The sequence below is a fragment of the Bos indicus genome, chromosome 14 (genome assembly GCF_029378745.1).
Source record: "Bos indicus isolate NIAB-ARS_2022 breed Sahiwal x Tharparkar chromosome 14, NIAB-ARS_B.indTharparkar_mat_pri_1.0, whole genome shotgun sequence".
In the NCBI taxonomy this organism is placed as follows: domain Eukaryota; kingdom Metazoa; phylum Chordata; class Mammalia; order Artiodactyla; family Bovidae; genus Bos; species Bos indicus.
The window spans coordinates 42,637,128-42,781,306 of record NC_091773.1 but is presented as its reverse complement, the minus strand read 5'-3'; the positions used below and the strand labels follow the sequence as shown (position 1 = coordinate 42,781,306).

General features: G+C 37.4%; 1 long non-coding RNA gene across 1 annotated transcript; it reads right to left on the bottom strand.

The window, feature by feature from the left end:
* Nucleotides 1-27,984: 27,984 nt before the first annotated feature.
* Nucleotides 27,985-127,857, bottom strand: LOC139186937 (uncharacterized). The gene is made up of 4 exons (XR_011570622.1): nucleotides 127,746-127,857; nucleotides 43,941-44,062; nucleotides 41,071-41,130; nucleotides 27,985-32,497 (listed from the first exon to the last, which is right to left on the bottom strand). It is a non-coding gene; the product is annotated as an uncharacterized lncRNA (long non-coding RNA).
* Nucleotides 127,858-144,179: the final 16,322 nt, after the last annotated feature.

Sequence of the window (144,179 nt, the reverse complement as noted above, 5' to 3'; positions counted from 1 at the left end):
GGGGTTTTTGCTTTTTTTTTCTTCTGTGTCTTTTGCCATATTATATTGCCAAATGATAGGAAGAAAAAGAAAACTATAATCACAGATATGGCAATGAAAGCCTAGATCCATAGAATACAGTCCCAACTGGGAGAGTATACAGGCTCCCACATGGGACTACCTAAAAATATCCCAATGACCCTGAACTAGTCAAGGTTCCTTAAAGGAAATTTAACTTTATTCAGAATCCTTCTCCCTACCACGATTGTCCTCTGGTGAAGTGAAACACAGCAGAGAAGTATTAGTAGGCCTATTATTGTTGCAAGAACAATAGTTTTATTTTATTATTAAGCACATCTTACCTGAACTTCATATGAAAACTTTGAAACTAGAAGTTATGTTGCCTGAAGATGTGGACATTATTGAAGATCTGTTTATTCCTCTGTTCTTTCCTTTTTGTTCTTAAAAGTCTTTTCATTTTTAATACTGATAGAAAATGAAAGTTCTTTAGTTTTCCATTGTTATACTGGATGTGAAGGTGTAAATTTCAGTAAAGTGAGTCAATTTAAATGTATTTATTTGCCAGAGCTAATTTCTTCATTATTCTACAGTTTTTCACTTTCTATGTTTTCTTATTTTGGGATGATGGGAGAAATATTCATCTACAGCAATCTGTAAAGAAACAATTAACTAGCATGTATTTGAGGTGATCAGATAAATCTGTAATGAATATTATGCATTGAATATAGACTGTAGACTGGGCATTATGACAGGCATTTTGTATAGATCCCCAAGAATGAAAGATGTGTTGTTTAATTTTATAAAGTGCACCACTGGCTGGAAGAATGACAATGATTGGCATTATGATAACAAACTGTCAGTTGGTGAAGAAAAGTTTTCTACACTTAATTCATCAATTTTGATGTCATCTTTCTACTGCTAAATTGGGTTTTCAAGATGCTTCAACTTGGTATTCAAAGTCCTTTGTTTTTATGGCTCAAGCCTGTATTTCAAAAGTGAGCTTTTATTGCATACCAAGTATACTTTTTACTACTTCCATTTGTTTCCTCATTCTTTCTGGTTTCTCTCATTATATTTTAGTTAACACAAGTTGTTTCTCTTTCCCTGATTCTTTCTAATCAAATATTTTTCAACCTTTAAAACCAAGCCCAATGCTATTTTTCTGTCAGGTAAGTCCTTCATCCTCTAGTTTCTAATATTTCTTTTGTATTTATCAGCCATTTAGGAATTTTTTTTTTAAACCTGGTACTGACATTTTAAGGTATACTTCAAAAAATTCTATACTTAATTAGATATCATTCTTGGATACCTAACAATGAATAAGCACTTATTTCATTAAATGCATTCCTCCAAAAATGTCACTGGTATAAATTAAGTATTGTTATTTTCTTTATATCTCTTCTGAACAGGGGCTCATAACCATGTACACATTTTGAATAAAATTATATTTACTTAAAATAACTAAAATATTTTTTCTAGCCCTGATATTGTTCAGGTTTTTATACCCCCCTGAAATATTTATTATTTTCTACTGTTATGTCTATTTGTATAAATATCTTCCCAAATCATTCAGCCTCTCACTAAGCACTATTTTTCTAAGATTATCATTACTATGCTATATATGAATAAGCTTACTTGTTTATTATGTCTTTCCACTCTAGAAATAAAGTCCATGAAAACAGTGGTCTGTCCATTTGTTTCCTTGCTGTTGCATCAACATTAAAAAGAATCTGTGCATTAAAATATCTATTGAATGAGTAATTTAAAATAAAATGTAAATAATATATATACCTATGGCTGATTCATGTTGAGGTTTGACAGAAAGCAGCAAAATTCTACAAAGCAATTATCCTTCAATTAAAAAATAAATAAATTTAAAAAAAAGAAAAGAAAATGACAGCACTAGAATTTGAACTTCAGGTTCTCTTTACAGAACACTGTATTCCGAATTATAGTTATCATGTTGCCAAGAAAGGGGAAATTTTTGGATTTAGATTCTTTCAGAAACAGGAGGAATATTAGATATGGTAAATACTAACTGCAGTAACAGATAAACACTAAATAATTTCAAGAGGTTTAACACTGTAGAAGTTTATTTATTGCTCAATAATTCTTTTAATGTGACTGTTCAGCAGGCAGCTATCTATAAAGTCATTCAGGAATGGATCATTTCTCTAACTTGTGTTTCTACCATCCCCTAAGGCTTCAGTGTCCTTGACTAGCAGACAGGGTAAGGAGTGAGTGAAAGTTGAGATGAGGATTCCAGTCTCAGGAGGCGCATTCATCATTTCCTTCCCTAAACTGTTAACCAGAACCTAGGCATATTACCATAGATAATTATAAAATGATCTGGAAAATATATTCCAGGTACACGCTCTGAAAGAGAGGGAAATAGTTTGAAAGAAAATTTGTGTCTGCCACAGAAGACATCAGATTAAGAATACAGATAATACAATCCTGCAAGGTTGTGAAGTGTTATTAATGTCTATTGCTTCTTTGTACCTGTGTTGAACCTATGGTTATGAAGTAGATAAATAAATGATTCCATTGTAAGCACAGTATTGATGGAGAGACCTTTATATTCATCTGCGCACATTCTGCAATACCTTGCACAGTTAGCTACTATTCATTAAATTGAATTACTTTTAATTCAATTAACTAATTAACACAAAATTTTTCATCAACGTGAGAAGTAAACAGACTTGACTTGTTTCTCAGTGGCTATGTAGCCATGATTATTTCTGTCTCTACCTAGAGAGACGTGTCGAGTTTTCTTTTTATTCTGGAATGAGTGCCCTGGCTCAAGTGAAAGTAGAAAAGTTTAGTCATATAGTATAAGGCAAAACTACATATTTATAAAAAAGCTAGAAATGTTAAGCAACTAATTTGGATTACCATTAAGGAAAGGCAGAGCAGGAAATGAGAGAGATTCATTCGCACAGTTCTGTTTTAGGCCTGGTTAGGTGATACATTTGGGGGTATTTATTTTAGTATGAAAGAGAAGTGAAAGTGAAAGTCTCTCAGTTGTGTCCAGCTCTTTGTGACCCCATGGACTATACTCTACATGCAATTCTTAGGGTCAGAATACTGGAGTGGGTAGCCTTTACCTTCACCAGGGGATCTTCCTGATCCAGGAATCAAGCCAGGGTCTCCTGCATTGCAGGCGGATTCTTTACCAGCTGAGCTATCAGGGAAGCCCTAAAGTTTCTGTGTGTCTGTTAGTCATTCAGTCGTGTATGACTCTTTGCGACCCCATGGAACAACCAGGCTCCTCTGTCCATGAAATTCTCCAGGCAAGAATACTGGGGTGGGTTGCCATTTTCTCCTCCAGGGGGTCTTCCCAACCCAGGGATCAAACCTGGGTTTTTTTGCATTGCGGGCAGATTCTTTACTGTCTGAGTCACCAGGGAAGCCCTAATTGCAGTATTAAAATTAAAAGAATAAATAGGAATAAGATACCACTTTGTATCCAGCAGGATGTCTACTATCAGAAAAGCTAGGGCTTGTTAGCGCTGATGAGAATGTGGAGAAAATGGACTCTTGTGCATTACTGATAAGAATGTAAAATGGTGCAACTGCTATGGAAAATCGAATGGAGATTCTTCAAAAAATTAAAAATAGGATTATCCTGTGATCCCACTTCTGAATATATGTCTAAAACAATTGAAAATAGACACATGAAAAGAGAACTGCATGCCCATGTTTATAACATTAATCAAGACATCAAAACTGGAAGCAATCCACGTGTCCAGCAATGCATGATAAGCAAAATGTGATAAATACCTGCAGTGAATATTATTCAGTCTTAAAAAGGAAGGGAATTTTGACATGTGCTACAACATGGATGACTTAAGGACATTATGATAAATGAAATAAGCCAGTCACAAAAAGACAAATGCTGTGTGATTATACTCACATGAGGTCAAATTCACAAAGACAGAGAGTGGAAGAATGATAATTGCCAGAGCCTGGGAGGAGGAGGAATGGGGAGTTGTTAGTAGGTACAAAGCTTCAGTGTTGCAAGATGAAAAAGTTCTGTGCATGGATTGTGGTGATAGTTGTAAAACCTTGTCAGTTACCTAATGCCACTAAACTAAATACATTTAAAATTCTTTTAAATAGCAAATTGTAAATTATGCATGGTTGCCACAATTTTTTAAATATAGATAATTTGGAAAAGTAAATGAATAAAAGTAGACTGTTCATAGACCAATGATGATTATGCACTATGAACCAAAGATTATAATTAATTTATTTTTGTTTACCTAGATTGCTAAAGAAAAAAAAAAAGCAAGGGAAAGGGTCAATGTTTTGCATATATAATGCAAAAATAATTAATTCAGTCTCAATCCCTTCATTAAGTTAAAAGACAATACCAAAATATTGCTTATAATGACTATACAAATAATTTATTAAATGAATATTTTATTTTTCAAATGGTAGCTTTTTTCAAGTCAACAGTCTTTGATATTTTAAACTTGTGATCAAAGACCTGATTCTTCACCTCATTCTTTAACAATCGGTATTCCCCACTTTACTTCATGCTAATGTTCAATGGTCTTTTAATGTTAACATATGTTTTGGGAATTATTTACTAAATGTGGAAAGTATTCACAATCATTCCTGTGCCTAGTCATCTCAGTTCATTTGGAATTCACTGCTAACATTTCTGGTTTAGTAATAAATGTGTTTACTGTATGTGTCTGATTGTTTTACTTTCTTTCAAATTATTTCAGCATTCAAAAGGAAATAATTTTGCTGAAATATTTTTCAGTTGAGTAGCCTATCATTAACATGTCAAACAAAGGAGCCATTGGAAATAAAATCAGATTTTATTGGCACATGTATGGCTTTGCTGCATAAGAAAAGGAACATTTCCTTGAGATGGGTACTTTTCCACATGTTTTACATTCATTCCGGTGATGGTAAAGTCTGTATATCATATTTAATACCAATAGATTGTAAATGTACTTCGGGTTGACCTCAGAAAAGCACCTACAATAGGATGTTGTCATTCTGGGTGTGACGGTTGATTTCACAGAATATCTCTTCATAGAGGGACTATTCGGATTTTATTTTCTTTCTCTTCTCTCTTTTTTCCTTTTATTCTACAAGTATTCATTGACCTTGTTTCTTCTTCTTTTTTTCTTCTCTTTTTCTCTTCCTTTCTACTTTTTTCTTGGCTATGTTATAATTTTTCCATCTTGGCATATTTCCACCTAACGTATTTCCATTAGAATAATTTGACCTCTGTTACTTCCAAGTCTCTTTAAATAAATTCTCATCTGAAATATTTACAGAGAGCATTTATTTTGATAGACCTAGCACTGAAAAGTCACTCTGGTTTTAAGGTCAGGATAGTTAATATCACTTGTTGAGGAAAATTGAAGTTGCTTAATAAGTAAAGAAAACTCATACTGTGGCAGAATTGTTTCAGTGCATGTCAAGGGGAGTAAATCATGAGGATTATCTGAATTTTACAACTGATATGATTGTTGCACTTTGGCGCTTATTTATAGATGTATAATTTGTGTGATGTAGAAAGAGCTGATTTTCAGTGTCAACCTGCACTTACTCACAGGTGGAAGGTCGTAGGCGGCCATTTTCCATTTTAGGCTTCAGTTGACTCATCTTTTTTTTTTCTTTTTAAATATAAATTTATTTATTTTAATTGGAAGCTAATTACTTTACAACATTGTATTGGTTTTGCCATACATTGACATGAATCTGCCATGGGTGTACTGTTGAGCTGGCTCTTTAAGGTCGCTTAGTTTGAGAATTCTGCAAATTCTCCTTGATACGATTTGTTATTTTATCTCTTTAAATGGTTATGTGTGTCATTGCTTCCAAGCTATTATAATGATGCTTTACATTGCTCTTCCTAAAAAAAACCACACCAATTAAAAGTCTCTTAATAAGTCAGTAGTGCTCTGTGGTTATGCATTTTTGGCTATGTACCTTCATGCTTTAGCATAATATAGTAATAACCTTTTTTTTTTTTCATACAGCCTAAGAGTTAAAAGCTGAATATCACCATAATTTTTTTTAAATGGCAACAAATAGTACAGAAATGTGACCAGAAGCTCAATAAAAGAACAGATGGGAAAAAATGTACAATTATCATTGCAAAGGGGCTGTACAGGATCTCTGAGGAGAGGAAATAGCTTAGCAACCATAATAACTTAGCCGCATGATATGAAACCTACACATAGACTTTAAACAACAAACCATTTGAAGGCTGGAAGTGGTCAGGTTTAATGGCACTAAGTGAATAGGTGAGAATAGACTCTCTGAACCAGTTGAAATGACTTTACAAACAGTCACATTTCTCTCTGATGCTTTATTTGATAGGCAGAGAAGGCTATTTCCTTTGTGAAAACTGAGAAATTTTATGCTTCAGATTGAAAGCCATCAGTTTAGTGTGTGACATTTGAAGATATAAACTAGAGGGAGAAATGTAAATTAGAAAATGAAATATGCTGAAGGATGAGACAATCGAGCTGGAGCTGCTTTGCCCAGAATACAATTCATTTACTGAACTAGAATGAGATCAGTGGTAACAAGGAAAGAGAGCTAATGTCTTGCCATACAAAACAGAAAACGAAACAAAAAACTAAGCTGTCTGGCAACATGGACTCCAAACGATTAAAGGAAATGATCAATAAACCAGGAAAGGGGACATATTCTTGACACCAGCACAAATTAGATTTCACAATAGAGTTTAAAATAAATCCAATTTCTATTATATATATTTTGCAGCATACATTTAGAACTTCTAAATTCTTTCATAAACTTCCAACCTTTCGTCCTGCTCCTGAAGTATTGATAAAAGCTATTAGCCATGGCTAAGGAATGCTTTGGAGAAGGCAATGGCACCCCACTCCAGTACTCTTGCCTGGAAAATCCCATGGCCGGAGGAGCCTGGTCGGCTGCAGTCCATAGGGTTGCTAAGAGTTGGACACGACTGAGCGACTTCACTTTCACTTTTCACTTTCATGCATTGGAGAAGGAAATGGCAACCCACTCCAGTGTTCTTGCCTGGAGAATCCCAGGGATGGGGGAGCCTGATGGGCTGTCATCTCTGGGGTCCCAGAGTCGGACATGACTGAAGCGACTTAGCAGCAGCAAGGAATGCTTGCACCTCTGTTTTCATTCAATCTGAAGTTTTGTTCTTTTTTTTTTTTTTTTTTTTTTTGTAAAAATTGTAATTAGATTATGATGTACAGAACAGCTCAATGAATTGTTACAAAGTGAACACACCCTTATAAACACTACCCACATAAAAAAATAGAACATTACTTGTGTTACAGAAGTATTCCCCAGGCACCTTCTAGTCAAAACATTTCCATCTTCTCCATGGGTATCTACTAATCATAGATACCTATGATACATAAGAGTAACCCAAGCCATAGGTTAGATTTGCTTATTTTTAACTCAATAGTATAGTCTTGCAATTCATACATACTGCTGCATACAACAGTAGATTATTTTCATTCTCTCTAGTGTTCCCTTGTATGAACATGTCACATTGTATTTATCTACTCTAATGTTAATAAACATTTGGACTGTGTACTTATGAATAATGCAGCTGTGACCATTCTTCTACTTGAGTCTTCCATGTGGACATTTTTATGTAGCTTTTGAGATCCCCACAGTAAGTTGGCTGTGTCCCAAGAGAGAAGTAGATGAAGAAGCTAGACAATCTTAATACTGAAACTTGGAAATTTCAGAACATCACTTCTGCATTCCATTGTTCAAAGCAGTCATACACAGGCCAGATTCCAAGGGATGAGAAAGAAGTTCTATATTGGGAGGGGCAGAAATATTTGGAGAAATCACATCAGATGAAATTTCTGAAAATTCTTCTCAGCTTCCCAGCCATTCAGTCACCATTCTAGGTTACTCACATGGTTTGTTTAAAAAAAAAAAAAAATTGTATCTATTGTTGGCTTCCCTTTTTTGTTAGGATTTTGGCCCCTCAAGTTCTATGTGTTTTCTAAATCTCTGAAATCATTAAATCAATTTTTTAAACAACTTCTTCCACTTTTTCTAGGTATTCTTGATTTACACCAGACTAGTTGAAACAGATAAAGAAAATTTTATTCACTATTGCAAAAAGGGAGAGAATTTAACTCTGCCGATACAAAAGTCAAGGGATATTTTAAACTGCAGGGTGAACTGATGGCAAACTGCAGGGTGAACAGAAGGACACTAGCAGGAAGATTGGTTAATGTGATTAGACCAGCTGGGCTTGCTAATTTTCCCTTTTTGAAATTAAGTACCTAGTCTCCTACAGAGAATGGGAGGCAGGGCTGCTATCTCCTTCAATGATTGCAGTTCAAAGGGATGGCTCCCAAATCCTTGAGAAAGACATATCTGGACTGTAAAGTGATTTGCACTTCAAAAGATCAGAGAAAGAAATCACAGCTTCAAATTTTCTGAAGTACAGGCTCTAAGAAAAGGGAGGGAAGGGACACGTAGTCGGAAGAAAGCTGTCTAAATCTTAATCAAGCTCAGGGAAACGCTAAGGGTGTTTTGAACACCTTTTTCAGGCCATTTCTTGCACCTATTTCTCTTTCTCTCTCTCTTTCTGGCTCTCATTCTCTCCTCTGTCAATCAGCTAAGCAAGATGTTCAAATAAACGATTCTCTCTGTCTTAAACTCTTTGCAAATCTCTTTGTCTAGCCTTCTCCTACTAATGATTTACATTTCTACTTAAGTATCATTTTTTGGAGAGGCTTTTCTTGATCCATCAACTTAATTGAATTGCCCCTATTTTATGTTTAATATAGATGATACAGGTGTAGATATAGATACAAAATTAGTTGTGAAGGTATTTGGTTAAGTTTCCCTATTTAGCTGTACTGTCAATGAGAGCAGGGACTATATTTGTTCAACATCTCACATAGGAACTAACACATAAAAGGCACAAAATAATTTTTAAATTAAAAAAAAAAGTCAAGTCTTATTACCTCAGCCAGGTGATCAAGGTCACCATCAACAGTCATGAGTCATGTTGATATTATGCAGCCTCCATGTGATGTAATGGAAAGTGCATGTTCACTTCTGTGATCTTCATGCCTCAAACTCATAACTGCAGTCTAATCATGAAAATTTGAAGATAAGTCGCAATTGGGACACATTTTACAAAATACTAGACCAGTATTTTTCAAAATGGTCAAGGTCATCAAAACAGGAAAAGTGTGAGAAAGTGTCATAGTCAAGAGGAACCAGAGGGGACATGGCTACTAAATATAGTGCGTTGTCCCAAATAAGATTCTCAAACAGAAAAAGTACATGAGGTTAAAACTAAGGAAATCTGAATAGAGCATGAACTTTAATAGCAATGTATCAATATTCACTCAGTTGTAATAAGAATATCAATATTATTAATAGGAAAAACTAGTTGTAGGGTATATACAAGCTCTTTGTACTAACTTTGCACTTTTTCTGTAAATCTAAAATTATTCCAAAATAAAAATATTATTGAAAAGTATTCAAATCTCAATTCTGTTTTCTCTACATAAATGTTACCTGAGCATGCACTATATCCTTAATATATGGCAAGATTACGAATTCTTTGAGCTAGAATGGAGTTTAAGAATATCATGGTCCCTTTTTTCATTTTATTCATGAAGGACCTGAAGTAAAAGGGCATTAACTGACTTACTCAAGATCATATAGCCATCAAGCACAGTGTTTAAGACTGGACTCAGCCTGGGGCAACTGATAAGACTTTGTAGATACAGTGACTGTCTAGCAACTTGTATTTTTGACAAGCTCTTCAATGTTGATTTTAAGCAGTCTCATCAAAATTCCAAATTAGATGCTAAGGCCCAGATGTTGTACTACTCTTTCTATTTCTATCTTTCTCCTCTCATGGGTCACTTTGACCTCAGGTGTCCTCGGCTGTAGCTTGAAGCAGGGTTTTGGTTCTAGGCCAGAGATTTAAAGCACGCCACAGCAGTGAGAGCATGGAATTCTAGTCACCAGACCATCAGGAACCAGTAGTCGGTGACTAGGCCCTGGCCCATCAGTGGTGTAGAAATGAATTACCGTATAGAGATGGAAAATAGTGAAATAAGTATTTATTAGGAGGAAAAATAGTACATGTGGATAGACACATGGGTGGGCTCAAAGAGTCACATACCCATGGTAGTTTGAGTCACTCATATGGGACATTTCTTCCAGGTTTCCTTTGGCCAGTCATCTTGCTTTACCCCGTTCTCAGTCTGTATTTGACTTATTTCAGGGTTCTCCCATGTGTGCATCTCTTAGCCAAGATGGATTCTAGTGAAGAGGTCTAAAGGGAGGTTGACATCACTTAGGACTTCCCTGGTAGCTCAGACGATAACAGCATCTGCCTATAATGCGGAGACCTGAGTTCGATCCCTGAGTTGGGAAGATCCCCTGGAGAAGGAAATGACAACCCACTTCATTATTCTTGCCTGTAAAATCCCATGGACAGAGGAGCCTGGCAGGCTATACAGTCCATGGAGTCACAAAGGGTTGAACACAACTGAGCGACTTCACTTCTTCACTATAAGGTGATGGCATCTCTTTTTGACCTCCAAGGACATCCAAGGAGCCTTCCTGTGTGTGTATAGTTGTGAAGATCTCCTTGACTTTCAGAATGAGAAAGCTTTGGTCCTTTATTTCTTATCAGGGCAAGGCTCAGCTTCTCCCTCTTGCTATTTTGGAGTATCTGTCCACAGAGGATGACTTCAGCTGCTTAGCCTGGGGGCCTTCTATCTCCTGCCTCAATTTAATCTCTATAATGTGTAAAACTTTTGAACAAAGAATGGAGTATTCTAGGACAGGGGGGAGACAGTGATATTGATTGTAGGGTATCACGCTATATCAGGCTACCTGGTAGTCTGAGTCAATTCTTTAATGTAATCTAATATCATATAACATTGTTGCTTATTATGTGATTAGAAATGGAGATAATTTATTCAAGAAATAAATATTTACTAGGATTCCTACTATTTGTCAGGCATGATGAAATCAGTGGAGATATACAAATGAATGCTATCTTCTTCACCTGCATAGAAGAGGTAACCATAGGTGGGGAGATATTCAGTAGCCCTTCCTTTATTTGAGATTTCATTTTTCCACAGTTTCAGTTTCCCAAGGTCCATCAAGATCCAAAAATATTAAATGAAAAATTCCAAAGACAAGCAACCCATGTTTTTAATTTCATGCCATTCTGAGTAGGATGATAATTTTAGAGATATGATTTAGTGATAGGATTTATCCTATCCTTTAATCCTTTAATCACTTTGTAACTAGCTAGGTTATCAGATCGACTGTCATGATATTTCAGCAGAACTTGTATTCAAGTAACCATTATTTTACTTGATGTCCCCAAAGCACAAGTGTAATGATGTTGGTGATTTGGATACTCTCTTGCTGTGCCTAATTTATAAATTAAATTTTATTATAGGTACATATGTATAGAAAAAACATAGTATATGTAGAGTTCAGTACTACCTGCAGGTTCAGATATCTACTAGGGGTCTTGAAATATACCCCCTGTGAAAAATGGGGGACTACTATATATATGATCAAATGATCCAGGGAATTAAAGAGTTGTGATGATATAATGAGGAGACAGAACTGTAGGGGAACAGAGGAAGAAGTGGTCATTTCCCTCTTAGTATTCAGGATTGGTTTTGCAGAAGAAGTGATAATCATTGCTTATATATTCTATAATCTTAATATGATTTTTTCATGAAACTGTATTTAATTGCAAGAAGTAAATAAAACTGATAGTTGCCACCCACAATTTCTTTCTCAGTATTCCATGTTATCTCTGAGGACAGTTATTTGTCCATTCTTGGTCTGTGTGATTCAGGAATGGCATCAGTCCTAATTTCAGGGATATATCAGGAAGATTAGTTTGATCACTGACACATTATTGATTCATTAGCATAATTCCAATTATCCTGTTACAACAATCATTGGTGCAGGAATGCACGTATCTCCCAGACTGGTTTGGTCCCAATGACTGCCAGGACTTCAGTGGATGACTTTTCCCTTGGAACTACTGGCAGGAAAAAGATGTGCGTCATGAAGTGTCAGAGACCATCAAAGGTAGCCTGAAGTTAAACCTAACGACCAGAGGGCTAAACCAAGAGGTAGAGAAAAACAAATACCTTATGGCATTATTTGAATTCCTGGATCAAATCTGGCCTAATGTTGAATCTATGCCTAGACTTTCCAGTTGTATAAATTGATGTTTCCTTCACTAAGAAATTCAGTTTGGGTTTTGTCTTTTTCCTATATGTAGTTGGAAATATCCTACTGTACAATAAAGCAGGCAGTGTAGAAGCTAATTCACCAAAGTATACTCTGATTCAGAATACATGAGAACATCACCTACATCATTAGTGGTTGGCAAATAGTGGCCAGTGGACCAAATCCAGCTGAAACCATCTTGGCTGTCAAAAGGAATTATGGTAACTATCCCAGCATCAAAGTCTGTTTTACAAATATACTAAAACATCCAGTAAAAAAGATTTAACTTCTGAAAGTAACACAGCAAATCTTCTGACTACAGTAGGTCTCAAAACCAGCTACTTAATCTTGATCTCCATTTGACAGAAGACTGCTTTCCTTTTTATCCAGCATCCTAATCCTCCAATACTTCGGCCACTTGATGTGAAGAGCTGACTCTTTGAAAAAGATCCTGATGCTGGGAAAGATTGAAGGCATCTTCAATCAATCACTGAACCAGAGGATGAGATGGCTGGATGGTGTCACTGACTCAATGGACATGTGTTTGAGCAAATCCGAGACAGTAAGGACAGGGAAGCCTGGTGTGCTGCAGTCCATGGAGTCACAAAGAGTCAAGTATGATTTAGCAACTGAACAACAACAATACTCATTGTTGTGCATGTAAATAAATCTGTTTTGCATTATATAAAAAATCTTTCTTTGCAAAACACCTGAGCTCCCACTGGGAGGAAAAGCTTGTTAAACTGTTATAGAAGCTTATTTTATATAATCATATAAGTAACTATACACCTCTGTATAAAAATTATGTGTATATATATATAAATGTATATGTATGTGTGTGTGTGTGCGCGCGCGCACACACTCAGTTGACTCTTTTTGACCCCATGGACAGTAGCCCACCATGCTTCTCTGTCCATGGGATTCTCCAGGCAAGAATACTGGAGTGGGTTGCCATTTCCTACTCCAGAGGGTCTTCCAGATCCAGGGATCGAACCCAAGCCTCTTGTGTCTCCTGCATTGGTAGGTGGATTCTTTACCAGTAGCAGCATCTGGGAAGCCCGTGTACATATAAGTAACTGTACATCAAATTAAGAGTGAAACTCTATAACTGTAACTATTTTTTTACTGGCATTTCAGGGCTTAGTGCTAAAAAGGCAGAAATATCTCCTACTCACACGTTTCATATCTGCTTGTATTACAGTGACCCTGAGATGAGACCAAATTTTTTGTAATAGACACTATGCAAATTTAGCTCAAATTTTGCTAGGGAGAGTAATTCTCTGAGGTGAAATATGAGGGAAACTTAATTTTTAATAAAAATTGAGCCAATAGAAAAATTCTAATTAAAACACTATATTAATAAACCTTTATCTCTAGCTCATGAAAACATATCAAAATCAAAATTTTGTTGTGATAGATGAGCTTAATGAAAAAGGGTTCTCTAATAATTAAAATAAATCCTAACAATCTACTTAAGAATATGGGTTTTTCAACCTAATTGCCTAGGAATAAAGCTATGTTTGGCAATTAATTGCTGTGTATCCTACAGTAAGCTACTAAACCTTTCTATGCCTCTATTTCCTCATCTGCTAAAAGGAGATAATAGCAGTGAGCCAGGAGAAAGATGGGCACCAAACTGAGCAGCTGGAGTTTGTCACCTGTGAACAGATAACCCAAGATGAAGCTAATAGTGGGAGGGAAGAGAAGCTGAACCCTGCTCAGATAAAAGATAAAATACTGTATTTGTATTTTCTTCATTCTTGAAGTCAAGAAGCTCTTCCTAACTATACATACCCAGAGAGGCTCTTTGGCCATCGAAAGGCCAAAGTCAATAGGCCTCTTCACTAGAATCCATATTAAGAGATGTATGTGCACATATGGGAGGACCCTGAGATAAACCAAATATGAACTCAAAACCAGGCAAAGCAAGATGATTGGCCAAAGGAAACCCAGAAGAAATTTCCATATAAATGATGCAAACTACCATGAGACTGCGACCGTATGTCTATTCACATGTACCCTTTTTTTCTCCTAATAAACACTTTACTTGTTTTACTACTTTCTTTCTTTGTGGGAATTCATTTCTACAAAGCTGAAGGGCCAGGGACCTTGCCACTGGCCACTGGGTCCCTGGTGTTCTAGTGGCTAGGATTCAGTGTTCTCACTGCCACAGCCTGACTTCAGTCTCTGGCCAGTAAGTGAAACCCTGTTTCAAGATGCTGCAGACTGAGGCCACCCCAGATAAGTAGTACCTGCCTCATAGGATGGTTGTGAATATTAAATGAAACAATACATTTAAAGTCTTTAGTACAGTGCCTGGTACAGAATAACTTTCAGTATGTGCTAGCTACTATAACTACAGTTTAGTTATATAGCCTTTGAGATATCTACACTGGCTCTTTTATTGCATTATGCCTATATATTTTCTAGAGCTTAATTTATTTACTGACCAAACTCAATATTATCTAAGACATTACTCTTCAACATAAGAGATCAAAAGAAAAAATGAATCTTAGAATATTTAAAATTGTTTTTATTTCATGAGTTTCAATGAGTCAATATTTTCTGAAGCCAAAAAAAAAAAAAAAGAATAAAATCTTTGGCTTCAAGCACGTCTGAATTAGCTTTTATGGAGTAACAGAATTTGAAAGAGAATTAAACTCTTAGGAATGTGCTCCTTGTGGTCCAGTCTCCAAAACTGGAGGCTAATTCCCAGCAGCTCTTTTATTGTTTTGGGAGTATTAATCATCTCCATACATTTTTATGGGAGAGGGTTAAGGGGCATTTCAGAAAGCAAGATGACTGCAATTGAATTAAAATGCATAAATTAATGGGAATGTGGGTATGTAGGACAGCATGGTCATCGTTTGCATAGGAGAGGGATGACAATCCTGCTCTACGGTCTTGATTTGGAAACCTCTCCTCATGGAGGCCTATCAGATAGAAGTATACTGCCCTGACTCGGTCCTCAGACCCATATTTTGGGTTAGCAAAATATTTGATGGAAACTGTTGCCAGCAAAACATCCAGAGACTGATGAAGAGGTGAGTGAAGTGATGAGAATTACAGAAGTTCTCTGACGATTACACAGGAGCTTTGCGAAAAAAATTTCTTGCTCTTGCATCAGGTCCAGACTGACACAAGTCACCATTCCTGCAGGGTATAGCATGATGGTAGTGGTTAGGAGTTCTGATTCTGCCTTCAAACTACCTAGGTTTGATCATGCCTCTATTGCATCCTAGCCACATAGACCTTAGCAAATCATTTGAAACATCTGTATCTGAAAATGTAACCTAGCAGGACCCTCTGGGGCCTTCCCAGGATAGTGATGTTGAAAACGGCCTCTGTGCACTGGGGCTGAATCGAATTTCAGAGACAGAGCTTTGGGTGAACTAGAAAAGAATAGCTTTACTGTTTGGCCAGGCAAAGGAGAACACAGAGAAAACTGCATATCTCAACCCTGAGGGATTTGGTGAGGAGTTTTAGATTAATATTATATTAAATTTACATTTATATTAATAGCAATGGTTCAAGGGCAGGACTACTGATAGGATCAGGGTGTGTGCAGGGCCAGCACTCATATAATCTGGCTGCAGGTGGTCTCTTGATGCACTTTTGTGGTTCTCAAGGTTATCGAACTGCAACCTTCTCTCTGGAATGAAGAAAGCTTCATCAAGTAGTTAACATCTTCCATTGATTGGGGATATTAGCTTTGTAGGAGAGCTCAACAATATTGTTATGTGTATCCCTTAAGGAAGAACCAGGACCCTGCCTCAAGTCTGCACTACTGTTTCTTGACTGCTCCTCCCTTCTCTCTGAATCCCTTGCCTTCCCAGGTTAGCAACTGTTTGCACCTGACTTTTGGAACTTAGGGAAGGCTTTGGAGGCTGAAGTCTATTTCCTACAAACAAGAAATGGGAAACACTGAAAGGCTTCCCTGCCCAGAATCCCCATGGGGTCCTTCTTGGTTTCAATAGAACCCTCATGTCCTCCACCTGCCTCTTGCTGTGGAAAAAGTTTAACCTCCTCGGTCTTCCCTGAATTTCAAAGAATAAATATAATCAGAGAGGTGAGAAAATGCAAAAACAAAGGAAAACTGTCAAGCAAGACAAAATAATAATCAGTTCAGTTCAGTCGCTCAGTGGTGTCCGACTCTTTGCGACTCCATGAATCACAGCACGCCAGGCCTCCCTGTCCATCACCAACTCCCGGAGTTCACTCAGACTCACGTCCATCGAGTCAGTGATGCCATCCAGCCATCTCATCCTCTGTCGTCCCCTTCTCCTCCTCTGTTGTCCCCTTCTCCTCCTGCCCCCAATCCCTCCCAGCATCAGAGTCTTTTCCAATGAGTCAACTCTTCGCATCAGGTGGCCAAAGTACTGGAGTTTCAGCTTTAGCATCATTCCTTCCAAAGAAATCCCAGGGCTGATCTCCTTTAGGATGGACTGGTTGGATCTCCTTGCAGTCCAAGGGACTCTCAAGAGTCTTCTCCAACACCACAGTTCAAAAGCATCAATTCTTCAGCGCTCAGCCTTCTTCACAGTCCAACTCTCACATCCATACATGACCACAGGAAAAACCATAGCCTTGACTAGACAAAAATAATAATAGTTTAGCCATTAAACAAAGTCAAGGATCTTTTGTTCCTCCTCAAAGGCTATAGATAGTAGTCTGAACCATATCCTTTGAACTGTTTTGCAGTACCGAAATCCCCATGCTGCCCACAAGCATGTAGACCCCAGACTGGTTGGAACCAGAAAGTTGATGTTGACTCCAGATTACCTTACCATCAACCAATCAGAAGAATATTCACAATCTTATCACATGCCCTACAAACCCCCTCCCTCCCACGCTGTCAAAAACCTTTCCCTGAAAGCCACTGGGGAGTTTGTGTTTTTTGAGCCCTCACTTCCTAGACTCCATGCTTGGCACCCCAAAATAATGTGCACTTTCCTTCATCATAACTCAGTATCAGTAAATTGGCTTTACTGCACTTAGGTGAATAGATCCAAGTTCGGTTTGATAGCAAATATATTTATCTTGCTTAAAATAAAAACACCTACCCAATAGGGTCATTGTGATGGATAAGAGAATAAGAGCCCCACCTCACTACTGCTCCATACATGTCTATCACTGAGATCAGTGGTACAAAATATACACCTCATATCTATTACCATTATTTTTATGAAAACTCCCATCACACCTCCATTTCTCCTGGAAACCTTAGAGAAGTCAAGGTTTACTAGGATTATAAACGTCCCCCTTTATCAGACAAGGCAGGCTAAGCGAAGCACTGCTTGAAGTATCCACTTAAATAGACTCTTTCACAGATATAATAAAAAGCTGTGCTTTTTTCAAGGCTGTCTCAGTCTGATTCTTTTAATAACCTTAAAATATTAGACAGAACTATACATATAGCAGGCATTTCATCATTGAGTGCTGTAATCAGAAAACCTGAATTGTGTTTAGGCTTCCACCTTGACTGACTGAAGCAGCATCCTTATTCAGTGAAATCGCCCACCAGGACCATAAGGGAGGGAGAGAAGTCAGTGTCCACTGGACTAACTGTCCAGTTATTGACTGCACTGTTCAACTTGACCTTTAGGGACCAGACATCAAAGCACTGAGGTACTATTAAGTCTTCCGTTGTTTTCCTTTGAAACAGAATCTTCTTGAGATAGGCCATTTATTGTTGAAGCTTTGTGAAGAGAAAGAGGTGGGTAAGGCAGACCCAAAAAGAAAGAAGCAAATTGACTTTGGTTAATACAAACCAGTTGATTTTAGTAATCACGTTGTACTTATGTTGAAGTAGGAAAACACATGTCTGTTTAATCATGACTTAAAATTGACCAGACTAAATGAGCAGGCATTCCAAATGATAGGCTGTTAAAAAAAAAAAATTCTGTAAAGCATTTTGAGCTCAAATGATTGCATTTTTAACTTTATAAATATCAAAGACAAGGTAAAGCTTCCAACCACTTAATGCTGTAAATGATGGCAATCAATCACCAGAATTTAGGGAGGCCATTTGCAAAGAGGCTAGAAAAGATCAATACGGTCTCCTAGCAACAGAACTGCGTACTGCAAGATCCTGCAGCCATCTGGGACCTTTCAATCTCTGACCTGACCCAGTAAACCAAGGCAGGGTCTCTCTCTACATTTCCAAAATGCTAACTCAGAGAGCATATTTCCCAAAGACAAAGATGTCCATGCTTATCAAATAACTATGAGGAGAATGAACACTGAATGCAAGATCTCAGAATAGAGAGTTAATTAAATTATATCTGTGTCAAGAGGACATTTAATTTGACCTAGATAGCACTGCACAAGCTAAAATTGGAGGTACAAAGGAAATCAAAGGTTAGTCTTTTGCTCAGCAAATTCAAGTCTCAAACATTAGCATAATAGGAGAATCACTGTGCTCTGGAGTCTAATGGTGTTTATTTTTGTTTGTTATGTTAATCAGCATTGAGCTATATCTATTATATGATAAAATAATTTTCCAGATATAAAATGTCCAGTTATCTTAGCCCAAATTTGTTTTTAATTATAAATTAGCTTCAAGTTTTTTTGCACAATCTTTTTGTTTGTTTGTTTTGGCTTCTGCCATGAGGTATGTGGGGCTTCCCTGGTGGCTCAACGGTAAAGAATCTCCTGCAATAAGGGAGATGCAGGTTCAATCTCTAGGTCTGAAAGATTCCATGGAGAAGGAAATGGCACCCCACTTCAGTATTCTTGCCTGGGAAATCCCTTGGTCAGAGCCTGGCGGGCTATAGTCCAAGGGATCGCAAGATTAGGACATGACTTAGCGACCAAATCACCACCACATGGCATGTGGGATCCTTAATTCCCTGACCAGAGAGCAAACTCATGCCCCTGCAGTGGAAGCAGAGGGTCTTAATCAGTGGACTGCCAGGGCAGTTCCACCAATTTCTTTTTTTAAGCCCACTCATTTCAGCTAAGGATGGCAAATACAACTTATTGCTCTACAGTGTGATATATACACACACATATAATATTGTATATTATTGTGAGATATAATGTGAGCACTAATGTAAGAGTTTACTTGGCTTGTCTTATAGAGGTAGCAGTTGGGGTAATATTTCCATAAGATTTGATTTCTAAACAACTTTTCTTAGCAATTAAATTTAGTATCCTTTGGACCTAGTTTTTCTGGTTTCATAATCCAATGTCCAAGACTGTCTAGCTGCTTGACTAGGTTAACTGCATCACATCTAAGTGCCTTAGCTTCTTTGTTTGTTCAACAAATGACTGAATAGTATCAAGTATCATGTTCAGAGTATCAAGTTAATGCGTGCAAAAGTGGTATCAGGCATAGAATTCATTCAATAAGTATTGGTTTTTATTAATACCCTTAAGAATAAGTGCCTTGAAAGAGACACGTATGTAAAGAACAGACTTTTGGACTCTGTGGGAGAAGGCAAGGGTGGAATGATTTGAGAGAATAGCATTGAAACATGTATATTACCATATGTGAAACAGATCGCCAGTCCAGGTTCGATGCATCAGACATGGTGCTCAGGGCTGGTGCACTGGGATGACCCTGAGGGATGGGATGGGAAGGGAGGTGGGTTCCGAATGGGGAAGACATGTACACCCATGGCTGATTTATGTGAGTGTATGGCAAAACCCACCACAATATTGTAAAGTAATTAGCCTCCAATTAAAATAAATACATTTAAAAAAAAGAAGATAAAATATAAGTGCTTTGATATATGCCGATTTCATTAGTTAGTTCAAGAAGCATTGAACCAGGAGCCTACTCTTTTAGGCACTGCTCTAAGCCTTGGCTGCACAGTAGTGAGCAGGAGTCAAAATCCCTCTTCTCATTCAGAGATCTCATTCCTGAGACCAAGTGGGTTCATCTGCCATTTAAGGGTGTGGGCTGAAATAAGGATATGCAAGGTGAGAACTGTGAGTTAAGTTTTATTTAGGGCAAAATGAAAACTATAGCCAGGGAGACAGCATTTCAGATGGCTCTGAGGAAATGCTCCAGATCAGTAGGGTGGAAGGTCAGTATTATATAAAATTTTAGTGAAGGGGGGTACTTACAGTCCAGCACACATTTTGGAAAAGGCTGGCTGCTAGTCAGGAGATGGTTGCTACTAGTTACAAGGAGCAGATGTCTCCTGTCCATTAATGATTTTAGTGCTTTTCTAGATATGAGAAGATGCAAGAAGTTTGTGTTTATAAAATATTTTCCTGAAAATCTCTAACTATCTAAAGGTTTATTCTGCCAGTTTTTCCCAGGGCAGAGAGTACCCCATTCCTTATGTCCACCCTGAACTCTTTTCAGGGTGTGTAAGGTCAGCGACTGCAGTGGCTAGCAACCTAATGCTTGAAGAGGCAGATGGCAAGTAATTTATAGCTAGCAGGCACTGGGAATGGTTGTCTTAACATTTCAGACTTCTAAAATGAGCAAAATACAAAGATGGCTGTTAAGGGAGATAGCATTTACTATACTTTCTGACAATCTTGTTCTGCTCCAAAGGAAAGGTTAAGGCAAAAGAAATGAAAATTAGAAGCAAATCTTCTACCTTCTGCAAAGGAATTTGTTACGTGATGTAATGTGAAGGGTACTGGTGAAAGGCTTCAGGCTTCCAAATCTTTCTTTAACCATGCTGTGCTGTGCTGTGCTTAGTCTCTCGTCATGTCCAACTCTATATGGCAGACCAAAAAATGTTGTTTGCCATTTCAGTAAACAAAGAATGTTGCCTGCTATCAAGCCATTAGCCACTGCAGCTGCCCCCTAATGCTGCATCCTGAGGGGATTCAGGATGGAAAGAAACAGGATATTGGCCCTAGATAGATAAGATGCATTTCAAAAGAATAATTTCAATGAGCCCAGACTCCTGAGTCTTCCTATGCATAGAAAAGTGATAAACTCACTAATTTGAGATGTCTGTTTTTTGTGATTGGCAGAAATCTTTTGATGTCCACTGCATTTTGTTTTTTCTTTCAGCAAAACTCTTACCCCTTTGGAGCAGTTATTTGGAGTTATCTGAGTGGCTAGGCTATGTCTCAGGCTATAGTCCTCAGGAAGTTTCTTGAATAAAACATAATTTGCAGCTTCAGTTGACAATATTTTCATTATTAGAACTTCCCTAGTTTGGGATACAAGATTGTGACTCTTGGAACTCATTTATAGCACACAAATTTTTCTGCAAAGAATGAAAAAAATTGTCACAATTGTCTATTCGAGCAGTGTAAAAATCAATCTATCAGATATGAGCAAGCTTGTTACCTAGGAAAATACTGGGAGCAACAGGAGAAACAATTAGCATCAAAGAGTGAAAGAAAGGGTAATTTTTCCTAGGGATGGGAAGACCCTTGGCAAATAGTGCGATGCTTCACTTTCAGGCCCACCACCTGGGTAGCCTGGGGTGAGCCTGAAGGCTCAGGTATCTAGGGAGCAAGGGAAGGGTGAGTGAGGGATTTCCCTGGCGGTCCAGTGGCTAGGACTCCATATTCCTAACGCAGGGGACCTCTCTTCAACACCTGGTTGGGGAACTATATCCCACATGCTGCAACTAAAAGTTAGTATGCTGCAACTGAAGATCCCGCATACCACAACTAAGACCCAGCACAACCAAATAAGTAGATAAAAATAAATAATAATAAAGAATGGTGAGTGGCACTCCACACTCCCACTCTTCAAAATGCGGTAAAACGAGACAAGAAAACATATTTCTCTATTCTGTTTAAGAGAAAGATGATCTATGGCCTTGGTAAAGTCATTTAACTTCTCTGAGCCTCAGTGTCTTTCTCTGTAAAATGAAAATGTCAATACCTCTCTTGCTGTCATAAGGATCGAATGAGATGATATATGTAGAACTTAGCTCATATAATGGATGCACAGTATATGAAATAATAATGACAAAGATAATAGTTATTTTATTATTGTCATTATCTTAGAATATAAATGCCCATAAGACAGGAAGAGAAGAAGTGCTCATTTTCATGTCATTATACTATCTAGTAGAGAACATATATATATGGTTTAAAAACCAGTGGGTGAATATGTGAATATGAATGTCTACATAATGCCAAGCACTGTGCAGGATAACAATGGAATGCATGTCAAATATGAAGTGACTATCACTCTCAACTGATTTGCTGTCTAGATGTGAGAGAGCAATCACATGAACAAAATTTAGAGATGGGTCAGTGTAAGCAGAGGTCTAAGGCAAGTTTTTTCAAGAACAGAAAATAATTGATCTGGGTGTTAAAGAATGGAAAGAATTTGGATGAAAACAAAAGCTAAAGGAGGATTGTTCCTGCTGAGAACAGAGAATTCAGAACAATTGACGGTATGTATAGGAAAGCAGTCAAGTGAAAGTGTTAGTCGCCCAGCCATGTCTGAGTCTTTGTAACCCCATGGATTGTAGCCCTCCAGGCTCCTCTGTCCATGGGATTCTTCAGGCAAGAATACTGGAGAGGGTAGCCATTCCCTTCTCTAGGGGAATCTTCCCTACCCAGGGATCAAACCTGGGTCTTCTGCAATACAGGTAGATTCTTACTATCTGAGCCACCAGGGAAGTCCATAGGAAATCAGTTAACAGGTAACATAAATCCAGAATGAAGATTCATAAAAATGAAATTTAAGGTCCTTAGTTTTGGGGGAATAGGAAATAGTGGCAAAGGGTTAACAATGATCGGAGTCATTGGTTACTCAGACCCTAAGAAATGAGCCACAGCAAAGATGGTTCTGTTTTCCCATCAATACATCTCATCACTTAATTTCAAAATAATCATTTTCAATGGAAAAAATGGACTGTGAAAAAGAGTGATTACATAATTGGCAACATAATAGTTGCCTTTACTTTTTTTTTTCTCTACTCTTGCATTGTTTTCCAAATAGAGTTGGCAAATGCAAATTACAAACACATGCATTTCATAAACATCCAACAACCTCCAGGGCAGCTCAAAGCCAAATGTAGAGCCAAGAGTCTGGCAAATAAAATATGATATCATCTCTCAGAACAGCTAATAAAAGGCCCCAAATTTGTCATATACACATTGCTAAATCACTTCAGTCGTGTCCGACTCTATGCGACCCCATAGATGGCAACCCACCAGGCTCCCCCGTCCCTGGGATTCTCCAGGCAAGAACACTGGAGTGGGTTGCCATATACACATTACTATATATAAAATAGGTAACTAATAAGAACCTATCATATAGCACTGGGAACTCTACAGTCTGCAATGATCTATATGGGAAAAGAATCTAAAAGTGAGTGAATATATGTATATGTATAACTGATTCACTTTGCTGTAGCGAAGAAACTATCACAGCATTGTAAATCAACTATACTCCGATGAATTTTTTTTTAAGCTCCCAGTTGCTTCTTTTTTTTATTATTTTTTTTGTAAATTAATTTATTTATTTTAATTGGAGGCTAATTACTTTACAGTATTGTAGTGGTTTTTGCCATACATTGACATGAATCAGCCATGGGCGTGCGTGTGTTCCCCATCCTGAGCCCCCCTCTCACCTTTCTCCCCATCCCATCCCTCAGGGTCATCCCAGTGCACCAGCCCTGAGCTCCATGTCTCGGGCATCAAACCTGGACTGGTGAGCTGTTTCACATATGGTAATATACATGTTTCAATGCTATTCTGTCAAATCATCCCACCCTCGCCTTCTCCCACAGAGTCCAAAAGTCTGTTCTTTTCATCTGTGTCTCTTTTGCTGTCTTGCATATAGGGTCATTGTTACCATCTTTCTAAATTCCATATATATGCGTTAATATACTGTATTGGTGTTTTTCTTTCTGGCTTATTTCACTCTGTATAATAGGCTCCAGTTTCATCCACCTCATTAGAACTCATTCAAATGCATTCTTTTTAATAGCTGAGTAATATTCCATTGTGTATATGTATCACAGCTGTCTTATCCATTCATCTGCTGATGGACATCTAGGTTGCTTCCATGTCCTAGCTATTGTAAACAGTGCTGCGATGAACACTGGGGTACACATGTCTCTTTCAATTCTGGTTTCCTTGGTGTGTATGCCCAGCAGTGGGATTGCTGGGTTGTATGGCAGTTCATTTTTTAAGGAATCTCCACACTGTTCTCCATAGTGGCTGTACTAGTTTGCATTCCCACCAACAGGTAAGAGGGTTCCCTTTTCTCCACACCCTCTCCAGCATTTATTGTTTGTAGACATTTTGATAGTAGCTATTCTGACTGGCATGAGATGGTATCTCATTGTGGTTTTGATTTGCATTTCTTTGATAATGAGTGATGTTGAGCATTTTTCCTGTGTTTGTTAGCCATCTGTATGTCTTCTCTGGAGAAATGTCTGTTTAGTTCTTTGGCCCAAGCAGCTCATGCTTCTTTTCTTAAGACTGCATGCTTTTACATTGTGACTACCCGCTCTGAAATTAAAGGAAGTTAGGCTTCCTATCTGTGAATGATTTGTCCTTCCATAGGCAGCCTGGAGACCCTGAGTCCACAGAAGCTAAGACCTACAATTAGTGAGAAAAATTGCTTAAATGAGATAGAGAATGAACCCATCACAGGCCCTTCTGGCTCAAGGAAGGGCAATCATTATCAGTAGCTCTTACTAATGTGCTCAGGAATCAGAATCATTCATTGGAAAGACAAAGGCATCTATCAACAGTGGAATTGTAGACAGAACTAATTTGGCTTTATCATCAGCAATAAACAGCTCTGTTTATGTTGCTGTAGCCTCTTGGTTTAGAAATAGAATTAAAGTAAATACTAAAGAAACTTGCTTAGAATTCTTTTTTTTTTTTTGGATTATCTGATCTGTTACTACAAATACATAACAATGTATTAAAATGCTAGTCAAAGCACAGACAAGAAATTAGGGTAAATGACACAAAAGTTTCTTCTATATTATGGAAAGAATTAAGCATTTCAAAATTCAAAACAGACTTCATCCTTTAATACTTAGTTTAATTTAAGACTCAATATCATTCATTGTAAGAATAGGAAAGATAATCTTTTAATGGGATATGGGGGTTGTAAGTATGTGAGGGGGCGTGGCTGGACATAAGCATGGACATTTTTCTAACCATTGAGGTTTTCATAAAATTGTCATTCACCTAATTCATTCTTGAACTGCATGAAGGATCCCATACTATATTATTTTCCCTGGAGAGTAAAGACTAATTTCCTCTTCATTTATAGTCAACAAATAATCACTGAGCCAGAGGCAATGCATTATTTGGAGGATTTTGCATAACTTGAAATATTTTAGGAGTTTCTGTTGATTCCCATTAAGCAGAAATCTGCACAAGTGAGTTACCCTGTGGCTAGACATACTAATAGACATTTCAGTTCCTGGGATTCTGTCCAGGCTTTCTCCACAGCCTATTGCCCTGGTACAGACCACCCTATTCCTATCACCTTGAACCCTTGATATTTGATTAAATATTTTTATGATCTTAGATTTCTTAATAACTGAATCACTGGCAATGTATCCACAATGGATTGAGAGACAGTGATTCTGCTGGTAGATAGAGAAGCTGATAGTGTCCTTAAAATTTAAAACCAAGTGGGACTCTGTGATGGTCTTTGGTGTGAACCTCCATGACCCTCCCTGGATTCCAAGAGGACAGATTCAAAACCCACGAAGGGTGAGGATGCAGAAACTAGGAAGGGGCTTCTAGGAAACAGTAGTGCAGCCTTGGGGTAGGGTCCTGAGTCAACCTCAAGTGATACACTTAACAATGTCTTTAAGCTCTTAACAATAAAGTACAGAAATGGTATGGACCTAACAAAAGCAGAAGATACTAAGAAGAGATGGCAAGAATACACAGAAGAACTATACAAAAAAGATCTTCATGACCCAGATAATCATGATGGTGTGATCATTCACCTAGATCCAGACATCCTGGAATGTGAAGTCAAGTGGGCCTTAGGTAGTGTCACTACGAACAAAGCTAGTGGAGGTGATGGAATTCCAGTTGAGCTATTTCAAATCCTGGAAGATGATGCTGTGAAAGTGCTGCACGCTTTAACCTCTGAGCCACCCGGGAAGCCCACTCAATATGCCAGCAAATTTGGAAAACTCAGCAGTGGCCACAGGACTAGAAAAGGTCAGTTTTCATTCCAAATCTCAAAGAAAGTCAATGCCAAGGAATGCTTAAACTACAGCACAATTGCAGTCATCTCACATGCTAGCAAAGTAATGCTCAAAATTCTCCAAGCCAGGCTTCAACAGTATGTGAACCATGAACTTCCAGATGTTCAAGTTGGATTTAGAAAAAGCAAAGGAACCAGATATCAAAATTGCCAACATCTATTGGATCATCAAAAAAGCAAGAGTTTCAGGAAAACATCTACTTCTGCTTTATTGACTATGCCAAAGTGTTTGACTGTGTGGATCACAGCAAACTGTGGAAAACTCTTTAAAAGATGGCAATACCAAACCACCTGATCTACCTCTTGGGAAATCTGTATGCAGGTTAGGATGCAACAGTTAGAACTGGTCATGGAACAACAGACTGGTTCCAAATCGGGAAAGGAGTACGTCAAGGCTGTATATTGTCAGCCTGCTTATTTAACTTATATGCGGAGTACATCATGAGAAATGCTGGGCTGGAAGAAGCACAAGCTGGAATCAAGATTGCTGGGAGAAATATCAATCACCTCAGATATGCAGATGACACCACCCTTATGGCAGAAAGTGAAGAAGAACTAAAGAGCCTCTTGAAAGTGAAAGAGTAGAGTGAAAAAGTAGGCTTAAAACTCAACATACAGAACACGAAGATCATGGCATCCGGTCCCATCACTTTATGGCAAATAGATGGGGAAACAGTGGAAACAATGGCTGACTTTGTTTTGGGGGGCTCCAAAATCACTGCATATGATGACTACAGCCATGAAATTAAAAGAAACTTGCTCCTTGGAGGAAAAGTTATGACCAAACTAGATAGCATATTAAAAAGCAGAGACATTACTTTGCCAACAAAGGTCCATCTAGTCAAAGCTATGGTTTTTCCAGTAGTCATGTATGGATGTGAGAGTTGGACTATAAAGAAAGCTGAGTCCTGAGGAATTGCTGCTTTTGAACTGTGGTGCTGGAGAAGGTTCTTGAGAGTCCCTTGGACAGAAAGGAGATCCAACCAGTCCATCCTAAAGGAAATCAGTCCTGAATATTCATTGGAAGGACTGATGCTGAAGCTGAAACTCCAATATTTTTGCCACCTGATGTGAAGAACTGATTCATTTGAAAAGACCCTGATGCTGGGGCAAGATTGAAGGCAGGAGGAAAAGGGGATGACAGAGGATGAGATGGTTGGATGGCATCACTGACTGGATGGAAATGAGTTTGGGTAAACTCCAGGAGTTGGAGATGGGCAGGGAGGCCTGGTGTGCTGCAGTGCATGGGGTTGCAAAGACTGACAGGACTGAATGACTGAACTAAGCTCTTTAATATGTCAGCATTCTTGATGAAGAAAGACTACCTGAGGCTAAGGAAACCAGAGAAGCTCATCAAAAAGATTACTTGAGACCTGATTCCCTGCACACAGCCTAATCTTATCAGCAATCCCATCTTTGCACCATTGCTACAAATACATGTGTGGGTGGGTGCATGCTCAGTCATGTCCAATTCTTCGGGACCCCTTGAACTCCTCTGTCCATGGGATTTCCCACTCGAGAATACTGGGAAGTGTTAATCACTCAGTTGTGTCCAACTCTTTGCTAACCCATGCACTGTAGCCTGCCAGGTTCCTTTGCCCATGGAATTGTCCAGGCAAGAACAATGGAGTTGGTTGCCATTTCCTCCTCCAGGGGATCTTCCTGACCCAGAGGTCGAACCCAAATCTCCTGTGTCTCCTGCATTGGCAGTCAGATTCTTTAACACTGAGCCACCCGGGAAGCCCAAAACTCCTCATCAAATCCTCTGGGTTGGGACATAGATATTTGAGGCAGGAGCCCATTGAGCTCGCAAAGGAATAAAACTATTCTTTTCTCTTTCACTCAAAACTGTGTTTGGGATGAGGTTCAGCACCAATGCACAAAGGCTATGCTTTCAGCATGGGAATGAAAAGCATGACTGAAAATATGTAAGAAAGACAGGGAAAAAAAATGTTCTGGATAAACAACTGGTAAAAATAACAGTGCTATAATCAGAAACACATAGAATACCTAATACGAAAATCTTGAGAGGGAGGGAGAGAAAGAGGGAGGGAGGGAGGTTGCAAGAGTGAGAGAAATGCATAAATAGAATTTCCTCTCCTCATCTTAAAAATTTATGTCAACTCTGATTTAGTTAGCATATGTTTCAATGTCTCCCTAGCAACAGTTTCTCATTGGTCACCCAGGCCCCTTGTGATTCTATGAAATCCAGGTCAAACTTATGTATAAACACAGAGCCCTACCACCACCCTCATGATAAGATAAGCAGAAACAGCTTAAGGGGACAGCAGTAAGAACAATTCCTTTTTCCAATTAGGGCCTAATGATCTTTCCTAAGGGGCTACCTTATCAAATACAGCCAGATAGAACCAATCTCTTCTTGCCAATTAAGCTCTCATTTTTTGAAGTAAGATCAATAAAGGCATTACAGAGTTATTGGTTGCCTCAAATATGAATATAAGCCTGCATAAACACAATCCTAAATTGCAGAGATACATCTGGAGAGAACATCCTGGGGCAAAATCTCCTGGGACCTCCTAAAGAGCCAAATTCAAAGTTAGCCAAGACTGGGGACTATCTCTGTTAAGACTTAGATGAAAGGAAGGTTTTAATCTTAAATTACAAATTCAACTGAAAGGAGATCCCACAGCATAAAATTAGGGATGGCATCATAGAAATTGTGGAGAACAATCTTAATATCATAATAGGTTGTTAAATTTAACTGAAAAGAAAAAGAAAACTATTATTCAAGAGAAAATTGAAAGGTTGCTTAGGATTTAGCACACCTTTTATCCATTCCTCATACGGGAGAATGCCTGAGCTGCTGTAGCTTCTACAAAGTGCTAAAGTGTCTCTGATACTTTGAGTGAGGATTTTCCTGCCTGGTATGTATCCATACTATTATTTCTTCATTCGTTTACTCTCCCAAATGGCAGGCTCCACAGAGGAGTTTAAAATGAAAATACATCTTAAGGGAAGTGGTCCGATATTAAGTGAAATCTGACATTTCCTTTTATTGTGATGCATGATTTCTACTAGAACAACGAGTGGCCCCAATTTACGTCAAGTGAAGCATTCCTTTTGGCATATCTGACTGTAGATGAGCATAAACTACACACTGCTGTGGTATTTGCTAAGTTTCCAAGGAAAAAAGAAACATCCTCTGTGGGAAGACATGCTCACTCTTCCCACTCCTACTGGAACATCTGGAATGGGAATTAAGAAGCTGACAAGATGGTATTAAAACTGTGGATTGCAGCACATCCTTGAGTTGCCAAATTCTCTTGCAAATGCATCTTCCCACAAAAATCCTATGCTACAGTAGCCTTAGGATCCAAAGTATGGGAATTATTATTTATTTTATTATTACTGTAGCACAGAGACAATGAAATGTGACACTGCTTCTTTTCCTAGGAACAGACAACAGGAACCAGACCTTAAAGTAGTTTCACTTTGTTTTGAATGGAACTTACTCATGGGACACAGAGAAACAAGCCAGTTGGAGTCCAAAGGTTAAACTGACCTGTTTTCAATTAAAGGACAACAGCGAAAGATCCTGTGTCCCAGAGTCAAGGAGGTTGTGGCCATTCCAAAGATATCCAGGTGGAAATGATCTTTACTTTTGCTTCTTTGTTATGAGTTGTAGTTCTGTTGGTTTCTGTCAGCTCAAAAAACACTCAACGTTTATTATGCTCCAAACAAGGCAAAAAGATTTGAGTAAATATTAACTCAGGGTCCTGCCCTTGCAGTGTTAACAAGGACTTCAGACTCACTCATTCATAAATTCACTACAACATGGTAAAATGTAGGAAAGGGCCAGAAAAGTGGCACTAAGTCTTGGATGGAGTTTGAAGCAGAAGGTGATCTCTGTCTCTCTTTTTTCTCTCTTAATTCACTTATTTTTAACTGAAGGACAATTACAATATTGTGTTGGCTTCTGCCACACACCAACACGGATCAGCCATAGGTATACATATGTCCCTTCCCTCTTGAGCCTTCCTCTCACTTCCCACCCCATGCTTACTTTTAAGAAGCACTATAGGAAAGGCTGAAGTTGGATGTTAAGATCTGTAGGTTTTCTTCAGAGAATGCGTTCACTCATATCCTTGACATTTACTGAATGACTAATCTGTGTTCAAGTTGTCTCAAATTATAGTTATGAAGAAAGACAAATAAATGCTATTACACAACAAGGGAAGTGGTGGTGGTTTAGTAGCGAAGTCCTGTCCGACCCTTTTAACCCCAAGTACTGTAGCCCACCAGGCTCCTTTGCCCATGGGATTTCCCAGGTAAGAATATTGGAGTGAGTTGCCATTTCCTTCTCCAGGGTATCGTCCTAACCCAGGAATCAAACTCAGGTCTCCTGCATTGGAGGCAGATTCTTTACCACTGAGTCACCAGGGAAATCCTGGGTTGAACTGGCTCTTCAAAATTCATGTATTAAATTTGTATAATAAACCCTAGTACATCAAAATGTGACCTTCTATAGAGATAGAGTCTTTACAAAGATAATTAAATCAAATTAGATTATTAGAGTTGACTCTAATCCAATATGACTGGTTCATAAAAGGAAGACATTTGGGAACAGATACATGCATACAAGAAGACATGTGATATTAACATGAAGATGACCATCTCTTTAGTCAAGAGATATAGGTTCTTCACAGATTTGTCCTCAGAAAGAACCAACCCTACTGACACCTTCATTTCACACATTTAGCTTCCAGAACTGTGAGACAGTAAATTTCTGTTGAAGCCACTCAGTTTGTGGTGCTCTGTTACTATAGCACAAACAAACTAGTACAGAGGTTTATTGTAAACACCAAGGAAAGTACAAGAAAGTGCCAGAAATGACATTTTACATAAATTTGCGAAATCCAGTAACAATAAGATTTAATTTGCAAAGAAGAGTGGTTAATCTATCTAACTAATCTTTATTAAGTATCTACTATATGAGATATTTCTTAGGCATTGTGGGTAAAGCTCAGAGTGATATGGACCCTCATGGAGTTTACAATCTGATGGAGAGAGACAAGCAATAAACAAAAGTTAAAATCAGAATTATTTCTGATTGAGATAAAACACTGAAAGAATAAAAAGGATAATATTATAGACTATAACCAAGGAGATATGTCTAGATAGTCTTGTCAGGAAACGACCATCCAAAGAGACAAAAAGAAGTGTTTGATATTTACTTTTAAAATCAGCAAAGTAAAGTTTAAAAGAGTTTCTTCCAGATAACCATCTGGTTTTATTTCAAATTCATGTGCTGAAAAATTCATTTGAATGCATCATTGGGAATTGCCCTTGTAATACCAGGGAATGACATTCCTCATAATACTTCTGGGGATTGTAATGTTTATAAAAATATTTGAGACACATGATGGTGAAGGATTGCAAAGGATTCTGGTCTCTCCCTAAAACAGATTTTGGGACACATCTCCCAAGAAACAGAGGGACAGGTAGACTCTAGGATCATTTTTGAAGTAACATAACAAAGTGAAAAACCTTCAGGAGAGCTAAAGAATTGGAACTCCAAAGTGTGTTTAAGATGAGGTGTTGGATGTTAGGGAACCTATAGTTAGGCCACATAATTTGCTTGGGTGAAAGATATCTCTTTATACCTATATCTCTTATCCATTTAACCTGAGTGGATTACTGTCTGCACCATCACTCCTAAGCGTCAAGTAAGCTATTGATCCAAACCAGGGTCAACAGTGGTATATATGTACATCAGTGTAGCCCAAGATCTGGGTGAACCAGTTATTTTAGTGATCTCAAATTTTTCAACAGAGCCTGGAGCTTTCCCCACCTCCAAACACTGGGCCCAGATAATAACATAAAAAAAAAAGTATTTTTGCTTCTTACAGAAAAGCAGTGCCTAGTGTGAAGTCTGTCATGGTTTTTTGGTTGGGCTCCGGGCTTACCTTGTGGTTCAGCTGGTGAAGAATCTACCTGCAGTGCAGGAGACCTAGGTTCAATCCCTGGGTTGGAAGATCCCCTGGAGAAAGGAAAGGCTACCCACTCCAGTATTCTGGCCTGGAGAATTCCATGGACTGTATAGTCCATGGGGTCGCAAAGTGTTGGTCACGACTGAGCAACTTTCATTTTAGGGGATGCCTGAGGTAGAAAAATAAGCAGTAAGTGACTTGAATTACTCTACTAGAATACAACATTTTGCCTTGAGACTGTGGTGTGTTAGTCACTCAGTCATGTCTGACTGGAGAAGGCAATGGCACCCCACTCCAGTACTCTTGCCTGGAAAATCCAATGGATGGAAGAGCCTGGTAGGCTGCAGCCCATGGGGTCGCAAAGAGTTGGACACGACTGAGCGACTTCACTTTCACTTTTCACTTTCATGCTTTGGAGAAGGAAATGGCAACCCACTCCAATGTTCTTGCCCGGAGAATCCCAGGGACGGCGGAGCCTGGTGGGCTGCTGTCTATGGGATCGCACAGAGTCGGATATGACTGAAGTGACTTAGCAGCAGCAGCAGCAGCATGTCTGACTCTTTGTGATCCCATGGACTTTAGCCTGCCAGGCTTCTCTGACCATGGAATTCTTCCAGCAAGAATAGTGGAGTAGGTGCTATGTCCTCCTTCATGGGATCTTCCCAGCCCAGGGATCGAACCCAGTCTCCTGCATTGCAGGCAGATTCTTTACCATCTGAGCCATGAGAGAAGCCCTGCCTTGAGACGTCTCCCTCCCAAAACTCATCTAGAGGAGGATAAGCTAAAACCTAAACATTTTCCTACCTGAGAGGCATTAAGACTTATGACATTTGGTAATTACATGGTCCTCCAAGAGATGAGTTAGTATGACTAAGAACTAATTGGAAATATTGAGCATGAGAATATAATTTTAACTAAAAAAAAAATTTCAAAAGATCTTCTTTGTATCTCTTTAATTTTTTAGTTTAGCCCAAGGGACAGCAGCAATAAGGAGTAGCTCTTTGTATGATGATGGCAGGGATGCAAAGGGAAAGAAGAAACCCAGGAGGTCTCTTAGGTCCTATTTTCAGAACTGATGCCCTATCAATTCAACCATATTTTATTGACTAGAATCAATCATGTGGCTGAATCCAAAATCAAGGACTTAGAGAGTCCTCTAGGCCTTTTTATGAGGAATTGTGACATTACATACAAAAGACATGAATAGAGAGATAAGTGAAAAATTGGAGCTGTTATTTCAATTTACCTCTAAGATTGTCACTAAATTTCTCAATAGATTCACTAAATATCAGAAGACAGTGAAAAATTTGTTCAAAGTGATGAAGGGAAAGAATATTAGCCTATAATTTTATACTACATTAAACTAATCTTGATATACAAGTATAAACTTATGTTCAAGGTGATGAAGGGAAAGAATATTAGCCTATAATTTTATACTACATTAAACTAATATTGATATACAAGTATAAACTAAATATATTTCTGGAATAAAGTCTTCGTAAGATTGAATATGCAAAATTCTTCTTAGAGCATATTCTCTGAAGAGGTATACAGCAAGAGAAGAAATTACCCCAGGAGAACAATGAGGGGCTTAGGAGAAATATATTTACTAATATATTAGTAAATTATATTATTGTTCAAGAAAGCAAGGATCAACTAGAAAACACGTATTCATAATCATTTAGAATTAAAGTTTAGTCCAGAGGTATGTGGTTAACCTCTCTATGATGGCAGAAATAGTCTATATTTGTGCTAACCAATATGCAGGCCACTAGTAACATGGAACCACTGATCACTTGAAACGTGACCAGGACAACATAGAATCTAAACTTTAAATTTTCCTTTATTAAATAATTTAAATATCTGTATGTGGTTAGTGGTTACTGTTTTGGACAAAACAGAAATTATATGGTAGTTGGAGTGGGAGTAACACCAAGAGAATAAACTGAGGTGAGAACATGCTTTTAATACAGGAAGTGATATACGTATTGATTAGATTTAATATATTGAGAAATAAATAGAAATATATGCACAGGGTTTAATAAGTAACCAAAAATGAACGAGAATGTATTAAATGGAAATCCTTAGAGGAAAATTCTCCAATGGAAATAAGAAAAGTGGAAGCCAAATAAGTTTGACAAATAGAAAACATTAAGAACCAAGATGCAGAAATAAGTATAATTCAGTTCAGTTCAGTTGCTCCGTCATGTCTGACTCTTTGCGACCCCATGGGCTGTAGCAGGTCAGGCCTCCCTATCCATCGCCAACTGCTGGAGTTTACTCAAACTCATGTCCATTGAGTCGGTGATGCCATCCAGTCATCTCATCCTCCATTGTCCCCTTCTCCTCCCGCCTTCAATCTTTCCCAGCATCAGGGTCTTTTCCAATGAGTCAGTTCTTCGCATCGGGTCACCAAAGTATTGGAGTTTCAGCTTTAGCATCAGTCCTTCCAATGAATATTCAGGACTGATTTCCTTTAGGACAGACTGATTGGATCCCCTTGCAGTCCAATGGACCCTCAAGAGTCTTCTCCAAAACCACAGTTCAAAAGGAGCAATTCTTCATCTCTCAGCTGTCTTTATAGTCCAACTTTCACATCCATACACAACTACTAGACAAATCATAGCTTTGACTAGACAGATCTTTGTTGGCAAAGTAATGTCTCTGCTTTTTAATATGCTGTCTAGGTTGGTCATAACCTTTCTTCCAAGAAACGTCTTTTAATTTCATGGCTGCAGTTATCATCTGGAGTGATTTTGGAGCCCTCCCACATAAAGTCTGTATCTGTTTCAACTGTTTCCTCATCTGTTTGTCATGAGGTGATGGGAGTGGATGCCATGATCTTAAGTTTTCTGAATGTTGAGCTTTAAGCCAACTTTTTCACTGTCTCACTTTCATCAAGAGGCTCTTTAGTTCTTCTTCGCTTTCTGCCCTAAGGGTGGTGTCATCTGCATATCTGAGGTAATTGATATTTCTCCTGGCAATATAACAGTTATTATAATAATTTTAAGAAGCCAAATGATCACAAAAAAATTCAGATTGGAAATTGAGCATATGATTTTCAAAATAAAGGAAATATAAATATTGACAAAAAGAGGATGGAAAAAATTAACAGTATTGTAGTCCTTTCATTCAAATAAAGATTTTTAATACAAAAATATTTAGGGAATAATTTTAACTTCAGCCCTAATAAAGAAATACTCCTTATATTCTTAAATTTCAATAAGTATTTGTCACTCTTTCTAGCTTCCTAGTCTCTGAATTTCCTTCCTATGTCTGACTAATCTCCTACTGCATGGCACAGAGCCTCCCAAATATAGAAGCATAAGATGCCAGATGCTTACTCTTCAGTCTTTCCTGGAGCTCTGCTTACTCATACACTTGCATTAGGCTTTGACTGAGAAGGTAACGATGCAAAGATTCAGGGCCTCTGGGATGCATAGTGGAGATGGTAGCAGAGGTCATATCAGGTCTTGAGAGGCAGTTCTGGCAGTTTCTACTCTGTACAGCGTTGCCTGAATGATCAAGATCTGTTTCAAGATATGGTGGTGCTTGGAGGAAATTTTCTTAACTCTGTATCCTCAAACCTGGTTCTCTGCCTTCCCTCTTCCCTTTCCCTTCACCTCCTCTCATCACTCCCACATTAAAATTCTATGAACTATTTAACACCCTCTAAATAAAATATTTTATGCTTAAATTAGTCATGGTTGGCTTCTGATTCTTTCAACCAAGAGCTCCATTTGATGTAAGGTCTTTAATGATAACCAGATTAGACAACTTACTTTCTTTTGCTATTTCAAGGAGCAGATATGGACTGTATTTTATGTCTTGTGTCTGGGTGAGAGGCAAGGGAAGATTTCATGACAACCACATCTATTTTAAAATGGGTCTCTTCTCCAATGGCTAATTTGCTCATTTTTTTTTTTCCAGAGAAGTGAATATTCACCAAAGCCCCCTATTGCAGATAGCAAAGAAAATTCAGTTCAAGAGGAAATTTCTTAACAACTTAGAAAGTTCTCTTTATTCAACAAGGATATTTTGATGAGCATTTTGTAACCCTTTCAAAATCAATAGAAAATGGTTACATTTACATTTTTGTAGTCTCTGATTTTATAATAGATTTTAGTGATGATAACTTTCCTCAGTCAAGTAGCCACTTGAGTACTTACCTCTGATACTTTAAAATACCATGCTAGGTATTACCTACCATTACATATCATTATCTACCTACTTACCTAAAGATTACCTATCTTTAAAATCTGTCATTTCATTCATTTATTTTCTAAATGGTGAAAGCACCATTTAGAGAGCCTGTTCATAGGAAATCAATGAAAATTAAGTAAGAGGGAATTTTAATTACACTGATTTCCTCCTACACCTATTTAATAAAGAAAGAAATTGCATAAATCACTTGACTTTACCAGGCCCCTGAAAACTGAAAATACATAAAAACAAAAATGGGATAAGATTGAAATGAATAACGGCTTCAGTCAGTTTAGTTGCTCAGTCATTAACAACTCTTTGCGACCCCATGGACTGCAGCACGCCAGGCCTCTCTGTCCATCACCAGCTTCCAGAGCTTGTGCAAACTCATGTCCATTGACGTAGTGATGCCATCCAACCATCTCATCCTCTGTCATCCCCTTTTCCTCCTGCTTTCAATCTTTCCCAGCATCAGGGTCTTCTCTGAGTCAGCTGTTCACATCAGGTGGCCAAAATATTGGAGCTTCAGCTTCATCAACAGTCGTTACAACGAATATTCAGGACTGATTTCCTTTAGGATTGACTGATTTGATCTCCTTGCAGTCCAAGGGACTCTCAAGAGTCTTCTCCAACACCACAGTTCAAAGGCATCAGTTCTTAGGTGTTCAGTTTTCTTTATAACCCAACTCTCGCATCCATACATAACTACTGGAAAAACCATAGCTTTGACTAGACAGACCTTTGTTGGCAAAGTAACGTCTCTGCTTTTTAATATGCTATCTAGGTTGGTTATAACTTTTCTTCCAAGGAGCAAGTGTCTTTTAATTCCTTGACTTAATTCGCTATTAATTTAACCATGTAAACTTACGATACTGACACTAACAAAAGCTACTGTTGTTGTCCAGTGTTGGTGAAGGTGTGGGGGCATAGTGCCTCCTGTATGGTGTTGGTGAGGGGGCTAAGTTTTTCCATTGTTATGGATAGTGAATGTTATTGCCAATTAATTTAAGATATTTGGAATTTCTGATCAGGCTTCCCTAGTGGCTCAGACTTCCCTTGCGACTCAGCTGGTAAAGAATCAGCCTGCAATGCGAGAGACCTGGGTTCAATCCTGGTTTGGGAAGATCCCCTGAAGAAGGGAAAGGCTACCCACTCCAGTATTCTGGCCTGGAGAATTCCGACTCTGTCGTCCATGGGATTGCCAAGTCAGACACGACTGAGTGACTTGTGTTTCACACCCTCGTGGCCCAGTCGGTAAAGAATCTGCCTGCAGTGCAGGAGACTTGGTTTCCATATCTGGGTTGGGAAGATTCCCTGGAAGAGGGCAAGGCAACCCACTCTAGTATCCTTGCCTGGAGAATCCCCAAGGACAGAGCAGACTGGCAGGCTACCGTCCATGGGGTTGCAAAGTGTAGGACACGACAGGAGCTGTGGCTGTGCGGGTGCAGGAGGGCTGAGAGAAGCTACTCCACATTCAAGGTCAGGAGGGGCGGCCGTGAGGAGATACTCCTCATCCAAGGTAAAGAGCAGCGGCTGCGCTTTGTTGGAGCAGCCATGAAAAGATACCCCACGTCCAAGGTAAGAGAAACCCAAGTAAGATGGTAGGTGTTGCCAGAGGGCATCACAGGGCAGAACACTGAAACCATAATCACAGAAAACTAGCCAATCTGATCACACGGACCACAGCCTTGTCTAACTCAATGAAACTAAGCCATGCCTTGTGGGGCCACCCAAGATGGGCAGGTCATGGTGGAAAGGTCTGACAGAATGTGATCCACTGGAGAAGGGAATGACAAACCACTTCAGTATTCTTGCCTCGAGAACCCCATAAACAGTATGATAAGGCAAAAATGTAGGACACTGAAAAATTAACTCCCCAGGTTGGTAGGTGCCCAATATACTACTGGAGATCAGTGGAAAAATACCTCAACAAAGAATGGAGGGATGGAACCAAAGCAAAAACAACACGCAGTTGTGGATGTGACTGGTGATAGAAGCAGGGTCCAATGCTGTAAAGAGCAATATTGCATAGGAACCTGGAATGTTAGGTCCATGAATCAGGGCAAATTGGAAGTAGTCAAACAAGAGATGGCAAGAGTGAACGTCAACATTCTAGGAATCAGCGAACTAAAATGGACTGGAATGGGTGAATTTAACTCAGATGGCCATTATATCTACTACTGCGGGCAGGAATCCCTCAGAAGAAATGGACTAACCATCATGGTCAACAAAAGAGTCCGAAATGCAGTACTTGGATGCAATCTCAAAAACGACAGAATGATCTCTATTCGTTTCCAAGGCAAACCATTCAATATCAAGGTAATCCAAGCCTATGCACCAACCAGTAATGCTGAAGAAGCTGAAGTTCTATGAAGACCTACAAGACCTTTTAGAACTAACACTGAAGAAAGATGTCCTTTTCATTATAGGGACTGGAATGCAAAAGTAGGAAGTCAAGAAACACCTGGAATCACAGGCAAATTTGGCCTTGGAGAAGAAGCAGGAAAGAAGCAGGGCAAAGGCGAATAGAGTTTTGCCAAGAGAATAGCAAGGAGAGATAAGAAAGCCTTCCTCAGCAATCAATGCAAAGAAATAGAGGAAAACAACAGAATGGGAAAGACTAGAGATCTCTTCAAGAAAATTAAAGATACCAAGGGAACATTTCATACAAAAATGGGCTCGATAAAGGACAGAAATGGTATGGACTTACAGAAGCAGAAGATATTAAGAAAAGGTGGCAAGAACACACAGAAGAACTGTACAAAAAAGGTCTTCATGACCCAGATAATCACGATGGTGTGATCACTCATCTAGAGCCAGATATCCTGGAATGTGAAGTCAAGTAGGCCTTAGAAAGCATCACTACAAAGAAAGCTAGTGGAGGTGATGGAATCCCAGTTGAGCTATTTCAAATCTTGAAAAATGATGCTGTGAAAGTGCTGCACTCAATATGCCAGCAAATTTGGAAAACTCAGCAGTGGCCACAAGACTGGAAAAGGTCAGTTTTCATTCCAATCCCAAAGAAAGGCAATGCCAAAGAATGCTCAAGCTACCGCACAATTGCACTCATCTCACATGCTAGTAAAGTAATGTTCAAAATTCTCCAAGCCAGGCTTCAGCAATACGTGAACCGTGAACTTCCTGATGTTCAAGCTGGTTTTGGAAAAGGTAGAGGAAGCAGAGATCAAATTGTCAACATCCACTGGATCATGGAAAAAGCAAGAGAGTTCCAGAAAAACATCTATTTCTGTTTTATTGACTATGCCAAAGCCTTTGACTGTGTGGATCACAATAAACTGTGGAAAATTCTGAAAGAGATGGGAATACCAGACCACCTGACCTGCCTCTTGAGAAACCTATATGCAGGTCAGGAAGCAACAGTTAGAACTGGACATGGAACAATAGACTGGTTCCAAATAGGAAACGGAGTACGTCAAGGCTGTATACTGTAACCCTGCGTATTTAACTTATATGCAGAATACATCATGAGAAACGCTGGGATGGAAGAAGCACAAGCTGGAATCAAGATTTCTGGGAGAAATATCAATCACCTCAGATATGCAGATGACACCACCCTTATGGCAGAAAGTGAAGAGGAACTAAAAAGCCTCTTGATGAAAGTGAAAGAGGAGAGTGAAAAATTTGACTTAAAGCTCAGCATTCAGAAAACGAAGATCATGGCTTCTGGTCCCATCACTTCATGGGAAAAAATGGGGAAATAGTGGAAACAGTGGTTGACTTTGTTTTTCTTGGCTCTAAAATCACTGCAGATGGTGATTGCAGCCATGAAATTAAAAGACGCTTACTCCTTGGAAGGAAAGTTATGACTAACCTAGCTAGCATATTGAAAAGTAGAGATATTACCTTGCCAACAAAGGTCTGTCTAGTTAAGACTATGGTTTTTTCAGTGGTCAAGTATGGATGTGAGAGTTGGACTGTGAAGAAAGTTGAGCACCGAAGAACTGATGCTTTTGAACTGTGGTGTTAAAGAAGACTCTTGAGAGTCCCTTGGACTGCAAGGAGATCCAACCAGTCCATTCTAACAGAGATCAGTCCTGGGTGTTCATTGGGAGGACTGATGCTGAAGCTGAAACTCCAAAACTTTGGCCACCTCATGAGAAGAGTTGACTCACTGGAAAAGACTCTGATGCTGGGAGGGCTTGGGGGCAGGAGGATAAGGGGACGACAGAGAATAAGATGGCTGAATGGTATCACCAACTCAATGGACGTGAGTCTGAGTGAACTCCAGGAGTTGGTGATTGACAGGAAGGCCTGGCATGCTGCGATTCATGGGGTCGCAGAGTCGGACACGACTGAGCGACTGAAACGAACTGAACTGAGCAACTAAGCACACAGCACAGAATCTCTGCCCAGTAATCCCTTCTCTAGGAATTATTGAAGAAGAATATGTTATTTCACTTGTATATAGAAGTTATGTTTGTGCCATACCACAGTCTAATAAGTATGCAATAGTATTATGTCGCAAAAACAATGTACATATTTTAATTAGAAAATACTTTATTGCTAAAAAATACTTACCATCATCTGAGCCTTCAGTGATTCATAGTAGGAAAATCAAAGATCACTGATTCCAGATCACTGTAACAAATATAATATAAGAATAATGGAAAAGTTTGAAATGTCATGAGAATTACCAAAATGCCACAGAGACAGTGAGCAAATGCCGTTGGAAAAACAGTGCCAGTAGATTTGCTCAATGCATGGTTGCCGCAACCTTCAATTTGTTAAAAAATAAAAAAGAGAAACCCACAATATCTGTGAGAAGCCATACAATTAAGCACAATAAAATGTAACATGCATGTATTTTCTTCCTCTGCTTTGCGTATTTTAAAGAAAAAAGAATCCTCACTCCTTCATGGAGCTCACACCTATAAACTTGACTACATGATGTTTGCTTTGAGTTGGTGACCTTAGTGACTCTGTTCCTTTAAGTTCCAGCAGCTTCCACCATTTTTGTGGATTCAGCTAAAACCTCTGTGTAGGTGACTCTTCCCCCCAACTCCAGACTGTATGTATCTTTCTATATTAGCTTCAGTCCTACATTCTTTCCTGTTGGAGTTTGCCAGTTAGATATCTCCCTGGAACTCAGAATCAACATGGCTGAGGCTGTGCTTAGTACATTGCCTTGCTCCCAAACTCATCTCTCAAATGTTTCTGTTAATGACAGCCTTATTTTTTGAGCTATTGATGTTTGAAAATTGAGAGTCCTGTTAGGTATAACTCCCAATCAGCCTAGCCTGGGGACTCTATTTCTTTTTATATCAAATCACTAACTTGTATATTTCCCCTAACTTTGATTACCTTTTTGTTTTCCCAGCTTTACTGAGATATAGTTTACACAATATAACATTGTGTCAGTTTCAGGTATATATTGTGATGATTTGATATACATATACACTGGGAAATGAAGATCACAATAAGGGTAGTTAACACATCTGTTATCTCACACAGTTAGAATTTGCAGGGGGGACTTTTAAGATTTACTCTGTTAGCCACTTTCAGGTATGCAATAGAGTATTATTCACTATAGTGTCCACACGGTACAGTATAGCCCCAGAACTTACTCATCTTATAACTGGACACTTGTAGCCTTGACTACCTTTCTCCATTTTTCCTGTCCCACCCCCTCTCTTATCTTTGAAAATCATGAATCTATTCTGTTTCCATGAGTTTGTTGTTATTGTTTTGAAATTCTACATATAAGTGAACTAACATAGTATTTTTCTTTGTATGCATTATTTCACTTAGCATAATTTCCTCAAGTTCTATCCATGTTCTTGTAAATGGTAAACTTTTCTTCTTTGTAATTATTTGGATTCCAGTTAAAAATCTTTCAAGTGTGAGAAGTGTAAAAAGTGAAAATTAAAAGCTTTAAAGCAATTGAAGTATTCTCTAATGGAAAATTAATTCCAGCATACTTTAGCTTTAAACTTTCTCTTCTTTCATTGTAAAATAGAATAAATAAATACAAAGGTATGCAAGACATATGACATTATGCTTTCTAGATAAGCCTTTTTCAATGTCATAAAAAATTTACTCATCTGTTTTTCACTCTTTAGCTTTTATTCTCTTCTCCATAGATTCATTTGTAAACATTAAACATTGATTTATAAAATGTTCTCATACTATCATAATGGTCATTTTCTGATTATAAGTCTTACCTACTGCCAAGAATTATGATAGAAATGAAAATTAAGGTTTATAAAATTCTTCCTCATCTCTGGAATATCATTGACAAACTTGCAACGAAAGGCATATAGAAATTAGAAAAAACACATTGACTAGCTGAACAATCACTCTTTTCTTCTGAACTGGAAATAAATTGTGGGGTTGAGCAGAGCTGGAGGGATCAGTGTCAAATGCAAATATGGGCACCTAAGTCACTTAGGTGGTAGTAGAAGGTGATTATTTCAATCCAAGTCCTAGACCCAGCAGGTCAGAAAGTCATTTGCTCTGTGACTAAGGAGAACAGACAGGTGACTGAGAGGGCAAGGATATCCCATAAATATGTCTCACAAAAATTGTACCTCTAATGGCTGTGACAGAGTCCAATACTGGCCTTCGACCATCTCCAGAAAGTACTGTCTATAAGTGAGGCCAGAGTGGAAATTGTGTTTGTGGGTAGGCATAACCAAGACTTCAACATTGAAACTTAACAGATCTTCATTTTCTTGTATAATTCACTGTTTATGGCAGATTATTTGCTAATTTTATTTTGGAATGGAAATCCCTTCATTTTTTATCTTCTCCACATGTGTGTTCAGCTTCCCAGGTGGCTCAGTGGTAAAGAATCCACCTGCCAAGCAGGAGACTCAGTTCAATCCCTGGGTCTGAAAGATCCTCTGGAGAAGGAAATGTCACTCTAGTATTTTTGCCTGAAAAGTCCCATGGACAGAAGAGCCTGGTGGGCTACAGTCCATGGGGTTGTAAAGAGTTGGATACAACTTAGTGACTAAACAACAACAATAACACTAATGAAAACAGCAGCATGTGTATTCAGATGTGAGCTTTACCAAGCAGATCAAATGGGAGCTACTGATGTTACTAAGAATGTGACTGAGTCTCTTCTCAAAAGTCAGAGATTCTTGAGAAATCTGAGTGGTGTGAAATTTATTTCCACATTTTGAATAATTAAGGACAAGTTGGAGACTCTTGAATGCCAAATGTCTTTTTCATAGAGTCCTTTTTTGTAGAACATACTTGATATCGTGGGCAGGGTGATCATCATCGTACTTTGCCTGGCCAGCTCCTCAGTTATAATTATAAATGGCCTCACTTTCACTCTCAAAAGTGGTCTTATTTGGAAGATAAGTTATGTGGCTTGTCTAGTCATGAAGAATAGAAATAAGTTTGAGAGCAGAGGTTCTATCCTCGAGAAGCATACTTACCAGCTGAGGACAATATAACATGTAACTGCAGTGAGTTTTCAGGTTCATCTACACAGGCACTGAGCAGGGTCTTCCTTTGAGGTAGGGTTTTGGAGAATAAGGTGGAAATACACATGTTCCCCCTGAATTGAAAAACAAACAAGCAAAAAAAAAAAAAAAAAAATCCTCACTTGTTTGGAGTCAAGACTCTAGGTCTTCCATAAAAATCATATATGGAGTTGGACTTGGAAAACAAACAAACAAATTAACACCTAATTTATCTATACTTGAATATTTTCATTTCTGAAACCAGGCACAGGGCTTGATTAAGTGTTTAGACTCTTTTCTTAAGTGTTTAGACTCTTTTCTCAGAGTCCTGAGATACAGAGGGGCTTAAGTGTCAGGATCAGGGGCACTAGTCAACCAGCTTTGCTTCAATCAAAGCGTTAGGGCTTTTCTGCTTACATACTGAATTTGTGCCTGAAATTTCATTTGAACTGAAGTTTCCTGTTATATAGAAAAAAATACAGAAGTTTGATGTTTGAAATTCTTTAACAAGTGATGCCGTGAATCTATGAGTTAATGGGAACTTTATTGTAGGGTGTCTGCTTGTCAGTCCAGGGCACTGTAAACCCTAAGCAATTAGAATATGATTTCAGTACATAGGAAGCCTGCTTACCTTACTTTCCACTTTAATGAAGAGAATAGGTGATAATGTTGCCTGTGCATTTACAGGCTGCGTGTCAAAAATTGAACCTATAGATTTCCTTTTCAAAAGTTCTCAATCAATAGTCTGGAGGCTGGTTTCTAGCCCCAGGCCTTTGTCTGACTACCCTGCACCAAAACAAGCTTTTTAGACTCTCTGGTTCCCAATCCCTTTGTGTCTGTGTGTACATTTTCACACAGACCTGCTGGCCTCAATTGCTTGTTATCATTATCAAAGAAATCAAGAGATATGAAAAGCACTATGAAATTCTCCAAACATGTGCATTCCATTATTATTTATTAGACTTATTTGGGGGAATCATTTTTTAATGTAAGTTTTGTGGTTGTTTTAGGTTACTCTTGAATGTAAATCAACTTAATTTTTTTAATATAAGATTTTCTAAAAAATATGCTTTATCAAGAGACATTGTATTGTAGTATATCGATCAAAGGTTCTTGTTGCAAGCAAAGAAAACCAAACCTGCCTCAGGCAGAAGGGAATTGAATGCCCACAGGATAAGTGAAAATCTAGATGATAAGATATATATGACAAAGCTTAGGAAATAGATCCAGGAGACAGGGAAAGCACACTACATATTTGGAGCAGTCTGACAGCATGCATTCTTGTAAAGGATTCGCTTTAACCAAGGGTGGGTGGATTTCAAAATACACATCTCTTTGTACAGAAAAGGTACAAAATCATCAAGTTGGTCTTTAGATAAAAACCCTTTAGGGTCCTTACTGGTGCACATTTACTGAAGATCAGATCTTTCTTCAAATTTTTCCTTATTTCTTGCATCTCTAGCTCAAGATCAAAACTCCATTGAATACCATTTTGTTAGATGAGCTTGGGTCACTCTTGGTTGCATGATGTTAGAAGTGTGTAGCTTCTACACACTTTAGGGAGTGTGTAGCCAGGAATTTCTTCAGCATCAGAATGACACTACCTTTGACCAAGACTGCATGCCAAAGGAATCTGGGTACCAACAGACAAAGGATTGTATTCTGAACAGCCAAAAGGACAAATGCTTACAAAAATAAATGTGACATTGGGTTTCTATCTTGTTTTTTTCATGTGTATGTTGGTAATTGAATTATCTAATATTTCTCTAAAGCACAGAAAAGTAATGCTGCAGTGACAGATAATATATGCAAGTCATGGAATTTTAGAGGTTGATACTTATTTGCATTGATTCGCTCAATGTTATTTCACTGAGCAATCAAACATTAAAATTTAATAAGACAGGGTACCAAAATATGTGTGACAGATAATATTTTGCATGTCAATTTCAGAGATAGGGGCGTCCTTTAATTTGAGTAAAGAAATGAGGTTTCACAGGGAGGCCTACAATTTGTAAGTGTAGATGACATGTAGAATTTTTGGTAGTACTTTCATATATGGGATTCTTATACAGAAAGAAAAAAGATTTCTTCCATTTTATGATAGTTATTTCCTTTATCTTGTTTCCAAAGTGATGATGGATTGTTTTTTATTCCAAGTATCAGCTGAGTCTCCAAGAACAGGCTCTCAAGTGACCAGAGCTGACCCTCATTAAGGAAGCCATCAGGTAAATTAGCAACTAAAGGGATGAATCAAATAATCTGAGATCAAAGTGTTTTGTGCTGGTCTCAGCCAATCAATAACCAATGTTGTGGCTGACCTGGTCCTTGTGATTTTTATTAGGATTTCAAGATGCCCTCAGTAATAACTATCAGGAAATTTTGAAGAAAATAATTGATTACTAGTCCTGGAAATTACAAGGCATACCTGAGGGCACACAGTAAGGTTATAGGTAGAAAGAAAGAAAGCACAGGCCTGGCGTTCTGCTTTTATTGAGGTTGAAGTTGCAGGCCTAGGATTTGTGGGGTTGTTACTATTGTTGTTGTTCAGTCACTAAGTCATGTCTGACTCTTTGTGACCCCATGGACTGTAGCATGCCAGGCTCCTCTGTCCTCCACTATCTTCTGGAGTTTGCTCAAATTCATGTCCATTGAGTTGGTGATGCTATCTAATCATCTCATCCTATATTGCCCCCTTATCACTTTGCCTTCTATCTTTCCCAACATCAGAGTCTTCCAAAAAGTCAGCTAATCACATCAGGTGGCCAAAGTATTGGAGTTTCAGCTTCAGCTTTAGTCCTTTCAATGAATATTGAGGGTTGATTTCCTTTAGGATTGATTGGTTTAATCTCCTTGCAGTCCAAGAGACTCTCAAGAGTCTTCTCTAGCAACACAAGATGAAAGCATCATTTTTCCAGTGCTCAACCTTTCTTATGGTCCAACTCTCTCATCCATACATGACTACTGGAAAAGCCATAGTTTTGACTTTGTTGGCCAAGTGATGCCTCTGCTTTTTAATACACTATCTAGGTTTGTCATCACTTTCCTTCCAAGGAGCAAGTGTCTTTTAATTTCATGGCTGCAGTCAACCTGTGCAGTGATTTTGGAGACCAAGAAAAAAATCTGTCACTGCTTCTACTTTTTCCCTTTCTATTGGCCATGGAATTTAACTCAGATGACCATTATATCTACTACTGCGGGCAGGAATCCCTCAGAAGAAATGGAATGGCCATAATGGTCAACAAAAGAGTCCAAAATGCAGTACTTGGATGCAATCTCAAAAACGACAGAATGGTCTCTGTTCGTTTCCAAGGCAAACCATTCAATATCACAGTAATCCAAGTCTATGCCCCAACCAGTAACACTGAAGAAGCTGAAGTTGAACGGTTCTATGAAGACCTACAATACCTTTTAGAACTAACACCCAAAAAGACGTCCTTTTCATCATAGGGGACTGGAATGCAAAAGTAGGAAGTCAAGAAACACCTGGAGTAACAGGCAAATTTGGTCTTGGAATACAGAATGAAGCAGGGCAAAGACTAATAGTGTTTTGCCAAGAAAATGCACTGGTCATAAAAAAACACCCTCTTCCAACAACACAAGTGAAAACTCAATACATGGACATCACCAGATGGTCAACACCGAAATCAGATTGATTATATTCTTTGCAGCCAAAGATGGATAAGCTCTATACAGTCAGCAAAAACAAGACCTGGAGCTGACTGTGGCTCAGACCATGAGCTCCTTATTGCCAAATTCAGACTTAAATTGAAGAAAGTAGGGAAAACCACTAGACCATTCAGGTATGACCTAAACCAAACCCCTTATGATTATACAGTGGAAGTGAGAAATAGATTTAAGGACCTGGATCTTATAGATAGAGTGCCTGATAAACTATGGAATAAGGTTCGTGACATTGTACAGGAGACAGGGTTCAAGACCATCCCCATGGGAAAGAAAGGCAAAAAAGCAAAACGGCTGTCTGGGGAGGCCTTACAAATAGCTATGAAAAGAAGACAAGCGAAAAGCAAAGGAGAAAAGGAAAGATATAAACATCTGAATGCAGAGTTCCAAAGAATAGCAAGAAGAGATAAGAAGGCCTTCTTCAGTGATCAATGCAAAGAAATAGAGGAAAACACCAGAATGGGAAAGACTAGGGATCTCTTCAAGAAAATCAAAGATACCAAAGGAACATTTCATGCAAAGATGGACTCGATAAAGGACAGAAATGGTATGGACCTAACAGAAGCAGAAGATATTATGAAGAGATGGCAGGAATACACAGAAGAACTGTACACAAAAGATCTTCATGACCCAGATAATCACGATGGTGTGATCACTCACCTAGAGCCAGACATCCTGGATTGTGAAGTCAAGTGGGCCTTAGAAAGCATCACTATGAACAAAGCTAGTGGAGGTGATGGAATTCCAGTTGAGCTATTCCAAATCCTGAAAGATGATGCTGTGAAAGTGCTGCACTCAATATGCCAGCAAATTTGGAAAACTCAGCAGTGGCCACAGGACTGGAAAAGGTCAGTTTTCATTCCAATCCCAAAGAAAGGCAATGCCAAAGAATGCTCAAACTACTGTACAATTCACTCATCTCACATGCTAGTAAAGTAATGCTCAAAATTCTCCAAGCCAGGCTTCAGCAATATGTGGACTGTGAACTTCCTGATGTTCAAGCTGGTTTTAGAAAAGGCAGAGGAAACAGATATCAAATTGCCAACATCCGCTGGATCATGGAAAAAGCAAGAGAGTTCCAGAAAAACATCTATTTCTGCTTTATTGACTATGCCAAAGCCTTTGACTGTGTGGATCACAATAAACTGTGGAAAATTCTGAAAGAGATGGGAATACCAGACCACCTGATCTGCCTCTTGAGAAATTTGTATGCAGGTCAGGAAGCAACAGTTAGAACTGGACATGGAACAACAGACTGGTTCCAAATAGGAAAAGGAGTACGTCAAGGCTGTATATTGTCACCCTGTTTATTTAACTTCTATGCAGAGTACATCATGAGAAACGCTGTACTGGAAGAAACACAAGCTGGAATCAAGATTGCCGGGAGAAATATCAATCACCTCAGATATGCAGATGACACCACCCTTATGGCAGAAAGTGAAGAGGAACTCAAAAGCTTCTTGATGAAAGTGAAAGTGAAAAAGTTGGCTTAAAGCTCAACATTCAGAAAACGAAGATCATGGCATCTAGTCTCATCACTTCATGGGAAATAGATGGGGAAACAGTGGAAACAGTGTCAGACTTTATTTTTTTGGGCTCCAAAATCACTACAGATGGTGATTGCAGCCATGAAATTAAAAGATGCTTACTTCTTGGAAGGGAAGTTATGACCAACCTAGATAGCATATTCAAAAGCAGAGACATTACTTTGCCCACAAAGGTCTGTCTAGTCAAGGCTATGGTTTTTCCTGTGGTCATGTATGGATGTGAGAGTTGGACTGTGAAGAAGGCTGAGCACCGAAGAATTGATGCTTTTGAACTGTGGTGTTAGAGAAGACTCTTGAGAGTCCCTTGGACTGCAAGGAGATCCAACCAGCCCATTCTGAAGGAGATCAGCCCTGGGATTTCTTTGGAAGGAATGATGCTAAAGCTGAAACTCCAGGACTTTGGCCACCTCCTGCAAAGAGTTGACTCATTGGAAAAGACTCTGATGCTCGGAGGGATTGAGGGCAAGAGGAGAAGAGGACAACAGAGGATGAGATGGCTGGGTGGCATCACTGACTCGATGGACGTGAGTCTGGGTGAACTCCAGGAGTTGGTGATGGACAGGGAGGCTGGTGTGCTGTGATTCATGGGGTTGCAAAGATTCGGACATGACTGAGCGATTGATCTGATCTGATCTGATCTGATTTGCCACGAAGTGATGAAACCAGATGCCATGATCTTAGTTTTTTGAATGTTGAGTTCCATGCAGTTTTTTCAGTCTCCTCTTCCATCCTCACCAAGAGGCTCTTTAATTCCTCTTCACTTTCTTCATTAGAGTGGTATCATTTGCATATCAGAGGTTGTTGATATTTCTCCCAGCAATCTTGATTTCAGATTGTGATTCATCCAGCCCAGCATTTCTCATGATGTACTCTGCATATAAGTTAAGTAAACAGGGTGACAATATGCAGCCTTGACGTACTCCTTTCCCAATTTTGAACCAGTCCATGTTCTATGTCCAGTTCTAGCTTTTGCTTTCTGACTCGCATACAGGTTTCTCAGGAGACAGGTAAGGTGGTATGGTACTCCCATTTACCTAAGAATTTTCTACACTATGTTGTGATCCATATAGTCAAAGGCTTCAGCATAGTCAATGAAACAGAAGTAGATGTTTTTCTGGAATTCTTTTGCTTCCTCCATGATTCAACAAATGTTTCCAATTTCGTCTGCGGTTCCTCTGCCTTTTCTAAATCCAACTTGTACATCTGGAAATTTTTGGTTCACATACTGCTGAAACCTAGCTTAAAGGATTTTGAGCATCATCTTGCTAACATGTGAAATGAGCAAAATTCATAGACGAATTTTAAATATAAGAGGGAGAATTTAAAACATGAGAAAACAAAATGAACAGCCCTATGATCAGTTATTGAAATCAACCAAAATCTCTAAAACAAAGGATAGGGAAAGGGGACAAGGCCTGGCTCCTTGTCTAGCCTTGTGACTGGCACTGTGCTTATTCAAGAGAGGCAACTTGAAGTCAATTGGATGCCCCTTGGGAGTAGAGGGCTTTGCAATCAAAACTTAGGTCAGGCAATTGTTTTAAATAGAAGAATAAAACAACATTCAGATCTCTATGGTCTTCTCTTGTGGCTCAGCTGGTAAAGAATTGGCCTGCAACGTGGTAAATTTCAAGCTGGATTTTGAAAAGGCAGAGGTACCAGAGCTCAAATTGCCAACATCTATTGGATCATTGAAAAAGCAAGAGAGTTCCAGAAAAACATCTACTTCTTCTTTGTTGACTATGCCAAAGCCTTCAACTTTGTGGATCACAACAAACTGTGGAAAAGTCTTCAAGAGATGTGAATACCAGACCACCTGACCTGCCTATTGAAAAATCTGTATGCAGGTGAGGAAGCAACAGTTAGAACTGGATGTGGAACAACAGACTGGTTCCAAATAGGAAAAGGAATGCATCAAGGCTGTATATTGTCACCCTGTTTATTTGACTTATATGCAGAGTACATCATGAGAAATGCTGGACTGGATGAAGCACAAGCTGGAATCAAGATTGCTGGAGAAATATCAATAACCTCAGATATGCAGATGACACCACACTAATGACAGAAAGCAAAGAAGAACTAAAAAGTCTCCTGATGAAAGTGAAAGAGGAGAGTGAAAAAGTTGGCTTAAAACTCAACAATCAGAAAACTAAGATCATGGCATCTGGTCCCATTACTTCATGGCAAATAGATGGGAAAACAGTGGAAGCAATGAGAGACTTTACTTTTTAGGGTTCCAAAATCACTGCAGATGGTGACTGCAGCCATGAAATTAAAAGACGCTTGCATCTTGGAAGAAAAGTTATGACCAACCTAGACAACATATTAAAAAGCAGAGACATTACTTTGCCAACTAAGGTCCATCTAGTCAAAGCTATGGTTTTTCCAGTAGTCATGTGTGGATGTGAGAGTTGGACTATAAAGAAAACTGAGCACAGAAGAATTGATGCTTTTGGACTGTGGTATTGGAGAAGACTCTTGGGAGTCCCTTGGATTGAAAGGAGATCCAACCAGTCCTTCCTAAGGGAAATCAATCTTAAATATTCATTGGAAGGACTGATGCTGAAGCTGAAGCTCTAATACTTTGGCTACCTGACGCAAAAAACTGACTCATTGGAAAAGACCCTGATGCTGGGAAAGATTGAAGGTGGGAGGAAAAGGGGATGACAGAGGATGAGATGGTTAGATGTCATCACCAATTCAAGGGACATGAGTTTGAGTAAACTCTGGGAGTTGGTGATGGACAGGGTGGTTGGCGTGCTGCAGTTCATGGGGTTGCAAAGAGTCGGACGTGAGCGGCTGAACTTAACTAAGCTTAACTCCAGTGCAGCTGACCTGGGTTTGATCTCTTGGCTGAGAAGATCCCCTGGAGAAGGGAAAGGCTACCCACTCCAGTATTCTGGCCTGGAAAATTCCATGGACTCTCTATGGACTGTCCATGGTGTACCAAAGAGTTGGACACGACTGAGCGAATTTCACTTTCTCTCACTTTCAGATCTACATACAAAAAGCTAAAGACTACACATGATGGAGAGTGCCCAAAGTCCATTTATGAACCAGAAGTGGGAAATTATGATGTGGTTAGAGAATCAAGAGTTAACAACAGAATAGATGTGGAACTTTGATGAAACAGATAGAAAATAGAATGAGAGAAGCCCTAGGAATTTACCTTATTACACCTAGAAATAGCTTTTGAGGCCAGAAAATCAATCATAATTAGGTTTGCTGTCTATTTTTAAAGGTCAGCATCAGGGAAAATGGATCTGTTCACATTCTTTGACACTCCTAGTCCACTGGCCTGCTTCTAATATTTGACAGGCCCAGGACTAAAACAAATAGAGGCCCACATAAAAGATGTTTAAATGTTTGAAAGCTGTATAGCAAACCACTAAAGTGTTAAATAAAACGTGTTCTGCCTATTGCACAGTATACTTTCATAACAAAAAACAAAAAAATATGTAAAGCTGATGATTTTATAAGGTGAAAAATAGGCAAGATACAAATTTTAATTGAATTTAATTTTTATTGTGCTGCTCTAGGTATTTTGTTAATGAATTGCAATGTTTAAATGAGTAATAAACAATGGCACCCATGATTTATAAATTACTTCCCCCCCCGACCCCTCTTTTTTTCTTGACTAGTCATGGATTTATAGTAGATGGACTGCCCTGGTGGCTCAGTTGTTAAAGAATCTGCCTGCCAGTGAAGCAGGTGTGGATTCCATCCCTGGGTCAGGAAGATTCCCTGGAGAAGGGAATGGAAACCTACTCCAGTATTCTTGCCTGGAGAATTCCATGGAGCAGCCTGGCAGGCTATAATCCATGGGGTCGCAAAAAGTCGGACATGATAGAGCGATTAACATACACTTATTTTGTTTTTACTTGCCTGATCATGGTTTTATTATAGACAGTTTTAGTTACTTATATTCTTTTGACAGTGGTGATATAACAGAATTCAACTTTTTTCAAGTACATAAACTTTGAATATAAATATAAAAATATAAATCAATGTGAATGTAAAGAATATAATGATATTCATGTATTTTTAAGTGAATCTCTTCTCAAATATCCAAACTTCTCTATTGAATATACAAGTAAATACAATTTATAATGAACACATATATATTTTAAAATTCATTTAAATAATTATAAATTAAGTCTTTTAAGGAATATTTTATTAATTCTTATTGGTATTCTTAAAAGTATTTGGTAAATACTTTTAGCAAAATGGTACTCACAATTCTAGTATCCAATATCCAATATCATTGCCAAGGTAAAGAATCAATGTCAGTCTTTCTTTATGTTATGTGATGTATATAAATGTCATAAATATACATATAGTCAGTCCTTCAATCTGTGTAAGTTCTACATCAGTGGCTGCAACCAAACTCAGATCAAAAATACTTTTCAAAAAGCTTTCAGAAAGTTTCACAAAGCAGAACTTGAATTTGCTGCATATTGGTGGCCTTTTATACAGCATTTATATTGTATTCGGTAATATAAGTAATCTAGAATTGATTTGGGCTTCCCTGGTAGCTCAGTGGTAAAGAATCTGCCTGCAATGCAGGAGACCTGGGTTCGATCCCTGGGTTGGGAAGATCCCCTGGATGAGGGCATGGCAGCCCATTCCAGTATTCTTGCCTGGAGAATTCCATGGATAGAGTATAACTTTCTTCTGATTGGTTGGTGGTGAGGTAACAAGATAGTGTTCCAGGAATCTCATCATCTGTCTGCTTCCCACCAGCCTGGAGCCCATATGCTTGTGCTCAGCTTAAAGTTACTGTCTTCCACCTGAGTGAGACTCTAGGTCCTGCAGAAGAACTCAGAGATATGTATTAGATTACTATGCACAACCCCTGGGGAGTAACTGGGAACTTGCACTATTGTTTCTCGACTGCTTTTCCTCGTTCCTGCATTCCTTCACCTCTTTATTTAACTGAATCTGCCCTTCAGAACTCAGGGAAGGTCTAGAAGACTGAAGCTCTTTTTGTACAAACAAGAAATGGGGGACACAGAAAGATTTTTGTACCCCAGAGAGCTTCAAGGGTCCTGCTTGGTTTCATTTCTAGGCCACCTCACAACTATTGTAAAGCTTCTGCTAATTCTCGGGTATCTTTGAAACTGTGAATTGGAATGCAAATGAAAGGAAGAAAATGGAGGATTTGTGCCTTGTAAGAGGAAAAATTTGTCAGGGTTTTCCCTCCTGTCTAAGACCTTCTAATATTCAAATCCTCTCTGCATTTTGTTGAGGGGCACAGAAAAGGAGATAAGCAAGCACTTTTCTTGGCCTGGATGGTGTGAGTCAATGCCATGATCTTAAGTGTCAGGGTCACATTGTGTCAGCTTTGAGCATCAGATCCTAGTGACATGAGTAAGCATTTTGTAATAATTTAATTTGGTTCTTTGTGATGCATATCCTCTAAAGCATGGAGTTCTGGGTAGGGCCTTTTATGTGAATTTAAGGGTCCTAGTGCCAGTTAAGAAGATTGTATCTATTTCAAATCACTAACAAGGGGGCTAGGCTAGAGGTGCAGGCATAGAAAGAGAAAATAAGTTATCCAAAGTTGATAACACTTCCACTTTGTATGTAGGTCAAAAGAACCCTTAATATGTTGATAAAGGTTAATGTAATGAGGTTTTAATTTGTAGTCTTATTTTCTTATTTTTCCTTCATGGTCATGACCAAGCCTGTTGGCAGAACATTTTTGTTTCTGTGTTTTAAGTGCTTTTGTAAAGATAAAAGTTCACCTGCACTGATGAAATTTTGCTGGGCTCCTGAGATGGCAAGAGAAATGGGTAGAAGGGGAGTATCTTTGAGAACTTCAAAGGGAAGGAGGATTATAGGTGTTGGCGGTTTCTACAAAAGGTATTCATTTATCTCCTGTTTTGTTGTATCACACACAGATGATAGTAAGATTTTGGAAAGGATGGCTTCCTAGTGTACCTGTTACCCTGAGACAGGATTCATATCTTCAGAAAAAGGCCCAAATATGGCACAGAAAAAAAAAAAAAATATCAGCAAGTTCAAGAGTTCAGTAGACAGGGATATCAATATCTCAATAGTAATCAGCAGACTAACCAGAGAAGAGACTTTTCTGAATGTTCTGCTCTGTATAAGGGGAAAGCAGTAAGGAGAGTAATAATACTGATATTGTTACAAAGTCCAAGCTCATACAGCTTGCCACTCAATGGGCCAATAAATAGAGACAAGAGAGGCTGAGACAGGAATAGCAACTTTATTCGGAAAGATAGCAAACCAGGGAGTTGGCGAACCAGCATCCCAAAGAACCATCTTCCCCATTAGAATTCAGTCTTCTTTTGTACTAAAACGGGAGGGAATGTGACTGGTTGTTGCACACTTCTTGGTTGTAATGCTTTGTTCTTAGGGCTGTCTACATAGTCTGGTCATGATGTTCCTATAAACCTTCAACAAGAAAAATGTTATTTTCTTGTTATTTAACTTTTAATCTCTAAAGAAATGGGAAGTATTATGGCTTTAAAGTTCAAGTCTGGGAGGCAGAGCCATGAGAAAGGGCTATATGTATATTTCAGGCTAAGAGAAATATTCTTTTACTTATTGAAGAGACAAAGGTGCAGAGTCAGCATGACTAAGCACAGGCAACAGAGCAATAGACCTGGATTCAGGTTTATTCTTCTCTGTTGCCATATTGACTTTTCTGCTTAAAGGAAAATTTAATTTTATTTATTAAGAAATGAAGAAATATGATGTTGCATGCCTACTTAAATTGGTGTTACAAATTAATTATCACTGCATGTCATCATTTTTGTTCAGCTCTACATATTTTATATTTGAATATTTATCACAGTCATCTAGATACTTGGCATCAAGAAACATTTCAACAGTATTTAACACTCTGGACACCAATACTGAATCCTAATTTTACCATACTGTTGCAATTAAATTATCCATATGAATGGACATTATTTTTATCTGTATTTGATGGTTGTATAGTTTGGGAAAACATGGTTTCTATAAAAAATATATACCTTCATCTGGGGGTTGTATTATCTGAAGATTCACTTTTAAAGATTTTATTTCCTGTCCTTTCAAGGCTATATTTTAAAAATATAAATTATCCTTTAAAACGTAACAAAGTCATTACCATGTTAACAGTAAATTTTAGATTTTGGAAAGAATCTGCAGTGTCATTATTGCTGGCTAAAATCTTGGCCTTCTCTGCCCATCAAAGTCAAATGAAAAATATAGAGACAGAGTTTGGAGGAAATGCAAAGATGGCTTTAATTCTCAGCCTGCAAGAGGAGAACACAGTAGGTTTCTGCCTCAAGAATTTGCCTCTCCTCCATGAGGAATCTAGGGGTGTATATAAAATGAGGCACACAGGAGTCAGTGATGAGGAGCAAAGGAATTAGGGTCTTGATTTCTTCCTCTTGGCATTGTTTCAAAGATAGTCATAGGTGTCAGTAACCAGGTAATGGAGTCCGACAGTTCCGTGGCTGTCTGGCCTGCCTTTCTTTCTGATACGTAACTAGAGGGGGAAGGGTATTGTAAGGCCAAATACCAGATGTGGATGTATTTAGGATAGAGTCAACGGAAAATTGGTGTGAAGCATAGCTCCTGTTGAGTTATGGGACAGAGAAATAAACTTGGTTACAAACATTCAGAGTTGGGGGGCAGAAAAGAAAATTTAGTTAGAGACATGCAGAGCTAGGAGCAGTTAAAGTAAAAAAGCTAAGAATGTTCATGCCTGCTCACTGTTCTCTTTATCTACTTTGTTCTCTGGAAAGGGAAAGAAAACACTCATTCCTTTTTTTTTTTTTTCCTTTTCACTGTAACATCATGAAGATAGTGGGCTTTCTGGGAGCAGAAGGGAAATAGAGCACACAAAGCTGCAAAATGCTATGAGTTAAGGGGCTGATGATTTTATCTGAGTTCAGGCTTGCATCTATAGCTTCAGTTTAGCAAGGTTTCCAATAACTTTAGCAACTCCAAAGACACAAGAAAATTGATAACAATGGCAGAACTCTACAATCTTTTAAAATCTTCACTAGTACAGTCAACCAGAAAAATTTTAGCCCAGTCTGAGGTAACATTCTTTGGATTAAATGAAAGTTTCTTCCGCTCCCCTCTCTGCACACTAATCATTGTCTCCATCTCTCTCCCCATCCCTGTGCTCAGAGAGGCTATGTATGGGGGACCATAGCACTTGATACAGATGTTATTAGTCTCAAGTGTCAAAGTAAAGAAAAACATGTGACAGGAGAGTTGTGAATTTAAGTAACATTCAAGGTCTTACTGAAGACTATAGCTTTTGAGACAGTCACTCAGTAGCCCTGAGTAAACTACTCTTAGGAGGTAGGGGAGAAGACAGTATGCATGTGATTTGGGGCTAGGGGGTGCTGGGAAATTCATGTAGTCAAGCATACAGTTTAGCTAAAGATTACTTCTAATAATAAGGAACAGATATCTCAAGTTAATAATTTTAGTGCTGTTCTATGAATGGGATGTTGCAAGAATCTGGAGTCATTGAAATTCTTCCTGAGGTATGCATCTTAACTTTCTAGAGTCCATTTATTGCAAACAGAGAATGTTTCATCTTGGTTTTCATCCTAAATTTCCCTCAGGGTGCACTGTCAGTGGGTGACTATAGTGGTTTGTGATTTAACCCTTGTATACCTGGTTGATGAGGGACACTCTTTGTTCTTTTTATTTCCACACATGGTTGACATTTTTGACTTAGCCAGATTCATGCCTGTTTGGAAATGTGTATAAGGTCAAACCAGTGGGGCATATGTGAGAAGAAATGATTTGCATAAAAATATAATGTTTGCAAATAAAAGTTCTTTTGACATATACCATGTTGACTTACTTTTTCAAATAGGAGAGAATCTCAGTCATGATATTCCTAGACGCTGTTTGTAAATATAAATTATTTACCTTTTTTGGATTACTGTTAGATCAGTATTGGTTTCTTGAAATGTCAAAAGGCTGACCTCAAAATATTATTGATTGAATATTGCTTCAGATTGGCAGGCATGCTTTCTTTTTCTTTCATGCTAATGTCCTTAGGATCACTTTCAAAGTGACAAATTATGAGACTATAGTTAAAATAGTCAGATGTTTGCCATTTGGTTAAGCTTCAATCACCAATATGATATCAATCAAGCATTATACCTTATATGAATCAAAGGTTATATATGGTTTTCTATGTTTTCAAAGTGTTTTCCCATATCTTTTCTCATTTTATCTTTCCTCTGACCTATGAAGTCAATGTGGAAGGTATTGGTGAGGAAGAAATTTTCCTCTACTCTTCTAGATTTTTCTGGGTGGTCAAATAATTAAATTGACATAAGACAGATTAACAGGAGATAATCAAACAAAAGTTAATAATATAGTTACATGAAGAGACCCAGGAAAACTGAGTAACTCATAGAAATTGCCAAAATACTCACCTTAAATACCATCTTCAAGACAAAAGAGGATGTTGGGAGTAGTAGTTTGGGACTTCAAAGGAGAAGAAGGCAATTTCCATGGAGGTGGAAAAGCAAATATTTGGTAAGCTAGGCCATCAGAGACCACAGACAGAAAAGAATCTTAATAGACTTGCTAGTTTCCTCTGTGTCTACACATCTAATTCATACTATAGTTAGCTATGGATAACTCCTTTCCTAGAACAAGTCCTCTATATTCTTTAGGCAATTAAGGGAAAGGTCAAGGTTCCTTCCTGAGCTTTGGGTTTTGTTGTTTTCACTTTGAAATAATTCTTGTGCCAAAGAGAAGTTGTGAGATAGCAAATTTTGTTCCTCTACAGAAGTATGATCATTACTCTTTAAGGCTAGGAAAATAACCTCAGAAAAGAGTGGCTTGCTCAAGGGTATACAGTTAGTAAAGAACAGTACCTGAGTAGCAATCCAGAGATTTTAAGTTTTATGCCTTTCTGTAGCAATAACTGATACATCTTACAAAGTAGTTTTCCTTAATATGGCATTTGTACTTTTTAATTGGTTCTTTAAAAAATGAGCATTTTTCTGTTGAATCAAATTCACTTCAGATATACAGAATTCAGTTACATCATCCTTTCTCCTAAGCTTTAATACCTGGGATGTGATGGGTGAGCTCAGGCAAGTTCCATTCATTTTACTGTTTTAATCTAAGTTGCTCAGTGTTTTCTTATTGAAATAAAAATTTCAACTAACTTATTTTGTTTCTAAAAATTAAAGTATCAGGAAGATTCAAAATCTGTACTATTAATTTGTTTCATTTTTCTCTTAATTTGTAATCTCCTCCCTCCTTTTGCTTATCGAGTTTTCTTCCCTTTATCCTAGAAAGTTCTCAATTAAAAAAAAAATTGACAGGTTAAAAACTGAAACTGGGGCAGCATTAGATGCACATGAAATACATCAATTATGAAGCGCTTCAATCACTTAGTTTCATACAGCTTCTTGGTTAGAACATTGGAGTCACATTTTGATGTTCCAAATCCTGCAAAGTAGGTCAGGTTGTACTACACCATGGGAAAAAATGAAGATACTAAAATTGCCTCTGGTTGTAAACTTTTAAGGTTCTTCTTCATTTCCCTCTGATCTTTTTATGCTGTATAAAATACCTTGATGAAGAAAAAAATTAAGTCAAGAAAAAGTTTTAATCTACCTGTCTATATACTCATGATGAATAAATAGTCCTTGTAAGTGCTACAGGGCATAATTAATTTGCTATCTGTATAGTTCTAGAAGGAGGGTGGGCTATTATGAATAACTAACTATTTTAATGATAAAATTGAATCCTATATTTTTATGTCAATTTTAAAGCAAAGCAATAAAATCAAGTGACTGTCTACCTTCATCTTCCACAGATTTATGTTAAGTTCTTTCTGAGTGCAAACACCTTTCTGAGTCTTTGAGGATATACTTGTGTCAATCAAAAGTTATTATAAAGTCCTAGGTCCATCAGAGTTGATCACATGTGCACATTAAAGCAGCTGCTTTTATTCTAAGAAGGACTGCATCTAGGCCTGTGCAAGTCATAAAAATTGGGAATTCTATTAAGAAAAAAAAACAAACCTGGAAGACAAGATATTCCAATAAAATTTAAATAGAAGTTTAAAAGGCTGAATATTTCAGTTTGGCACTGTGGTATCCACTCTGATGGGTAAGGTAGGGGAATCAGTCTGTCCATGCTAATGAGAAGACTGAGACAACCAGAAGGTTATTGAGTAATAAAAGTTATTTTTCCTTTAAAGCCTAAAGAACAGCTTGCAGACCTAAATCTAGCTAAGCATATGCTTCATCTTTATTAACTTTTTTTTAATAGAAGAAATTTCTGTCATTTAATTCTTCAAGATATTTGTGGAGGAAGGCATATCTATGTAGCAGCACTCTCAATTTATATTTCCCTCAACAACCACCTACTAATTATTATAACCATGCTAAAATATAACCGTCTTGAATTTCTGTACCAAAGTGTCTCTAAAATATTGTCACCAATTAGTTTTTCTAACATGCAGCCAGTGCCACTGTCTTATTACTGAGTCCAAGCTCACTTTGCTTGCAACACAAGAGGCTAATGAATCCTAGAGACAAGGCATCAAGGCAAGGAATATGATTTTATTTGGAAAGCCAGCTCACTGCGAAGACAGACTAACGTCTCAAAATAACCATCTTGTCAGGGTCTGGCTGCCAGGTTCTTTTATGGATCAGAGGTAGGAGGAGGTGAGTAAACAAAGTAAAAAGGCCATTTAATCCTGCAAGTATCTTCTAGAATGGCAAGCCTCAGGCAGATGCATGTGTTAATTTCTTCCTTCCTGTCATCTACAGGTGGACAAGGTTCTGAACAAAGGCACTTCAGCTTAACAGTCAGGCAGAGGGGCAGAATTCTCTGAGGCAGGCCATTATGTGTGATTTATAATAACAAAAATCACCAAAGAAACAGATCTAGCTTGGAAGAGTCGAAATTGACTCTTCCAGATTACACTTATCTCTCTTTGCTTCTTCTTCATGCTTTCTCTTAACTTCATCTACAATGTAAACTCGTATATGCATACCAACCGCTTTCATAAGACTTGTTTGGTAATCAAACTAGTAGCTGCTTCTACTAATTAATCATACTGTAATAGAATTTTCTGTTTGTTGTGGTTTGGTTTCTGGATCTATAGCATTTGCAGCTTTTGTCAAGATGTATTATGAAAGGATGCACTTAGGTTTCTCTATTGTATATGCTGTCAACTGAGTCAGGCTCTGTGGAAAATTCTAAAAGATTCCTAGTCAACATGGATGCATGTGTAAGAATTGATTTTCTTTGTGTCTGAAGATACTGCTGCTAATTATTTTGCTCTGTATCTCTGCGTGTGACTGAAGAAATAAATCAATGTGAGACTATTGGACTTTATTCTGTTCTCTATGTGAGTAAATCATAGTTTGCTGTAGATAATGTTTGGGAGGCCTGAATATTAATATACAATTTGTTTTCCATTTTAATAAACTATTCCCACATCTCTATTGAAATTCTCCTAGTATTGTATTGTGTATACAATTCAGAAATAAGAATCTGTTCCCACTCTTCAGAGAACCAAATTGAGATTGATTTTTACCACACACACATATGCATACACATTTTCATTTAGATTATAGGTCAGGCATATCAACTAGATTTCAACTTGCTCCTTAATCCAATTGATTGATAATAACTGGTTTGCACTTGAGAAATCTCCTTCAAGTTCAGCAAGAAAGGGTACTGAGATCAATTAGTTATGCCTCTTTCACATGCAACTGTGTAGGGCAGCTTGCTTTGCATGTGTGATCTCAGCCATTGTTCTTTCAGAAATTGCTATCTTCACATCTTGCTTAAAGCCTGAAAAGTGAAAAGTGCTCGGCATCAAGCATTCAATAAATAAATCTGGGATCTCACAATCAAAGAATGCACATTTAATCTATATGAAACCATCACAGAACAATTAAATACTAACGTCTATGCTACTAACACTTGCTGCAGAAAAGAGAGAGGATAGTATGGACTGAAGTTAGAGAAAGTCTTCATAAGGGAATTTGTTATTAAAGAAGTAGGAGAATGAGAATAATGGTCAAGCAGAAAGCTTAGGAAAGAGGTAGAGGAAACAAAGGGAAAAGTCTATGGAGATATAAATATACAAATAAATGTGCATTTGAAGCAAAGAACAGATGTACTGCATATTATAGGAGAAGACTGGTAAAGAAGGGGTGTGTGTGTGTGTTGTCATAAAAGTAGGGACAGATTATAGTGGACTTCCAAAGGCAAAGGGATTTAAAATTGATGGACAAGAAAGTCAGTTTTGAGTTTTAATAGAGAAGTGAAAAAATGAATGTGATTGTCTAGGTTTCATTTGGTAGGAGTGTACAAACAGGTGAAACGGATACAGGAAAACTTTGGTGAAAGAAGACCAAGTGTGCTCTCTGGTATCACAAACTAGGGGTGTTGAGGGTTGCCCAGTTTTGAATGGAGAGGAAATGAAAAGAGTGTAAGGTATTTTGAAGGCTTAGAATTGTATTTCTCTTTCAATTCAGTTCAGTTCAGTTGCTCAGTCATGTCCGACTCTTTGTGACCCCACGGACTGCAGCATGCCAGGCCTCCCAGAGTTTACTCAAACTCATGTCTATTGAGTTGGTGATGCCATCCAACCATCTCATTCTCTGTCGTCCCCTTCTCCTTCTGCCCTCAATCTTTCCCAGCATCAGGGTCTTTTCCAATGAGTCAGTTCTTCTCATCAGGAGGCCAAAGTATTGGAGTTTCAGCTTTAGCTTCTGTCCTTCCAATGAAGATCCAGGACTGATCTCCTTTAGGATGGACTGGTTGGATCTCCTTGCAGTCCAAGGGACTCTCAAGAGTCTTCTCCAACACCACAGTTCAAAAGCATCAATTCTTCAGTGCTCAACTTTATTTATAGTCCAACTCTCACATCCATACATGACTACTGGAAAAACCATAGCTTTAACTAGATGGACCCTTGTTGGCAAAGTAATGTCTCTGAGTTTCAACAAGCTGTCTAGGTTGGTCATAAATTTTCTTCCAAGGAGCAAGCTACTTTTAATTTTATGGCTTCAGTCACCATCAGCAGTGATTTTGGAGCCCAAAAAAATACAGAGAAGGAAGAAATGAACACTGTTCAAAGTTCTTAATCTAATGTTAGCAAGTTACTTGATATGTCCAGGGCATGCTCTTGGAGACACTAGGAGGTTTGGTATGGTTGGAGACCAGGACTTGATTTTATGTGAGGTAGGCCTTGGATGTCAGAGGGAACTGATGAATATAGCAAGCAAAGACCCCAAAACTTTCTTTACTGTTGTGTACATGGATATGGAGTTTTATGGTTTGTTTGTTTGTGTTTTTTTTTGTTTTGCTTTTGTTTTTTGTTTGCTGATTGAAGGATAGCTGAGCAGAAATAAGATCAGAGGAGAAACTATAATATAGAGCTTAAAAATATTTGCAAAGATATGTGTTTTGAGTCAGATTTGGAAAGGCATATATAGTCCATTGTTATGAGATCCTGTTGGATATAATGAGGTTATAAATCTTCTAAGATTTCCTGAGTTAGATAAGATTTCACTGAGTTCTCTTTTTTTTTTTTTCCAGAAAGTTTAAATGGTTTATTTTGTTATGAAAACACATAAAAATATCTGAGTATTTTCTCCATTCCAGATACTGGCTTAAGATACTAGACCTGCAAAATAAAGTATAGCTCATCTATCTCTTCATGGAACTCACAGACTACTGGGAAAGACGGATCTATAAGTAACTAAAATCCAACCTAATGGAAACTATCATAGAAGGACAAAAAGAATGTTATGAAAAGCAAAGAATAGAAAGTTGGAAGAGTCAGGGATATCTTGGAGAGAAAAATATTTGAACTGTTTTTTAGAATGAGTGGGGTTTCTCAGATGGAGATGAAAGAAGGAGCACAGAAGCAAAAGTAAGGCTATTAAAGGATGAAAGTATATGACAGTTTTAGGATTTTACCAATAGTCCAGTGGTTTTAGACAGCACAGGGCTGAAGAATATCTTAGGAGAGGAGAAAGGAGGAAGGAAGGAGATGTGATTAAATGAGATAATTGGAGCCAGAAAGAAACAGCCTTTAATACCACAGCAAAGATTAGGGAACGCTTTTAAGCAGGGAAATAATAAAATCAGATTTATATTTGTGTAAGTCACTGTAATCTTGCCATGACTCTTGAACCCTAAAGGGCTCCAATAAATGCACGGGTTAATGTTAGGATTTGAAACCAACAGTATCAGGAAAGGAGTACTTTTCCTCCAACCCTCTTAAGTTCTTTTGGTTGGTTTAGTATCTAGTCTAATTAAAATTAAGTTGCCACAAGATATATTAGTATTAGTATTTAATTCATACACACAGAGGTCTCTTAGTAATGGAAGCCCCAAAGTGACCAAAACTGGTTGTTTATATATCATTTTTAGACAAAGAAACAATGGTTTGTGAAGGTGTAACAAAACAAAGGGGGTTGTACTTGGATTAGCAGACTAATACAGAAGTAACAAAGGTTGTTTACACAGCTTTCTTAGCCTTTAATTCCCTAGTTCAGGGATGCTTCTATCCTCATGCCTTAGGGAGAATATTTTCACATGGAAGATGTATTTCCCACTTTCAAGAAGAAAGAGGGGCGATCGAAGCTTTTTTTTTTTTTTTTCTTTAAACTATTTCTCCCCTCCCCACAAACTGGCTCTTTCTCAAGTAACTAATTCAATACAATCAGTATGTCAATAAAGGCTCATCATGAGGCAGCCTGCTTTGGACCCCAACAACAGGATGATCAATAATAAGAAGGTCTGAAACTGAAGAAGAAAAAAGAAATTCTACTAGAACAATGAAGTTGAGAAAAAATGAGGATTATAGAAATCTATTTATATAAGAACGGTTCCAGTGTCTTTTTACCCGATATACAAACTCCCTAAATTCTTGGATGTGGCTGTTTCTTTGGCAGATCTTATTCTTCCCCTCATTGATAAGGCTTTTTCTAGATCAATGTTCAAAAAACAAGGAATAAACCAATTAAAAAAAAACATTATGCAGCCTTTCTCTCTGACAGCAAATTGCCTAAAATGGCCACAGGGCACAAGAGACCAAGGTGTCTGTCATAAGACTTTATAACTACCTCAGTCTTCTCCTGAGGTTGATTTGTGTGGTACCTGAGGGTTTAAAGGTAAATGTAAAACTTCTGTTTGATAACTGAAAGGCAAAAATATATATATTCAGCAAAGTGAGAGAGAAGGTTATAGTGCTGGTGTTGCTAAGATTAAAAACAGATTATTGCATATCTTCTTGCAGCCCTGAATATTCATTGGAAAGACTGATGCTAATGCTGAAGCTCTAATACTTTGGCCACGTGACGCAAAGAGCCAATTCATTGGAAAAGACCCTGATGCTGGGAAAGATTGAAGGCAAAAGGTGAAGAGGGCGGCAGAGGATAAGATGGCTAGATATCAAAACCAACTCAATGGACATGAACTTGAGCAAACTCAGGGAGAGAGCAGAGGACAGGGAAGCTTGGAGTGCTACAATCCATGAGGTCGAAAAAGGTTAGACGTGACTTAGCAGCTGAACAACAGCAATAACAACACTGGGATCTACTTTTATTCTTGGTGCCACTAGGGTATTCCATGAAGGCAGATACATCATTTTCACAGCAAAGTCAAACCTGGTGAAACAAAATTTCCAAGTGAAATGGAAGCAGCTACTGTGAAAGAAACTAACTTCCCCTCTCTGGGATTTATGCCAATCTCAAGGTAGGCACTCAGTACATATGTTTTGAATCAATGAAAGAACCTAGTGTACAGGATTTGGTAGCCACCCCTGCCAGAATCTATCAGGTACAGTCTACTTAGTGTGCAACTTTGGCATGCATGTACAATTCTTTGGAGAGAGAAGCCAAATACTTAAAACAATAAAATGGTGGCAAAGTGGAGCCACATAGCAAGTTACAGGAATGAGAGAAAATGAGGATCATCTCCTTGAAAAGTAGCAGGAATCAATCAGACTATTTTTATAGTTTTAAGTGTTTGGTGGAGGGTAAGTTGGCAGCAGCAGGGCAGGAAAGAATCTCCTCTAGAGAAGAAAAGAACTAAAGAAGAAGAATCAGTGTACAGATGAATTACCATTAGATGCAAGGCAAGATGCCCAGGTTGAGACATCCTTTTTCTGCTTACTACATCCTGGGCTATCCCATGTGCTTCCTTGTGTAAAAACAGACATCAGTTACAGGAACAGGTGGTGTTGTGTCTGTAGAGAGGGAAGTTGAAGCATGAGAATTTTTCTTCCCCATTCTTATATTTCCCATGTAGAAGAGAACTGATGTATTTGGGTTTCATAGTAAAACATAGTACCTTCTTGACCACGAAAGTGTTTTTTTTTTCCTGCCACCAAAGGATGCTAAGAATTGTAGGTAACTATTTTCAAATGAAAGAATCATGCATGATTATCGTTGAGACAGTGAAATGGTTCTTTATCTTACTTTATGGAGAAGCCAATGGTATTTTTGATATTTTTTTGAACCGTGAAAAAGTGAATTTTTTTATTATGGCTATCAAGCTGATTGACTTGGTATGGGGGCATGTTTATCATGTCTCAGGTCCTGTCAGAGATAAATGCCCTTTCCCAGACTTTGGCCAAATGGAAAGAGCCAGAGAAATAAGAGAGAGCCAGAGAAATAAACTATCCCCAGTAATGTTCACTCACCCTGGCTTCCCGGAAAGATAGTAAATTTGGCCTCCAGAAATTTCTGTTCCAGTTAAATTATTTGTCACACTTGCAATATAATTTTTGAGTTTTAACAAAACGTTCTCCAGTCAAGTGCATGCGTGAATTCTCTGTCACTTCAGTTCTGTCCGACTCTTTGCGACTCTATGGACTATAGCTCACCAAGTTCCTCTGTCCATGGAAATTCTCCAGGCAAGAATGTTGGAGTTGGTTGCCATGCTCTCCTCCAGGGGATCTTTCTGACCCAGGGACTGAACAGCATCTCCTGCCTTGGAAATGGATTCTTTACTGTTGAGCCAGGGGAAAGCCCCTGGTAAACTACTAGTATAGAAAATTAGATGTATTCATGGTCATTTGAATATAGCTTATCCTAGCAGCATTTCTCACAGGAAAAAAAATCTGGATATTCTTAAAAAATTCTAAAAAAATTATTATGATCAGTTACCTTAGACTCACCTCTTTGTCTCACTTATTTTATCATAATCTATCAGCAAAGATGGAAAGTAAGGTTACAGAAATGGAATTGCACAAAATAATCAGAGAGTGGTGGAAAACATCTCATTGTATGTGTTAATTACTACTTAACAGATTTCTTCAATTTACTTGGCAAAATCAGTGATTTTTAAATATACATAAATGCTTGAACACCACGGAATGGGGATTTCTTTCTTTCTTTTTTTTTTTTAGAAATGGACATGATTTTCTGTCAAGTTGACAATAAAACATTCTGTCAGTGTTCCAAATATATAAAGAAAAGCATACTTGAGAAGTTCTCTTATTATCCGGTTAATTTATAATGAATATACAATAACTGCTTGGCTTAATTATCATTTTCAACCATCCACATCTCTCAGATCCTAGAGAATCTATTTAGAGATAAACTAATCTTAAAACAGGAGGTTAATGCTTGATTTAGATTTTAACACATGGCTCTTCAACTCTACATGCAAGACAACTAAATGCCTATGGCATATCTGATAGTTTATATTTTACTGACCTAAATCATGAAGCTGACTTAATCTTTTTTTCCGTCTCATAATGTAAGGTTGGCTGCAGCTTCAGCAGTCTTTCCTATTCTGTTAGACAAATCTATATATTTCCTATGCTTTGTTGTATTGTCAAGGAAAAAAAAAAACAACAAGCTATGGCAATTGGAAGCTGCCATACCTTTATAGCAAAAGGTTAATCACTTATGCTGCTCTTATATTAGCATAAACCTCCCATTGGATATTGGGGAGGGTACTAGGAGGCAGAAGAAAAGAAGGCTACAGAATTGACTTTTGGCTCCATTAGTCTTATTACAGATTTTATTTTACCCCCTGGTAACTGTCCCTGTTTATGTCTCTGCTATCTGTAAACTGTACAATTTTGATAAGAGGATTTCAATTTGCCACTGAGGTAAGGCTTCACTGCTGATGGAAGACAATGGCAGCAAATGGCAGTTAGTGGATTATTTAAAAGCCATTTGCTGTGAAAATGGAATTAAGGGTCACTTAGGCTGGTTGGACACTTGCTATTTTTTTTTTCTTACCATGCATTGCAAATCAGAAATTGCTTAAATGTCACTCTATTTTTAAGGATATGGGAGGCTGTATATAATGAGGGTTTGTTAGTACTGCAGATTTATTGACAGGTGGTAATCCACATCCAGTGTTCACATTAGCGATGAGTAGAAAGCTGTATGTTGTGATATGTTAACCAGTATTGATACTTATTTAAAATAATCTCTTACTTGTTTCTTGTTATAGTCAAGTAACCTAAGTTCTTTACTTAAATAAAATTTTTACAACAATCTTATAAGGTTGAAAGTGTTAGTAGCTCAGTCATGTCTGACTCTTTGTAACCCCATGGATTATAGCCCGGCAGGTTCCTCTGCTCATGGAAGTCTCCAGGCAAGAATACTGGAATAGGTAGCCATTCCCTTCTCCCCGGGGATCATCATGACCCAGGGATCAAACCCAGGTCTCCTGTACTATAGACAGATTCTTTACCGTCTGAGTTCTTCATTATCTCCACTTTTACAGATGAGACAATGACATATTTGAGGTTGTACATTTGGTTAGTTGTGGAATTTCGTTAGTTGTGGAGTCAAGGATGGGATCTAGACACTGATTTCAGAGACTGCACTTGTCAAAGATAAACTGTGTCTAACAAGGCCCCAGGAAGGTCACTGTGTTCATGTTTTTCAGGCTTCTTTAGGGAATCTTAAGTAATGAGGAAGCAAGTTAGATCTATTCATCCCTTAGGGCAGGTTTATACTCTGCCACTTGGCTCTGCTCCTCTGACAAGTGTTATGAAAGATGTTTACCCTTTCCAAAAGGGGGTATGTTTTACATTTATGTGGATCTATATGTGTATATGTGTACTATATATATGTGAATGTATATATACAAATATAGAAATACCAGAGAACTAAGGAACAACAGCTTACATCTATTTAGCACTTTATTCTGTGCCAAGCAATATTCTAGGACCTTTACATGCATTAATTTATTTCACCTTCACCACAACCTTACTAAATAGGTAAGAATGATTTTCATTCTTAGCTTTTAGCCAGAAAAACTGAGGCTTTGAGCAGTTTCATGACATCCCCCAGGTCTTATAATAGTCAGGCTGAATTTTAAATACAAGTAGTCTAGCTCCAAAAGTGAAAGTGAAAGTCACTCAGTAGATGTCCAACTCTTTGTGACCCCATGGACTATACAGTCCATGGAATTCTCTAGGCCAGAACACTGGAGTGTGTAGCCGTTCCCTTCTTCAGGGGATCTTCCCAATAAGTCCAATCATCTATCCACTAGCTATAATACAGTTTCTATTTCCTATATTTCTAATTAATTATTGAATAAGAGGCATAAGAAACACCCATAAGTGAACTCCTCAAATTTAATTTCTCCAATCTGTGTAATTCATTTTTTTCAATTTTGAGTTTTAGTATTCACTATGAGTATTATGGTAGTGTTTATAAATAAACATATTAACACAATAATAAAGCTTATTGTATCAGAAGAACTATTCCTACCTTTAGACATTCCTGTCTTGCTAAGAACTGAAGACACATTTAAAGTAAAATTGGACTGTCCTTAGTGTCTGCTCTAGCAGATCAATGTAAAAATCAATGAAAAAGAGAATGCCTCAGCCAATAACTAGAATGATTGCCGTGCATTTCTTTTCAACCCAAGAGAAGCTTACCTCTGCTATTGCATCTGACATTTTAATTTAGCTTCTTTCAGTAACTGTATTTGAAAGCAAGCATTTTTTTTCTCCATTAGCTACATTTTACTCCAGCTTCAGTAACATGCTTTTAAATGTTCCTTCTGAATACTTCTACAATTGCAAGTGATGATTTCAGCCTGCCTGTTATTGCTCAAGAGAATCCTACACTTTGAGTCAATACAGAAGGGGTTTCATCACATCCTGAAATGTACTGGCCTGTGGGTTCTACTGACAGCCAAGATTTATTACTTGGTGAATATAGTTCTTGTGTCCATAAGTACAACAGTCATATTTCCTGAATCAAAAAAAATGAGGATGCATCATCCAGCATATGTCCTGACAATAAGATAGAATATGTAATATCAGCCCTGTCGATAAAATTTATTGTGCATTTCAACCTTTGTGTGAAGGCTGTGTGGGATATTGGAAAATCCAAAGTGCAAGTCTTTAGTTCCTTGTTTGCTTTCTATAATAGGAAGGGAGAATAAAAAAAAGAACAAATGACTCTTTTTCTAAAATTTTGGCTATATGTCAATCACATTCCCTTTTCCCTCATTTCCTTCCCTTACCTTTCTTTTCTTTTCCCCACACTTCTGTGCTTATTTTATGAGGCAGAAAACTGATTAAGCATTGGTGGAATGGAGATAAATATAATGCTACTCTGCCTAATAGGAATGCATAATCTCTTTGGGAAAAGAGATAGAGAGTACCACTTAAATATGGTGTTCCACGGGGAACATGAAAGAGGGGATACATGATAGAGTAGCATTCGAGAAATCCAGATTACATTACCTTAAATATTAGTGGAGGGAAGGATCATACAAGGTGTAGAGGTAGATTAGCAACTTCAGGCAAGGCTGAAACAAAGCCCTGTAAATGATGCCCTCCAAACATGGCATCTCTTTGCATCTCTTGGTTATTTATTCCTCTCTATTGGCTTCATTTTCAGATAGAATTCTTCTTTTTAGAGATAGCTTTAGATGTATACCTTACTTATTTAGTAAGCCTAGCAGAGATAGGGATTTTCTGCCTCATAATTCCAGAAAAATCCCAGGCTGTATGTTTATTGCTCTAATTGAGTTACATGCTCAGTATTCTATCAGTAAATGCAGAGAAGGTTGGCATGAAAAGCCCTGATTGGTCACATCTGGTTCTTGTGACATCTCCTGAGTCTAGAAGGAGGGATCAACCCTGACAGAACCATTTTCATTGTAGTTGAGAATGAATGGTTAACCCAAAGGAAAATCAGATGCAATTACTGGTAGAAGGTGGAATGGATATTGATGGGCAAACGACAAACAAAAGCTGCCATTTTGTAGTCTTTGCAGAAGGAAGAATGTGTTAAGAAGAAGAAATTTGCTAAAAGACAATGGTGGGAAGATACACCCAAAGGCAACCTGGCAAAGAAATACTAAGGAAGAAGTAAGTCCAGGGGATGATTTAGAGCCTGTTAAGTACATAATATTACTGCACAACTGCACTCATCTCACACACTAGTAAAGTAATGCTCAAAATTCTCCAAGCCAGGCTTCAGCAATATGTGAACCATGAACTTCCAGATGTTCAAGCTGGTTTTAGAAAAGGCAGAGGAACCAGAGATCAAATTGCCAATATCTGCTGGATCATCAAAAAAGCAAAAGAGTTCCAGAAAAACATCTATTTATGCTTTATTGACTATGCCAAAGCCTTTGACTGTGTGGATCACAATAAACTGTGGAAAATTCTGAAAGAGATGGGAATACCAGACCACCTGACCTGCCTCTTGAGAAACCTATATGCAGGTCAGGAAGCAATAGTTAGAACTGGATATGAAACAACAGACTGGTTCCAAATAGGAAAAGGAGTACATCAAGGCTGTATATTGTCACCCTGATTATTTAACTTCTATGCAGAGTACATCATGAGAAACTCTGGGATGGAAGAAGCACAAGCTGGAATCAAGATTGCCAGGAGAAATATCAATAACCTCAGATATGCAGATGACACCACCCTTATGGCAGAAAGTGAAGAGGAACTCAAAAGCCTCTTGATGAAAGTGAAAGAGGAGAGTGAAAAAGTTGGCTTGAAGCTCAACATTCAGAAAACTAAGATCACAGCATCTAGTCCCATCACTTCATGGGAAATAGATGGGGAAACAGTGGAAACAGTGTCAGACTTTATTTTTATGGGCCCCAAAATCACTGCAGATGGTGATTGCAGCCATGAAATTAAAAGACGCTTACTCCTTAGAAGGAAAGTTATGACCAACCTAGATAGCATATTCAAAAGCAGAGACATTACTTTGCCAACAAAGGTCTGTCTAGTCAAGGCTATGGTTTTTCCAGTGGTCATGTATGGATGTGAGAGTTGGACCGTGAAGAAGGCTGAGCACCGAAGAATTGATGCTTTTGAACTGTGGTGTTGGAGAAGACTCTTGAGAGTCCCTTAGACTGCAAGGAGATCCAACCAGTCCATTCTGAAGGAGATCAGCCCCAGGATTTCTTTGGAAGGAATGATGCTAAAGCTGAAACTCCAGTACTTTGGCCCCTCATGTGAACAGTTGACTCATTGGAAAAGACTCTGATGCTGGGAGGGATTGTGGGTAGGAGGAGAAGGGGACGACAGAGGATGAGATGGCTGGATGGCATCACTGACTCGATGGATGTGAGTCTGAGTGAACTCCGGGAGTTGGTGGTGGACAGAGAGGCCTGGCATGCTATGATTCTTGGGGTCGCAAAGAGTTGGACACAACTGAGCGACTGAACTGAACTAAACTGAACTGAAGTGCATAATATGAAGTACATGATATTTTCTAAAGCCATATGGATTCTAGACTCTTCTGGTCAGAATGTCTGTTAACTTTGTTAAAGTGAAGATCACAAGTTCAGGTTAATTTAGTCTTAATCACAACCATCTGCAATGATTCTAAAAAAGCCCTGGGATTTCTTTGGAAGGAATGATGCTAAAGCTGAAACTCCAGTACTTTAGCCACCTCATACGAAGAGTTGACTCATTGGAAAAGACTGTGATGCTGGAAGGGATTGTGGGTAGGAGGAGAAGGGGACGACAGAGGATGAGATGGCTGGATGGTATCACTGACTCGATGGACGTGAGTCTGAGTGAACTCCGGGAGTTGGTGGTGGACAGGGAGGCCTGGCGTGCTGTGATTCATGGGGTAGCAAAGAGTTGGACACGACTGAGCGACTGAACTGAACTGAACTGAATATTTGCATGTTTTTGATCCTAAAGGAGAATTTCAAATCAAAAGCATGTAAGGAATACAAACCAAGGGAAGAGAATTACTTTAATGCCTTCCTTCATTCTATCATATTCTAAACTAAGGAAGGCAATGGTAAATGTAGTATAATCCAGGAGTTGGAATTAGAAATCTTAATTATGAAATACAAGTTATGATTTTGATTAGGTAGGTGTATGATATTGAGAGATTTATTTAATCTCTCTCAGACTCAGTTTTCACACATTTAGAAAGTAAATTATTGTGTTTTACTAAAATCATTTGAAAACTAAATAAAATACAGATGTAAAATTTCTTTGAAAATACTAAAGTAATATTTTTGTGACCTAGTATTGAGTTTGTAGATTATATTTAATTACATACTTCTCTCTATTAACAGTGAACATGATATAAAGTTCTTACTTTATATGTTGCTGCTGCTGCTAAGTCACTTCAGCTGTGTCCAACTCTGTGCAATCCCATAGATGGCAGCCCACCAAGGTCCTCCGTCCCAGGGATTCTCCAGGCAAGAACACTGGAGTGGGTTGCCATTTCCTTCTCCATTACTTTATATGATCATCCCTAAAATTGGAGTTGAAAGTAATGACATATCTAAAGTAAAATATTATCAAATACATGTTCATATGTGTTCAATTCAGTTCTGGACCTTCAAGTGAGACACTTAGGATTCAGTTAAAAACCACAGTAACAGAAGAGTCAACTTGACAAACATATAGTGTGCTAATGTAATTATATGAGCAACACACAAGGAGCTACAATTAGGGTAATTGAATGTGAAATGAACAAACAAAAAAATCCTGTGGGTAATGTGTTCAAGAAATTAATTACAAGATAAAGAATTGGAGCAAGGATTAGATTCTATAAACAAAATAATAAATTGGCATTCTATAATTAAAAGCAAAATGTAGTAAAAATAACCACTCAGTGGATGAGTTTAATAAGGGATAGGAAGAAGCAAAGAGAGAATTGGGAGCTGATGAAAAATATATAAAGGAACTTAAGAGACTTGTAGGATACATACAAACCTCTAACACAGATCCAACTGAAAATCCAAAAGGAGAAAAGGGAGAGAACACAGAGAATCAGTATTTAAAGGGGTAACATCTGAGAAAAACTAAGGGAAAAAAAAAAATCTCATCGGTAGACTAATGCCCAAATTAAATAATGAAGTCTGTTTTAAAGAAAATTATTACAAATGAAAGCAGAAAAAATTGAAGAGCTATAGAAAGATAATTTGTTGTGTTTATAAAATTAACCAGAGCATTGTATGTCTGAAGTGGATGGAAGTGGGGAGTGATTGTTGGGAAAAGTCACAAGGGCAATTTTTGGGGTGATGGCAATGGTTTATATTTGGGTTACAGAATAAATGCAATTATCAAAACCCATTGAACAACATGCTTAAAATTTGTACATCTTAGTGTATATAAAGAAAGAAAATACAAGCAAAAATTGAACTGTGGTAATTGATATACATGTTGAATATATTATTTCAACCTTATTTATCAATAAGGTATATTTATATTTTAATCTACTTTGAAATAAAAAATATGCATTTTACAGGGTAGTAAATTTATGAACTGAAAGAGGTATGACTACATGCTAGATTCATGATAGATGAAATATGTTTATGATGAAGCAAATATATAAACTATACAAATCATTTAAAAATATTAATTTGTAGAATATGCAAGGTGAGTATATGGGTTTTCTTAGTGCATTCAACTTAATTTTTGAATTTTTATAATAAAATATTGGAAAATATATATGAATTAAAATACATAAAAATAACTTAAAACCAAGAAAGAGTAAACAGTTGTAGGGCTTTTGAATTATTTAGGGAATTTTTAGTGTATTAACAGAAAAGTGTATTTGAGGAATGTATAATTAGCAAACAGGTTAAACATTGATTGAAAATAATAGGTTAAAAAAGTAATAATGAAAATACTTAATTTGAGAGAAGGCAAGAATAGAGAGAAAAGTGACCATAGAAAGAGTGAGATAATAAAAAGATGGTAGATCTATATGTTAATAACAATAGCAATTTCATCACATATAAAGTGATTTGGTACTACAGGCTAAATATAACATCTTGAAATTTTTACTTTCTTTTACAAATTTAAGATGCCCTTGATGACATAGTGTATATACATATTCATTTCCAGCCTTTATGGAAAACTTGCATAATTAAAATTTAAGAATAACTAAGTTAGTAAAAATAAGTATATGATGATTATAAGCAGTAAACCTTAACCATAAAGTTTGAATATAAAGTATAGAAGATGATATACCTTCTAAACTCAAGCCAAAATAAAATTGACTTAAGTATATATTATGATGCTCATCAAAATAGAGTTGAAATAAAAAAGCATTGCTACACATAAAGAAGAATATCTGTTATAAAGATAAACTCACCAAAAGAAATACATGTCTAAATGTCTATGCACAAATTATATAATCTAAAATATTCTGAAGCAAAATTTCACAGAACTAAAGGAGAAATAGTTAAATCCATAATCATAGTGGGAAAATTTAATACTGCTCTTTTAGTAAGTGGTAGAATGAGTAGATAGCATTAGTAAAGATATGAAGGATTTAAATAGTATGATTGAAAAATTTAATAAATTCTCTTTCCTGGAGAATTCCATGGACAAAAGAGCCTGGCAGTCCATGGGGTCTTAAAGAGTTGGACACGACTGAACAACTAAATTTTCACAAATGTTACATATCTCTTTGTACTGCTCACGCATTTTACTAAAATTGACAATTAACTTTGTGCTTAACTATTACTCATGCTTCAAAAAAATTTCAAAAGAATGATATTCTAACAAACATAAAACAGATAATTAGAATATTCTCATTTAGTGGAAATCAACAATGCATATTTAATAACTTATCAGATAATTCAGAATTACAATGGAAAATAAAAATATTTTGAACTATATATATAATACATATCAAAATTTCAGGTATATAACAAAACATTAGTCTTTAATGCATAGATTAGAAATCTGAAAGCATATGCTTTAAACATCTATCTCAAAGTTTAGATAAACAGTTAAGTTCAAAGAGAGAATACAAGAAAAGATAACAGAAGTTAATGTAATAGAAAAGGAATAGAATGATGAAGTCAAAATTTATTATCAAAAAGACTAATAAAACTGATAACTCTTGGTGAGACACATATTATTATAATATTTAAAATAACCTTTTTGGATAAGTCTTGTGGAAGAGACGAGATGACCTGCCTGAGGTCACACAGCTCTGAATAGAGTCAGAATTTGAATCCAGGCTTTCTGGCACTAGCTTTTACTTTTTTAACTGTTACACAACGTAAAATCTCATGTTATTTAATCTCTTAGTTACTTCAGTTATAAAGAGGAAGGTGGCTTTTGCTAAACTTTTTTAAACTAACATACCCCTCTATCATGTATTTTAGGTTATCTCTAGAGGTAATCTTCATGCTTTTTTCCACGTGTCTCCATTTTATGCTCTTTACTGCATAACTTTTCACACTCAGTAATATTGCTTCCACAGAATTATTGAAATGGAAGATGAGTCATTAAAAAATACCACATGTATAAAGTGGAAGTCTTCCCCAGAGTGCTGTTCCCAATCCTCTCTCCCTATTCTAGGAAATATTTCAGCCGTTCCAGGAAATATTCTCTGTCAGGTCTAGGCTTATACAGGCAGTAAGAAAATACGAAACTTTTTGGCCACCTCATGCGAAGAGTTGACTTACTGGAAAAGACTCTGATGCTGGGAGGGGTTGGGGGCAGGAGGAGAAGGGGACGACAGAGGATGAGATGGCTGGATGGCATCACCGACTCAATGGATGTGAGTTTGGTTGAACTCTGGGAGTTGGTGATGGACAGGGAGGCCTGGCGTGCTGCAGTTCATGGGGTCGCAAAGAGTAGGACACGACTGAGCGACTGAACTGAACTGAACCATGTCTTTCATATACACTCACACAACCACACACATATATGTATTTAATTCACATGCAGATATTAAAGTAAGCTAACCAGTATATTCTATTTTAATTAATATAGCATCAGTTCAGTTCAGTCTCTCAGTCATGTCCAAATCTTTGCGACCCCATGAACTGCAGCACGCCAGGCCTCCCTGTCCGTCACCAACTCCCGGAGTTCAACCAAACTCACATCCATTGAGTCGGTGATGCCATCCAGCCATCTCATCCTCTGTTGTCCCCTTCTCCTCTTGCCCCCAATCCCTCCCAGCATCAGAGTCTTTTCCAATGAGTCAACTCTTTGCATGAGGTGGCCAAAGTACTGGAGTTTCAGCTTTAGCATCATTCCTTCCAAAGAAATCCCACGGCTGATCTCCTTTAGAATGGACTGGTTGGATCTCCTTGCAGTCCAAGGGACTCTCAAGAGTCTTCTCCAACACCACAGTTCAAAAGCATTAATTTTCGGTGCTCAGCTTTCTTCACAGTCCAACTCTCACATCCATACATGACTACTGGAAAAATCATAGCCTTGACTAGATGGATGCTTTTCAAATATTAATCTTTTAAAAATCATTAATTCTTCATTAGAATGTGCTTGTTAACTTACATAAGAATTTTCTTACAATAAACATTTGGATATAATCTCTTCTATATCATTAATGGTATCTGCATTATTGACTTATGAAACCCTCATGATAAAGTCCTTTTTCTTTTTCCAACAATAAACATTCAACTTAATTTTTATTAGAGTCAAAATGTACTAGTCAACTGAGAAAGTAGACAGTAAATTCATCTCTATTGCTACTTGCTATTATATTTGAAATTAACACTTTGAGGAATAATAATTTCAGTTTTTATTTCCATTTGTATTGTTATAGGTGTGGAATTAAATGAAATATGCTATTTTGGCAATACTATTTATTACTAAGTCCTCATTATATTAATAAGTAGAAAGCATAGAACTAGAAAGTTGTGTATGCAGGGTCAATCCTCTACAATCCAATATAAAATAGAAACATTCTTTTTGAAAAAGAGAGAAGGAATATAACATAGGTCAAAAACTCAGATCTACATAAAGAAAGGAAGAGCACTAGAGAATCAGTAAGTGAAGGAAAAACAAAAAAATTTGGTTTCTTATTCTTAATCTATCAGATAACATCTTGTTCAGAAAAATATAGCAGCAATATGTTCAATGATTATGGCTTATGTATAAGTAAGATACATCATAGCAACATCCCCAAAGGGAAAAATAAGGAAATTTTACCAGATACAAAAGATCAAGAGCTCCATTTCCATTTGTAGCAACATGGTACAAGTAAGTCTTTATCCTCCTCTAACAAGCATCCATTCTAAGTAAGAGGTTTCAAATGGTGATGTAAGCCTGTGGTGGTTGAAATTCTGCTTTGTCATTTATTTCTATGGGGCCTTGGGAAAGTTATTTGACCCTGTGGAGGCTCCTTTTTCTTTGAAAAGTAGAGTCAAAAAAAGAAAAACTAAGATATTTGCAAATGTACACAAATTTCATGACAAAGCTAACATTTTACATTTGACTTGTTACTTGTCAGCCATTGTTCTAAATATTTTAATATATTAACTTATTCAATGCTTACAACCAACTTTGGGGTAGAAAATTAATAATAAAAGTGTAAGTTTTATTTGTTCAAGGGTTAACAAGTAACAAGTGGCAGAGGTGGGATTCAAACAAAAAAATGCTTAACTCCAACATCTATGTGATTAACTCTATATATACCAGAGTACACCTCCTGCTACAGAGCTAGATAATGGCCATGATAACTGTTAAGGTAGCAAGAATATCATCCAAAATAATAATAATGAAAATATATTCTTCCATTCAAGAACTTTGGTGGAACATCTTGAGAAATATCCAATTGTCTTAAAATAAATAGTGACTAAAATTACTATAGAAGAATAATAGCAAATCTGTAATTTATGTAAAACAGATAACTGTACTTAGAGAACAATAAAACAATGCCTCTGCCTACGGCATCACATTTACTGGTGAAAAGGGAGACGAGAATAATCATGGAACGGGAGAACATATGAGGTAATTAGTGTAATATTCTCCTGAGTGGTTGGACACTTAACATTGAAGCAGTAGGTTGAAATCAATACAGAATCTCACAAAGGTAAGAGACGTTTTTCTCTATCCAGTTTTACTTTTAGAGTAAACACAGCTAAAATTTTAATGTATGGAATTGTGGATCTGTAGGATCCATAGAACAGGAGGACTCTCCCAATTGGTAAGCAAAATCCACCACACCATAGCATCATCCTTATTAGATATCCTAAAATAGGGGTTCTCAAACTTGGATGGTAAGTAGAATTACACTGGAAACTTTAAAAATACTGTTGATTCTTTTGCTGCTTATCAGGTAATTTTCCTTTGTAGCTACAGGTGGAATCTGGAATTCACCAGGTAATTGTGAAAATGTCCCAGATTTGGTAATTATTGTTCACAATGTTACTGAGTTACACATGTACATATTAAGTGGAATTAATGCCTAAAACAGTGAGATTAGCTGACAGAAGTGGCCCTGCCCCAGTAAAACCGGTTTGTTAGCAAAGAGATAATGAGCATTAATACATTCATTCCATCAGCTCAATGATGGTTGATTATGGGGGTCACTTGGGCAGCTTTTGAAAATACTGATGCCTAAGTCTGCTTCTAATGATTCTGATATATTTGGTCTGGGGTGCAGCCTAGGCATCAGGGGTTTTAAAATCTCCCGATGTGGTTCTAAATTGCAGCCAAGGTTGAAAAATCACTGTTCTGGAGTGAGTTATCTTTTACACAGAATACACATACAGAGAAAATAATAAAGTCCCTAGGAAAATACCATTCTCTATCTAAGGAAACCTGAAAACATAAGAACTAGTTTTAAATGCATCTACTGGATCAATACTACACACTTCAGTGAACACCAAAAGCCTGAAAATCAGCCATTCAATGACAACCTCGTGATTGGAAATTCAGTCATTTGGAGGTGATGGACTCACTCCAGTGAACACATTTCTAAGGCTCGTGCCAACCCATTCCTGCCTCTGCCAACATTTAACCCCTCCCCCAAGCTCTGTATAAGATCAGCAGTTTGCTTTGCTTAGTGTAGCTCATCCTTAAGTAAGCAAGTATTCAGATTTACGGCTCCACATCCTGAGTAGTGGTTTATCCTGAGATGGTTTCATCCTTCCACAGAATAAAAAGTGAGGAGAAGGAGCATTTATTTCTAAGACATGTTTTTAAGCTTACTTATGCAGATTTGGATTAATAATGGTCTCACTGATTCACATTTGGCCACTTAACTTGCTGAATAACAAGTATCTGTGTATTCATCAGATGACTTGAAAAATATAACATAGAAATTTTCATCTATCACACCTTCCTTAAACAGGATTAGAAGTTAATCATTCCTTTTTTTTTCTAAAATAGTTTTCTTTGACAAATATGTATGTGTAAGCAATATATTATCTATTTTAGTTATTTTTGGAATTTATAAAAAATATATCAAGTTGTATGTTATCTTCTGGAGCTTCTTTTTTCAAAGTTGCTATATTATTAAAATATATTAATGTTGTTGCTTGTAACTGTATTTCATTTATTTTCTCAAGTGTAATATTCCATTGTCTTGAACATACTATTATATATTTATCTATCTCCTGGGTAGACCTGCTTTATTCACAGATGTGTTTATGTATTCATATATGCATGTATATATACATTTTATATATATATATATATATATATATACACACATTAACCTGCAAACACACTGCATTTGCAGGTTAATGTAGCATTATTTGAACATTCTTATATGCTATACAGAAGTGTATGTGAAAGAATTCTTGAGCTATTCCAAGGAGTGGAAGTGAAGCATTCTAAGGTATCTGACTACTAAATTTTATAAGATCATGACTGAATGTTTCCCAATTAAAATTTCCATAAGCAATATAGAAGTGTTCCTGTTAGTCATCCCCAACACTTGATTTTGTCAGGCTTCCCAGGATTTTGTCAACTGAAGTATAAAATGTTATAAAATGTTACTCATTGTGACTCCTATTTGTACTTCTATGATCAGCAATAAAGTAGAGCATCTCTATAATTTTATTGAACATATATTTGTTCTTTTCTGAAAAATGACTGCTAATGTCTTTAGCCATTTCCTATTGGAGAGTTTGTCTTTTTCAAAAATTAAATTCTTTTTCAAAAATTAATTCAATAGATCTCTTAAAACTCAGCAATAAGAAAAGAAATAATCTGGTTAAAAAAAAAAAAAGCAAATGATCTAAAGAGACACTTCATCAAAGAAGATTTGCAGACGAAAATAAGCATATGACATGTTAAACATCATATGTCATCAGGGAAATACAAATTAAAACAATCATGAGTTATCACTATACATCTATTAAAATGGTCTAAATCCAAAATACTGACAACATCAAATGCTGATGAGGATGTGGAGCAAAAGTCACTCTCAATACTAGTGGGAAAGCAAAGTGGCAGTTTGAAAGAGAGTTTGGCCATTTCTTACAAAACTTAAAGTTCTAATCATGCTATTCAACAATTGTCTTCTTTAGTATTTAACTAAAGGAGCTGAAAAATAATTTCCAAACAAAAATCTGTATATGGACGTTTGCTGCTGCTGCTGCTAAGTTGCTTCAGTCATGTCTGACTCTGTGCGACCCCATAGACAGCAGCCCACCAGGCTCTGCCATCCCTGGGATTCTCTGGGCAAGAACACTGGAGTGGGGTGCCATTGCCTTCTCCAATATGGTTGTTCTCAGTAGCATTTTTTCATATTTGCCAAAAATTGGAACCAACTAACATGTTCTTCAGTAGGTAAACAGACAAGTACATTGACATATCCAGGAAATGAAATGTTATTGAGTAGCTAAAAGAAATGAGCTATCAAGGCTTTAGAAGACATATAACCTTAAATGCATACTAAGTGCAAGAAGGCAATCTGAAAAGGCTACATATTGTATGATTCCAGTTATATAACATTATAGAAAAGGCAAAACTATGTAGACAGTAAAAAGATTAATGGTTGTCAGACTTGGGGTGAGTAGAATTGAATGGTGAAAAGTGAAAGTGTTAGCCGCTCAGTTCTGCCTGATTCTTTGCGACCCCATGGAATGGAGCCCGCCAGGCTCCTCTGTTCATGGGATTTTCCAGGCAAGAATACTGGAGCACAAATAATTTTTAGGGCAGTGAAACTACTCTGTAGGATACTGTAACGGTGAATACATGTCATCACACACATTAAGATATATAGAACATACAACACCAAAACCCTAATGTAAACTATGGGCTTTGGGTGATAACGGTGTACTAGTGTAGGTTTATCAGTTGTAACAAAAGTACCACTCTGGTGCAGGATGTCAATTGCAGGAGAGGTTGTGCATGTTAGCGTAGGGGGTACGTGGGGCCTTGGCACTTTTTGCTCAGTTTTTCTATGAAGCTAAAACTGCTCTTAAAAATAAAGTTTATTAAAATTATATGAGTTGTTTATATTTAAAACTGTCATGTATATGAATCACAGATATCCTCTTCCAATGTTTAACTCATATTTTTACTTTCTCTTTTGATAATTTTTTCTTAATAATATACAGGCAAGTTTACCAATCATTTTATTTATAGTTGGTTTTTGAACGCATGTGCTATTTGGGAAATCTTTCCAAACCACAAAATCAGAAGTCCACTTACCTATATTTTCTAATAAATTAAAAATTTTGACTTTAAAATTTTATATAATTCACCTGTAATTTATTTTCATAAAGTGGTAAAATAGAGGTCTAATTTTATTTTCTTGTTCCATGTGGAAAAATTTTTTCCAGATGCACTAATTGTCCAGTCTCCTCCATTCTTTACTGATCTGCTATGTTTTTTGTCATATAGCATAGCTGTCTATATATGGTGGTGGTGGTTTAATTGCTAAGTCATGTCTAACTCATGTGACCCCGTGGACTGTACTCCACCAGGCTCCTCTGTCTATGTGATTTCCTGGATAAGAATAATGGTGTGGGTGGCCATTTCCTTCTCCAGGGGATCTTCCCAACCTAGGGATCAAACCCAGATTTCCTGCATTGCAGGCAGATTCTTTACTAGCTGAGCCACAGGGAAACCCTAAATTAACATAGAAGTAACATAATCATAAGGAACCAGAGATGTGATTTCCTAGATAAGAACACTGGTGTGGGTGGCCATTTCCTTCTCCAGGGGATCTTCCCAACCCAGGGATCAAACCCAAGTTTCCTGCATCGCAGGCAGATTCGTTACTTACTGAGCTGCCAGAAAAGCCCTGTGTATATATTGTTGTTTAGTAGCTCAGCACACAAGGCATCCTTGTCCTTCATCATCTCCCAGAGCTTGCTCAAACTTATGTCCATTGAGTCAGTGATGCCATCCAGCCATCTTATCCTCTGTCCTCCCCTTCTTCTCCTGCCTTCAATATTTCCCAGGATCAGGATCTTTTCTAACGAATCAGCTCTTCGCATCAGGTGGCCAAAGTATTGGAGCTTCAGCTTCAGCATCAGTCCTTTCAAAGAATATTCAGGGTTGATTTCCTGTAGGATTGACTGGTTTGATTTCCTTGCAGTCTCAGGGACTCTCCAGAGTCTTCTCCAAAGCCATAGTTTGAAAGCATCAATTCCTTGGCACTCAGCCTTCTTTATAGTTCAACTCTCACATCCTTATGTGACTACTGGAAAAACCATAGCTTTGACTAGATGGACTTTGTCAGCAAAGTAATGTCAGTGCTTTTTAGTATGCTGTCTAGGTTGGTCATAGCTTTTCTTCCAAAGAGAAAGCATCTTTTAATTTCATGGCTGCAGTCACCATTTGCAATGGTTTCAGAGCCCAAGAAAATAAAGTTTGTCACTGATTCCATTGTTTCCCCATCTATTTGCCATGAAGTGATGGAATTGGATGTCATAATCTTACTTTTTGAGTGTTGAATTTTAAGTCAGCTTTTTCACTCTTCTATTTCACCTTCATAAGAGGCTCTTTAGTTCCTCTTCGCTTTCTGCCATAAGGGTGGTGTCATCTGCGTATTTGAGGTTGTTAATATTACTCCTGGCAATCTTGATTCCTGCTTGCGCTTTATCCAGCCCAGCATTTCTCATAACATACTCTGTATAAGTTAAATAAGCACAGTGACAATATACAGCCTTGATGTACTCCTTTCCTGATTTGGAACCAGTCTGTTGTTCCAGTCTGGCTTTTAACTGTTGCTTCTTGACCTGCTTAGCATGCATGCCTTGTAGGAGGCAGGTAAGGTGGTCTGGTATTCCAATCTTTTTAAGAATTTTCCGCAGTTCGTTGTGATCCACACAGCCAAAGGCTGTAGCATAGTCAATAAAGCAGAAGTAGGTTTTTTTCCGGAATTTTCTTGCTTTTTCTATGATCTAACGGATGTTGGCAGTTTTCATCTCTGGTTCCTCTGCCTTTTCTAAATCCAGCTCGTATATCTGGAAGTTTTCTGTTCATGTACTGTTGAAGCCTAGCTTGTAGAATTTTGAGCATTACTTTGCTAGCATGTGAAATGAATGCAACTGTGTGGTAGTTTGAACATTCTTTGGCAACGCCCTTCTTTGGGAGTGGAATGAAAACAGAACTTTTCCAGTCCTGTGGCCACTGCTGAGTTTTCCAGATTTGCTGGCATATTGAGTGCAGCACTTGCACAATATCATCATTTAGGATTTGAAATACTCAGCTGGAATTCTATCACCTCCACTAGCTTTGTTCATAGTGATGCTTCTTAAGACCCACTTGACGTCACATTCCAGGATGTCTGGCTCTAGGTGAGTGATCATACCACCATAGTTACCTGGGTCATGAAGATTTTCTTGTATAGTTCTTTTGTGTATTCTTGCTACCTCTTCTTAAAATCTTCTGCTTCTGTTAGGTCCATACCATTTCTTTTCTCTATTGTGCTCAGCTTTGCATGAAATGTTCCCTTGGTATCTCCAATTTTCTTGAAAAAATCTCTAGTCTCTCCCATTCTATTGTTTTCTTTTATTTCTTTGCATTTTTCACTTTGGAAGGCTTTCTTACCTCTCCTTCCTATTCTTTGGAACTCTGCATTCATATAGGTATATCTTTACTTTTCTCCTTTGCTTTTTGCTTCTCTTCTTTATATATATGGATCTTATTTTGGGTTCTCTAATGTCATATAATAAGTTATCTATATACATGGGTCTTATTCTGGGCTCTCTAATCTCCATAATGAGCAGTTTTCTATTGCTGTACTAGTATTATTTTATCATAAATACTGTAGCTTTGTAATAAGCCCTGATACCTAGCAGAGGAAGTATTTCTTTTTTTTTTTTTTCAGTTGTGTTTTGCCTATTTTGATTCTTTAGCTTTCTATGCAAACTTTGCTATCAATTCCTCAAATTCTTGTTCTTGTTTACTTCATTATTTTTCCCAGGTGTCTTTGGTTTAGATCTGGTTGACTTACAATTCCCTTGTGATCAGTGTTATCATATCTAATGATACATGTTATTAAAGCAATTTGTGTATGTCAGTCATGATGAATTCAAAAAGAGGGGAAGAGAAAAGACCACAAAATCATCTTGAATCATACCTCTCTACAGGACTGCTTCATCTTATTTCTCAGGTTACACATAATACAAGAATTCCAGAATAAAGGGCACTGCAAACATTATAGTTGTCTTTAACGTTTTAACTTTTAAAATATCTTTAAAACTAATCAGTCCCCCCCAAAATTATTTATATATGCTTTACAAAAATTTTTTAGTCTATAACAGTAAAATGTCTTAACTGGGGTGTTTAAGGTATTCTATTTCAAAATATAGAAAAGAGTAAAGCTTAATGTAAGAAAGATTTTGCTTATTTGACAACATATAAAATAAAAGGAACTTCACAGAAGAAGATGGAACTGTAATTGATAAACTGATTGCCCAGTAACTTTAAAAATGCCATCTTGGTAAAGTATACTTGTTAAAGTAGCTACAGTTCCATACTATACAAATTGTTTCAATGGTGGAACATAACATAATGTATTTGGAAGGATGAAAGGCAAAACTGTGTTATTTATAGTTCCAAACAAGAAAAGGCTGTCAGTGGATTGCACACCAGGACAGAGTAAATGCAAGCTGGAATTGTAAGAGGTGGCTTATATATTGCAAGTGAGTGAAACAGTGGAAAAAGCGTCAAACTTTATCTTTTGGGGCTCCAAAATCATTGCAGATGGTCATTGCAGCCATGAAATTAAAAGACGCTTTACTCCTTGGAAGGAAAGTTATGACCAATCTAGAGAACATATTCAAAAGCAGAGACATTACTTTGCCAACAAAGATCCATCTAGTCAAGGCTATGGTTTTTCCAGTGGTCATGTATGGATGTGAGAATTGGACTGTGAAGAAAGCTGAGCACCAAAGAATTGATGCTTTTGAAGTGTGGTGTTAGAGAAGACTCTTGAGAGTCCCTTGGACTGCAAGGAGATCCAACCAGTCCATTCTAAAGGAGATCAGCCCTGGGATTTCTTTGGAAGGAATGATGCTAAAGCTGAAACTCCAGTACTTTGGCCACCTCATGCGAAGAGTTGACTCATTGGAAAAGACTCTGATGCTGGGAGGGATTGTGGGTAGGAGGAGAAGGGGATGACAGAGGATGAGATGGCTGGATGGCATCACTGACTCAATGGACGTGAGTCTGAGTGAACTCCTGGAGTTGATGATGGACAGGGAGGCCTGGTGTGCTGTAATTCATGGGGTCACAAAGAGTCAGACAGGACTGAGCGACTGAACTGAACTGAACTGAACTGATGTTAGCTAGGTTTTGTAGGTTCCCTGTGGATTCACTAATTTTAATAGCTTCCTGGATTCCTAAGGAAAAGTAGCTATCCTTAACCTTAGTTGAATCACCCTGGCCCTGGAGTGATATGGGTATATGCATGGTGGAGAGCCCAATAACTGAGGTGGTTGGGAGTGTGGACTTAAAATGAAGAACTGACTAGCCTCTAGCCAAGACCTCAAAACTAGATCAGGACAGTGTTTTTTGAAAAACTGTATTTCAATACTAGAGAAAATGTCATGTGCCCCACCCCCAACTTTCACCAGAAAGAAAAAGAAGAAAAAAATGCTTAGAATCAGTAAATATGATCCAAAACTATTAGGATATGAAATCAGTGAATATTTGGAGAGAATAGATAGAATGCCAGGAAAAGAAAAATATTTAAAAGCTGCAAATTCTTATAGACTATATTGAAGATAATGAAGATAGGTCACTGATGAAGGAAAAGGAAGTGAGATTACTTTTCAAGGCAGTTTACTTCCTTGTCAAATACTAACAAACACTTTTTGATTATGAAAATCCAGCACGAGACAAAGTAGAAGAGTTAACTAAATTGAATATTCTTCCTGCTGCTCCAAGTATATTGTGTAATTCAAATATTGTTCAATGTTACAATTTTACTGAAAATTTAAAGTACAAAAGTTACACTTCAGAAAAACATTACAGAAATTCTGGAATTCTTTTTACATGAATTATTCCAAGTAGTCAAATTAATCAGTAATAATCAGATTATTTTATTCAATTACAAGCTATTCTGTAATTTTTCTCTGAAGGAATACAAAACTACTGAAAAATGAGAAGTAGTACAAAACTTGGCAGCATTTATCATATGTACTGAGTAAATACAAAGAGAATGAAATGCACATCAACAATAATACTATATATTCATATGGGAATTTAATTTGGAAAACATACACTAGAAATGTTGAAGAATAGACTATATGAATATAACAAACATTGGCATACCGTTATTAAATGTGTGTAATTCAGTTTGGGCATATTAATGTTTACATTTTAATGATTATTCATGAAATTTTATGAATAAGATAATGAGAATTGCCTTCACTTGGCAAAAACTATAGTAGAAAATTGATAACAGGTCATTGAACAGTTCTGCAGAAATCAAACATCAACACCAAGAGATTATTATGCATTGTTTAAAAAAATAAAACTTTTCAGAAGTAATCAAAATTATGGTAGATGCAACCACTGAAACAATTTTGTAAAAAGTAGAAATACTGTTACTCAGTTTTTTAAAGATAAAGACTTGATATGGATCATGTAGAACAGACAACTATTATAAGATCTGTTGGCTTTCAAATACAGATATTTCTTTATATGAACACATTTTGAAATTTTTTCCAAATAATAACTTTATTTAAATATAATTCACATACTATTAAATTTATTCTTTTGAAGCATAAAACTCAGATATTCCACAGTAATCACTTGAGAAGAACTATAGATATTTTTAGTTTACTACTTAAAATTCTGAAGTCCAAGTCCAAGTGTTAGTCATTCAGTTGTGTCTGACTATTTGCAACCCCGTGAACTATAGCCCATCAGGCTCTTCTGCCCATGGAATTCTTCAGGCAAGAATACTGGAATAGGTTGCCATTCCCTCCTCCAGAGGACCTTGCTGACCCAGGGATTGAACCTTGGATCTCCTGTATTGCTGGTAGGTTCTTTACCATCTGAGCCACACTAAACTTAAACACAAATTATTTGAAGGGCCAAGGATAGACCCGAGCTGCAAATATGCATGGTAATATCGGTTTCCACTGAAAAGCTTCAAAACAGCATCTTACTATTTCTTCTCTTCATTCTTTAAATTGTAGTAAATAATGTAGCAAAAATAATTAATTTCTTGCTTTTATAAAATATCCATTATTTAGAAAACTATTTTTTAGCTTCAAAACATTGTTAAGGACATAATGGGAAAAAACTGAATTGATCCTTAACAATATAGAATTCAGTCAGTGTAGTCAGTATCGCTTGGAAATTGTTGACTATCTTAATAAACATAGGCATTATAGAAGCTAAACCAAAGGCATACATTTGAAAAAAATTTTTTTAATTATTTAGTTATTATTCATTTGGCATGATTCTTTTAATAGTAATGTTTTAAGCAAAATATTGCAGAAACTAAAGCTCAATTTTATAATGTCCTTAGAAGTATCAAAGAGAGGTCTTCCTTGGTGGTCCAGTGGTTAAGAATCCACCAATGCAGGAGACACAGGTTTGATACCCACAAAAAAGAGTAGCTTTCACTTACCCCAACCAGAGAACTCAGGATGTGGCAATGAAGGCTCAGCACAGCCAAAAATAAATAAATACTTTTAAAAAATAAAGTATCAAATAAAGTATCACTTTAAGGAATTATTTGAATCAGGAAGAGAAAGACAGATATCATATAATATTGCTTATATGTGAAATCTAGAAAAATGTTATGGATGAACTTATTTGCAAGGCAGAAATAGAGACACAGATGTAGGAAAAAAAAACAAAAAACAAAACACAACTTCTGGATACCAAGGGGGGAAAAAGGGGTGAGATGAATTGGGAGACTAGGATTGACATATATATTACTACAGATGGATAGATATCTAATGATAACTTACTGTATAGCACACGGAACTCTACTCAGTGCTCTGTGTGACCTAAATGAGAAGAATATCTAAAAAGAAGTAGATATACATACATATATAACTGATTCACTTTGCTGTACAGCAGAAACTAACAAACCATTGGAAAGCAAATATACTTTTTACTATATCAATTAATAAAAATAAGAAAGAAACTATTTGAAAAATTAAATAAAGCAACACATAAGAAAATATCTTTTATTGATGCTAAAGAAGTTGCCAACTCAATGGACATGAGTTTGAACAAACTTGAGGAGCTGGACACAACTTAGCAACTGAACAACAACAAAAGAAGTTGCTGTCACTGGCTATTATTGTCCATTTCTTCATGTGCAGAAAATTTTAGAAAAAGGAGGAAAGCAACCAGTTTTGACTAAAATTGCATGATCAGCCTACCTATGACCCCAAACTAAATTTCAAAACCTATTGTTTTCTATATTTTTATAAAAGTGTTGTACCAAATGTATAGCTTGAACTTTTAGCATTCTAGATATTCATCACAGTTCTTTAAATTACATATGCTATATATTATGGTGATCCTGAGACGGACTGATAAAATTAGTAAGAAGTGTTAAGTTATTAAGACATCAGTGGACGAATGTTGCTGTTCAGTTACTAAGTCACGTCCGACTCTGCGACCCCATGGACTGCAGCACGCTAGGCTTCCCTGTCCTTCAGTATCTCCCAGATTTTGCTCAAACTCATGTCCATTGAGTTGGTGAAGACATCCAATCATCTCATCCTCTGTCATTCCCTTCTTCTCCTGCCCTCAATCTTTCCCAGCATCAGTGTGTTTTCCAGTGAGTCAGCTCTTCGCATCAGGTAGCCAGAGTATTGGAGCTTCACCTTCAGCATCAGTCCTTCCAATGAATATTCAGGGTTGATTTGCTTTAGGATTGTCTAGTTTGATCTCCTTGCAGTCCAAGGGACTCTCAAGAGTCTTCTCCAGCACCACATTTTGATAGCATCAATTATTCGGTGCTCAGCCTTCTTTATGATCCAACTCTCATATCTGCACATGCCTACTGGAAAAGCTATAGCCTTGACTATAGGAACCTTTGTTGGCAAAGTGATGTTTCTGCTTTTTAATATGCTGTCTAGGTTTTCATAGCTGTCATAACTTCTTCCAAGGAGCAAGCATCTTTTAACTTCATGACTGCATGCAGTCACCATCTGCAGTGATTTTGGAGCCCAAGAAAATAAAATCTGTGACTGTTTCCATTTTTTTCCCCCATATATCTGCCATGAAGTGATGGAAATGAATACCATGACCTTAGTTTTTTTAATATTGAGTTTTAAGCTAGCTTTTTCAGTGGATGCATAAGTAAAGCTTTAGACAGTTTTCTGAAATCCAGGATGACTCCTTTAGACCATGACATCCAATTTTAGGAAGAAAATTACCACAGGTATTTGGGAATACTCCTGTAGTTCTAAGGGCATATTTATTTGACAGCTTTTTAAATCATATTATCTTGGATAAGGTATGGTAAAACCAGACAGAGTTCATGGGAGAGAAAGTAGAAAGACGTTTGCAGCTTTGAAATATGGTGCCAGGAAGGACCTCTAAGGGGACGCACAGGATCTGTCATGAGATAGAGCTTGGGGGTGAGGAGTGGGAGGTAAGAGCTGATGGGGTGGAGAGGAACTTCAAGAAGGATCCTTTATGGTAGTTTCTGAATCAAAGTGAAGGAAAGGCAAAGTAGGGTAAGCAGGCTTAGTATAGGCTAATTTAAATATTTTCACTGGCCTCTGGGGAATAAAATCTTCCCCTGCTAGTGTGATACCTGGTTTGAAGCTTAGGGTGTATAGTGGCCTGTAGGGTGAGAGCCCAGTGAAGGACTTGGCTGGATTGTAGACCTAATCCTCTACTCAAGAAGAGAATTAACTAACTTCTGTGATTGGTCACTCAGTTATGTCCGACTTTTCATGACATCATGGACTGCAGCCCACCAGGCTCCTCTGCCCGTAGAATTTTCCAGGCAAGAATATTGGATTGGGTTGCCATTTCCTATTCCAGAGGATCTTCTCAAAACAGGGGTTGAACCCATGTCTCTTGCATCTCCTGGCTTGGCAGGTAGATTCTTTACCATCAGTGCAATCTGGTAAGCCCCAAACTGGGTCAAGACAGCATTATAAACAAAACAAAACATAGTTTCTTAAAATAATAATTCATCAAGCATCACCTACAATGCCAAAAGAAAGTCTGTTAAGTCCAATGACAATTTCTATCAAAAGCAAGATATTGGAGCTAAGAAATAAAGTACAGTAATAAATTTTATTTCTCTGAAAGCAATACATTTAACTATTTTGTAACAAATGATATCCTAGTGATTTTGACTTTCTAACTGTTCCAATCAAAAGTTTGAATTATCTACATAATCTTAATGTTTTCATTTGTATAATGTATAGACAATGATTTCATGTTATAATTGTTATTCTTGAAAAATAAATGATCTACTAATTCAATACAATTTTACAGACGAAAGAAGGACCTTTCCCTATTTTGTCCAAAATGATAATATGGTCTGTTGAAAGAGATGTTAGCTTGCTATCACCCTACAAGTGTCTATCCAGATTAATTTTTATCTTTAGCTAATGAGCTAAGGTTCCCCTCCCAGGGTATGGAAGCTGCACTCCAAGATGGGACTTAAACCAGAACAGAAAACAAACAGCTTTCTTTGCATTTATTCTACAGTTACATTGTGGTGCTCTCTCTAAAGGCTTCGGTACCCTTCCCCCATATCATACCTACATTTACTTGTTAAGAAGCAGCTCTAGTCACCCAAGCAATATCTTATCATATTTGTTATTTTAACGTAAGTTTTCTTGATCAGTTCAGTTCAGTTGCTCAGTCGTGTCTGACTCTTTGTGACCCCATGAATCACAGCACGCCAGGCCTCCCTGTCTATCACCAACTCCCAGAGTTCACTCAGGCTCATGTATATCAAGTCAGTGATGCCATCCAGCCATCTTATCCTCTGTCACCCCCTTCTCCTCCTGCCCCCAATCCTCCCAAAATCAGAGTCTTTTCCAATGAGTCAACTCTTTGCATGAGGTGGCCAAAGTATTGGAGTTTCAGCTTCAACATCAGTCCTTTCAATGAACACCCAGGACTGATTTCCTTTAGGATGGATGGATTAGATCTCCTTGCAGGCCAAGGGATTCACAAGAGTCTTCTCCAACACCACAGTTCAAAAGCATCAATTCTTTGGTGCTCAGCTTTCCTTAAGTCCAGTTCTCACATCCATACATGACTACTGGAAAAACTATAGCTTTGACTAGATGGACCTTTGTTGGTAAAGTAATGTCTCTGCTTTTTAATATACTATCTAGGTTGGTCATTGATTTTCTTCCAAGGACCAGGAGTCTTTTAATTTCATGGCTGAAGTCACCATCTGCAGTGATTTTGGGGCCCAAGAAAATAAAGTCTCTCACTATTTCCATTGTTTCCCCATTTATCTGCCATGAAATGATAGGACCTGGGTGAAGGATCTTAGTTTTCTGAATGTTGAGTTTTAAGCCAATTTTTTCATTCTCCTCTTCCACTTTCATCAAGAGGCTCTTTAATTATTCTTTACATTCTGCCATAAGGCTGGTGTCATCTATGTATCTGAGGTTACTGATATTTCTCCTGGCAATCTTGAATCCAGCTTGTGTTTTATCCAGCCCAGCATTTCGCTTGATGTACTCTGCATAAGTTAAATAAACAGGGTGACAATATACAGCCTTGATGTACTCCTTTTCTGATTTGGAACCAGTCTGTTGTTCCATGTCCAGTTCTGACTGTTGCTTCTTGACCTGTATACAGGTTTCTCAGGAGGCAGGTCAGGTGGTCTGGCATTCCCATCTCTTTTAGAATTTTCCACAGTTTGTTGTGATCTACACAGTCAAAGGCTTTGGCATAGGCAATAAAGCAAAAGTAGAAGTTTTTCTGGAGCTCTCTTGCTTTTTCGATGATCTAATGGATGTTGGCAATTTGATCTCTGGTTCCTCTGCCTTTTCTAAAACAGCTTGAACATCTGGAAGTTCATGGTTCACGTATTGCTGAAGCCTGGCTTGGAGAATTTTGAGTGTTGTTTTGCTAGTGTGTGAGATGAGTGCAAATGGGTGGTAGTTTAACATCCTTTGGCATTGCCTTTCTTTGGAATTGGATTTAAAACTGACCTTTTCCAGTGTTGTGGTCACTGCTGAGTTTTCCAAATTTGCTGGCATATTGAGGGCAGCACTTCCACAGCATCATCTTTTAGGATTTGAAATAGCTCAACTGGAATTCCATCATCTCCACTAGCTTTGTTTGTAGTGACTTTGCATTCCAGGATGTCTGGCTCTAGATGAGGGATCACACCATCATAGTTATCTATGTCATGAAGATCTTTTTTGTATAGTTCTTCTGTGTATTCTTGCCACCTCTTCTTAATATCTTCTGCTTCTGTTAGGTCCATACCATTTCTGTCCTTTATTGTGCTCAGCTTTGCATGAAATGCTCCCTTGGTATCTCTAATTTTCTTGAAGATATCTCTAGTCTTTCCCATTCTATTGTTTTCCTCATTTCTTTTCACTGATCACTAAGAAAGGCTTTCTTATCTCTCCTTGCTATTCTTTGGAACTCTGTATTCAATGGGCCAACAAAGGTCCGTCTAGTAAAAGCTATGGTTTTTCCAGTAGTCATGTATGGTTGTGAGAATTGGACTATAAAGAAAGCTTAGTGCCAAAGAATTTATGCTTTAGAACTGTGGTGTTGGAAAAGACTCTTGAAAGTCTCTTGGACAACAAGGAGATTCAACCAGTCCATCCTAAAGGAAATTGATCCTGAATATTCATTGGAAGGATTGATGCTGAAGCTGAAACTCCAATACTTTGGCCACCTGTTGCGAAGAACTGACTCACTGGAAAAGACTTTGATGCTGGGAAAGACTGAAGGTGGGTGGAGAAGGGGATGACAGTGGATGAGATGTTTGGATGGCGTCACCAACTCAATGGACATGAGTTTGAGTAAATTCCAGGTGTTTATGATGGACAGGGAGGCCTGGCCTGCTTCAGTCCATGGGGTTGCAAAAAGTCAGACAGGACTGAGCGACTGAACTGAACTGAACTGATTCAAATGGGTATATCTTTTCCTTTTCTCCTTTGCCTTTAGCTTCTCTTCTTTTCTCAGCTATTTGTAAGGCCTCATCAGATAACGATCTTTCCTTTTTGCATTTGTTTTTCTTCGGGATGGTCTTGATCCCTTCCTCCTGTTCAATGTCTGAACCTCTGTCCATAGTTCTTCAGGCATTCTGTCTATCAGATCTAATCCCTTGAATCTATTTGTTACTTCCACTGTATAATAGTAAGGGATTTGATTTAGGTCATACCTTAGTGGTCCAGTGGTTTTCCCTCCCTTCTCCAATTTAAGTTTGAATTTGGGAACTCCTTCATGGAGATTGAAAGGAATATTATGCCATCAAATTTGAAATTTTAAAGCAACATCATGGAATCTTTCTTGAAATCATAAATAAGTTGGGAATTTTGTGTAAAGAGGCAAGGTAATTGTAAGCAATTGTGATCCTAATTTTATTGCTTACTTACCACTTTGAAATTTTTCTGAAGGAGAAAGATTCTACTTTTAGTGCCTTTGTGTCACCCCCATCCTTTTGTTGCTTAAAAGTTCCTTGTTGTAAGGAGACTCTAAGCAACAAAGGGATGTAAAGATTTAAGAACAACATGAGAGATGGAGACCTGGAATTATACAAATTTAATTGCTCTAAAGCAAATGTAGAAAGAAGACTCTATAAAGTAGTCAGGTCACATCCATAGAAGATTTGAAACAACGATAACAAAAAATTATGCAATGTATGCATGATGCAGGAGGCATGGATGAGACTCTTCAATGCAGTATAGGAGATTCATTTCAGGTACCACTTACCAACAATTAGAAATTCGAGTCATTTGTAAATGAAATTAAATGAAAACATGGACCTCTCATTTTATATACAGAAAGATACAGAAATGCACAAAGTTTAGATTTTGTGAAATCACTTTCTTTAAAGACCATACCATCTGCTATATATTGATAGCAGAAAACTAGAACACAGAGGCAATGCTTTCAAGGAGTTTAACAGCCTTCCTGGATCTTGGACTTTGAAATAATTCAGTAAAACTAGAAGACAATTCTCTTTAAAATGTAATATGATATATATTTATATAAAGGGATGGATGCTAGTCATTGTTTCATTATCAGTAGTTAAGTGAGCATTAGCAAGCTTGATGAAGATAACATGAATGCAATCTTATGCTTTAAAGGCTCAGACATATTTCCTATATTAAGAATTGAATCTGATTTTACTGGGTTTATGATTTTACTCTGAGTTCATAATTAGAGGGGAAAAATGTCATTTCAGTCTTTTTTCCTATGCTTGCATTTCACTTTTGTTTTTGAATTAGAACAGCACATTTTATCTTCCCATCTAAGGAATAAAGACATATCTATTTTTATATTTCTGTGAGTTTCTAGCTAAAAAGGGTAAACATTAAAAGCATGAAATCCCACTCTTTCAATGAGATAATCTTGAAAATTACACTAAACACAAGTGAACTATCAAATATTATAGCTCTACCTATAAGCCACGTTTACCTAATGATGATAATCAGATTTGAAAACAGCCTGTGAAGTGCTTTTTACTTCCTCTGTGCATTAGTCAAAATTGCCTTTGTTTGCATGTCAAGAAAAATGGTAGATGAGACAAATGTAATGAGGAGTCTAAAAGCAGACAACACAACACTGCAGCAGCAGGCACGGGATGTCCTTCACGTCTCAGGCTCCCATTGTCTCTCCGTACCACTCTCCTTAGTATCTGGCTTTCATCTCCCTGCTTACAAAGATGGTGCCTGCACCTGCTATCCAGGCTCAAAGAAAGATAAACAGGGAAAGATTGAAGATCATGTCTTTGAAAATGCTGTTCTGGAAATCTAACTCAACGCTGCTGCTTACCCTGCTTTGTACAAAACTGGATCACATGGACCTTGCAAAATGCACTGGAGTCTGAGGAAGTGTTTTATATGAGCCTGATCTTCTTTTGAAAGAATATGGTAAAGTTATCATAGTGAGGAAGAAATAATGGATTTTGAGCTAGCAGTTAAAGGTGTGTGTCACACTGCAACTGATCATAATTGACAGAATTCAAAGGACAGTATCTCAGGAATGAGTTGATGGGTCTGGCTTGCCTAAAATGACTTGACAAGAATGCATGTTGAATGTGTATATCTGAGGCAGGTAGAACAATTAAGAAAACAGAGGTTGTAGCAGCAGCAAAAAGAAGGCAAGTGTTTGGACAGATTTCCTGGACAAAATCCCCTGAATAGATTATTTAGAACAAGGAAAAGAGCAGAAACTTATCAATGAACAAATTTCTCACTAGAGAACACAATTGGGTTTAGAAAAATTCAGAGGTCAAGGTCAAAACTAAAAGAAAAGGAAAATCTAAAGGCTAGAACACTGAATTGGACATGACTCGATGTGCTTAATAATATCCTAGCAAAAGGAATAACAAAGTGGAAAACATCTGTTCTCAATATTTTTCTAGAACTAGTATTTTTCTAGAATTACCTCAATGATGGTCATTTCTGTTTGCTTGACTTTGACTATGTGCTTTCAGTCTTTGCTTGTTTTGGTAACTGCCCATAATGCTTTGTTTTCTAATATCCACTTTGAAAGCTCTTCATTTTATTACTAAATTCTAATTTTTTTGCATCCTCCCCTTTCCATGGACTTTGATTGACAGGAACATTCCCAGAGGGTTCCTCTCCTTTACCACAAGGGATGTGAGCAAGGGTAAATCTAGGTCAAGAACAGCCTTTGAAATTTCTTCTTGGCAGGTAAGCAATGTAACCGTTAAGAACATTAAAATAATCTTTATTATCTCAAAAGTCGTATGTGCCTTGTACAAACCTAGAAAATAGACATAAACAACAGCAAAAAAAAAGACACTATACTCTCACAAACCTGAAATAACCACTAGTAGCATTTTATTTACCTTTCAACATGATTAAATTTTCATTTTTCTAATACCTAGTCCATACTCAAATTTCTCTGGATAGCTCCAAAATGTTTTTTTTAAGTTTCTCAAACTAGATGCAATCTGCTTCTCATATGTCCCTTGAGGTTTTATATTCTAGTAAAGTGTGTCTTTTTTCCCAGGGCACTGGTGTGCTGGATAGATCTAGTCATGGAAAATCTTAACTTATGGGTTTGTCTTTTTCAGAACTTCCCAACAGAATTTTCTGCCTTGATGGAAATGTTCCATATTTCTGCTAGACAATAAGATAGACATTTACCACTTGTGGCTCCAGAGCCAAATGTGGCTAGAACAACTGAGCAATTGAATTTGTAATTTATTTTTAAATTTAGATTTAATTTAAATTACAATGTAAACAACCACCACATGAGGCTAGAAGATACTGAACAGCATTTCAGGTTGAGCTGCTCTCTCCCATTCATGTTTAGCTATCTTCTATCCCTGTATTTTATTCTTCTACCCCTTCATGTTAATTCTTCTATCCCAGTATTTCCTATGGGTTGAAAAATGTAGACTTAAGCCTGAAGACTTGATAGATACAAACTCGACTTCAGCTAGAAGACTAGTAATGTTATACATTGTGTATTATACCATATCAGGAGACACCTTGTAAAGTCAAACATGTATCTGCTGATACTTTTTAAGTTGACCTGTCTTTTTACTGAGAAAAGTCTCTTAATAGCAGGCTTCCCTGGTAGTTCAGATAGTAAAGAATCTGCCTGCAGTGCAGGAGACCCATATTTGATCCCTGAGTCAGGAAGAGCCCCTGGAGAAGGAAATGGCAACAGACTCCAGTATCTTTGCCTGGAGAATTCCATGGACAGAGGAATCTGGCAGGCTATAGTCCATGGGGTTGCAAACAGTTGGACCTGAGCAAACTGAGTGACTATCAGCTTCAGCATCATTCCCTCCAAAGAAATCCCAGGGCTGATCTCCTTCAGAATGGGCTGGTTGGATCTCCTTGCAGTCCAAGGGACTCTCAAGAGTCTTCTCCAATACCACAGTTCAAAAGCATCAATTCTTCGGTGCTCAGCTTTCTTCACAGTCCAACTCTCACATCCATACATGACCACTTGGAAAACCATAGCCTTGACTAGACGGACCTTTGTTGGCAAAGTAATGTCTCTGCTTTTGACTATGCTCTCTAGGTTGGTCATAACTTTCCTTCCAAGGAGTAAGCGTCTTTTAATTTCATGGCTGCAATCACCATCTGCAGTGATTTTGGAGCCCCCAAAAAACAGTCTGACACTGTTTCCACTGTTTCCCCATCTATTTCCCATGAAGTGATGGGACCAGATGCCATGATTTTAGTTTTCTGAATGTTGAGCTTTAAGCCAACTTTTTCACTCTCCACTTTCAATTCATCAAGAGGCTTTTTAGTTCCTCTTCACTTTCTGCCATAAGGGTGGTGTCGTCTGCATATCTGAGGTTATTGATATTTCTCCCGGCAATCTTGATTCCAGCTTGTGTTTCTTCCAGTCCAGCGTTTCTCATGATGTACTCTGCATAGAAGGAGATCAGCCCTGGGATTTCTTTGGAGGGAATGATGCTGAAGCTGAAACTCCAGTACTTTGGCTACCTCATGCAAAGAGTTGACTCATTGGAAAAGACTCATGCTGGGAGGGATTGGGGGCAGGGGGAGAAGCGGAAGATGGAGGATGAGATGGCTGGATGGCATCACTGACTTGATGGACGTGGGTTTGGGTGAACTCTGGGAGTTGGTGATGGACAGGGAGGCCTGGCGTGCTGTGATTCATGAGGTTGCAAAGAGTTGGACACGACTGAGCGACCAAACTGAATTAAGCTGAACTGATCACTTATTCACTGCTCTGGTGAACTGGTTGACCTAGGATAAGGGTGATGACAGTCTAATCCCTCCATTTCATAGTTACGGTTTTTCCCTTGAGTGGGGAAAGTAATTCATGGGGTAGCTGTAGTGGAATTGAACAAATGTCTGACTCCTCTTCAACCATACCCCCTGATTTTATGTTTTTATTTACAGTAGATCCTTCTTGATTATCTATTTTAAATATAGCAGTATGTACATATCAATCCAAAACTCCCAATTTATCCCTCCACCTGATTTTTTTTTTTTAATACCAGTTGGTAATTCTTAGGTAAATCTATTTCTTTGTATGTTAGAGAATGATGGTCTTGTTTTACCTGTCATTCTTTGTAATTATATTTACTTCCTCCCCTTTCCCCCCTTTCTTCTTTCCCTTCCTTTTTTCTTCCCTCCTTCCCTTCATTTTTTTCTTCCTTTCTTTCTTACAGCTTTTCTGATTAACTGGAACTATTTGTTACCTCAGAGTTTCACATGAATGGAAGATAAATGCTTACTTTTTTTCTTCTAGTTATCAATTTATAAACAAAAGTGTTTTAATATCTGCTCCACATGCTAAAATATGAAATTTTATGGCTTTTTCTTTTATAGATATCATTGTTAAATTATGTTTTTAAAATTAATTTATAGCATTTTCACCCACCGCAAATGATTATTTTCTTAAGTCAAATTGTTATGACTTGGGTCCATGAATTCCCATTCATGCTGGTTTCTAATGCTACCTTTTAAAATGGGACTCAGGTTGTGTTGTATAGACTTCCTAGGGAGGTACCTCATGTGTTTGCAAAGACCATGGCTTCAGAGCAGATGAGACTCAGTATTATTTCCCCTTTAACATATTTCTTTTGTGGAGATCCAATATCACCTTTTACCCCCAATATATCTCTCTTTTGGGGCATCTGGACTAGATCCAGTGCTTATATGAAAGCTAGTTTGATTTGAGACTGGAAGACTCTTACATAAATCTGGAATTCTAGCATGAATATGGGAAGTGGGCACTCATGTTTAATTGTCAGAAGTATAGCTTTTTCAATGCACCACATACATAATTTAAAGAACCCAAGATAGTCCATATTGCATACCCTGCTGTTTCCACTAGTACTTCCTGTGGGTAGAATATGGTATCCAGATTTGCATGGCAGAGAAGATACGAGAAATATATGGAAGTCATGAATCTGCCTGCAGTGAGGGAGACCCGGGTTGGATCCCTGGATCAAAAACCTCCCCTGGAGAAGGGAATGGTTATCCACTCCAGTATTCTTGCCTGGAAAATCCCATGGACAAAGGAGCCTGGGGGCTACAGTCCATGGGGTCTCAAAGAGTTGAACACAGCTGAGTGACTAAAAAACTTTGAGATATAAGGTAAGGAGCTATAATTTGTAAGGTAACTCTAGAGTTAGGGAAAGGTCCTAAAATGCAATAGATATGAGGAAGGATTGAATAACGTGGTATGATTTCACAGAGGGTTGAGAAACCTGGCATGATGTACATGTGCATCATGTCGGATGTACACATTCATTTATTCTCCAGTGGGTACACATAATCCAGAAAGATGATAGTTTGTTTTTGTGGTTTATGCTGAGCTTTTCTGGATTTCAGAACACGTTTAGCTTGTTGTTTTTACAGGGCAGAAGTTTTTAATTTTAATGAAGTCCAACATATCAATTGCTTCTTTAATTGATTGTGACTTTGATTGTTGTTGTTGCTGTTTAGCTGCTAAGTTGTGTCCAACTCTGCAACCCCATGGACTGTAGCCTGCCAGGCTCCTCTGTCCCTGGACTTTTCTAGGCAAGAATACTGGAGTGGGTTGTCATTTTCTTCTCCATGTGCCTTTGGTATTGTATCTAAAAAGCCACACCAACGATCATCTGTATTTTTTCCTATGCTATTTGCCAGGATATTTATTATTTTGCTTTTTACATTTAGATCTATGGTCCATTTTGAATTAATTTTTGTAAAGCATGTCATGTCCATGTCTAGATTAACTTTTTTTTTTTTTTTGCATGTGAGTGTCCATTTGTTCCAGCATCATTTGTTGAAAAGAATGTCTTTGTTCCATTGTACCACTTTTGCATTATGTTTCTATGGGTATAGTTTGGTCTTTTCAATTGATCTATTGGTCTATTCTTTCACTAATCACATTGTCATGGTTACTGTAGCTTTATAATAAATCTTAAAGTCAACTAGCATCAGTCCTCCAGCTTTGCTCTTCTCTTTCAATATTGAGTTGGCTATTCCGGGCAGATGGCCCTTTTTCTACAGGGTTAATTGCAATCTAGTTCAAAGTCCATCCTCTTACGCTTTGTTCTATAAGGCTGCTTAAAAAAGCATATACCCCACAATTATCTCATTATCTTTTCCCACCCCTATCACAACCTCTCACCTCTAAGTAGTAAATACAACTGATCTTCTTCCTGTGTCCCTGTCAGAGTAAACATTTACCCAGCGGCTTAGCAAGGTACCAGGGAGATAGTTTCTACTCTTCCTGATCATTTACCTCAGTATATCCAATCAATCACCAAGTACTACAGAATATATATTTCATATTTTTATACCTCAGCTTCTATTTCCCACTATCACTTCCATAGATTAGAGACTTATTTCTTGATTGAACTATTGGAACAGACTCTTAATGGATGTCCATGTGTTTAGTCTGTGGTTCATGCTCTGTATTGCTGTCACAGTGCGTTTTAATTTTTTAATTTGGTGGTGCTAGTGGTAAAGAACGCACCTGTCTATGCAGGAGACATAAGACACACGAGTTTGTCCCTGGGTCATAAGATCCCCTGGAGGAGGCAAACCACTTCAGTACTCTTGCTTGAAGAACCGCATGGACAGAGGATCCTTGTGGGTTACAGTCCATAAGGTCACATTCAGACATGACTAAAGAGATTTTGCATGCAATCATTTTTCTGATAATAATAAAGTTTGAAATGTATTGTGAAAAATTGGAATTTTGATAAGTGTAGATGTGCCCTATGAACCTTCCAGGCCCAAATAATGAAAGATTTTATGATGAGATCAGTTCTGATATTGGTGAATATAAACTTTTTGGTATTATATGATGATAGATTCAATACTTGGAACATATGAATAACTCAAAGTGATAGTTTCAGGTGGGCAGCAAAGTGATTCAGCCATACATATACATGTATCCACTCTCTTTCAAATTCTCCTCCCATCTAGGTTGTTACATTATACTGACAGTAACATTGCTGTCACATTGCTTTTTAAAAAAATGTATATCTGGCCTTTGGAAGTTTTTGCTTTCAAAAACTTTCATTAAATTCAAGATTTTTTTCTTTCAAAAGGCCAAACATCTTAGTAAGGAATATAACTGTCTTCATCATCTATCTTCTGTGTAATTCCGTTGTTTCTTGTTTCAGACGAGCCTGTGACCCAAATCACAATTCAACACTCCACCACATTAAGATATTTGCATTTCTTAAATGTGAATGATCTAGGGTAGCCTTCTTTAAACCCTTCCTGTGCTCCCCAAAACTTTCTCCTGTTTATTTTAGGTGAGTGATCTTGTAAGTTATTATCCAAAGTGGGACATTTTTGAGAAAGAAAAGGTAGTTTTAAAAAAATATGTTGGGTTTGTATACAGCAGTTAAGATACATGTTTACTCTGGTCTAAAGGATTCTTCTTTCAGTGCTCAAAATACTCTAAACTTATCTGTATAACAATTACTTCAGTCCATGAAAATCTATCTGTCTTTATCCATTCAGATTCCTATAACAAAATACCTTAGACAGGTGGCTTATGAACAACAAAGTTATTTCTCATGGTTCTGGAGACTGAAAGTCCAATGTCAAGGTGTTGGTAGATCCAATGTCTACTGAGAATCTGGTTCATAGACAGCTGTCTTCTAGCTGTGTACTCAAGTGGCAGAAGGGGTGGGAGAACTCTCTGGGGCCTCCTTTATAAGGACACCAATTCCATTCATGAGGGCTCTGCCCTCACAATCTAATCACCTCCCAAAGGACCTATCTCTGAGTACCTAATCACACTGGATATTTTCAACATGGAATGTGGAGGGACAGAAGCATTCAGTCTATAGCAGCCTCCTTTTAGGTTTCTTAATTTTTAGAAACAAGTCTGCTTTTTCTAATCCTTGTTTCCAGAAAGTTTTGCATAGTTTTTTAAACCTAGCATGTGTTCAGTTTTTAAAAAATAAGTGCTGTTAAATGAATGCTTTCAGGTAGAAACTCACAGAGCATTTGGAATAAATTGAATTTTGTAGCTGCTGGGGTGTACAAACAATACTAAATACTTAACCTTTTCCAAATTAGAAAGGGAACTTGTGGAAGATATTTGTATATATGAAATTGCTTCTAAGGTGCTGCTAATTTCTCATATGAAATTCATCAAGTGCATTTAAATGGTTTGTGATTAATATCTTTGGAGACTTTTTGAATTAATTCAGATATTTCCCTTGATGACATTAATATATTTATTTACTTTTAGGAAACAGCTCAATGTGCTTTATACATGGCTGTAAGTTTCAGGCTGATTTACTGTAGAGAAAAAATAAATTTATTTTAAACTAGGGAAAAAAATATTGTTCTAACCAGTACTAAAAGCCTAAGACATATCACCCATATAGCATCTCAGTGTATTACAAAATTCAACATTGTTATTAGGGAGCTGCCTCAAAATATGTTGTCAATCTGGAGGTTAAACAAGTTTGTCCCTCATTCCTCAGTACTTTAATCCAACCTTTCCAAACCATTGTAAAAATACAAAGTTTCTCAGGGATTACTATGGAGAATGGTGTCTCTCTCTTAGATCCATTTGGATCTGCAGCAACCTTCACAGTGAAAGGCAGAGCAACTTCTTCTGGTCCCTTGGAGGGATCAGTTGTTACTCGGCCTCCTCAATTATTGTGGGGCTCTCTAGGACTATGATTCAGTCTCTGTCTACTAACACACTGACTGCTCTATGGATTATGTTCAATAAATGTTTTATTGAATCACAAAAGATAAATAAGTATGTACCAATAACTTATGGAAAAACCAATAAAATATTTATTTATTTACACTTTATTTTTGCTATCAAGCTCCTTTTACTCCTTTTCTGCTGCTACTGCTAAGTTGCCTCAGTCGTGTCCAACTCTGTGCGACCCCATGGACAGCAGCCCACCAGGCTCCTCCTTCCACAGGATTCTCCAGGCAAGAACACTGGAGTGGGTTGCCATTTCCTTCTCCAATGCATGCATGCATGCAAAGTCGCTTCAGTTGTGTCCGACTCTGTGCGACCCCATGGACAGCAGCCCACCAGGATCCTCTGTCCACAGGATTCTCCAGGCAAGAATACTGGAGTGGGTTGCCATTTCCTTTTCCAATGATCTTTTATTTTATTTAAATAAAAACAAAAACAATAATAAAAACAACAACAAAGCTTCATCTGATAATGCAGCACAGTACATAATGATAAATGGGATAAAAGCATATTGGGAGAAAAACAGAACTATGGATGCTTCTTGACATGGAAACATTAATATTTATGAATATCTTTGCATGTGACACATATTTTTCTTTTCTGGGGGCAACAATAAAAACAGAGTGATCTCTGACTGGTCTAGTAACTTTGCTCAAATAATCAAAGAACATAAAGGTTTCAAATCCTTCCAGGCAAAAGCAGAAGTGTTTTGCCATTTCATTGAAGAAGACTACCACATTTCTTTTGCTCAATCTCTAATCACAATATCAATAGATATGGAATGAACTTTACAACATTTTAATAGCCATGGCTTCCAGTAGAGCTACAATTATATTGTCCCAGAGACATGAAAATCTACTTATCCCCAATTTCAAAATATGCTAGGGAAGGAGATTCCATAAATTTGTGCCATTTATTCCAGTCTGTGTATATAACAATTCTTATTACTACAGTCTTCCTTATAGTTCCCAAAATAGTTTGTATGGATTTTATTTCAAGCAGAGATGCAAGCTGTTTTTATCATGATGTCAAAATTATAAAGTAAAAGCTCATTCAAGCCATGCATTTGGTATAAAATAAAAATGAAATGTGTAGACTATAAGAATGTGGTAAGTATATAGAGTTTTCATTCCAATTCCAAAGAAAGGCAAGGCCAAAGAATACTTAAACTACCCCACAATTGCACTCATCTCACACTCTAGCAAAGTAATGCTCAAAATTCTCCAAGCCAGGCTTCAACAGTATGTGAACTGTGAACTTCCAGATGTTCAAGCTGGATTTAGAATAGGCAGAGGAACCAAAGATCAAATTGCCAACATCTGCTGGGTCATTGAAAAAGCAAGAGAGTTCCAGAAAAACATCTACTTTTGCTTTATTGACTATGCCAAAGCCTTTGACTGTGTAGATCACAACAAACTGTGGAAAATTCTTAAAGAGATGGGAATACCAGATCACCTGACCTGCCTCCTGAGAAATCTGTATACAGATAAAGTAGCAAGAATTAGAACTGGACATAAAACAACAGACTGGCTCCAAATCGGGCAAGGAATACATTAAGGCTGTATATTTTCACCCTGCTTATTTAACTTACATGCAGAGTACATCATGCAAAATACTGGGCTGGATGAAGCACAAGCTGGAATCAAGACTGCAGGGAGAAATATCAATCACCTCAGATACACAGATGACACCACCCTTATGGCAGAAAGCAAAGAACTAAAGAGCTTCCTGATGAAAGTAAAAGACAAGAGTGAAAAAGTTGACTTAAAACTCAACATTCAGAAAACTAAGATCATAGCAACTGGTCCCATGACTTCATGGCAGATAGATGGGGAAACAATGGAAACAGTAAGAGATATTATTTTGGGGGCTCCAAAATCACTGCAGATGGTGATTGCAGCCATGAAATTAAAAGACGCTTGCTCCTTGGAAGGAAAGTTATGACCAACCTAGACAGCATACTAAAAAGAAGAGACAATACTTTACCAACAAAGGTCCATCTAGTCAAAGCTATGGTTTTTCCTGTAGTCAGGTATGGATGTGAGAGTTGGACTATAAAGAAAGCTGAGTGCCAAAGAATTGATGCTTTTGAATTGCGGTGTTGAAGTTTCTTGAGAGTCCCTTGGACTGCAAGGATATCCAACCAGTTTATCCTAAAGGAAATTAGTCTTGAATATTCTTTGGAAGGATTGATGCTGAAGTTGAAACTCCAATGCTTTGGCCACCTGATACAAAGAACTGACTCATTTGAAAAGACCTGATGTTGGGCAAGATTGAAGGCAGGAGGAGAAGGGGATGGCAGAGGATGAGATGGTTGGATGGCATCACTGACTTGATGAACATGAGTTTGAGTAAGCCCTGGGAGTTGGTGAGGGACAGGGAGGTCTGGCATGCTGAAGTCCAATGGGTTGCAAAGAGTCAAACATGACTGAGCAACTGAACTGAACTGAAGTACATAGAGAAAAAAATGTAACAGGACATGGGAATATGAGGCTTCTAGGATGCTTGAAAGTTGGTAATCATTTTCTATGCTGTTTAAAATACTACCAAAAACTTAGTGGCTTAAAACATTTATTATGTTATTGTTTTCATAAGCCAGGATTCCAGGCATGCTTAATTAATTTCTCTGCTTCTGTCTCACAGTATTCAGTGTCCAACCCAAGGCTACATTCTCATGTGGAGACTCAAATGGGAAGAAGGAAGAACCTGCTTCCAAGCTCACTCACGCCATTGGCAAGATTTATTGCACTGTGTGTGGTAGAATTCCTGACAATTTGTGTTCAAAGTTAATAATGGAAACTCTGAGTCTAAAATAAATCAACTATCAAGACAGAATCTTATGTCATTAACATAATAAAGTCAGTGATATCCTGTTATATTTTCCATAGTCTATAGGTAAAAAGCAAGTCACATGTCTCTTCCACACTCAAAGGGAAGGTATGATACAAGATTGTGAATGACAGGAGTTGGAGATCAGGGGAACCATCTAAAAAGTTTGCCTGTCACTGAGTCATTGAATTTTTAAATACAATGGTAGAGAATGTCTCATTGTTAAGGTGACATTGGATCAAATACTTGAATGAAACATGGGAGACAACGTTAAGACTCTTTAAGGGAACAGAATCCCAGATAAACAAGACAGCAAATGCAAACACTTAAAAGTGGGAGTGTGTCTGGCAAATTTGAGAAAAAGCAGGAGGAAGAGTGGCTGGAGCAGAAAAGTGAGAAAAAGAGATCATAGAAAAGGATACAGTCAGATGATCAGAGAGATACTAGGAACGGAATGGGGAGGGGGAAAGATAGTGACCATAGTAAAAGGGGAAGATTTTCTTGAACTTTGTAGCAATTGCATTAATAAGAATTTGATTTTTATTCAGAGTGAGAGGGGAAGGCAATGGAGGGTTTAACAGGAGTAATTAGATCTAACTTAACTTTAGTCACTGGCTGAGAACAGATACGGAATAGCACTTGTGAAAGCAGAGACTGGTCAGAATATTACTGCTGTAATTCTAGTGGCTGTTGTTCATTTGCTCAGTCACGTCCAACTTTTTGCATCCCCAATGCTGTAGCACACCAGGCCTCCCTGTCCCTCACCATCTCCCAAAATTTGTCCCAGTTCATGTCCTTTATGGATCACTGCCTTGTTATGGTGAAGGTGCTTGCGTAACTTAATGAAGCCATGAGCCATGTGGTGTATGGCCACCCAAGATGGACCGCTCATAGTTGGAGAGTTCTGACAAAACGTGATCCACTAGAGTATACCCCAGTATACTTTCTGTGAAAGCCCCATGAGCTGCACGAAAGGACAATTCTAGTAGAGATGGCAGTAAGATAGTAACAACTGGTCAGAATCTGGATAAAATCTGAAGCTATAGTCAATCCTTTCCTTAAATTTTCCTTCACCATTCAGTGGACAAAGTAGCTATTTCAGAGTTTGGCACTAAATCTGCACTAGTCCATCTAGTCCCTTCCTTGAGAATTTGTACCCACATCTAAGTTATCCATGAATAACTATATAACCTGTAAAATTCAGGACTTAGTGGTTACTATAGTCTACCATGATGCCTAGAAGAAACAAACAAACAAAACCTTCAGAAATAAGGGTGAAGCAGGTACATAGAAAATGTTTGTGGACTACTGATTTAGAATATTCGGTGAATATCAACTATTTCTGTTTGACCCAGCCACATAAGTTAGCATCAACTTATTTATCCAAAGTAGATAGAAAAATTTATTATTTTGGGGGAGGGAAAGTCAAATCTCAAGGACATTTTTTTAATCTGTTGTTTTCATTTTTTACTATCAGCAGTTAAAAAAAAATATTGGTAAGTGTCAGAAACAGTTGTAAAATGTTTTTGGGCCAGCAAACATTCTGGCCAAATAGAAGATTTATTAAAACATTTTTATAGTTCTTTGAATCTTCTTTGAGCCTTACCAGGAGTCTTCAAAATTGAGGTAATTTACAGAAAATATTAAAATTTTACAAAGATCTTTTGTTGGTATATATATATTACAATTTTGTTTCTCAAGTCACATAGTGACCTGTGAAAAGACTAAATTTTGTTTTCTTTATTTTTTGAAATCTTGAAAAGACAAGGAAACTGAGTGAAGTTCAAATGCATATTGATTTTATTCCTTCTGAATTGTTATCTGTCCTCTAACCCTCTACAACCTAAAGTTTATTATTTCCAAAGCATGCTCTACTTATAGGAAACTGTGATAGTGGTAATTCATTAACATGGTTTTATTTTAGGTACCCATTCTCATTGTTAAGCTATTTTCTTAATAGCTAATTAGATGTCATGGAAAGTATTAATAAGGGAAGGATTTCATTTCCACAAGGCTGTTGGCATATCAGTTTTGCTCCCTCCTTTGAGATGCACATTAAATGTGTAACTGGATTAAAGACTGCAATGTCTCTTGCCTTGTTATAGTGTGACCATATGTAACCAATTATATTTCCTCTGTTTTTAATAATGTGGTTGTTGATTTACTCGTCTACATTCTTCTCTGATCTCTAATTTTTATAGGCTTTCATCTTTTGAATCATCCTCACATGGTGTGTTACAGCAGTGCTTTCTTACCATCACATATTTTAAGCTTCTAAACAGAACATAGAATCGTATTGTTTCCATGGAAACCTTCAAACATTGCAGAACCTCAGCTTTGAATCTGCAACTCCTATTGTATGTAGGTTCATGCCCTGAAAAGGCATGCTCTAATTTCCAATGCCCTTAACATGAAGATACAGTTAACCCAAGTGCCATTAGAGCCAATTGTTTATCTGTTATCTGTATCGGTTCCAACTGTTGTGGTAGAAAATAATTAGAGTAGCCTATCACAATTAACCAAAACAGAGATCCTTCCTGAACATCAGCACCTATTATGGAGAAGGTTGTAGCAGTTACTGGGGAAATTTCTATAATATATGCACTTTCATTCATTTAGCTATTATTTATTGAGTAATTATAATGAGAGGCACATTATATTAGGCCTGGGAGCTACAGTCCTGAACAAGACAAAAATTCTCAACTACATGATCCTTACTTTTTACTGAAATATGGAATATGAAGGCTAAAGAAAACAAGCAATAGGATTGAAAATAATGAAGATGTGTGTATGTGGTAGGGGTTGTTATTTTGAATAAAGTCATCTGAGGACACTTTTCTGTAGTAGGTGCATCTGAGCAGAGACCTGATTGAAGTAAGTGAATGAGAGAGGCAAAAACTTGAGCGAAGATTTTTCTTAAAAGAGAAAACTGCAAATGTAAATGCCCTGAAATGGGAACAAGCTTGATATGTATAAGCTTGACAGATAGCAAGAATGCCAGGATCCTAGCTTCTAATAACTAACTGGGGGAATTTAGTAAGTGATGCGGAAGTAGCAATAAGATGAATGGGAATTGAGGGAAAAGATCCTATAGTCATAGGCCACATGAAGGATATTGAATTTTGAGTATGAAGGGCTTTGAGCTGTAAAACAATATGATCTAATTTACAGCTTAAATGAAATTGATCTACTTGTGTTGAGGATAATTAACTATACCCAGACAAGAGTAGAAGCTTGGAGACCAGTTAGGATTCTATTTAAGTGAGAGAAGAGAGTGCATAGAAGAGGGTTCCATATCTAAAACATGGAACGAATAGGACCTACTAGTATTCTAATTACAGAATGAGGACAAAAGGAGTTGAAGATGATGAGCAGAGTCTTGTTTTGAGTAAAAGGTCAATGATGGTGCCATGTACTAAAATGCAGAAAACTGAGGGAAGAGTGATTTTGAGTGAGGAGAAACAGAGTTTTGATTTGAACATGTTGAGTTAGAGCTGCCCAAATGCAGTTAGGCATCCAAATGTATATTTCACTCAGGTGGCTTTATATCCAAGTCTGGTCTTCAGAAAGATTTGTGCAGAGGATACAGCTATGATTCTAAGACACACCTTTAAGGAAGTCACCTGTATGAATGAATAGTTAGAAATGATGCTGTGGATGACTTTGAAGGATATAGCCCTCTTTTTACACAAATTGACTTTAGATGTTCTAGCTGTTGATTGCCATAGTAATGCTGCGGTATTTTAATGCTGTATTAGAAACAACCACTAAACCTAAAAGGACACATGGCATAAGATTTATTGCTCACATATTTTTGGTCTGTTGGCGGTCAAGTAGTCAACTTTGCTGATCTCTGCTGGGTTCACACACGTATCTAGGGGTTGGCTAGATACATGGAGCTGAGTCACCACTGAGCTGGAACAACAGCGGTGACTCAGCTCCATTCCATGTGTCTTTCACCCTCCAGCAGACTAGCTGGAGCTATTCTCATGATGAAAGCAGAAGCACAAGAATAAGCAAGCCCAAAGAGCAAGCCCGTTACAAATCTCAGCTTTCAATGGACTTACAATTGTCAAAGAGCAGGGTATGTTACCTGGTCCACAGTGAGAGAGAGCTGCAAGATAATTGAAAAAGGGCATGAATATAGTGGGAGTGTATGATTTGGGTCATTTTTGCAGTCTATCACACAGGTATTCTAAAGAGCACATGTAGAAAGTGGCCTTACAGAGCATGAAAGTATGGTATGAAATACCCCTTCTATTTATCAATATCCTCTTCACTTAGACTCAATCTGTTTTTGAAAGTACAAAAAAACACAGGTTTTTTTTCTTCTATACTATGAGCTCCAGGAAAACAACAGCTCTGTTGGTTTTATTCATTCTTTTATCCTGAATATCTGTGCTTTTTATGAACCTAGGGTCATAGGAAAGTGCCAAATCTATATTTGTTAACATATTTATTTAACAAATGTTTGCATGAAGGACTTTTCCCACATATTTTGCCTAATTTTTCTAGGGTTAATCTGGATTAAAATAGTTGAGAAATAAACAATATAATTCAAATTGGAAAAAAATTAATGGCATTTATAGTCTAAAATTTTTAGAAATAATTTTACACTTTCTATCTTATCTGTCCATAATATAGTTACTTGTGTTGCCTTAGTTTTAAGCACTTCAAGGCTTCCCATTATAATTAAGATAGAGACCTGAACCCTTAAATGGCCATGAAGCCCTGCATGATCTAGTGCCTGTCAACCTCTGCCTCTCCATCTTATATTCTTTTCCCTTTTCTTTCTGTAACCTAGACACATTGACCTTCTTTCTCTTTCTTGGAAGACCATGGTCCCTACCAACTCACAGCCTTTCCCCTCTGCCTGGAATGCTACTGGGACCTGCATGATCTAGTGCCTGTCAACCTCTGCCTCTCCATCTTATATTCTTTTCCCTCCTCTTTCTGTAACCTAGACACATTGACCTTCTTTCTCTTTCTTGGAAGAACATGGTCCCTACCAACTCACAGAGTTTCCCCTCTGCCTAGAATGCTACTGGGACTTGCAAGTCACCTTCACATCCTAACCTTCCTGGACTAAATCAATTCTCTAACTACATGCATTCATAGTGTTCAGCATTTTAATTCCTAGTAGTTATCTGAATTTAAACAATTATATGTTTATTTTGCATTGTTGATGGGAATAATCAATAAACCAATCTATAATAGGAATAGAAAAGAATTTTATTTGAGCCAAACTGAGGATGATAGTCTGTGAGACACAGATTTTAGAAGCATCTGAGTTGTGTTCATTGGACTACAAGATGATGAAGCTTAAAAAGACAAAACTTGCAAAATTACATGTTGTTTGTCAGTAATTACCATTGGAGTCGTCAAGTAAGGATGCTTGTTAAGCAAGTATGGGTTGGGATCTGAAATATTTGCCTAGGTAAAAGGCGAGACCTTGAGACCATAAGGTTGCAGCTGGAAGCTGCTAGCAGATAACTGTTTTGAAAATAGTTGGTGTCTCTTGAGTCTGACATGGCTCAAGAATTCAAGTTCTCAGTAATGCAGAAACTTGTCTGAGACCACATCCACAATGACAGACTTCATTTTGGATGCCCAAATGATGGTTATTTCATTTTGATTTTTTTAAATTGAATTTATTATTATTATTTTTTTTACTTTACAATATTGTATTGGTTTTGCCATACATCAACATGAATCCACCACGGGTGCACACGTGTTCCCCATCCTGAACCCCCCTCCCACCTCCATCCCCGTACCATCCCTCTGGGTCATCCCAGTGCACCAGCCCCAAGCATCCTGTATCCTGTATCAAACCTGGAATGCATTTTTCTTCAATATTTAAAACAGAGGTGCAATGCATGTTGAGCCATAATACAGGCTGCTCTAGTTATAATAAAGTTTAAGTCTTGTATAAGCCAGAATGATTTCTTCACACATCAGTATATGAAAATTCCTTCCATCAGTATGATTATTTGATTTCTGTCTATTCTCTCTGTTGTGCTGTAAGTTCCATGAGTATATGGACTATATCTATTTAATTGTATTGATGTATTTCCAAAGCTTAGCACAGTGCCTGGTACAAAATGCAAACTCAATAAAATGCTCTCATCCTACACAATAGCTTGCAATCAATGTGATTTCTTTCATTTGAAAAATAATTAGGTGATTATAAAGCATTCTAGAGAGCTTTGTAGAAAGAAATATATTAGAAGATACTTATTTGGTTTAGAATGTGTTCTTCCTACTTCTAATACAACTTATTTTTTTCTTTCCATTTTTTTGAGATATAATTGACGTGCAGCACTGTATAAGTTTAAGGTGTATAACAGAATTATTTGACTTACATAATACATCATGTGGAGAAGGCAATGGCACCCCACTCCAGTACTCTTGCCTGGAAAATCCCATGGACGGAGGAGCCTGGTAGGCTGCAGTCCCAGGGGTCGCTAAGAGTCGGACACGACTGAGCGACTTCACTTTCACTTTTCACTTTCATGCATTGGAGAAGGAAATGGCAACCCACTCCAGTGTTCTTGCCTGGAGAATCCCAGGGACGGGGGAGCCTGGTGGGCTGCTGTCTATGGGGTCGCACAGAGTCAGACACGACTGAAGCGACTTAGCAGCAGTAGCAGCAGCAATACATCATGAAATGCTTACCACAATAAGTTTAATAAGCATCCATCATTTCATATAGATTAAACTTTAAAAAAAAGAAAAACACATTTCTTCTTCATGATGAGAACTCAGGATTCACTTTCTTAACAGCTTTCATGTATAATAAGTAGCAATTTAACTACAGGCCTCCCAGGCAGTGCGGTGGTAAAGATTCCACCTGCAATAGAAGTGGTGCAAGAGATGTGGGTTCAATCTCTGGGTTGGGAAGATCCCTGGAGTAGGAAATGGCAACCCTCTCCAGTATTTTTGCCTGGGAAATCCCATGGACAGAGGAGCCTGGCAGGCTACAGTCCACGGGGCTGGAAAGAGTTGGACACAACTGTGCAACTGAGAATTTTAATTTACCATGCTGTATACTGCATCTTTAGTACTTGTTGATAAATAAATAACTAGAAGTTTTTACCTTTTCATTTTCTTTATCCATGTCATGTCTTGTAACTACATTCACCCAATTTTATCCAAGTACATCTCTTATTAAGGTGTCAAATTGTTTTCTGTTGTGCAGATCTTTCTAAAGTCATAATTTTATTATTTAGAGAACAAGAAAAATTTCACTTGAAGAATCTTTAAAATAGATGTTATATTTCTCTTCTCTTATTTACTTTCCAAATGAAAACTCCCAATATCTCGACTTGATTAACATTTCTAGAACTATTCAGAATAGGGACTTGTTTCAAAGTCTGACCATCTTCCATCTCTATTTTTTTTTTGTAATGAGAAAAATTCCTGAGTTTTAGAACCAGCTGAAAGCCTTTTGCTTATATCTTTAAAGATATCAGCCTTTTTTTTGCTGCTGCTGCTGCTGCTTAGTCGCTTCAGTCGTGTTCTACTCTGTGAAACCCTATGGACCGCAGCCTGCCAGGCTCTTCTGTGCATGGGATTCTCTAGACAAGAGTACTTGAGTGGGTTGCCATGTCCTCCTCTAAGGGATCTTCCCTACCCAGGGATCGAACCCAGGTCTCCTGCACTGCAGGCAGATTCTTTACTGCTGAACCACCAGGGAAGCCCATCAACTTTTTTTATGTAAAAGCAAAAAATTGTAGAAGACCTCGAGTTTAACTTGTGTTAGACTCACTGAGGCTGCATCTCACTACTATTAGCAAATAAAGTCTCCCTTAAAAATCTATCTATCTCCCTGGAGGGGGAAATGACAACCCATACCAGGATTCTTATCTGGAGAATCCAATAGACAGAGGAGCCTGGCAGGCTATAATAGTTCGTAGTGTCACAAAGAGTCAGACGTGACTTAGCAACTGAATAATAACAACATATTCATTATCTATTCTCTTCAGTTCAGTTCAGTCACTCAGTCATGTCTGGCTCTTTGCAATCCCACAGACTGCAGCACACCAGGCTTCCCTGTCCACCACCAACTCCCAGTGCTTGCTCAAACTCATGTCCATTGAGTTTGTGATGCCATCCAACCATCTCATCCTCTGTTGTCCCCTTCTTGTCCTGCCTTCCATCTTTCCCATCTTAATGGTAAATAATGATCTGTTCTCTTAATGAACATTAAATTGATAGTCTTATGGTTTTTGAAGAATCTTACTCCCCAAATAGTTTTATCAACTGGTAACATGATTAGTAATATTGACTTCTTGGACATCGAATATTGTCAGGCTACACATCTTCATTCACACAAGTTCATTTCATTGTACTTGTGCTGTATATTTGTATTTTTCTTATTCCATGATCCTGCTTTATAAGGATGTCAGTTTTATCTTTACAATGATAAACATGTAATTTCCTTGTGTGGTTTGTATGCTTCTTTTCTAGAGCTTTTCTTCAAGCAATTACAGAGTCTCCTATATATTATTCCCAAAGTGATAGTACATTTTTACTCAAAGAAAGATGTATTAATTTCCCTAAGAAGGCTAAAAAATTAATGGATAGGAGGCTTCCAGACCTAAATAACGTCTAATGATCTGTCCTTGAGGTAGCCTCTTCCTTTTTCCTTAAAATTAGGTGTAAAAAAATTAGAGAAGAAGATAAAGCAAAATACCAAAAATTAATTCTGAGACAAGTGATTGCCAGGTTTGAAGGAATTTTCTTAATTATAATATAAAACTGGGGAAGTTGATTTGATACATACAGAGGCTGATTTTTATCGTGATGTCAGAAACCCTCTATGGTCCAAAGAAGATAGAAAAAAAATTCCCCTCTAACTTATCACTCAGTCCTTCAACAACACCTTGAGATCTACTATGTGCCAGACACTATAAGTACTGAGGACAGAACAATAAAGAAACTAGTCATAATTCATATAATTATTGAGGTTTTAGTCTGTTAAGGGAATCTGTGGTTTAAAAAAATATTCGAGTGATGACACAAAAATTAAAAAGTGCTACAGAAGTATATCATGGGAGCATCTAATCTACTGTAAATAGCTTAGAGAATAAAGTAAAATATAATTAGAGATATAAAGAATGAGCAGTTGTATGAGACAAGGTGAGAGGTATGGTTCTTTAAACAAAATGAGTATTCATTTCATGTTGGGATTTTTCTCTTCATATAGGTTGGACTAAAAGTTCAGTAAATTCTTTCTTACATGTTGCTAGAATTGCACACCCACATATAATTCCAGAAAAAGATGTATCAATTTAACGAATGGGTTTCAAGGTCTGGAAAGAAGATTGAGCATGTGTTCTCAGATACCTTTAAAATTTTCAGTGTGGCTGGATTATAAAGGGTGAGGTAGTAGAACTTAAAATTGAAGAAGTCTGTGGTGGAAGGAATCTTTAAGTTTGCTAAGAAGTTTGAACTTTGAAGATAATGGGAAGACAATTAGGTGTTAAAAGCAGGAAAATGACATTGTTATATTTGCCATTTAGAATTATCAACATAGCTTCAGTGAGAAGAATAATTTCGAGAAGGGCAAAAGAAGACTGAGAATAAGCAGAAAGAGTTAAAATAACTGAAATAATGGTGTCCTAGAAGGTGTGGATGGAGAGGTGTGAACAAATGGATACTTAATGTTTAGGAGATGGAGTTGATAAGCCTTAGCACTTGGTTGAATGAGAATGAGAAAAATGGGAGTGAAAATGTGGATTAGGTATCTGGATGTTTGATGTTATTCACCGATACAGTAAACAGATGAGAAGGAATGGGTTTTCAAGGAAAGATGAGCTTTGTTTTTGGTATCTTAAGTTTGTGGGTTTTGTGCTCAATACAAGACCATATGCACAAGAAATTGGATCAACCGTAGGCATATGTCTGTAAGCATTACTAGCATAAAGAATAGTTGAGGTGTTGGAAATTGCTGTAATTGCTCTGTAAAAGTGTACATAATTAAAGAAGAGAGGCTAGGACAAAATTTGAAGCTCACTGACATTTACGATATGCAGATATGTTAGGGAAGCACACTGATTGAAACCGCCCACCCTGGCCAGGCACCATAGTAACCATTTGCCTGGGTTGTTTTATGACAGGAGATCCTGATAAGGAATAGGAAACTAATAAGCCACCACCAACAGGAAGAGTTCGAGAAAGGTTCAAAGGAGACACCGCGTGTCTGTCTACTTCCCAGAATCCCTCTCGCTAGCAACCATCTTGGCTGAGCAATGCCTACGCCACCAGGAAAGACTCTGAATTAGAATGATTGGCCAAAGACCATCCAGAAACTAATCTCATTACCATAAAACCCAAGACTGCGAGCCATACTGCAGAGCAGTTCTCCTGAGTTCCCTTACCCTACTGCTCTCCACCCCGGTGCCCTTTCCCAATAAAATCTCTTGCTTTGTCAGCACCTGTGTCTCCTCGGACAATTCATTTCCGAGTGTTAGACAAGAGCCCAGTTTCAGGCCCTGGAAGAGGTCCGCCTTCCTGCAACAGAGATATGCAGGCTACAAAGGTGAGTGAGTGAGTAAAGAAGAGTGTCCAGTCTATAAAAGAGAAATCAGCAGGGTGCAGTGAAAGAAATCCACACATAAGAGAAAATTTGAAAAAAAGAGAGAGTGCCCACACAACTGGTAAAATCTAATTCCTGACTTAACTGATATATTGTCATTTTACTAAGTTTTTTGAAGTGGCCAAAATTTTTCCACCAAAATAGATCTATATCCATGAAAATAGAAGAAATAGTTCGAGAAGTGGAGATCAGAGTTACTGTAGATGGGAAGTTATATGCTAAGAGGTTTAGAGTTTTAAAGGAAAATGTTTTTAAGTTTGAGGTTTAATAAAAATATTTAAATGAATATTAGCAACTAACCAACAAAGCTATTCATTCAGTGTCTTAAAAAAGAAAAAAAATTTGTAGCACTTGTGTAGGTGTTCTCACTTAAATAGAGATACTTTAAAATGTTCTCTTTCGTAGTGGATATTTATTCTACTAGTTTGCTTTCTTAAATTGAACATGGTTATCTTTGTTAAATATCTTAGGTCAAAACTGTCATTCCATTTTAATATGAAGTATTATATTTATTTAGTAAATATCTGTTGAATTTGTATTATAGCTCCTTTTATCAGGATATTACCCTTCATATAGTTCCACAATCATCTAATGAGTTCATTCACTGAGATGACAGTTATTCATTGAGAGATTCTATGTACTAGCCCTGGTTCTGTGAAAAAAACAGAAGTTCATGTTTTTGAGAAGTTTGCATTGTAGTATGAGGAATTAATAAATAATAAATACAAGATATAAATAAATTAGGTTATAAGGGGGCAACTACAGTTGAGAACAGCAGGAATAGAGTAAGGGGAATTAAGATTGTCTAACCCAAGGGTAAGACATGGGTTGAATGACATTCATGTGCCAGGTGTGTCCATAGATTAGACATTAGCTATTTATTGAGGCATTTTCCACCCTCAACAGTCTAGGGATGAAGATACAAAAGCCCACAGATTATTGTAATTTTCTGTGACATCCACACTGTACTAGAGAATCACAAAACAGAAGTGCTTTATCCTCAGTTCAGTTAAGTCACTCAGTCGTGTCCGACTCTTTGCGACCCCATGAATCACAGCACGCCAGGCCTCCCTGTCCATCACCAACTCCCGGAGTTCACTGAGACTCACGTCCATCGAGTCAGTGATGCCATCCAGCCATCTCATCCTCTGTTGTCCCCTTCTCCTCCTGCCCCCAATCCCTCCCAGCATCAGAGTCTTTTCCAATGAGTCAACTCTTTGCATGAGGTGGCCAAAGTACTGGAGTTTCAGCTTTAGCATCATTCCTTCCAAAGAAATCCCAGGGCTGATCTCCTTCAGAATGGACTGGTTGGATCTCCTTGCAGTCCAAGGGACTCTCAAGGGTCTTCTCCAACACCACAGTTCAAAAGCATCAATTCTTCAGCGCTCAGCCTTCTTCACTTAGCTAGAGACAAATTCTGATTAAGAAAGACTTTCTGATAAGATGGCACCTGACCTCCATCTTAAAAGATGAGCAAAATTCATCCAGACAAAGAGGAGTATAAAGTAGATCTTAGAATTCCAGAAGAAAAAACAAATGTTTTCCTGATTTCCAGGACCTCTCCATCCCATATTAGGTTCTAGTCATTTTTTGGTGGTGTCTTTAGAATTTTCTGTGTAAAGAATCATGCCATCTGCAAACTGTGACAGTTTTACTTCTTCCTTTACAATTTGAATTCTTATTTTTTCTTATTGCTATGGCTAAGAATTCAGTCTGTGTTGAATAAAATTGATGAGACAGCATCCTTGTCTTGTTCCCTGTCTTAAAGGAAATGCTTTCAGCTTTTCATTGTTAAGTATGTTGTTAATCTGCGGGCTTGTTATGCATGGCCTTTATTACGTTGAGGTACATTCCTTCCATATAGACTTTGTTGAGAGTTTTAAATATAAATGGATCTTTATTTTCTTCTATTTCTTCCTGGTTCAGTCTTGGGAGAGTGCACATTTCTAGGAATTTAGCCCTTTCTTCTAGGTTTTTCCATATTATTGGCCTATAATTGTTTGTAATAATCTTATGATCCTTTGCACTTCCATGGTGTTCAGCTGTACCTTCTTTTTTATTTCTGATTTTATTTTTCTGGGCTCTCTTCCTTTTTTATTTTGATTAGTCCAGCTAAAAATTTATCAATGTTGTTTATCATTTCAAAGAATCAGCTCTAAGTTTTATTGATTTTTCTATTTTTAGTCTTTATTTATTTTTGCTCTAATCTTCATAATTTCTTGCTTCCAAATAACTTTGGATTTTTTTCATTCTTTTCACTACTTCCTTTAGGGTTGTTAATTTGAGATTGTTTTTTCTTTCCTTGGATAGGCTTGTATCACTATAAACTTCCCTCCTAGAACTGCTTTTTCTACATTTCATAGATTTGGGGTTGTTGTGTTTTCATTTTCATTTGTCTCTAGGTACTTTTTTTTTAACCTCTAATTTCTTATTTAGTAGCATATTATTTAACCTCCAAGTGTTTATGATTTTTGCATTTTTTTCTTGTAGGTGATTTCCTTAAATATATTCTTAAGTGAAACTTCCAATTTTTTATTGTGAGTATTTTATGATGACTAATACAATAACTACCAACACACTTTGGTGCCACCAACTTGATTTGAGGTGCTGTGCTGTGTTAAGTTGCTTCAGTTGTGTCTGACTCTTTGCAACCCTTTGGACTATAGCCCGTCAGAATCCTCTGTCCATGGGATTCTCCAGACAAGAATTGGGTTGCAATGCCCTCTGCCAGGGGATCTTCCTGACTCAAGAATCAGACCCACATCTCTTATGTCTCCTGCATTGACAGGTGGGTTCTTTACCACCAGTGCCACCTGGGAAGCTCTGATGTGAGATAAGACATCATTAATTTTATTTTTGATTACTTTTGCACCATCAGTGCAAATGTTGTCAATACAGTTAAAAAGGCAAATAAGTCCTTAGCCTTATAATGGAAATATATATTTTTTTCTTTGTGGATCCTCTGAAAGAATTTCAGAGATCCTCAGGGTATAATAATGGAGAAGGAAATGGCAACCGACTCCAGTGTTCTTACCTGGAGAATCCCAGGGATGGGGGAGCCTGGTGGGCTGCCGTCTATGGGGTTGCACAGAGTCGGACACGACTGAAGTGACTTAGCAGCAGGGTATAATAAAATCATAAGAACAAGTTCTCTTTTATATAGACATATTCTTGGAGGAACTCAAATTTCAATTTGGCTACCTTATGCAGAAGTTGCTGAAAAAGTTGACTTTTCTAATTTCAGAGTTAAATCTATGATCTTCTTGGATTTTCACATAAGCCAATAAAAATGCTGTTAATACCCCGTTATTCTAGTTAAGCACAAATCTTTAAGCAGTCAGCAAGTTCTACTTATTCTACTTCAAAAAGAGATCTGATATACCTATAAACTGTCACTCCATCTCCTTTTCTAGTCATTTAGATGAAGCCACAGCATCTATTTCCTGAACTACTATGTTTGCTTCCCAAATACTTTCTCTGTTTCCACATTTGTTTATATAAAATGCATGCTCCCTGGTAGGCAGAGTGACCTCTTAAAAATAAGTTATATCTAAGAATCCTCTTTATGTAAAACCTTTCAGTGACTTTCTACTGCTGATGGAATAAAATCCAAGTTTCTCCCCATATCCTTCATAATTTGACTTTTGTCTCGCTCTCTGACCTCATCATGCATCAATCATGTCCTTGCTCAATATTTGCCAGCCAGCCCTATTGGCCTTTCTGTTCCTCAGATTGACTCCTTATAATGTAGAAGAATGTTTAATACATATAAGATGCCCAATACCTATTTCTTAAAATAGTAAATGTTATTGTGTAAGAATTTTGAAAAGATAAGAGCCTTAATGTATTGATAGTAAAACCTCACATTGGAGACCTTGTGATCTGGAACCAAGGACAGTGCAGATAGGCTTGATTTAAAAATGAAAATTCTGTGCATGCTCATGATGTCATTGATAAAAGAGTACCACGACCATTACCCTGCTGTTTGGGCTGTTTAGATACTTAAAATCTAAACCTCTTTTCCAGTACACACCAATGAAAATCTGATGAAATTTGTAAATCCTCCCCTCTAAAATAAAGCACACTTAAAATATTCAAACTACAATTTCAGAGAAATACAGAAATCTTACAGCCTACCCATGAACTATAGAGAAAAAATCTTTGGGCTTCAGGGTATCCTAAAGCTACATGGTAATTGGAAGATAAATTGTACAACAGGGTAAACTATTGTTGAATTAAGAACTAGAGAGAAATTCAAGGTCTAATCAGAGGTTGTAGAAAGTTAAGATTTAGAGAATACATTTCAGATTCAAATCTTCCATTCTTGACATCACAAATATGAAAAAGACTATATTTTATAAGTGATTTACTACCAGACACAGCAAGTTAGATCCAGAGCTGTGACAAGATTCTAGATCCTTCAGTATCAACCACTTTTGCTTTATCACAGCTTGAGGCTGGTTTGTGTTGGGGAATTTTGATGGAAAATGAAATAAAACCAGGAACTGGAATTACAGGTATAGATGCAATGTCATCTACAGAAGACCTGACCTCAGATGGACCTTACTTGCACAATTTCTCTAGAACTTTGTCCCCAAGTCTGTCAGGAGTCACAAAATAATTATATATTTACAGTATTCATACATATATGAGAAACCATGTAGAGTCTAGAGAAATACTACACAGATTTAGAAAAACTATGTCTGTATACTATGTCTCAAATATATGTCCTAAAGACTATATGTGTGTGGGTGTACACACACACACACACACACACACATACACATCTCAGATTACAAAAGGAAAGTATGAGTCTAACATTTTACTTCAACATTTTCTACTTGATATTGCAAAATTACATAACTTTTTCTCATCAGAATGCATAGAAAGAAGAACAGGAAAAAGGAACATATTTCTATCAGTTACATATTATGTGGAGAAGAATTTCAGGCATTCTGCCATTGGTTGTAGATGCATAGCCGCCAAGGACATTTATGATGAAGAAAGCATTTATTTAGAGTACAGGTACTTTGCTTTGGAACATAGTGTCCAAAGTACATTTTTCTTCTGCCTTTCAGATGATTGCATTTTAAAGAATAACTTAGCTGGACTTTTTCAGAAAGTAATCAAAATAAGTATAAAAAACCATTAGACAAGCAATGCTTATAATAGCTGCTTGATTATTATTCCAAAGCATCTTTAAAAAATCAGCGTTTGATAGAGACATAGAGTAATAATATTTTTTCTAACTGGGTAGTTTACAAAATTCCTTTGTCTGCATCTTTTCATTTGACCTTCAGAACCATCCTGTATATTGTGCTTTGTGCACAGTCATGTCTGACTCTTTGTGACCGTATGGACTGTAGCCCACCAGGCTCCTCTGTTCATGGGATTTTCAGGCAGGAACACTAGAGTGGGTTGCCACTAGGAAGTGGGGATCCCTCCAGGGGATCTTCCTGATTCAGGGATTGAACCCATGTCTCCTGTGTCTTCTGCATTGCAGGCAGATTCTTTAGTGCTGAGCCATTGGGGAAGCCCAATCCTATATGAGAAGTGGTGGCTGTTTGTTCTTAATTTAAAGATGAGTAAAAAGTTGTTATCATTGAGTGAGTACACATGGGAGGAAATGTATAATAATTGTGGTTAAGATGGTGAGGCTAATAAATAAAATGTTAAGAGAAATGCATAAACTAAATGTTCAGCATAACCATAGATCTTTTTTATACATAAAATGATTAACTGAAATGTATTAAATGCCTAGGACTCTTGTCACTTCTGAATCTGACTTTACTCTCTTTCTTGGCATGTACCTACTCATGGGAATATTGTTTCCTTAGATTTGGATGGGCACATGAAAGAGATGGATGAAAAAAGAAAAAAAAAGTATTCATAAGACTGTAATTATATTTCTTCCATCTCTTTCTCCAAATAATTACCTCCCATCTTTAAAGAAAAAAAAAACACAAAAGCTTTTTTTCTCTCTTTTAATGTAACTCTCGCTTTGACCAAGAAATAAAGAAAAATAAGATATTAACCTTTCAAACTCTGACCTTAGAATGTCAGACTAGATAATTTCCAAGGAATTATTTTGGGAAATATCAATTCAATTAATTGCCTTTAGTGGAAGTCACATGGTTGCAATTTCAGCCAATACTTGAAATGTCATGCTCAAATCTGAGACTAACAACACCAATAGTAACAAATGATCAGTTATATTTTATTTTTAGTCATTTCCATTCCAAGAATTCACTATCTTCCATATGAAGATCTTCTTTTTATTAAAAATTAGCATCTTCTTGAATTACTTTAGAAGTTTCTCCAATGTAATTTAAAATAAAACAAAAATTCCCTTTGTAGTACCCATAAAAGCAGGTTGCTAAATTTGTTTAAAATATACTCAACAAAATATTATATGACCATTATATGAAATGCTCTATTTTTTGCATTAGTAGAAAATTATTCAACAGCATCACTGACTCGATGGACGTGAGTCTGAGTGAACTCCAGGAGTTGGTGATGGACAGGGAGGCCTGGCGTGCTGCGACTCATGGGGTCGCAAAGAGTCGGACACGACTGAGCAACTGATCTGATCTGATCTGATTCTAAATTAGGTTTAAAGAGTACTATTTAGCAAAAATAAGTATTACATTCACATGAATTCAATTTATTGATAGAATATTCTTGGCTGTAAAAATCAGGTGGAGCCTGAGTGAGTTCAGATTTTATTCTAAGGGCAATGTGAAATTGCTTGGGGCATTTTTACAGGGGAATGGTATAATCTGATGTCCACTTTGAAAGATTGTTCAGATTGATGTTGATATGGAGAGGATAGATTATGAGGGAAGAGTGTTAGCAAAGCAAAATCAGATGAGTGCATCAGCCTTGATTTGGACAACTTAAAACTGAGTCTTGATCTAAATAATTGGAAGACAACAGTACTTGGGAATTTGGCAAAATGCTAAATTTAAAGGCATGGCATTTAATTAGCTCCTGCCAGCTGTCTTACAGGAATTTAGATCTTTTCTTGAGTACTGTCAGTTTTTGTTTTGTTTTGTTTTTATTTTTTTATCTTAAAGGAAAAAATGTAAACTCTTTTGACTGTCAAATATCAGCAACAAATTACAAATTATTAAAAAGAAACACTTTGAAAACTAAGCAGAACATGTCTCTAGATTGAATCTAGCCAAAGGGTCTTGGTTTGCAACCTCAGAGCTGAATTGACATTTTTGAGAGTCAGCCTCTTTTCTTTAATGAAGATTGAAACCTATTTTAGGGAATTTTTTTCAGTGGCACAGTTTTGTTCTGCAACAAGATTATGCTTGTTTTCTCTATTACCTAGCTCTCCATACTATATAGAGAATTATATACAAGATCATCCATCCATCCAATGCTGAATAGACAGTTGTCAAAAAAAGAGATGGAACCGATTATAGATAACTTTCTCTCTTCATTATTTCCTTTCTTTTTTACCAGGCTGCGGATTAGGCAGTAGAGTATAGAAACCAGTAATTTATATCAATGAACTATAAAGAGAACAGTTCATAGATATGTTTATGTTGGACTTTTTATTCAAAGCTAAATAACTGTCGTGTACTTGCTATTACTGGAAAAGTTCAGAAAACAAGTAATCAGCTAAGACTTAGGGAAGTTGTGTTAGAAGATTGAAGCAGCATTACTCTTATTTCTGACTTTTATGTAAACCAAAGCCAAAGATCTCAATTTTCCAAAAGAAATCACAGTTTGGGACTATCTTATGAATTACATATGAACTGAAGTAAATTATGCTTCACTTACATCAGTGTACAAGGGCCTAACATAATACTTAATCTGACAAGTTAGATGCTCAAAAAATGTGTACTAACTAATGATATTTCCCAAACAACTGAACTACTGGTTGATGTTGACAATGTTTCCCCACTGAGCCACCCCTACCCCCAACCAAGTGGTAAATTCTTACTTTTGAGAAAAATATTTTCTTTTTTTAATCACAATCTTTTCATCAGTTTTTTTTTTTTTTTTTCCAGGCTGAAGTTATACTAGGTCTTCTCAATCCATCTCATACCAATTGGTAAGAAAATCCAGTTATAAAGCTCTATCACTGCTGATTTCCAGATATTCAGCTTGGATTTTCTTCTCATCACCCCTGAGCCAGTTGCAGGCTAATCTTAGCCATCTCATCCTGCCTAGTGTACTGCAGTCGTTTACCATTTGGTCTCTTTGATTCTACTTTCCCTGCTGTCTATTTTTCATACAAAAATCAGGATGATCTATTTTAAATATAAACCACATCATGCCATTCCCCTGCCCAAAACACAAGCAATGCTTTCATATCACAAATTAAACAAATATAAAACTCCTTAATATTGTTCTCAAGTCTCTATGTGATTATATCCTTACCTAACTTACTCATCCTTTTAAAATTATATCTCTTATTCACAATGGTCTGGCAATTAGCTACCTTTCTGTTTCTCAAACCTGGGGATTCCATCCTTTGGCATTTGCTGTTCCTGTCAGACCACTCTTCCCCAAATATTTTCTTGTCTTATTCTACTTCATTCAAATGGCTGCTCAGATAGTACTTTTTCCAAGGAGTCTCTTTAAGCAAATACATTGGGGTATAATTGATGTACAATGTGTGTTAGTTTCAGGTGTACAGCAAAGTGAATCAGTTATACATATACATCTCCACCCTTTTTGGTTAATAGAGTCTATTCTCATATAAGCCATTACACAGCACTGAGTAGATTTTCCTGTGCTATACAGAAGGTTCTTATTGAAAGTGAAAGTGAAAGTCACTCAGTCATGTCCAACTCTTTGCGACTCCATGGACTGTAGCCCCATCAGGCCACTCTGAACATAGCATTCTTCAGGCAAGAATACTGAAGTGGGTTGCTGTATTCTATTTTATATATAGTAGTGTGTATATGCCAATCCACTGTCTCAATTTATCCCACTCCCCACTTTACACCCTGGTTAAAGGAGCCTTTCTTTGTTATTGTATCTGGTAACCTACATTGCTTATTCCCATCATTTTGTTTCCAACCTGATATATATCACAATAGGAAATAATATTTTTTTGTTTGTTTACTAATTATCTTTCTCCCAAGTAGAATGTAAGCATCTAGAAAATACAGGGACCTCATGTATCTTGATCCCTGATGTGCCTGGTATGGAGAAGATTCTGATAAATATATGTTGAATTGAATTGATTTAATAGCAATTATTTTGGGTAATATCCCTAACTAATAAAACTCATATTGTTTTAGCAGTCCATGGTGCTTATTAAGCATCTACCATGTGTGGAGAATTATAATGACAATTTTGAAAGATAAAAGAGAAATACAAAATCCTGTACAACTGTTTGTCCTTAAAATTCCATCACAATTTCTATAGCAAATGTGTCATAGAACACTCAGTCTTATAGGCAAAAATAGAGTAAGCAAGGGCAAATAGGTACAATTATTCATAAAAATCAAAGAAAAATATCTAGTTTTATTCAAATTTATTTGGCACGAGGGGCAGATTATTTCCTTATGCCATAAAGGAAACTACTTCTGTGTTCCACAGTTTGGAAATCTTTTAAAAAATATTTTCAGTTAGGAGATAGATTCTTTTCATTTGTCTTTCAGATGAATAATATAAAATTATAAAAATTTTCTTTGTTTACTCACCTCAGAAATCAGTCTTGATATTTTTTTCTGTTGTAAGTAGCTGTTGTCAATAGTCAGCTGTCAACCCATGAGGCAACCGAAATTAGAATGGAGAAACTAAGATCTCTAGTTGCCGATCAGAAATACTTACTTTGATTCAAAGCTATTTTCATTATAAATCATCTGCTCTCTGCCCCTGATGCTGAAAGTCTTAGGTTAAGAAGATCAGATATTGTATTTCATTCAAATAAATTTTCTTAACTCCCACTCTTTTTCTTGGCATATTGTCCATGTTTATTCAAGTCGAGTTGGTTAGAAATAGTCATTTGCTATCAAAAAACACTAAATAATCTTTCCAGAATGTATTTTCTGTTGAAGACTGGTATTTATCAATAACTTTAATTCTTAAAAAGATAGCTTTAATGTAAATAGTTATATATCAGTATTTTTCTCCAGCTTCAAAATATGATCTACATGGAAGTGCCAAAGAGAGAACTATTACCAGGTAGATTTTTTTAAAAAAGAAAAATAAAAAAATCTCGATTTTTCAAATTGCTTAGAAATTAGCTATTAGGCTTAATGTTAGAAAAAGAGGCGGCAGAAGTGGCAAAACAAGAGAAGAAGGAGGAGCAGGAGAGACTATTAATACCTCAAATGATGTTTTATTTTGATGTGGATATTTCAGATTTTATCTTTTAAAATAAACCTATGATTTTAATCACACAGTGGAAAAATCCTATACTGAGACATGTTTAGAAAACCATGCATTTTAGTGAAGTAATAGTTCTTAGTATTCTTGACGGAACCTAGTTAGACTGCTGAGCCTCATCAAGAGATTTATTGAAACAAAAAATAATCTTGGAGGATTTCCTATAGACTTTGCTCTCACATTGCCAATATATAGAGGTGTGTCTCTAATTTCACTTGAGTTTCACTGAAAATTGCAGGAGTAGAGTTTTGCACAGGAGGTCATAATGCTCAACAGAATCAATTTGAGCTGATATCTTACGGTCAAGTAAGAATGAAGAGCATCATGTTTACCTATTTCATTGAGTTTCAAAGTCCACGTCCAATCACTAATCATTACCCAGATCATAATCCCAAACTATTCAATACTCCATTTTGTAACTTCTCAAACCTTTCTTGTATTTCTCCGAAAATGAAGATATACCACTAGCAAATTTTGGGGAAAACCTGAGGCCCTACAAGGGAAAAGAGAGTTTTGTTTTCTTCCTATTGCCATTTCTAGACAATTTCTCCTCCCTCTAATTCCAAAGGATCCAGATCCTTTGCAGAAACTTGTCATCAAATTATGTCACTTTCTTTCCTTATTGCCACTATCTCTCAATCTTTAGATCACTCTCCCTTTATTATCTGAAGATTTTAAAGGCTGACTTACTTTCTTCCCCATCACTCTTGCATTAATCTTTGTGACTTTAGTTTCTATATAGATGATTCATCCAATAATTATCTGGGATATATAGGAAGGGCTCTGCTTAGTCACAAAGTAACTAACTATACGTCTAATATTTTGAGACAATTCCAGACTTTCCCAAAATGACTGAACCATTTTACAATTTTCACAAGCAGCGTATGAGGGTTTCCATTTCTCCACAGCTTCATTAATGCTTATTATTATTTCTGTATTTTATTATAGCCATCCTAGTGGATGTGAAGTGGTATCTCAGTTGTGATCTTGATATGCATTTTCCTGATGGCTAATCTATTGTTTCTGTGAAAGAAAATACCCAAAATTTTACTCCCACATTATCTGCTACTAACTCTCAGTCTTACTGCTGATTTCTTTCCACTTAAACTCTAAATTCCCTTCATGGATCCCAGCCTTGGTTTTACCAGTAGTCATGTATGGATGTGAGAGTTGGACTGTAAAGAAGGCTGAGTGCTGAAGAACTGATGCTTTGAATTGTGGTGCTGGAGAAGACTTTTGAGAGTCCCTTGGACTGCAAGATCAAACCAGTCAATTCTAAAGGAAATCAACCCTGAACATTCATTGGAAAGACTGATGATGAAGCTGAAGCTCCAGTACTTTGGCCACCTGATGAAAAGAGCCAACTCATTTGAAAAGACCCTGATACTGGGGGAAAATTGAAGGCAAAGAAGAGAGCAGCAGAGAATGAAATGGTTCAACAGCATCACCAACTCAATAATGTATCTGAGCAAACTCTGGGAGATAGTGAAGGACAGTGAAGCCTGGCATGCTACAGTCCACAGGGTTGCAAAGAATTGGACACAACCTAGAAACCAAACAGCAGCAACAACAAACTAAATGTTTGAATATCATGGTTTTATCTATTTTGTGTGTGTGTGTGTCTAGGTGATTATGCCTAGTCCTTCTGTTTAATACCATTATACATGCTAATGCCAACTAAAGAATGCCATCTGGCTAAAGGCTTCAGGAGTTGAGCCTTGATTCTTTTAGGAGCCTGATGATACTAGATATTAAAATCCTGAATCTATTTTGGTAACATTAGAGAAAGTAGAAACTATATTTTTAATATTGGATTGTGTTTATTGGAAGACTGAGGAGGGTTAATTATTTTTCAATCTGTCATCATATGCATCTATTTTGGGGGTAATCAAAGTACATATATCATATCTTAGGTTACTATCATCCTCTGTGGTACTAGTTTAATAAGTTATTAAATCAGGTAATAGACTAAGAAGTTATAGAATAGCATACAGAGAAAAATAACTCAGGTGTTCAATTTGGATAAGTTGCAGACCACGTGGGCTGCAGTTGACTCATTGGGAAACCAGACAGGTGGATCAGATGATCTCTGGAGCCACCTGCAGCTTTAAAATTATGAGTTGTCTCCAATGATGTGTATTTACTCTAAAAATCTAGTTATATAAGACCTTTACTGGAAGTATTTGACTTCTACTGCCAGGAAATCTTTGGCACTTTAAATGTGACTATCTTTTCGGTACTTAGGAAAGCTGCCAGAGAGTGAATAAACTTTAAGTACTGAAACTTTCTGTTTATTATCAAATACAGTAAAAGCAGAAGTGACTTTTATCATTCATAACAAATAATTAGCTAATTAACTACTTTGTTTCACGCAAAGTGATAATTTTAGACAAATGAGCTATTCTGTTTTTGTACAGTTTTGTTTAGTGGTTCATGATAAATGTTCCCACTACTCTGAGTCTGCTAATTAAGTGAAGCTTCAAATACAAGGAGCTAAGCTGACACCAGATTCTCAGATCACATAATAACTCACTGGCTTTCAGCACCAATTTGTCAAGGTTAATCTAACTTTCATGGAGTGAGGAAAACAAAATAAGCATTATGCTAATATTAGTTGTAGAAAAATAGGAAAAGCAAACTGAAGAAAATCTCTCGACACAAGGATAATAGTCTATTAATAAACCCTTTGCCTGTTAGAGAAAATGGAGGTGTTCAGTCATTCAGTTGTGTCCAACTCTTTGTGACCGCATGGACTGCAGCCCACCAGGCTTCTCTGTCCATGGGATTTCCCAAGCAAGAATACTGGAGTGGGTTGCCATTTATTGGTAATTTTGAATATAGAATGTGAAAGAATTAGTAATTATAGAGCCCAAATCCAGATAATTTTGATGGCAGTTATTGCTGTGTCAGTGGATTAGTCATTTTCATTCTTACAGGCCAGTGTGTTTGCATGAACATGTCAAAACATATTCATGACTGTAGCATTAAAGAGGAAGATAATGGATTTCTGGGTATAGAATTTTATGGAGTGCTGATGGGCAAAGTGAGGTACAGAAGTATTTTATATCCTTCCGACTACCACTACTTATCAAAGAAAAGTGTTTCTACCAATTGCAGCTATTTAGAGTTGAAATTTGTTATGCTAACAACTTAGTTTTTCAGATTTCTGGAAGACAATGGAATAAACATTACCATGTGTTAAGTTCCTACTAAATGAATAATTTTTATTCTGTGTATTGATAGTTTCTAGTTTCCTTTGCTGAGTAATACTCCATTGTATGACTGTACCATAATTTGTTTCTACATTCATCGGTTAATGGAAATGTGGTTTGTTTCTGCTTTGGGGCTATTATAAAAAAGGTGCTATGAACATTTCTATACAGGTCTTTGTTAATACCTATACTTTCATTTCTCTGAAGTAAATACTAGGAATGGGATGACAGAATCATACGGTAAATGTATAATTTTATGGGAAACTTTTAAAATGTTATACAGAGTTGCTGTACAATTTTGCCTTCCTGCCAGTAATTTATGGCTTGCTGACGGTTGGATGGCATCACCGACTCAATGGAAATGAGTTTGAGTAAGCTCCGGGAGTTGGTGATGGACAGGGAGGCCTGGCATGCTGCAGTCCTCGGGGTCACAAAAAGTCAGACATGACTGAGAGACTGAACTGATTTCTTGGTATTGTCAGCTATTGTTACTATTATTATTTTAACAATTCTAAGTAGTTGTATCTCATTGTCATTTTAATTTGCCTGTCTCTGATAACTCAAGTTGAGCGTCTGATCCCTATGTCGGGAAGATACCCTGGAGTAGGAAATGGCACCCCATTCCAGTATTCTTGCCTGGAAAATTCCATGGACAGAGGAGCCTCGTGGGCTACAGTTCATGGAGTTGCAAAGAGTCGGACAGGACTGAGCACACACACACATATTATCTTCCAATTTTCTCGTTAAAGATTCCAGCTTTGGAGATTTTAAAAAAGATTTAGGATGTTTATTGTCCATTGTCTTCACCTTTTCAGTTCAGTTCAGGTCGGTTGCTCAGTCGTGTCCTGCTGGAGTCCAATTCCAGCAACCAGGGATTCAACCTGAAAAGATGATCGGTGTTGGCCAATGAGACAGCCTCTCAGTTTTCTATGGACTGCCTGTTTATCTCAAGTTTAAGATTCTCTTTTATACTTTTACAAAAACATTAGGTCAGAGGTTTGACATTTTCAGTTCTCCCTCTCCCAAATTTATTATCTCCATAAATCATTGTTGCTCTTTAAACAGAGTTCCTGCTTCAGTGATTCTCTCGGAATCAGCCTTATCATCTATTATCTACCTCCTCTAATGTGTCCTATAGTTAACTTGTGATTACATTGCAGCTCATGCTACACTCCTCAGTTTACTACTTATCTTCCTAAGTCCTGTTTGCCCCTAACATACTGAGCTCACTATCTCTTAAAAAGGCTTCTAGCTATAGTGTCTCTAAAAATTCCTAACTTCTATAAGCGATAGGAAAATATGCTAACTTTACAATATTCCTTAAATCTTTAACTTCTAACTATTTTAATTATTTCTAAGCCCTAAATTCAGTAAACTCCTTTGCCATAAACATTCTCCTCACAAATAGGCTTCAGATATCAATCCCTCCCACGGCCTCAAGCTACGGCCTATGTGCTCATCCTGGAACACTCTTTTGTAAAAGTCCTTGAACAAATGTCAATAATTAACTTTATGAATTATTTTCTGAGCACAACTGCAGAAGGCTTTGTGGCTTCTCATGCTCCTCTCAAGAACAATAAGCATCTTAATATTCCTTTTAAGTCAACTCAGCCGAGGAGAGGAAAAGACAAGTCAGAATTACAAGGCCTAACTCCTTTATCCGGGGATCCGTGCCTGCGGAATGAGGAGAGGGGGCTGGGGACCGTGCCTCCATTTTGTCAGTAATGCCTAACGTGACTCCCGACAGTGTCCGACTCTTTGTGACCCCATGAACCACAGCATGCCAGGCCTCCCTGTCCATCACCAACTCCTGGAGTTCACTCAGACTCAGATCCATCAAGTCGGTGATGCCGTCCAGCCATCTCATCCTCTGTCGACCCCTTCACCTTCTGCCCCCAATCACTCCAAGCATCAGAGTCTTTTCCAATGAGTCAACTCTTCGCATGAGGTGGCCAAAGTATTGGAGTTTCAGCTTTAGTATCATTCCTTCCAGAGAACACACAGGACCGATCTCCTTTAAAATGGCTGGTTGGATCTCCTTACAGTCTAAGGGACTCTCAAGAGTCTTCTCCAACACCACAGTTCAAAAGCATCAATTCTTTGGTGCTCAGCCTTCTTCACAGTCAAACTCTCACATCCATACATGAGCAATGGAGAAACCATAGCCTTGACTAGACAGACCTTTGTTGGCAAAGTAATGTCTCTGCTTTTGAATATGCTATCTAGGTTGGTCATAACTTTCCTTCCAAGGAGTAAGTGTCTTTTAATTTCATGGCTGCAATCACCATCTGCAGTGATTTTGGAGCCCCCCAAAATAAAGTCTGTCACTGTTTCCACTGTTTCCCCATCTATTTCCCATGAAGTGATGGGACCAGATGCCATGATCTTAGTTTGCTGAATGTTGAGCTTTAAGCCAACTTTTTCACTCTCCTCTTTCACTTTCATCAAGAGGCTTTTTAGTTCTTCTTCACTTTCTGCCATAAGGGTGGTGTCATCTGCATATCTGAGGTTATTGATATTTCTCCCAGCAATCTTGATTCCAGCTTATGCTTCTTCCAGCCCAGCGTTTCTCATGATGTACTCTGCAAAGAAGTTAAATAAGCAGGGTGACAATATACAGCCTTGACGTACTCCTTTTCCTATTTGGAACCAGTCTGTTGTTCCATGCCCAGTTCTAACTGTTGCTTCCTGATCTGCATATAGGTTTCTCAAGAGGCAGGTCAGGTGTTCTGGGATTCCCATCTCTTTCAGAATTTTCCACAGTTTATTGTGATCCACACAGTCAAAGGCCTTGGCATAGTCAAAGCAGATAGATGTTTTTCTGGAACTCTCTTGCTTCTTCCATGATCCAGCAGATGTATTTGGGGGGTCTTAATTCTTTCATGCCTTCTTAAGTGGGTATCAAATATTAAAGGTTATTTCACTGAAATGAATTATTTGATTTTATGCAAAATGAGAGATTTTGACTTAATTTAGTAGTTGCACATACTACTATTATATATAGTATCAGATCAGATCAGTCGCTCAGTCGTGTCTGACTCTTTGCGACCCCATGAATCGCAGCACGCCAGGCCTCCCTGTCCATCACCAACTCCCAGAGTTCACTCAGACTCACGTCCATCTAGTCAGTGATGCCATCCAGCCATCTCATCCTCTGTCGTCCCCTTCTCCTCTTGCCCCCAATCCCTCCCAGCATCAGGGTCTTTTCCAATGAGTCAACTCTTCGCATGAGGTGGCCAAAGTACTGAAATTCAGCTTTAGCATCATTCCTTCCAAAGAAATCCCAGGGCTGATCTCCTTCAGAATGGACTGGTTGGATCTCCTTGCAGTCCAAGGGACTCTCAAGAGTCTTCTCCAGCACCACAGTTCAAAAGCATCAATTCTTCGGCACTCAGTAGTAGTATATTCAATATATTACTATATTCAATATAGTACTACTACTATATACAATATACTACTATATTCAATATATTGTATTGGACATTGTGAGGAATTCAGGTAAATCTAAATTAGGGCTTCTGACTTTGGATAGCTCACAATATAAAGTAGATTATACATACAGTGAGAGTTATATGTGGTGTTTGAAAGCAGACAGAGCAACAGTCTAGGCTCTGGGGTTTGAGAAGATCAATTATATGCCTTTTCCTACTGATTTTGAGACCCATTGAGTAAGAAACACAGAATATGGAAAAATGAACATTAAAATGTTGGCTTGATTACTGAGAAAGCACTCTCAAGGGTATAGCTTTAGAACTGCCAGTGAGTGAGTTTCTGAATGGTCTGTGCCTGTTGGACAATCCTGGTCACAAGGAAGGTGATGCTGGCGCTGCCTGTCTTTGATAGAAAACCGGCTGAGGCAAAGCTTTCTATCTAAGGTTTTACTGGTGGATTCAGTGCCAGGAGAATAAGAGTGAGAGGAAAGGGGGAAGCGATGGGTTGGGAGAGAAGGAAAGCAAGTGAAAGTGGTGGGTTCCTTTACCAACCTGTTCCTAGCTTTGCGTGAAACCCTAACTGATGTTTGCATCCAGGTCACTTTCCTAATGGACTTCCTTGAACTACTGATGCTCAGAAATGAGAGTTGAGGGCAGAGGGAAGAGAATGTATTCGCTGGCTTTCCCCTCACTCCTGTTTAACATTGGATAAGTTTTCACATGGGTCATGAATTCCCTCCCACTTCTGAGGGGTTGTCTGACTTTCTGGGAAGCCTGAGAACACTTCTGGCTCTGCTCCTGGAGAATTCTCCAGAACATCTAAGTTCCAGTCTCCTCTTACTTTGTCTGGGCAGTCTCTTATGAAATATCACTTTTTAAACAACGTGAGGCTAATGGGTTCCTCACCTTTGACTGGCTGTCAGAGATGTGAGCAATCACTTCCAAGACAAAACCTCTACCCTGGGTGCTCTGTGTGCATCAGGCACCAGGTCCCTCCATATAAGGAATACACACTCCTTTCATGTGGCTCCATTGAAGCTACAATTCGCTAGGTTTGGAGTTAAGAAGCAGTACTCTCTACCACATACCTTTAGGATTAACAGTTAAACATTAGATTTTCTCTAGAGAAACTCACTTAAATAAGTGTGAAATGATATCTCAGTGTGGTTTTTATTTGCATTTCCCTTATAATTACCGATGTTGAGCACCTTTTCATATATCTATTGCCCATGCGCATGTCTTCTTTGGAAAATATTTATTCAGGTCCTTTGCTCATTTTTAAAAATTTGGTTGTTTGTTTTCTTGCTACTGAATTGTATCAGATCCTTTTATATGTTGGATATTAACTGCTTATCAGATATGTATGACTTGCAAATATTTTCTTCCAATCTGTGCATTGCATTTCATTTTGTTGATTATTTTCTTTACCATTCAGAAAGTTTTAATTTGATGCATTCCCATTTGTTTATACTTTTGTTGCCAGAGTTTTTGGTATTACATTAAAAAAAATGAATTGCCAATTATGCTGTCAATGCTCTGTTTTCTCTAGGAGATTTATAGTTTCAGGTCTTACGTTTATTGGCTATTGTCAAAAAAATAAAAAGTGTGGGTAAGGATGTGAAGAAAGATGACACATACGTTGTTGGTAGGAATGAAAAATGGTAGAGCTACTGTGGAAAACAGTATGGAAATTCCTCAAAAAAAAAAAAAAAAAAAAGAATCTGCCTGCAATGCAGGAGACCCAGGTTTGATCCCTGGGTTGGAAGGATGCCCTGGATAAGGAAATGACAATCCACTCCAGTATTCCTGCCTGGAGAGTCCCATGGACAGAAGAGCCTGATGGGCTACAGTCCATAGGGTCGCAAATAGTCGGACACGACTGAAGCAAGTTAGCACGTAGCACCATTTGATCTATCAACCCCTCTTATGGGTATATACCCCAAAGAAATGAAATCATTCCCTCCAAGAGATTATCTGCATTCTTGTGTTCAAAACAGCATTGTTCACAGGAGCCAAGAAACGGAAACAACCTAATGTCCACTAATGTATGAATGGATAAGGAATATACATATATATATATATTCCAGTTATAAAGAAAGAGATCCTGTTATTTGCAACAATGTGGATGAACCTGGAAGAAATTATGGTAAGTAAAATAAGACAGACACAAAAAGAAAAAGATATTCATGATTTCACTTATATGTGGAATCTAAAAAAAAGTTAAATACATAAAAACAGAGAATAGAATGGTGGTTACCATGGTTGGGGAATTTGAGGAAATGGGGAGACTTTGCTCAAAGGGTAGAATGCTGCAATTATGCAAGATGAATAAGCCTCTAGATCAAATGTACAGCATGATGAGTATAGGTAAGAATAGTGTGTTGGATATTGGAAATTTGCTAAAAGGGTAGATTTCTGGTGTTCACATCACAAAATGAATAGAAACAGTGAGGAGATAATCTTTCAATTAGCCTAACTCTAGTTATTATTTCACTGTTTACATGCATATCATGTTATACACCTTAAATATATACAATTTTTATTTCAAAGTTTAAAATAAAAATTAAAAGAAATCCACTTTAGAAAACTCTTCTCTCTTCTGCGATTATTTTGACTGTTTTATAGATTCATTGTGGAAATCATTTTAGAATAATGAAGCCAGTTCTCTGACATTTCCTTTGAAAATATGCATCTTGGTCTGCCAGGGATCTCACTTGGGAATTTCATATCTTTTGTATCTTTCTGTCTAGTCAAATATTCAAATTTGACCTTCTGTTAAATCTGAGTACGATGCTTTAGAGCTTGAGTCCTGGAGCCAGCTGGCTCCTTCTTCTACCTATGTGACTTGGGGAAAATAACTTACCATCTTTATGCCTCTATTTATCATTTGTAAAATACACATAACATCATAGTCCTTGACACTATTATGTAAAAATTGACTAAAAGTTTGATTTTAAAATATCACTACTAGTTGACTGATCGTCTCTGAAATTTTTGCTTCCATAATAAATTTTCCAGCAAGAAATTATATTCTAGAAATGAAATTCTCCCTTCTCTTATAAAATAAAAGTCAAATAAACATAAACTGATAGCTGTTTCCTTCCCTTTTCTTTTTTTTTTTTTTTGGTCTCAGTCACAGTTATTTCTCTAGACTGTCTGGTCAACTTTGAAGAGCTGCAGCCAGGCAGTCCTTACTGGAAGGTGTATAGCAAATTTGGCATCTTGAAAGTTGATACAACTCAAAATCACTCATGTGTCAAAGTTCAAAATATTACAAACCTTGTTAAACATCTCTGCAGCAGTGGCTTTTCCTAAAGAGAATCAGTATTCCTACATTCCTATTATTTTAATGAAGTTCATGAATGACCTACCAGTGTGACAACCCAGTGGCCAACCCCCAGTGTTCTCCTTAATTTAATTATCAGGAACACTTGACATACTTCATCATTTTTTTCTTAAACACTTCCATTGGCCCTGGTTTTCCTGCTACCTCATTAGTCACTCCTTCACAATTACCTTCAAAACTTCCTCCTTTCCTGTTCAGCCTCTTGATTTTGAGTGTCCAGTGATCACTCCTTGGTTATGGTCCATTCTCTGCCTATGCTCACTCCCCTGAATGAGAGAGATTTCATTAACTCTTTTGACTTTACTTACATTTTTTTTTTTTTTTTACCAACAGTTACAAATTTCTATTTCTGACTCAGATCTCTTTTCTGAGATCCAACTTTATATCTCCAATTACTTACTCAACAGCACAGCTGTGATGTCTGACCCACATCTGAAATAGAACTTGTCCATTCCTTCACCTGTCAGCCCCCACCTCCCACCCAAAACCCAGTTCTTCATCTTTTGATCTTGGTAACAACTACATTCTTCCAACTGCTTCGGAAAAATCCTTGGAGTCATCCTTAAATTCTATTTTTTTTCATAACTCACATTCAATTAGTTCAGAAGTCCTATTATCTTTCACTTCAAAAGTATGTCCAGAATCTGACCATTGCTCACAACCATCACCATCATCATCTATTGAATTCCTACAGTCACCTCCTAATCAGTTTCCCTGTTCGTACCCTTTTCTCCCTTAAATTCTATTCTCAATTCAACAACCAGCATGACCATTTATAAACATCAGATTATATCATTCCCCTGCTTAAAGTTTCCCATAATATTACACATTCACCTACCCTATTACATTTTTTTTTTATGTGCATGCTTAGTTGTTTCTGACTCTTTGCAACTCCATGAACTACAGCCCACCGGGATCCTCTGTCCATGGAATTTTTCAGGAAAGAATTCTGGAGTAGGTTGCCATTCCTCCCCCAGGGGATATTCCCAACCCAAGGATTGAACCTGTATCTCTTGCATCTCCTGCATTGGCAGGTGAATTTTTTACCTCTAGCATCTGCCCTATGTCCCAACAATTCCACTCCGAGGCACATCTCAAGAGACGTGAATACACATGACAATAAAATGACTTTACAAGAATATCCAAAGCAGCTTTATTCCTAAATAGCCACCAACTAGAAACATGAACTGGAGAATGGATTCTTAAAAATCATGGTATATTCATGCAATCAAATAACATACAACAAAATAATAATAATTAGCTCCTGATACATTCTATAACAGAAATATAAGTCAAAATGTCAAAATACTGTGCTGAGTCAAAAAAAAAAAAGCCAGACAGAAATTACTATGCATCATACGGTTCCATGTATATGAGTTACAAAGCATGCAGAACTAATCTATGATGAGGAAATCGGAATAGTGGTCGCCTCCCTGGAGGTGTTGGTATAGACTTGGAGGAACAGAGGGAAACTATCTGGAGCCACGGTAACAGTCTATGTCTTGATCTGGGTGTGTTTATACAAGCATAGATATATATGGGCAAAATTCAATGAAATAAGATACTTGTATCTAACTATATATAATCTGTATTTCATTTTTAAATGAATTAAATTTTGCTGTCAAGTGACTCTAAGAACCTTACACCCCCTAAGTCTCTCTTTGATAATTGCGGTGCTGACATTCTCCAAGCCTGTGCCCCCAAAGATGCTCAGAGACATACTCTCCAAGGGCACTTCATTTTACAGATGTATTTGGTTATTTTACATTGTCCAAGAGTAGCAAAAAGATGTTTTCTCTTTTTGGAAAGACTTACCCTGAATATGAGTCCCTTAGTCCACTATTAAAAAAAAAAAAGAAAAGAAGAAGAAGAGGAAGAATTCATTAGATTGCTTTCCTACTTAGGAATTATCTCCCTCATTTGAGGTCTGTGAGAATGCACTTTATTTCTTGGCCTGTGGTTGTGCTTGTGAGATAGCCTATCCTTAGTGGAGCTTGTTTGGCAATGCTTTGTCCTCTGTGGAAAGTTGTGCATGTGGATTGACAGTTTTTCTGCAGAGTAAAAGAAAGCTTCTTGTCCCACCTAACACCAAATTTCTATTTTAAGTTCTTCTTGGGTATGCCATGACCCCATGCCCCATGTAGATTACTTCTTGCTAAACTCAGCTGCAATGGTCTACAGTTTCCAACACCATCAGAAGCAAACATATCTGCTAAACAGGAAGAACTTTGGCACATGGTACTCTAACACTTATTTGACCCTCCCTGGGCTCTTATAGGATGAAGGGTTAGAAAGTTGATGGAGGTAGAAGCCCCCTTGTCTCTGGGGTTTCCTGGATACAGAAAAACAAACAGTCAAATGGAAAAGCACCACTATTAATATTAATGGCTTGGCAGTACATGATTTCAGGCTACCTAACAATGCCATTGTTTTCATTATTGTAGATTGTTGATACTATTTATATTATGGAGCACTTGCTAAGTGTCATGCAAATTTGGTTTTTTTTTTTTTTTCCTAATAAGTACTAACTGCTGCTGCTAAGTCGCTTCAGTAATGTCCGACTCTGCAACCCCAGAGACAGCAGCCCACCAGGCTCCCATGTCCCTGGGATTCTCCAGGCAAGAATGCTGGAGTGGGTTGCCATTTCCTTCTCCAATGCATGAAAGTGAAAAGTGAAAGTGAAGTCGCTCAGTCGTGTCCGACTCCTCGCGACCCCATGGACTGCAGCCTACCAGGCTCCTCCATCCATGGGATTTGCCAGGCAAGAGTATGGAGTGGGTTGCCATTGCCTTCTCCAAGTACTAACTAGTTATGATTTGAATTTATTTTTTCCTGTTTATGTCTTTCCAAATCATTATTCCAATTATTTAATGTTCATCTTCTGACTTAGAAAAAATTCATCATAGTATAGTTGATTTACCATGTTGTGTAAGTTTCAGATGTGCAGCAAAGTGCACTAGTTATGCATATAACCAACTCTTTTAGATTCTTTTGCCATGTAGGTCATTACAGAGTATTGAGTAGACTTCCACGTACTATAGAATAGGTCTTTGTTAGAAAATATGACTGGGCTTATTTACAAACAGAAATAGAATTACAGATGTAGAAAACAAACCTATGGCTGTTGGTGGTGTTTAAATGTTAAGTCATGTCTGTCTCTTTTGTGACCCCATGGGACTGCAGCCCACTAGGCTCCTCTGTCCATGGGATTTCCCAGGCAAGAATACTGGACCAGGTGGAAAGGGAAAGAGAGGGAGCGATAAATTGGGAGACTGGGATTGACATACACACAACTATATATATATATATATAATATATAAAATTTGGGTATTCCTGATATATATAATTGCCACATTTCTCTGAGTTTTGTCATTATCCCTATTTTGCAAAGGAGAAAGTGAAGCTTAGAGCAATTAAGGAACATAGTCCAACATCATTTGACCAATACACATTCCAGCATGTACTTTCAACTACAGCCATGGGTTTGAAATACAGGCCATCTGGTGGATCCCAGCTATTTACAGTCTGGCAATTTTTAGATCCTTTTAACTTTGGTTTCCTAGTATGTAAAATCTTCTACCAATTAAGCAAGGCTTAAATGACTCAATTTGGGTCAAGTGCCAAGCACTACTCTGACACACAGTAAGTGCTCAAGTAGCAGTTACTGCCAGTTTCTCTCCTAGTTTTGAATGTTAGTACACATTCATAGTTTTAAAGCTTCAAATTTGTCTCCAGTTCTTGACTTCAAAACAAGAGTTCCATGATGAGACACATATTAATTGAGAACCATATGGATGTAACAGCACTGGTTTTGTTACAGACTATACAATGAACCCACAATCCCCTGTGAATGACAAACTGCTCCTGCCAAATGGAATTAAATTTTTTAAGTTTTATAATAGATGTATCTATAGAACGCCACGTTCTTTCAATAGCCTGGGATGTAATGCCATTTGAGCAATTGATTATTCCAAAGAAAGTAGGCTTTCATTAACTTGTATATTTAAAATTTTAATTTCATTTTAGCTATAATTTTTCATTTTAGTTTGAAGACCATTTTCCTGGGTAGTGAAAACTGAACATAATAGAGGTGTCAATAATTTACTTTTTCTTGTTATTTTTGGAGTCAGGAAAATCTGATGCCAATAATTCCTTTACTGGTCATAAAATCTCTGCAAATTGCCTAACTTCTGTAATCTTCAGTTTTCTCTGTGAAAAAATGGGACTGATAATAATGACCTTGCAGGGTTTTTTTTTTTTTTTTTTTTTTTTACTGTCATGATTACACATGAGGTTTTAGCTGAATATTGGTTGAGTAAGAGATATACCTCCAATATCGCTTTCCTCTTCCATTTGCAACTATCCAGTGTTTTGTCACTTACTTGTATATTTTCTTGTGGTCACACAGCTAAAATACATTTTTTCTTTATAGTTTTTCTTAAACCTGAGTTTTGGCCTTCTTGATCTATTCTTTAGGGCTTGTAATATACTTTTATGTTGCTTTTATACTTGTTTATGTGACCCATTCTATACAGTCTTCAAATAAAAGATCATAAAACAACTCTCTGGGTAGGTGTGTTGGTCTATTTATCTATCCCTTTCACATTTCCTTTGTAATTTCACTTTATGGTTTACTATTCTTTTGGGGTAGGGTGCTTTTTTTGACTTGTCTGCCACAGTTTATAGGTCTCATTCCTCTTAACTTTTAGATTAGATGCCCAGAACTAAAGTATAAGGCACATCTGAATGTGCTTATATCTATTGTTAACTATTTAGAAACTAATATGACCTGCTATTTTTCACCAAGGTCTTTGTCACATCCACCTAATCCTTCATTTCTTATAATTTAGAATTAGATTCAAAGAAATAAACCCCCACTTTTTGTTTCTTCTGCCTTTCAGTGAGTGAAACCCTGTCAGTAGGAAAGAATAATACTTTTACTGGGCACCTTTAACCAAATCTAGATTTCTAAGAGATGTTCACATGGTTAAAGTCCAACAATACTCCTGAGTCTTGCCCCTGAAATACTTTTAAAAATAGCTTCTGGGAAGGCTCGTATGAATCCTTCATCTGACAGGCCCTTAACCAAATTAATTCTATTGGGAAATGGACTTTCTAGGACACTGAAAGGCTGGAGGCAGAGATATTATTCAGAGGCAACTGGGCAGGGAGGACTTCCACTTTCTCTCCTGCAAGAGGATATGATTTTGCCATGAGTTTGGCTCCAAAACAGGGTGAATGCTTTCTTCTAAAGGCATAAACTCTTTATTTAAATTCTTCCTGAATAGACATAAAAGCTTTGAATGTAAAAGGGCTGAGGCACAATGAAACTAAAACATCTCAGATCTAGTAGGTCTTTTTCCTGTGTAAATAACAGTATCTCAGTAGAATCTTTTCTTTTTGATGTGATTTTTTTTTATTTCTGTCTTTTAAACAGATACAATGTTTTCCTTGATTCTATAGTTCAGTTTATTAGCATTTTGACTTTTATTAAAAACAACTCGATTGAGATATATTTCATATAGCAAATAGTCTGCCCATTTAAAGTATATGATTCAATGATCTTTAGTATATTCATGGGGTTGAGCAACCATCACCTTGATCTAATTTTAGGAAATTTTGTCCCCCATAAAAAACCCCCAGACCCATTAACAGTCACTCTTCATACCTCCCTACTTCCTCCAGGTTATGAATCACCAGTCTGCTTTCTGTCTGAACAGATTTGTTAAACAATTTGTGTCTATTTAACAAATCAGT